Source organism: Python bivittatus, unplaced genomic scaffold (assembly GCF_059951505.1).
Source record: "Python bivittatus isolate LINGU-HERP-01145 unplaced genomic scaffold, Pbiv_v1 ctg000400_np1212, whole genome shotgun sequence".
NCBI lineage: Eukaryota > Metazoa > Chordata > Lepidosauria > Squamata > Pythonidae > Python > Python bivittatus.
In genome coordinates this window covers 7354427-7462765 of record NW_028277073.1, presented here as the reverse complement: position 1 = coordinate 7462765, position 108339 = coordinate 7354427, and the positions used below count along the sequence as shown (strand labels likewise).

The window sequence follows — 108339 nt, the reverse complement described above, 5'->3', positions numbered from 1 at the left end:
GGGGGAAGAAGGAAAGATGGTGCCCCTTATATATCTTCGGTTTTCTGCTTCTATGAATAAGAAAAGCAACTCTGAAACAGAAGAGCAAGGGAGATTGAGACTTCATTCCTGGCTTTGCCAAAATGGAGGGAAACAGATCGGGGTGGAGGGAACCTCATGCAGCCTTCCCCAGTTCTGGCGTTCTCCAAATGTGCAAAACTACAACTGCCATCCCCCTCACCAGCTGGCTATCATCTGACACATCTGGAGGGTACCAGGTAATACATCTAAGCAAAATGAATAAGCTAAAGGCAATCTCCACTATTATAATCTACTTCCGGTGTGTCAGTGTAGAACTTCTGAGCAAGGAATTCAAGTAAGAGCAATCAGCAACTTTAGGCTGGAGCACACAGAACTCAGACTTGGGGAGGGTGTTTTTTCCTGCCCCACTTTGTCCTTGCTCTTTGACGATGATGAATTGCTATTATCAGTAGCCGGTGATTTTGCATGCCATTGCAAATCCTGTAAACATGGATTGTCAGTCAGCTTCAAACTGAAAGGGTCTGCCTATTTCCTTGGAATTGTTGAACCAAGTATGAAGTTGCGACACTTCTGCTGAAAGGAACATTATTCAGGAATTATTATCTCCCTTTCTGCCTATCCAGGAAGCAAGTCAAGACCTGGCTCTGCCAACTGGCATGGGGCGAAAAAAGGGGCAACCAGCCCTGGGGGTGGCTAGCATGAAGATGCTCCCATATGTTAACATCTTACTGACCATCAACATCTTGGAAGATATTATTATTTGTGTATCTGTTTGGTTTTATTGTATTTTTACTGTATTTTTATACTGTTTTATTGTATTTCAATTAATATTTATTGTTGTTTTATTGTGAACTGCCCAGAGTCACTTCTTTGTGAGATGGGCGGTATCTAAATTTGAAGTATAAATAAATAAAATTTGTGGCAGTGCAAAAACAAATTTTGAAACAATCCAACACTACATTAAATACTGAAATATAGCATTGCAAGCAAGAGAAACAGAATACAGAATCAGATACAGAAATCTACATGTCATATATTCAGCTTGACACAATAATAAATGTCTAATGGTATTAGGGAAAGGAACCAAATGGATCTCCTGTGTTGGACCCTGGAAAACAAGCAGAATACTAGCTAGCCTAAATTGTATTTTTTTAACTCCCCAAATCTGTCTCCAAACCATCTAAACGTTTTGGCCACATTCCCTCTGCCAGCTTCACTGCTGTACCCCAGGAACCTTCTGAGCCCACCCACCACTCCAAAAACTGTGACCTCTGCATGCCTTGCTGTGGGTCTGGATTCACCTAGCTACCTAATATTATTTTGGTCTAATTAATCAGAAGATAAGTCTGATAAATCTCTCTGGTAGCTCTGCTTGGTTCCACCTAATGCAAGCAACAGTAGTTCAGGAAGAAATCACAACACACAATGCTTTCTTACACTTTTATAAAAGCTCAAATGCATCTTAATCAAGAATGAGTGAGTTGGGTGTTAGAACAGAGGAGATGGTGGATGAGTGAGTTACTCAAGAAAAGAAAGTAGATTAAGGGAGAAGCACCAGTTTGTCCCAAATGATGTTGTGATATAGCCTGTCCTCCTCCCCTCCAAATCTGAAAGGTAAAAAAGAGTTAGATATCCTTTGGGCCAATCAGGAAAAAAAATGGTTATTTTTTTGGTATATGATAGGTGGGAAAACTGTGGCAAGCTGAAATCACTGAACAACCATTGGTGGCAATCTTAACCAGCATGGCCATTGGAAAGAGATGCTGAAAATGGCTAACCCTGGAGGCCATATGTTTCCTTCTACATGTAACTGGGTGATGGGGAAGAGGAAGAAAAGGCCTGTGATAAAAACTGATAGGGAGCTGATGAATGAAAACATAGTTTTCACTTTCACTTGCAGAACCCTTACAGACAATGGTTGGTTTGAACTTTGGGAAGATAGACCAATACGGGGGAAGCAACTACAGAGCAAATGCCAGGTTGTCACAATCACCTAAAAGCTGAATCTTCAGGTCTGAAATGACAAATGTCAAGTCTGAAATAGCAGCACCTATTAAGATTCCTTTGCTTGGCTATCACTTGCTTCTCCAGCTCACGTTATTCATTTTGAAAGCAGTTGCAGCTCTCTGGTTGATCAGTGAGAAAGGATTAGAATGAAAGGATCAATGACCACTAGTTCAAGTTTGCCCTTCTTTAAAGACAGCAGCTGAGAAGTAATACTATACCCCATTCTATGCTAGAAGAATATTATGAGATTTCTAATCTCCTGAGAAGTATCTTCCAGAATTAAGAATTGCCTTGTTTCTGGGTAAGTAGAAACAATATATAACATAACATAAGAGTGATTGTTATCCAGAAGGTTATCTCTTTCAAACTGAGGATTGATTCAAACTTTGCATTGATATAGAAGTATTTATTTAGAAGCATAGATTCAGAGCAAATAACAATGCAGATTTCCTAAAGACTAAAATCAACTAAAGATTCCTTTGTCCAGATTTTCAAATTGTGATTGTTTCTGATACTAACCCCCTGTCCTACTTTGGATCACAAGCAGCATACCTTACATATTAACTTTTGGGAACTAACAATGTCACCTTCTACCCATCCTTGTGAATGTCTTGAATGTAGCTGGTTGTCCACTTTGTGACACTGAGTCCACAACTGGACAAGAGAGATTCTTGGCCAGATCCAAGAGAGCATTTCATAAGAGCTTAGATGATTAGTAAATCTTGGACTATTCAAACAGTAAGAATTGGTGGTGATATATGTATGTATGTATGTATGTATGTATGTATGTATGTATGTATGTAAAAAATAGCAACATTGAGTAACAAAATTCAGGAATGGGGACTGAGAAGCATTGCCATTTTTGTAGCTGTTGTGAAGCTTTCAGTGACAATGTCCTGGCTGCTGTTTACTTCAAGGCTGAACCCTCCAGATAAAACATACTTCCAAAATTGATTGCTGAGGGTCAAAGAACTAGGAAAAACCACATTTTTTAGAACAAGTGAGACTACAACACTATGAGCTCATATTCCACCATGGCAAAGGTAAAAACAGCAGCAAAAGCAAGAAAAGAGAATTTACTTGGCTTTAACGGAAACATTACTGGAACTGAAGACCAAGATAGACAATGTAAAAATAATCTAAGGCAAAGTGCTGAAGCAGCAGTATACAAAAAATGAATCAAATAAGCATTTTGGAAAAATAGAAAAATAAGTGTGATGTGGAAGTAGGAAATGAAATCCAAATCTCTAAATCCCTCTCTTATGCTTTTCCAGTTAAATCTCCAAATCCTTCTCTTGCAATCTTACACCTACCCTCCAACCTCACACTTCGCTTTGGAGGTTATACTCGCATCACATTTTTAATTGTTTGTTGCTAATACTATGGCAGGAATCCTCAACTGCTTTTTGGTAGGTGGTAGGAAGAGAGAAAAGGAGAATACACAGGATGAAATACTGTATAACTCATCATGGGCAAGAATTCGGTAAAAGCAGGCAGCTGGAATAGTAATTGTGTATGACTGTTAAATTATTTATTTTGTCCTAATATTTAAAACCAAATAAGGAATAATCTGGGGAGGAGAATCCTTCAGTAAAAAGATTGTGTGGAAGAAGTAAGTTGTTTTTCACAGCAATGAGCCTTGAATAGGATGAAGGGAAGAACCAAAAAGAATTGGACAAAAAGAATTGCCAGAATGTAAGCAAAGTTTCTTTGGCTGAGGGTCTGTGAGTGTCATTCCAGGACTGCATTCCACTTATGGCCACGACAGGAGAAAAAAGTAGTAATTTTGATTTATTTTGCATAAAGATAGCTTCCCCCTCTGTCACATTAAAAAATACAATTGGGTGGCAACTTTTGGAGGGGTTTTGGAGCATCCAAAGTTTTTAGAAGCCCCCCGCCTCTTTGGATCCTGCATGTGTGCTTTGCAACATACTGGATTATTTATTTTCGATGAGACCTCTGCCAAGTTACAGAAGTTGAATTTGGGTCCAATTGAAATCAACAGGATAAGTTAGTTAAGACTTAAATTCTATTTATTTCAACGTGAACTAAATACAATAGACTGGATCCAGCAGTCCCTTTTGCACAGCTTTATGATAGTTGGAGTCGATATCACGTCTAGTTGGCTCCCTGGTCCTGAATCAATTCTATTTGCCCTGTTATCTTTTCACCCTTTAATCCACAGAATGAAAAGTTTGATCAGTTTAAGTTGCACATTATTGTTTATGAAGTTGCAGTAAAAAGCAAGTGTTTAACCCATTGATACTTATTTTTGATTTTCAATGCACCGTGCAAACAATGGGAACATGTTTGCATACAATGCTGTGCTTGAACTCTGCACGTCAACAATATGAGGATTTCACTGGAAAATGGCACGAGTTTTATAGACTTTGACCACATTGGGATTGGAAAGCAAAGGAACACTTTCAAGTCTCTGTGAGAAGATAAAAAGATGCCTCTGGAGTTTTGCTAGAGGCAAAGAGGAGTCAGCTGAAGGTCAACATCTTTCTCACTTTAATAGGATATACATTCTACATTCTCACTTCCTCTCTTTTAAGTCTCAAGGATTTATCGATGTACCTTGCTTCCTGAAAAAGAACAGAAACCACAGAGGGGAAGAAACTAAAAAATGTACTTTATGTGAGTACTTACATTGGCAATGGAGCCCTTAGCAACAGCCTTAGCCTTTGGAGAATTATTGCTTGCCTGGCTGATTATCTTTGTTTATATAATATTGTTATTTATATTATTTGATATTGTAATTAATATTTTATTGTTCTTGTATATTTGGAATTTATGTACTGTAGATGCTTGTTTTGTATGATTGTTTGAAAGCTGTTGTGAATCTGGTGAGAGTTGATGACATACAAATTAAAAAAGGAAAAAAAACTGTTGGACTTTTGTACGCATGGATCTCTGCATCACATGCTGCTGAAGTACTTGGTTATTGACAATTCCAGTAATGTGTGGTAGATAATATACCACGGTAGAGCACTGAACTCTGGATTTCAAGCTGCATAGAAGAGCTTGCTCCACACACAGATCCCCAATAATAAAATGCTGCTCTGTATCCCAAAGAGAACCTAGAGAGCAGAACAAGTGAAAAATCCAGAGTGTAGACATCTTCATACAATTACTATGGGTGATAATATAAGTTAAAAGTAACCATCAGGAAGATGCTAATTCTCCTAACCAAGATGGAATTAGATAGTGAAATCAACATCCAAACGAAGAAGTGTTCTACTGGGTGCTTCACACAGGTTTACATGGGTTGGACAAATGCATACTCCAGTCACAGTAAAGAGGCAACATTTCAATAACTGTGCTCTAGAACTGACTGTAGAATTAATCCTAATTGGCAGCCTGGGCCTAGTGTGAATTTTGAGACTAGTTCAACCAACAGGAAAGAGTGACTACCATGTTGTCAAATTTAATGGAACTACAATGTTATCACATTGTGTGAAGAGTTAGCTAATACTAACCTGATGGCGCATAATCATCATGTTATCAATTAATGGAAAATTGCAGGGTATAATCAAGGAGGAAAGAATCACACAAATTTCAAGAAAGAATTTTAATGCAAAAATTAGAGGTATGGTAACTGTGATAGGAACCTCGAGTCTTTTTTTAAATCAGTAAGCTTGTTAAGATAGAGTCTCCTGGAATCTTTTGAATAACTTCTTCCTGGGCTTTTTGCAGCCTGGACAGAGCTGCAGCTTACATGACTATCAACAAACTCTCCTCCAACAGTGGCTTGTTTATGTTCAGAGTTTCCTCCTTTCTTCTCAGCCTTTTCAAAGTCTCTCATACAAAGAATGGCCAAAATGTTTGACTTCAAAAGAGGAAATACCTGAAAAATGAACATTGATGTTCAAAGGAATTTAAGAAGGAAAATCAGGATGGTCAAATGTCTCCACAATGTTCAAGAGGTTATTAAAAACCACATCAATGAAGCTACTACATATACTAGAGGAAATATTACATTAAATCTGAGAGGCCTCCAGTGTAATGAATAGCATCAAAGAAGCTATTAAAAGAAAAGGTTCTCCAGAAAATGCAACTGCTGTCCATGCAAGAACAGTAACAACAAAAGCAAAGACCCAGAAATCTGCATTACAGAAATGTAAGGGGAAAAAAAAAGGATGCAAACTGGAATTTTGAAGAGGGTAACTTGAAAAGCAATAATAAAATGCATTCAACTAGCAAAGGAGGTGATCAGATTAGAATGGATGACAATCATCAAAAGACTGAAGAGAAGTTAAATGAATTACTTGCATTTGTCTTCAGTACAAAAGAGGTACTTATGTTTTCAGAAAAGGAATCTGAGGCCTAGAATTTCTAGGCCTTCTTGACAGACTGGGTCCAAATTATATCTGAGAGTTCAAAAAGAACAAATGCAAAATTGATATTTAACAGAAATACAGTATTCTAATATTGCCCTCTGTTCTGGAGGAATGTAAAAGAGCATACCATACTGATGAAAGAAATTACAAGCCAGTTAAGGTTTTCTGGATTAATTCACATAAGTCATTATTAAAATACAATGATGAAGCATATAAAGAAAAACAAGCCAGCATCTGGAAGTCCTACCTCACTAATCTTCAGAATTCTTCAGAATGCCGACAAGCATGTGGATAGAAATTCAGCAGGGTATTCTTCTTCTTTAGATTTTCAAAAAACTTTTCAGAGTCTTATTAGCAAACTTAGCAATCGCGTGATAAGAGAAGTTGTCTTACAAAGCTGTAACTTATTAAAGAACAGAAACCTAGGCAACATCCAGGTTCTGTGCTGACTCTCAACTGGCAATGAGAAATCAAAAATGGAATCTCGGAGTTCTAGAAAATGTGCCAATGTGTGCCTTCTGTAAAAGACACTAATACATCATGAGGGATAATTAGGAAAGGAATCTAAAATAAACCTGCAAATTCACATTGTATTTATATAACTCTATAGCACATCCATACTTTTAATACAGTTCTGGTTACAGCACCTTAACATGTTCATACAGAGCTGAAAAGGAAGCAGAAAGCTTAACAGCTGGGGGGGGGGTGGAAAACCTCATATGCTTTCCTCATGTTTGGGTCTTTTAACATTTGTTGTGAAAACAGAGCAATGGGGAATATGTTAAACATGTAAAAAAATATTCCAGGGTAGAAAAATGGCTCAAAAGACATTGGCAGAAGATTTGGGCCTATAAAAGCAACTCTTTTTTGCATAGCATATGTCAAACTTGCACCCGCAGGATGTTATGGCTGCATAATTAGTTATGACTGCACCCATGGCAACTTTTAAAGTACCTAGAAGTCACTTTCAGCATTCGATGTAATTTACTTCTCCTGACCAGTTGCTGGGTTTGCACACTGAAAAAGGTTATTACAGTGAGCGCAAGCAGGTAGCAGCCTTGAGCCGAGTTTCCCTGATCTTGGCTAAAAAAGCTAAGAAGGTTAAACCTGAATAGTACCTAAAGGGTAAACTACCAGGAAATCCATAGTTGTTGGCTAGGCTGAGAAGCTGGAAAGTGTCCTGGAAGAAGACAGGGACATTTCGGCTGTCCATGCTGGGAGCCCACGGGGGCCAATTGGATAAATAAACAGAATTCCTGCCAAGAAAACTCCAAAGTTACATATAATTCTGAAATCTATCTTTACCTGCCTGTGGGCTTCCCATATGCATCTGGATAATGGGAACTCAATGTTAGACTAGGAAAGGCTTTGATTTGAAGGCACTGACATTGTTTGTATATTTTATGAATCCACTATTTGTATTTTACAAAATGATGGAATCAACATAAGTAGCACCTGCATACAGCCATTAAAAAAAAGGCAGCGAGCATCATCTCATGCTCTCACATGTTGCCACAGGGCCTGCAGGTGCTATGCGATCACACATTGTTGTATCTGGAAGTAGTGTCAAATTTAAAAAAGGGCTTAAAAATTGCGCACAGAGAAAATGTGGTATTAGGGATAATGCTAGGTTAACATTCTTCTTCCTGGCATATCATTCTCTATGTAAAAGCAAGATATAGCTTTGTTTTGTTTTTCCCAAATCCTCTGCTATTGCTACTCAGCCCCTTGATTAGCAATTCATTTTGCAATAAGGTCACCGAGAAAGGACTGGAGTTGAGCTGATGTCTCCATCTAACAAATTTGCCTGGTGCCATGTGCAAGACTCTGATTTGGCCTGTGATTGCCAGCTGAATAGCTAGACAATAAAACTGTGTGCAAAGGGCTCTGATACCCATAATGGCATGTGCTTAATTTAGAAAACTTAAAAGTAATATGATCTACACCTGAATGACTTACAAGTAAAGATACCTAAATAAAAGAGAAAGAAAGAGAAAAAGAGAGAGCTGAAGCATATTCATTATGGAACTAGCCATAATGTACATAAACCACATTTTAAAAACCTTTAAATAATCATTGTATACTATGATTTATGGGATCAACGATGATCCCATATACTGAAATACTGAAATATGTTTTGTGCTGGATTTTTGTAATGCATGAAGAGACACTAAGACTTTGGCTCATGTTAAGAGCTCAAGAAAGTTTGTTTATAGACTGAATGAATGGAGGTTTGCTACACCCAAGTAAGAAGTTCCTTGACCCTCCCTTGAATTGGGCACAACACAATTTCAATGCAACAGTTCAAAAACGGAATAATTATTTATTGTTCCAGAAGTACATTTCTCTTTTATACATATTTAATAAATGATACAGGATTTTACACATGTTCATTGTTTTGTTTTATTTTTAAGGTCTTTTCTCCATGCCCCCTCCCTCACCCCAAACACACTCAAAGAATTCTGCTACAGGACTGTTCATGTTCTTCCTTTTTAAAATGCTGCATACAAAGATGAACAGATAATTTAACAATTTTTATTTTTCTAAAAAAAAAAAAAAAAACTAAAAGGAGAAAGACAGGAAGAAAGTAGGGAGAGAAAACATCTTGGAACATGCATCCATTCAGCTCAACATGCCATCGAGGGCGAGGAGGCAGCAACAATCTCATCTGCAAGGCACCTGGCGTCTGATTTATATTTATTTTACACTTTAAAACATGGATCCCCAGAAAGCGGGAGCCTCTTGCCTTGACACAGTGAAAAGTAGTGAACTGAAAGGAAATTCCAAGTCTTCCTGAAAACTGAGCTTAGAGACCTTCTCCAATATCTATCCTGTCTTCCCAGGAACAGGATGACAGAGGAGGCCACAGATTCCATTTAGCACAGGAAAAGATCATCAAGCTTGCAGAAGGTGGTGGAGGACAAATGCCTTTCTCCCATGCCTTTAAGGGGGGAGGGATTGCATCTGCTCCTGTGCAGAAACCCTGACCCTTCAGCATCAGACCATTCTTTTACAGCTACTTAAAGAAGAGGGGGATGGTGAATCAAAGTGCAACTGTAGCCTTTGCTTATCAAGACATGGTTATTCTGCTAGGCAAACGTAGTATTTAATCATCCCCGTTTTAAGGGATTTCATAAAGCATCATGATCTCAAGCCAAGTATCACATACATATATGCATTATGCTCAAACTCTTTGATCTGCTTTAACCCAGATGGCTACCATATTTGGGGGGAGAAAGAGTAGGGGGAAGGAACATTCCTCCCTTAAGACTGTATATGAAGAGTTTTCTCATGCAACATCACCATTTATGCATAAAAGTTGATCAGGGCAGTGAAGTTGAAGAAGATACTCAGGAATAATCCCATGTTAATTATCAAATGTTCACAACATGAATTATTCAGTTTGTGATACGGATAAAACTGATAACATCAATAATCCTTCAGTAAAGGATAAAGTTTGCTTGATAGGAAACGGATAGGGAGGAAAAGGTCATGATTTGGTTTTTTTGAGTAAGAAGTAAAAAGTAATTTTGCATTAATATTACCACAAAAAAAAAAAGACACACAAGGGATAATCTTGGGTTGCATGTTAATGGAGACATTACTTCAATTTGGATCACCAATCATGGTGTCTTAAAATGGCTTGATTGTTTCCTTCTCTTGTTTAGTGCAGTATTATTGTTGGTAGTTTGAAAGAGTTAAAAAAAAATGCTGAGCAGGCTGCTGGTGCTTCATCAAGAGGCAGACACTGCAAAGCTGGAAAAATATGCCCCCAATACAATTTCTTCATGAAATGCCCACCTTCATTATATATGTTTTCATCCAAAAGAAAGAACATTTGAATGAGACAATCTTTAAGCCCTTTGGAAAGACTTAACATTCCACAGTGCCTGATTTTTATTTTTATTTTTTTGATTGAACACATTACCCCCTCCCTAGTCAAGGTCTTTGTTTTAATGATTAAAAAACCCTCCACCCCAAGAAGACCTCCCATCTTCCACCTGAAATGCTTTCTAATTAAAGAGGCAAGAACTAGAACAGATCTGCCACTTCTGCCAAGATACAGAGGTCCCCTGATGATCAGTCTTTATCGCTGATTTGTTGAACGGGTAGATGCACCTGCAAGGGATCTCGAAGCCTCTTAAGGTCCAATTCTGCCTGAAAGTCAACAGAATGAAGACATAAGGACCATATTTCTCTCCCTTGTGCTGTGGAGTAACACATTTTCCACTGCACAGTAACATAACTATTACATCGCTACAGAAATACATACTTGAAAATAGTCAAATCAATGTAAGGACAATGCAATGCCATGAAAACAAGTATAATAATTTCATTCTAAGTCCACCATATCCACATTCACAAAAGGTCTGCACAGGAACTGGAAACCCAGGAACTTTCCAAGAGGTAGAAGAAACTGTTGAACCCATTTTAGACTTATATGCACACCCCATTCCAATAGACCCTTACTTATAGAAGAGAATATATGTAGCTCAGGGTTGAATTGTGGAGTCCTTGGGGTTCTCTGAGCTTGGTTGCTTTCTTGCAGACATTTCGTTACCCAGCTAGGTAACATCTTCAGTGATAGGTAGCACTGAAGATGTTACCTAGCCAGATAACAAAATGTCTGCAAGAAAACAACCAAGCTCAGAGAACTCCAAGGACTCCACAGACTCTTACTTTTCATATACAACCAAGTCTGTAATGTTCTATGGAAGCCAAGATAATGCCAGTGACAGTAAGAATAGCATTTCCAACAGGAAGGCATGGTGACCAACAGTTTCAAAAATACTAGCCAACTAAGTAAGGCAGTATGGAGTAGAGCCAAACCACGGTGGGCCTGATAAAATTAAGAAATTGAAGCCATGTTGGCTCAATCTTGAACTTTATTGGATTTTGCATTGCAATATGGTCAAATCATGGAATGAAGGTGTTTTAATAATTGGATGGTAAAATAATGGATAGCTGGCAATTTTGAAAATCAGATGCCATGGATTGAAAACAGCTTCCAAAAATGGAAAATGATGCAGAAGAGAAGGGGAGGTTTTATGGATAGACTTTTTTCTTTTGCAAGTTCTTCAAATGTTCCCTTTTTTGCTTTATGCTCCCACAACCTAGTGAAACCCCCAAATTTCAATCAGTGAATAATTTCAATTCAAGGTTACACCAAGCATCTCAAATTAACATTAGCTATAGTAGTCTCTGCATGAAATTCTTATATATATTTAATCTCCATGTCTTACTTGCCCTAGAAAGCCCCTCACACAAATTGTCGACAAAAGATTTGGAGTTTAATTGCTATTACACATAATCAATTGTCTGAAGAAAGAGATCTCAGATGCGCAGGCAAAAACATACATTTTTGAATATACATTTGCTTATTTTGTCATTGCAAAACACACTAGGGTTTTGTCTTTCCAATGTCTTGCAGGTTTAATCAGCTATTTCAACTTTCTTTGGGGCTTACAACTAACATTATAAAATCAGCTGTGAATACCAGTGTCTTTTGGAATACAAAATGAGAGAAACATTGAGGAAAGCAGATCAATGAATTATTGAATTTTCAAGAACTAATATGGGACAATTTCCTATTTCCCCCTAATTTCTTCCAGGATTTATTTTCATTACCTGAGCAATAGCATTCTTGAGTTGATTGTATTTTTCTAGATCAAAACGTGTCTTTTTGGCTCCTTTATGGAAAAATAATAAGTACTGCCTGTCTCTAGCATCTGGATATACATATTCCTATTGAATGAAAAAATAAATTAAATGAAACCCTAGACATGAATAGTTATTTATCAATAACCGATTAGGAAGGACAAGAAATTAAACTCTTGATTAATTTGTATCTGCATTAGTTCAACATAGAATAGGGACAAATTATATGTCACAGAATAAAGTTAATCCTCAGCTATGAATCTGAGCATCAGATCTGATTATCAACTGAATAGTGATAATATATGAAGTCCTTTTGGCATACTTACGATTAGCTGTACATGCAGGAACTGAGCAAAGTAACAGACAATATGTCATTTTAAATATGCAACGGAAAGCAATTCTTGACAGCTTAGTCAATTTAATTTTAATTTTGTTCAATACTGGTTGAGTAATTTAAGCCACCTAGAATCTGAATGATGTATTACAAACTACATACATACATACATATATACATACATACATAAATGGTTACATAGCTTGTTAGAGAACAGCTGTTAGGATATGAAACTTTGCTCTGGTACAGTAATGCCGAGTATGTTATTGTGGAGAAGGGACAGGAACCCAAACTATAAGCTTATTTGATGTTCATTAGTCCCACCACCAACTACTCCATAGATGGCCAATCTTTTTTGAAGGCTACACAAGTTACTGGACTGAAGTTGCAGATGCACAGAGGCTAATTCACACCTGTACATGCCATCTCGTACTTCTTCATATTCAGTGATCCCAAATAGTGCCAAAAATGGGGAAGAAAGAAGCCAGGATTAGCTTTATATTAACCTTAGGAACCATCCAGGCCCTGGCACTCAGATGTTGCTGGAAGTGATATCTAGAAGTGCTATTAGAATGGCATATATAGCCCACCTTCCCTTAAGCTCTCAGAGAAGAATGATTCTGAAAACCCCACACAGGATGTAAACTATGTAAAAATAAATTATTTCCCTCCTACTCCCCACTCCTGCCACAAGGAGAGGGTGTGGAAGTAATGTAAAACCTAGTACACGGGAGCATGAAATAACATACACCTGTATCTTTTCTCTGAATGCTTAAGGGAAGGTAGATTGCATATACCATTCTGATAATGCCATCAAATCAGTATAGATCACTGGCCTCCTGATTCTCTTAGCAGCAGAAAACCAATGATCAGTGGGGCACCACTAGCAGCAGGATAATAAGAGGGAGCTGTGTGATGGCAACCAGATGGCAGGTCCCCCTACCACTGATCTGCATTCCACTGGGGTTAAGATACAAAATGCAAATATTCTAAACACATCTCTGCAATGGATTTGGAGAACATAGTTCCTGGCCTACATTTTTAAAAAGATAACATAAATGACCCTATAAATTTAGACAGAAGTCTGAAAGTGACCTGTAATAACTTGAGAAGGATTCCCCATACACTCATCCTTTAGCTTCAGTATATTCTTTGCCTATTCAAGGAGCTTTTGTGGTTCAGTGCAGCAGTAGGAAAAAACACATAGAAGTCCCAAAGGAAGTACAGATCGTTACCAGAGAGTATTAGCTAAAATACAAAATTAGAACCTTAAAGACCAGTTCACACAAGTTTATGTACTAGGGCTATGCAAAGCTTTGAGTGACTCTTTTCTCTGACAAAGGTTCAAGTGAAGCACCCTCTCATAATTGTTTTTTGAAACAACATGCTTCCCCTGCCCCACCCACTTCTAAGGGTGAGTTGAAGCAACCAGATTATTTGCATTTTTCTGCTTTGCAGCCTCTTTGAGTCTTGTTCTGCAGCATTAACATTATGAGAGGGGGCTCCCATAGGGGGAGAGGAGACTTTTTCAGTAAATACTGAAGGAGAAGATGTAGAGGAGGTGATGCAGTTCATCTTGAAGCATCACTTCAAACCTCTTCAGGTCAGTGTGGTGAGAGAAGGCTCCTTTTACCCTTCTGCCCAAACATTTTCTGAGTAGCCAGCTTTGGCAAACTAAAACTGGAGGGCAGGTCTTTGAAGTGCCACAGATTGTTCTTTGGCCTTCCTTGGCAGAGAGAATCACGTCAGCTCCACAATGCACATCTCTCTGTTGAAGTGAAGCTATATCATTTTGCCCAGGCTTGACATAAATTATGCAACTTCTTTTTTTTCCCCCAAAGAATTCCCTACAGAATTGAATTAAATGCAAAGTAAATCTTACCTGACGTGTTACTACGAAGTATGCATACATTGCCATGGCGCTGCCATATGTGATGAAGTATGTGACTGGCTCCATAATGTCCCAAGAATATTCCCACCAGGTGAGCCGAGCCAAAATTCCAAATTGGGTTGCCATGTAAGCCAGCCCGCCCCAGAGTAGCCAGGTGGTCCTCTTCTCTGCTTTTCTGCAGATTTCCATCCTAACCTACAAAAGAACATTGTTCAGAACTTGTACAGCATTGAGGAGTTGCTTTTTTAAAGAAGTCAAAACATAACCTAAGCATTGCCTATTCAGATGTGCTTTTAACGTCGATATTTTTGACAGGGGACTAAAGGACTGATCATTCAAATGTAGAATGACCAACTGTCCATTCTTTTTGTGTAGTTAGCATTTGTTTCTGCTTAACAACAGTGCCCTAATATGGTCCTTCTCATTTTAAAATAAAATAGTTCAAATTAAGATGCCCCCGCTTCCAATTTTTACAGAAAGAAGGGAATGCTTACAGATAAACCTGAGGAGGGAGTACTCCATCATGTCCTTGGAATGTCTACCTTCAGGATCTATTACTGGCAAAAACATCACTGGCTTCCCACGGACCATTCCACTGGCATAACAGAGGCCTCTTCTCCAACAGTGGAATAGAGTTCCTCCCCCATCATAATCCCTCTTGGGCCAGTCTCCGAGTAGGAGCCAGGATTCTTCTGTTACTTGTGGTAAAAGGAGTCAGCCAAAAGGTTCTGGTTGGAAGGAAGGCTACTAGTTATAAATAGAAAGTTCAGCCAGCACTTGTTCTTGGTCTGGATTTGGCATTTCTACATGTCACAAGCCTTTTCATTTTTTGAAAGCACAGCCAACCCCAATTTCCCATTCCTTTTCCATGGTGCATTTAGATCACTCTTATGCACCAATCTTGCTTAGTCCAAAACCAGGAACTATGGTTTAACCCTGACGTTCAAAACAGGGGTTTCAGATCCTGATGACTAAACAGACATTAACATCATTCCTTATATTGAACAGTATTGAACAGAGTGGTTTAGCAAACTTGATAAAGACTGATGAGCAAAGCCAGTACAGACACAAGAGGAGTGCGTGTGTTTGTGCATGTGCACCTGAGAGCCTGATACTTAGCTGAGGACACCAAACCAAGATTGAATAAACTGGGGAAACAGTGCTTTACAGCAACTCATGTTCCTCCCCCCTCCCTTTACTGCTTTTTCAGTAAAAATGGATAAACCCAGCTGTAGCCAATTCATTAGATAAGTCTCAATGTGTTGCAGTCGGAAGAGTTGGTTCAAGAATATCTGCCAATCACCTGTAAACATTGGCTGCATGGGGGTCAGAAGATTTTTGTGGTAGTTTATGTTTCCTTGATATGATCTTTAAGTCAATTATTGGAATGCGTAATAGATATTCCTTAACAACTTGAATATTAGTCCAAGAAATAATTTTACATGTGAAAAAGAAGTGAATGAGTATCTTCTTTTCCATCTTTTGCAAAGATCTGATAAGGTTGCTAAAGCTATTAATGTACAATACAGGTTCTGGGTTTAGCTGTCAAGCCAACTGAAACAAATCTCAGTGCCCTCACTTTCTCCAGGGGTGCCAATTGCTGCTTGAGGTCTTCTAACCTCCCAATCAATTCCTTCTCTTTATTCAGCTGGTGTTCTTCAATACATAGTGTGGTATATAACTGCTGAACCAGGGTCTTCACATCATTCAACGTGGTGGCATCTTCATGGCTTAAGAGATCTAAAAAAAAAAGACAGATTCTGATACAGTTCTTCCATAGGACTGAAATTTACAAAATCAAATAACATAGAGGATGGAATTATTTGGATGACTTAATGCGTACCATGGCAACTCATGTTCTGAGAAGTTTTAAAACAATCACACCCTGTTCCAGTATAAGAATTTGGCTTATACTTGCCTCTCCTGTGATAAAAATCAAGAAAAAGCTTCTATGCTGGACTGGCAAATTACAAAACAGGAAAGCCAGGAATTCCATTTAAAATTCAGTATCAAAACTATAATTTCACTGTTGGGCCATACCTTAACATTGCCTTTATTTTTTATCTGTTAAGCTAAAAGTCCCTTCTACGGCAAATAACTCAAAGTCACCTGAGTACATACCAGTTTTGCAACATTTAAAAAAAAGAAAGAAATGTAAACAGTAAATTACAAGCTTTGATAATGTTAGGTCTTGGTATTTAACATTAATTAGCTTGTTGGACTCTATCAGTGAACAACAGATAGCTATAATAGTACTATAAATAAGGAATGCATGACTACGTGGAAATTGTACTTGGATGGAAAATCTCCAGGGTTGTAGGTTGGATTGGGAAGTCAAAAAAGCATTTCAGAAGGCACTAACAATCCACTTTTGTATTATTGCCACGTCTCCATGTGCTTATCATGTCAAGTTTGACTTACAGGAGATATTTTCAAAATTTGCATTATCAACTGGAATAAAATATCTCAGTATAAAACAGAGGATGCACTTAGAAGTCGACATATAACTGAGCAGTGAAGTCCACCCTTGCTTTCTTATAGTTCACATTCGATGCAATCAATAATTATTTTGTCTTATGATTTCTATTTATAGGTTGGTAAATATTAAAAAATGACAAAATATGTTAATTCAGGTCATTAAGACCCATACACCGAATTTCTAGTTTGAAATGAAGTTAGAATAAATGCTGTCAAGACAAACCGAAATATATAGAACCTTGCATGCAGTAAATTTCAGTACACAGTTTTCAGGCTTAGCATGCCTTAGTTAATTTTAATTGAAATCTACAGAAGAAACCAAGTTAACCAGACATCATTTCAGAAGTTATATAATAGCTGGTAATGCTTATAAATCAAGAGAACACAACATCTGAAACAGGCCAAGACTTGCAAGCTCTAATCTTTTAAATATAAACAATAAGTTTGCTTATGATATAAAATATTTTCATATGAATATGTTTCAGAATGTCAAAGAAGCAATGCAATTGCCACATATAATTAAACTTTTCTTTCCAGAATCAGGTAGCACTACATCTCTTAGGAAACAGATCTGGTTTTGAATTTTCCATGCCAGCAGAAAAGCACCCCTGTTCCATAAGGACTAGGAAATGTCACACTTATGTGGTTCTACAGGCAGGATTATTAAAGACAGGCAGTATGAAACACATTACACTTCTGTGCATTCTGATGAAGTTTTCATCTTTAAAAATAATCTATGGAGGACACTGAGAGTCATTTTGATTATGGCGGGGTAAAAGGATGATTAACAAATAAATCATAGATAAATTGTATGCATGCAACTATGTTCAAACAACATGATCTTTGCATGCAAAGATCTGTGGATCAAAGGAAAATATCAACACTGGAATCTGAAATAAAACTTGAGCGGGATCTTCCTCCCCTCCCCTTATAAAACCATGCATATGGAGCCCTCAGAGCAAAGCAGTGGCCTTTTTTCTGAACAACCTTCTCAAATTACTTTGGAGTAAACACAATGAAAATGTAGCCTCCTCCACAAATGTAAGCACCTGCCAGAGTACTTGTAGCCTATATCACTCTTGGCTGATTTCTCCATCTATTTAGCATTCAATCCCACCCTATTTCACATTTCATTTCCCTCTTAATACATTAAGGTTTATAAGGGTATATAAAAGCAGCCAAGTTTCACCCGTTTACAAAACCAAAGCAACATAAAACAGAGCATGTATGAAATCACTCATGTCTTGCTTCATGTAATGATAAAATTAGAACATAAAACCAAAATATAATCCAGAGATGGGCCCTACGTGAAGGTCATTAGGCGACATCAGGAGTATGCCCAAAATTTTTGGCTCACATTGCAGGAAGTTTAAGGGTGGGAGAAGAAATGGAGGACTTTTGAGAGAAGTAATATTCTAAAGAACTATGAATGTAGAGCTACTGCCCCATCTGATTCATACAAGAACTTCTGATATGAGAAAGAAAAACAACCACATAAGATAAGATGTGCTTAAGTTCACAATGGACAGGACAAGCTACCCACCATAAGAAAAGTTTGAGTGAGCACACATTCCAGTCATTTCAAGTAGATTTTTTTCCTGTTATGTATCTGAACTAAAGAGTCCCCAGAAGGCTACAGTTGTAAGACTTTGATCCAAGCTAATATTGCTTAACTTTATCTTTATACACCAGGGCTCAACGCAATTTGTTTGAGCTTTCATGCTTCCTGTTATGCACGTTTTACTGAACAGAAATTGTATCTTTGTATATGAAGTATGTACAAGGCAGCCTTAAAAGTCTATTTAAGCTACTCCTATGGGTAAGGAAATCTATCTTTGCTTAAAAGATGTATCTTTACATAAATAACAAATGACAAAGTCAGTTAAAAAGCCCTTTGTTTTTATCTTTTGCATTTACTTGAAAATGTGACACTGACTGTTCATTGTGAAGAGAAAAGTAGCATGGAACAGCCTCCCCAAGATACAGAGATCCTTGACCCTCTTGGCCTTCCAGAAGGCTGCGAAGACCTAACTCTTGCCCCAGGCACTGGCCAAAATACTACTTAAGCCCAGCAGATTAATTTTAATTTCTTATTATGATTACAAATTAAACTAAATGGTTTTTATGATGCATTGACTATTGTATCACTGTATTATAGTTATTTTTATTTAATTTAGATTATGTTTTGAGGTTTTATTTTACGTTTTTTGTGAATTGTTGTTAGCCTCCTAGGTTTATGCATTTATGATGGATGACCATATAAATCCCCTAAATAAATACATAAATAAACAAAATCAAGCAAGCAAGCATATCAGTCTGAAAGAACAAGCCCCCCCTTTTTTTTACCACAAAAAGATCCTAAGAACATACTTCAGTTATACTAAAAATGAAGAACCCTAGTGCTTTGAAACAACTTGGGTACGGAAAACAATTACAGCATAAAGCCAAACAAGGGAAGTCTTTCTGATAGTCATGCATTATAGCCACCTTTAAAACAGACAGCCTTTACAGAACAATATTATCTCTTCTACTTCATCGGATTGAAGGTGTTTTGCAACAGCTCCTTTTCTCAAAAGTAGAAGTCACTTTATAGCACAAAACATCTTTCAATTTTTCATTCAGTTTCTCATTCAGGTTTATCTCAACTGACTTCCAGAATAATTAGGACCCAGGATTTTAGCAGGTGATAAATGGATGCTGCTTGCAGTTATCAGTTCATATCTGAAATCCCAATCATTATCATGGCATAGAAGCTCACAGTCTTAATATAATCTTATAATTTGCTCTAGTGATCTTGTCTGGCAACAGGATGTTTTCTTTTAAAAAAGTATCCACGTTCATTATTATTTCTGTTTTGGTTCCAAACATATTAAATACAAGTAAAAGGAATTTCAGTTCAGGAAGAGATGCCTCCATTTTCCCATTGATTCTCAGGCTAAATTTCATTCCATCTCTAACCTCTGTCCTTCAAGATTGACTTTTCAGGAAGCTTGTAAGGCAACTCAGAGAATGTGAAGAAACACTTTTGGTCTATGAGCCGGGCTCTACTGCTGCTTTTGGAGTACAAGTTCACATATCTCACAACTACCAGTTCTGATAAAATATTCCTTAGTAAGTTAACTAGCTTATGGGGCTTGCAATCTTTGCAGCTATAACTTAAATCACCATGAAGTCCATTCATCTGCCACTATTTCAATTATATAGTATCTTAGTGATAGGATCCCCCACTAGAATCATTCTCTTATCAAATGATCATAAGTAGGTAATCAGTAGTCTGCCTTCAAGAGTGTGGGTTCTTTTTACCAGATTCCCTGCAACGTTTTCAATATAAAGTCTTTCTTATGGAAAATGGAATTCTATTATTCTTTAATCAAGGAAAAGTAGAATGAAAGAAGAATGTATGAGTATATAGGAAAAAAGTGTCAGCCAACACACAGAGAACACACAACTAAACAGGATATTAGAGCATTGTTCTCAAGGCTTGGAGATGTAGCATGGATGTTCATGATGGTCAGCAATAGCATATTTATGCAGAATTCTGAATGCACTACTTTGCCGAAGATGCAACTTTCCAAATGGAAATGAAATTATATTTTTAATTACTAGATGGAGGATTTTTCTGCAAATGACTTCTGGAAATATATCCCAATTGCATGAAGCTGTTACCTCTCTTTGGTGGACGAACATGGTAACTCAAGTCATTAATTACTAGTTTGAAATCATCAAGGAGTAGGAGATCTATGCTTGTGGAAGCTGCTACTCGTGTCCCATCTGAAAGGAAAACAGGAACAGATGTATTAAGAGCTAGATATGACTTATTAACATTCATATTCCAGCAGTGTTCCATTGCAAATTAGCATATTCTACATTAGAGAAATGATTTGAAACTACACTTTAATGTTTCCAAGATATAATCTCAATATCTCAGAATCTAAGCTATTCTTTTGTAATTCCACCTGATAGAAGCAGAGCTGTGTATGAAAAAACAGTTCATTACCAAATATATAAACCAAAATAAGTGGCTATAGATTTAAAGTGACATAATAGTGGTAGGAACCTATTTCTACCTTTTTAGTTGCAAACAACTTTCTACTTTCAAATGCTTTTCCCAGTGGAGCCCTAAGACCAGAAACAGACTTGAGGAGAAGAGATGTTTCCTGATGGATACTTATTGCAAGCAAGAAATGGCAAATGGGGAGACTGTTTTAACATCTTTTGTCCACTTCTCTTCTGCTTTTATCCTCATCCACTGACAAACATTTGGCCAACACACGTTATAACACAGAGAGAACGTGTTAGATATAATTAAGACTTTCTATTTCATATTTTAGGTGGTAACTACAACTTGGTAATTAACATTTTCTTCTTCGGAACTTCAGTTTGTTTGTAACAAACAGTAGGCCAAAAAGCTTCATACTATTTTTCTTTCTCCAAAAACCAAGTGGCTATTCTTGCACAACACCAACCTCTACAGATTTAGCACAATGTAACACAAAAAACCTCAACAAAAAAAGTGAAATATAGCTACATCAGTAGCACTGAGTATAAATAATTCACGAACAGCAACAGTTTCATCATCTCAGCTAGAAAGCCATCTAAATTACAGCAATTCTATTGTTCACCAAGAAACAAAAGATAACCAATAGAAACAATGGTTAACCAATGTAAAAAATGAGACCTCAAAAATATCTTTTATTAAATAAGCTTAAACATTCTATCTATCCCTATTTTTTGCCAAAGGTCAACATTTTCTATTGGAAAGCTTTCTTTTTATCTAGATTTACAAGTCATTTAGTGAAAAACTGAACTGAAAAGTCATTTAGTGTAAATTTATTACCAAAACAAAGGGTATGTTGTAAATATAGAAAGGAACAGCAGAATCTAAAGCAGTGTTTCTCAACCTTGGCAGCTTGAAGACTGTGTACTTCATCACCCAGAATTCCCCAGCCAGCACGCTGATCTAATGTAATGCTGAAGGAGTTCATTGGATTCCTCCAGTAATGCTCAATAGTACCTGGTGAATAAACTGCAACTCGATCGATTCCCCGGTCCTCTGCCTGGAGTTGCTGTAAGAATACTCCGACGGAATCTGAGAGAGGCTTAAGTGTAAACTGGCAGCGTTCACGACGAGAAGGAAGACTCAAAGATATCACCGGTAACCCGTTTTGGTAAACCACTGTAACGTCTAAGAAGGATAACCATGGACAAATGAAACAGATTCAGAAAGACATGTTAAAATGGTGCTAAGTTGAAGCCTACAGACAAAAGGAACATATTCACATAACTAGGTGTCCTCTCATGGATAGTTTAATTGGTTTTGCTGCACATTGCAGTGGGCTGGGCAAGGTTTCTTGAGGGCCTTTCCAACTTTATACTTCTATGATTTCTAAGGCAAGCACTATTCTTTTTGAAGATAGCTAGGTATTGCTCTGATCTTTTTTCTATGTGGATAAATAAATAAATCAGCCTTAAGTGCTGCCTAGGAAAATGGGTTTTTCATGTAACAATAGTTTCTGAACATAGGTCACGAAACAGTAACTACTTGGTTCAAAATAAATGTTATCCATGTCCCAGAAGGGTGAGATCATAGCAAAGATCAATTTTATATCCCATTGAATATAGAAATTGAATTTCTCATTTTGTATTTGGGGGAAATGGTTTAATTTTTAAAATGTTTGAAGCCACATTATAGACTGTAAAGAAGATGACCTTGATGGAGATATGCAAGCTCCACTGCTACGGCAACAAGGAGTAAAACATTTTTTGAAGTCCAGAACATCCAGATAATGTTTGAAAGTGGCTCAGACAGACACCTCCCTAATTCACTGAATTTCAGGAAAGAAGAGGAAGTACAACATAATCAGATTTGCAAGATTCTGGTATTACAGCCAATCTCAATAAAAGTAGTTTTAGCCTTCCTGTGGAATTGATTTCTTGGTCTGGTCTACCTAGTGGGGCTGACACACATATAGAGGTAGGGCTGAAATGTCAGACATTTGGGATCTGGATAGCTTTTAAGGGATGTGTGTGTGTGTGTGTGTAAAGCTTAATGCATTATTTGACTCCCAAATTGGAAAAAAAACCAGTTTTGTTGTCCAATTTCAGCAGCACATTCTAACTGCTGTAAAAGTAGGGCTAGATACTACATAATATACAAGTCTTCTGTGGTCCACACCTTGCAATGTACTATAAGTAACCACAGAGTTTTATATGCAGGTCAGAATGAGATGACTGCTTTAGGTAACAGATGTGGTCCATGAAATGGGGAAGAATAGCACCAAGTTATTGGAGAACAGAGCTGTAGGACATCACCATATTTAGCCCATTGCTTCAGAGGGAGTTAAGGTTGCCCTCCCACCATCTGTGTTAGATGTGCTGGTTATGATGCAACAACCCACCACCACTTTATATTAGAAATCTAGGTCTTAAACTTGCATATTTCCTCAGTCATCTTGCTTTTCCATCCTTTCTCATTCTTGGCAAGGCAAAATGCAGTCTTGAATCAATAAAACAATTGAAATAATATTTTGCATGTTGATAAGATGATGCAACCTGTGGTTTCAAAGGGTTATCTCTAGGATATTCCCTATGGAAAGTTAGTCCTCAGCATCTGTGAGCCAGTTAGGTTTAGCAGAGAGATAAATAGAGCACAAGCCATGCCTTTGAAAAAAAGAAGGCTGAGCCAGGCCTGATCAATAGCTTCAAATACTTGGAGGAATGACTGGCTGCTACACATGACATTTTCTAGAACTTCATGCAATATTTCTTCTTCCTTTCCTGTTCAACATGTAAATACCCACAGGCCATTTTATCCTTTGGTTATGTGTTTAAAGGTTTTAAATATACAGTATTTCTGCAATCTCACAGTTCTTCTAATTCTGCCAATATTTTCTCTCTTGAATTTAGGCAATGTCATTTGCATTAGCAGTAGCACCCATCATTCATAATCTGAAACAAGTGGAACAATTTGATTACATAAGAAAATATGGCTACATAAAATTTGTGGCCAGTGCCTTCCCTTGATGAACTGAAAAATCTACTCCTTCTAATTATCTTTTGCTTCTAAAAAAGTAAGTTTTCTGTTTGAACTATACTTTTTTTCTGCAGAGACAGTAGAATGCTAGGACCCCTTACTAATTTTTTATCCTGAGAAACTATATCTTGACTTCTAACCTACATAGTATCCTATGCAATGGATGGATGTTTCCCAGATTATTTTTTTCTGAAAATCAGAATAAATTGATATTGAACTAACACTTCAATTATTGTACCTTATCGTACCTGTTGAGTTCTCAAAGAAAAAATTATCCTAAAGCTAACTAACTTGCTTACCAATAATAATAATAATAAAATAAAATAAAAATCCAAAGAAAAAGCAATAACTTTATGCCTCCTATTCCTCCAGCTTAAATATGCATAACTCTTCTGTTTTACATATATATTCCTCTAAGGGAAATATCACAAAAAGTACCTGTCCAAATTACAAATAGTTTAAATTGAGCTATATAAAAATGTAGTAAATGCTCATTTCCAGCCTTTTAGCAAAGCAGGCAGTTGTTCAGACACACCACTAGAAATTCATCAGCGATCTAGTCACTGGTTTTATGGCCCATCTGGGAAACCTGAAGTTTGCATGCGATAGCAAACCAATTTTAATATACTACTAGTAACGCTGTGACAGGGAATCCCCAAGAACAATTCTCATTTTGACAGCATGATGGTTTTTAGTATTTTAAATGACAAATACCTATTCATTACAATAAAATATCAAATCTATTTTATTTTTAAAACATTGTATTCTCTTTAAGCCCTTCAGCATTTTAACATACTGCTTTAAAAAACAAACAGTTTTAGACACTGATTATTCTCAAATATTTTTGGTAGAATAACATGCATGTCTCAAAATGCCTTTTAGAGAATGGAACGGAATTTTTAAATTCCCCACAATAATCCTCCTTATCTCATAACATTCAAAAGACTGAGCAATGTTTAGAGATTAAAAACCAGAAATTTGTCTACACAGCCCAGGACTTCTTTTAGAGAGCTATGAAGTTCTTTTTTTTCTTACTTGGATTTTATATTTTCATGAAAGATTCAGTGGCTATTAATCTGCTACAACATGGTGCTGTAGACTCCATGTCTTACTACTATTTCTGATAGTACAAGGCTGCCCTTAGAATTGTTTTGCACTATTTTTTGCAACCAGGTGAGCCACAGACAGACAGTAGGAGAAAAATGCAGAGAGAGCAACCACAACCATTCTTAAATACAAATCCAGGTGTATTAAGAAGCAAATACTACTAAAGGAATTTGGGTAAGAATCACAAGCAATATTCTTTCGTCACGCATGGTAGGTGATGTGAATATACAGTAGAGAAAGCTGAAATCTGTCAGCTTGGGATCACATTTGCATTTCAAATTCAATGTGAGATGCAGATAATAAAGCAAAGGTTTTAAAACATCAGTTGTGAAAACTGCATAAACTGATGTATTTGCAAAAGAGAAAGAACACAGAACTATAATAAATGCACAGAATATATACAAGCTAGCTTTTGAAGGAGAGGAAAAAGCACAGGTACGAGACACCGACTGCCTGCAAAAGAAATCTGACCTTCAAGACAAACGCAGAAGCTTGAAATAGCCCTCCATTAGCTTACAAAGACGAGATCTTGGAAAGGAATTATTTGTTTTTGCCATGAATAGCCATGAAGAAAGATCCTTATCTAAGCAGAATATGCAAAGGGAAACAAAATGACAACTGACCCCAAAAATGATGCACCGCATTTTGCAATTCAGTATTGTGGAAAGACTAGAGCAAGCAAGATGCCTCATTCATGTCTTTGAACAGAAAAATGGTTAAAATCACACTAAGAACTGCACTGGCTCTAAGGTAATCTCCTTTTCCATTTTTTTTCCATTTTAAAAACACAATTACTAATTAAACTAAAAACCAAATCCTTGAGCATCTGAAAAATCCCTTCATGAACAATTTATATATATTGTACTCACCGTCAGAGGGCACTACAGTACTGCAATAGACTACTCTCATAGTCTGCAAGGGAGGAAACCTTTGGTGCGCCTAGAAAAATGAGCACAGCACGTTAAGCTTTCTTGTTAAAACAGTAAATGCTCAGTTGTTTCAGATGGCCCATGCCCTGGTACTAATCTTGCCACTTCCTACCATCTACTGCATGGAAGACAGTCAATCAGGTTAACGATGGATGAAAAACTCTAATGTAGATATTCTCTTAATTTAATGTAGATATTTAAAGTAGATATTCTCCTAAACCAATTCTCATACCTTTTATTTTTGATTGTTGGATTGTTAAAAGTCAACTTAGGTAGACATTAAATCTTTAAGTGTACTATGGGGATGAATTTGAAGCTACAAACGGAGGCAGGTCATCCATAGGCTGAAATATTTTATAATATTGGACATAACAAGAAGGGAATATTGCGCCAACAGGATGGGCTATCATTATTTAGAATCATATACACCCACTCCTCGTTTAGGAACCACGTTCCATTCCAACAACCAAGTGAAATGGTCACTAAGTGAACATATGACTGAGAGAGAGAGAGAGACATTGTGAAGATCACTGGTTGCTGCCATCTCATTCAGATAAAGTTCTCTCGTACAGCTATGCCAGCGTTGCTCTCATTCCAGTGTGTGTTGTTTTCAAGCACACGAAATTTGGTCATAAATGTGTGCACTAGTCAGAAAATGAATTTTTTTATTACCATTTATTACCACTATATTTGCAAATTGCCATTAACCGAGGTAGTCACTAAATGAGGAGTGAGCATATTCAGGAATCCCAGCCAGCACAACTAATCCCATTGGTCAGTGTGGGACACTTTATGCAGGCAAACTTACAAGAGAAATGGGGAAATATATACAGATAAAATAGAGTTATAATAGGAAAGATTAAGAGGGATACTTGGAAGTACTGTTCAATCTGAATTAACTGTACATATTTGCCTTTTTTATTTATTGAATTAATTAAACCACATCACAAAGATACAGAATTTGCAAATAATTCCAATTAAAGCTTGCTGCACTTTAAAGGCATATACATCTGTTAAACAAGACAGGTTTTCATTCATTGGAGACACTGACCAAATAATCTCTCCCTCAAAGACTTGTTAATAAATCTCAGTATGTTTTGCAGAAAAAAACAACTGCTTGTTGCAAATCAGGCTGGCATATTTTTTTTTCTTTCACACAAACTCTTTAAGTATTAAGAATCTGCAATCTGATCCATTCTACAAAGCTTACAATTGCACACTTAAACATTCTTTGGCAAATATAAGTCTTATTTTGAAAGTGCTTATTTACAAGTAAAACAATATAGTTTTCATTTCTAAATCAATTCTTAATGAAACCTTTGCTTTTCAGGACAGCTTCAAAGAAATATTAAAGTTGTGCTGAAATCTACAGTATCTATATTTTGTTAAGATCATCTATATTAGTATACCTGAAACAAGAAAAACTTGGTAGAGAGTAGTTGATATTTACTCAGAACAAGCACCAACATTATGAAAAAATACTTTTTTGTGGAAGACCATCCACCATTCTGTGGACTGAAGATACTATTTCAGTACTGAAAAATACAAGGTCCTCTAATTTGAAAAGCGGCAGCTGCAACCGCATAGGATCTGAATATCAGATATTTTACTGTTTGTGAGAGTAGATCACTAATTCAGCAGTTTAGTAGCATGTGCCAGCATTAAGCTTTCTAGGACTAACAGCAGTCACGTGAAATCCTCTTGCTATTTTGTATTAATACAGGGACCAACCACCCTCTGGAACAGCACCCCCCAGAGATAAGGATGGCACCTTCTCTCCAGGGGTTCCAGAAAGCCTTGAAAACCTGGCTTTCTGTGGTCCCAGGCCTGCGTTGATGTTGGTTGTTTAATGGCCCCTGTTTTGTTTTGTGGGTTTTGTTAGCAAAGTATTTTAGTGTGGGCTGCCTGTTGATTTAATGTTTCTTGCTGTTTTTGTGTTTTGTACTCTGCCCAGAGTCCACTGGAGTTGGGTGGCCAATCAATTTAAATAAATACATAAATAAAATTTAGAGGACCCTAAAGTACAAAGCAAATAATCAGTCTTTCTCCCCAATGTATTAGGTACAGTATAATATCTCTACAGCATTTTCATGTTGACCAACATTTTCGTTCATCCCATCTTACAGAGAACTCATAGATGAGTAAGTGTGTAGTTACATAGGCTTGAATATTGAAGAGCACTTAGACACAGCTATACACAGCATAGCATACATATAAGTATGCAAGAAAATCCACAAACAATCTCAGAGTCTTGTGGGCTAATACAACATAATCACTATGGTCCATATTCATTTGGGTAATATCTTCAATGTTACAGCTCCTGCTATGCCAAAAAGATAATAATGGCTATTCTGATATATTAGTGAACATAATGCCTATACTACCAGCCAGATCTAGAACAATACATTTTCCTTCTAACATTTTGAATGGGTGTTTCAGTTTTAAAACAGCAGAGATCTTGCATGTCTACCTTCTCACTTGTAAAAAGGTATGTTTTATAGGAAGCTCCTACTAAGAGCTTTTCAGCTTCCATTCTTTGGTTTAACAAGTTATAAACCTCCCTAATTTATTAACTTTCATCCTTCTTGCTGTATTTTTAGAAGAACACTTTCCTGTTGAACCCTCTGATATTGTTAATTGTACTCTTTTGTCCCTGTATTGCTGTTGTTATCTGGCCTAGTGCAGAACTTCTAAGTTGTGTATGTTGGCCTGTTGGGGTCAGATAGACCAGATTAATTCACTCTCTGCCTAAGTTCATATAGGCATAACTATACTGACACCTGTTTTTATATGAAATGTTCTTTAGAATTAAAAATATTAAAGATATGCACAACCCGCAGACAGATATGGATATCTAATGGGATATCTCTTCTTCCAAAGTGGTTCAACAAGTCCTACTATGCAATAAGACTTAATTGGGAACATGTGGACATCATGGGGGGGGGGGGGCATTAGATTAGTAGTTTTGGGCTATATTTGCAAAGTGGTTCTGACTCTCACCTTCTTTTCTGAACAAGGCATTAGGTACTTCCTCATAGTGTTAATAAGTACTGAATCTTCACCTCCCTTGCTGCTTGTTGACTTTTCATCAATGGCTGTGCACTGAATAATTACTGCATGATTAAAACTTAACTGCAAATCGGAATGCAAATCTGCTTTTTAAAGAACTTTGTAAACTAATATTTGCATTCATCACACTACAATGCTGCATTTGTATCAAGCCAACCACAGATTCTTTCCATAGAACATTTTCCATGAGTTAGGCCTAGCTCAGAACAAATTAAATTTCTCTTTATATTCAGATTCTTATTAGAGTGAAAGCAACTTACATGGTTACGTAGGGTAACTGCAAGCAGTACATGCTGATTGCAGTTGCTTCTAATATTTAGAATACTTAGTGAACATATTCTAAAATCCCACATGGGAATAATTTTACACATCTCCAATTTCTTGTTTTAGGACAAAATCTAGCACTGGCACACAGTCAGTTGAATGCCAAACCTCTGAAAGGGTTCCACCCCCTAGTACTTGTAGACAAAGATCAGTACATACGAAAATTAAAAATATTTATATCATAATGTTGCAGGTCCTCAAAAATGAATTCAGCTACAGCTGAACCAGAGTTCAGCCAATTAGCTGCTTATGGCAGAAAAGAAAAAATTGCTTCCAAGCTCTGCACTATGAAATAAAAATCCATTTTTGGCTCAGGCAAGCAGTACCTCAAAATCTGTTGGCTGTAATCCCAGTGACATTAGAGATTGCTCCAAGCTTTCCTCAAGCAATCTTTGGCTGTCAAGTAAATGGTGTGCAAAACCATGCATCAGTTCAGTGTATGTGTGTGCGCGCACGCGTGCGTGCGTTTATGTCTTATTGCGTAGTAGTCATTAGGTTATATGGGGTAATTTAACAAACCATGTGTAGAGGTTAAGAAATAAAAAAAAACCTGAACAATTATTACTAAATTCATTTCAGTTAAACAGCAAATAACTCTGAAGATAGAGAGTAAGATATTTTTTTTCTATTATTATCAGTTCAGGGTAGTATTTAAGATATTAAAAGCCAACACAATACAATCAGGATGTTAAAAATTATGTAGTTCCTATTTCCATTGAATTTTATCAGGAAGTAATTTGTTTGTTCTGAAGGCTGGAATAACTTCTCTGAGCATAATGGAATATAGAAAGTGCTTTTGTCCTGAATATGAAAGAAAATACTGAAAAACATCTCACTTGTATATTGTTGGCTGCTAAAGATCTAACGTTGTCTACCTTATTGTGCTAACTTAGCCTAATGCTCTAAGGCCAGAGAGTACACAGATAAAACTTTATGTATGCAATGTATTGTATATATGAATAGAAAATGCATATAACATGTTCAGTAGATAAGCACTCTCCTTTTCAAACACAGAAATAGCAAGATGAGAGCACAGCTTGGGTACATATTTTCTTCCAATTCCTAAATATTTAGGCAACAGAATGTCTTTCCAGATCATCCAAATGCTGACTCCTGTATCCTATTTATAGGATTTATAATTTTATAAGGCTCTCTACTTCAGCTAGGAATTATACAAAATATTCTCAATTCGCAACTGTCTCTTCAATATTACAAACCATCCTTTTTGTTTACAGTTCTCTTACTTCGTGTGTCTGTTCCAATAGCTTGATTCCTCCTGGTCTCTGAATACCCAGAATTTGCCTTTTAAGGTGAAGTTTAAGGACAAGTAGAAAGTTTGGACAGAGAATCACAACTGGAATTATAATTTTCCTACCAAGTTTTCTTGCCAAACAAGTTACATTAGGTGAAAAGTTGCACTAATGTAGTGGAGATATTTGATAACCAAAAAAGCATTAAAGGACATTTTGATTCCCTCACTTCAGTTTCCAATATTACATATTTGGGATGGGGCAGGATCCAACTATTACTTTTGAAGGGTTTCAATTTTAAAGATGTCCAGGTCACATACAATTTATACGTAGTTTATATAAAGTTAGTTTTGTGCTGTTTAAATTTTAATAATTTCACTTCTATATAAGATAAATGTAAAGTGCCACAGAGAGGGAATCTATTCAAGATTTAAATAAAATGAATATTGGATAAAATGCTAGGATAACAAATGGGATCAGTGCTGTAAGTCAAACACAACTGCAGAAATGTTCAGAAAATGTCAAAAGTGTGTTATGGTTTATATCCAAAAAAATGGTGGATATGCTGAAGACTAATATTCCTACAAAGAAATATGCTGAAACTTAAATAAATTCCTTTTCTGTTATGTTTTGCATCTTTTTTCAGATCAGATGACACTTAATGTGCTATTGAGGAAGAACTGAGGATCTTTTGGAGTACTAATGGTGTTTATGACACAACTAGATTAAAGCATTTGAAATGTTTAGCTGCTGATATTGACATTCAGGAAAAGAAAATCTACAGACAGAATCAGAGTGGGAACACAGAATGTACAAAGCATGAATGTGAAAAAGCTCTACACAGTAAAAGATGAAACAAATTGACTATACTTGGATATCCTAAAGCATCAGCAAATTGAAATCCACTGGAATTGGACACTTTTAGTCATAAGCTCCTACTGTTTATTACTCAGGACAGAAAAAACAAAGAAGGAACAGTGATGCTACCAGAGTCAGGAGATATAGCAAAGACAGTACTTGGCTACAGTGCAGTTAGTGACTGAATAATATCAATTAGACTTCGGACAAATCTTTAATATGATGATTATCCAAGTTTATGTTCTAACCATTGATACAGAAGAAGAGGAAGCTAACAAATGTATGGTCAAGTTGAATCTGAAATCAATGGAACATCCAAGCAAGTTGTGCTGCTTGTGATTGGAGACTGGAATGCCAAAGTTGGAAACAGCAAGGAGGAAAACTTGCTTCAACTGTATGGCCTAGGAAACAGAAATGAGATAGGAAAATGACTTACCGGTTTCTGCAAATCCAATTATCTCTTTATTGCTAACACATTCTTCGAACAACCAAAACATTTCCTACACAGATGGACATCACCAGATGATGTCACACAGAATCTAATTGGCTATATTACTGATAAAAGGAGGTGGGAGAGCTCATTTATAAGAGCAAAATTTGGCCAGGGGCCGACTGTGGAATGAATCACAACTGCTCATGTACGAGTTGCAAGTCAAGTTAATGTGGAAGAACCAAGCCAACCCCTGAAGAATCAGCAGTCAAGAAGTATGTCATGGACTAGCACTTAGTAGGGTAGCAATGAAAGCCCTGGAAAAAATGTTCAGATGCTGGAATGTGTTTATAAATCTATAAGTGTTTATAATAATTTTTGCTCCTGTGACACTTTATGGAAGTGAAAATTGGATCTGTTTATGTAGCTGCTAACAGTAAACACTCGATTGATGGCATCTAATCAGTCAGTCAGTGATCAGTGTGGTCTTAGACTCTTTCATGCTCTATGAGTATTTTTATTGTTTAAACAATATCTCTTACAACCATAAAATTCTAGTGAGAGCTTTTAATGAAATATTAGATCATAAATTAGATAGGAATACACTGCCTGCAAAAGACAATAATTAATGAGTACAATTAGATCATACATGGATGATTCAATTTTATTGATCCCTGATATTTGTTACATCCCACCAAAACAAAGTGCTATTTATTTATTTATACATACATGCATGCATACATACATATGTATTGGCCACCCAACTCCAGTGGTGCACAGAACTAGGGAAAACATAAAAACAGCTAAAAGCATTGAATTACACAAATAGCCCAGACTAAAGTAATGTAATAGATAGCAAAAACAACAAAACAAAACAGGGGCCATTGAACAAATAATACACATCAACCCCAGGCCTGAGACCACAGCCAGGTTTTCAAAGCTTTCTGGAACCCCAGGAGAGAGGGCACCATCCTTATCTCTGGGGGGATGCTGTTCCAGAGGGTGGGGGCCACAATAGAGAAGGCACACTTCCTCAGTCCCACCAAATGGCAATGTTTAATGGAGTGGATCTGGAGTGCACCCATTCTGCTTGAACATACTGGGTGGGCAGAAATAGTTGGAGATAAGTGGTCATTTAGATATCCAGGCCCTATACCATACACGGCTTTATAGGTAATCGCCAGTACTCTTCTTATTCCGCATCAGAATTTTTAGACTTGCTTATGTTTTGGTTTCTTCAACATTGTTTCAACAAACTCAAATGTGCATGTTTAACATTGCTGATATATCACATCACAATCCAATCAGCTTAAATTTACAGCTGCAACAATTTAGTAAACCATTTGGAAGGTGGTATTTCAATGTTTCTCTACTGAATTTATAAAGCATATGAGTTCTGAGACACTTCAATATTTTGAATTTAATACAGGAATGGCTACTTCCTTATTATTTGAATGGGAAGCTTACAAGGCTTGTAAGTGTGGTCATATTATTAGACCCATATCATATAAGACACTAGAAAAAAAAATATGGAACTAATTTGAAAGACAAATTAAAAACTCTTTGGACACCAGTGTCCCACTACCAGCCTATACAGGAGATACAACAAGCTAAGTATGAATTGAATAATATGTTAACATAAATTCAGTTTGATATGACAAGTTTGCATCAAAAATACTAGGAAAATGGTGAAAGATCTGGCATGATACCAAAAAAAAAAAAAAAATTACTTGGACATATATACTAAATCTGAGAACTTATCCAATGAAGATAAAGAGGCTTTTTAGCTAAAATTGAGGTTCTGCAGTTGGATTCCTCACAATTATTATTTGTTCTTTTGACCATAGATGAGATAAAGTGATTTGGAATATGAATAATATTAGAGTACCAGGAGTGATTTCTTGTGGGATAGTATAAAACATTCATTTATATTTTTGCTCCTAAACTCCATCGGCTATATAATAAGATCTTAGAAAATGAACTTTTATCTTCTTCATTTAATGAAGCGTATATTACAGTTATATCAAAACTTGGTACAGATCATATGTTATATGCTAATTATCAAGCTGTTTTATTGAATAATGTTGATATTAAAACTTTAATTGCTGTTTTAGCTAACAGATTTCAACAAGTATTCTCTTAACAAGTAGAATGATCAACAGGGCTTTATCAAAGGTAGGCAGATAATAGTCAACTGTAGATTTGAATGATTTGAATAAAAATAAAAAAGATAAAGCTGCTATTCTATCGCTAAATGTAGAAAATTATAGACAATATATGCATATTACTTCACCCAAATGTAGATTTCCTAAATAATTTATAAGGGGAGTCCATATTCTCTATGAGCCCTCTCCCAAGCCAAAGTGGAGATTAATGGGTTTTTTAACCTACTTTTTCATTTTATAAAAGTACTAGATAAGGGATGTCCATTTTCCCCTATGATTTTTTATACTGAGTCCTTAGCTTGTGCTATTAGATAAGATTAGAATATACTGTATATGCTGATATTTTAATGTATCTCTGAACCTCATACTTCGATTCTGGCTTTGATGCATCTGATTAACCCCTTTGGCCAAATTGCAGGATATTCTGTTAACTGTTCCAAATTGGAATTAATACCTATAGGTAAATACTTGTTTATTCATTTTAGCATATGTACTGAATTAATTATTTCCATCTTAGGTGAGATAGGCATATCCTTTATTGGTGAGAAACATTAAATTTTTATCTTAATGAAGCTGGATATAACATGAGCTGCTAGACTAGGTTAGGATGATAAAATCTGGACCTTTGTCTATACAAATGTAACTGTGGGTAGGCATATTGGACATTTAACTATGCACATCTCATATATATACAATACAGATATATACATAAGGTTCCTCAGAACCTTTGATTTTGAGATTTGTTTAGCCTCCTTAGTTTGTACTATTAGACAAAAATATAATATCCATGGGTGTTTGTGTGTTGCATAATTTATTAGAATATAAATTGGTACATTATGTTGATGATATATTAGTAATATGTGCTGATGTTGTTTCTGAACCTCATACTTCAGTTCAGGTTCTGTGCACTCGATTAACACATTTGGACAAAAGGTATGATATTCAGTCTGCCAGAATTTATGCTAGTATGCAAAGAATTCTCTATAGATATGCTAAGTAATTATCATTTTATGAATCTTAAATTATAGCACTATACATATCTTTTGATTAGTGCCAAATTCTGGATCTTTCAGTATGTGCAAATTCTCCTTCCAGGGCCCTTTAGGAATATTCATATATGACACCTTTATATAATTAGATTGCTTAGAGTTCAAAATGTAATGGGTTATATCTTCTGTTATTATTATACTGATTCAAAATATGGTATTTTTCCTTTTATCCTTTCTTTTCTGCTAAATTAATGGGTAATCTGCATAATGCCTTATCAGATCATGCAGATAAGAACATATGGAAAAAGGGGATCAGTAAGAACTCCGGTGGGGAACAGAGAGGAAGATCACATCTGTGTGTGATTAGTTTTGCAGCTCTACTGAACAAAATGATTCCTGAGCCAAATTATCATGGTAACTTCAGTAGAAAAACACAAGGCACAGCCATACATGAACGAAGAATTAGCATCTTTAACCTACCCTTATTACATTTCTTCTTAGTAAACAGGATGTGGGTAGTATAATAATGTGAGAAACTGACAGTTGAAATGAAACTTCAAATGTAAGAAAATCAAATACTTTTCTATAGTTCTTTATGTATGCAAAGTTCCTCTTTCCTTTCTGCTAATATTTACACCAAATAAATATTTATTAACCAAATAATAAACACAAAGAAGGTTCTTAAATTATTACTACACCCAGAGCCCTCAGACTGATCCTGCCACATTGTCCACAGATGGTAGCTACCAGGAGAGGAAAGATAATGTTCCACTAAGCATTTTTGCATTGAGTGTGCTATTTCATCTCTTACTTAAAACTATATAAACGATAATGACAAACTCATCTGTGAGACAAAGATGAGGATAGATGTGTATTATTCTGTATCCCCTGTTTATAAAGTAGTGTAAGCTTCTGTTTCATGCAACTGGAGACACGTGGAGATAATTAAACCCTATGCTTGGATTTAACTCCACCCCCACCCTCTACTGCCATCAAGAAAGTTCTCCCATTCATAGGAAAATTTAAAACACTAAAACGAAGTAGTGAAATGTGACCCTTGCTTTTCCTGTGCTACCTTTAACTCAACATTCCGACATGAACAAGTGAAAGAGGATTCTTAGATGCACTAATGGTTTTAGGCATGTTTAATTTACATAGAAAAAAAATTAGAAGCTTCTAGAAGCGTTTGAAATTAACCATTTGAAATCAGCCCTCAAAGAATGAATGCATCAGTTTATATATGCACTTTTATTATCTCCCAGGCATGTAAAAACCATAAATATGTTTAATATAATGTAGAATAAAAACATTTAAGAAATGTAGCTTAACTACACATTAATTTTGCTATTCACATTGAAGTTTCTATGTGTTTTTAGCCAGAAGAAACTAAATAATCTATGGATACATAAAAGTAATGTATATGTCACTTCCTCTTAAAACTGTGGTCCTTAACACACATTCTCCAAATTATGTACAATTTACTCTTACCTATATTTTTTTTATAACCTATTGTACATTATTTTCAACTGCATTGTTCTCAAGAACTATAAAAAAATGAAGATAACTCTTTTATTGTCATTCCAGTCATTCATTTCATTGCTCTGAATAGAAAAATGTAATTATACATCTTTTCCACCTGGTTTCTAAATGCAGGCTAGTCTAAGATATTGGAAAGTCAATTTTGAAGGCATTATGTTTGACACTATAGACCTTATTTAATACTCTTATTTCCTGCAGTAATTTTGGTTCAATAATGATGATGCTAAACTCCCATTACTGCTGAGCAATAAATACCTTAGCTCCTGGGGAAATCATTTTTTTTTAAATACTTTATAGCACAGTGTTTCTCAATCTTGGTGATTTGAAGATGTGTGGACTTCAACACCCAGAATTCCCCAGCCAGTGTGCTGGTTGGGGAATTCTGGGAATTGAAGTCCAAACATCTTCAAGTCACCAAGGTTGAGAAACACTGGTATAGCATGATCTGAATGTGCCCCAATTGCTAATATTACCAGTTTTATAATAAATTTCAACATCAATGTCATTTTTATAAGGCCATATAAAAGACTACAAAACTTTATTTTTGCCTAGTTGTGTTTGTTTCACTTTTTATTATGCATTTGAGATGTTTTTCTTTTTAAAAAAATTAACAATTGTCTTCTGATAAAATGCCACATGGTCAGAACAACAAAGACATATATCTTCTAATAAGTTCGATGTAAAGCATACAAAAGAATTGTGGAGAAGTCATTGTTTGGATTTCAAATTGCATTAGCAGCATAGTTTGCAGTTTTTTCAAAGGTCATTGGTAAATAGAGGTAAACATCTCTGTCACAGAACAAGAGGAAATTATATGAATTTAGATGAATTAGAAAAATTACCTAGATGTAGAAGAGGGCAGTGAAATGGAAGCTCACAGTGTTTTACAAACTGGATCTCCTTCCTTGTCACAGATTTTCTTTGGATTAATTTCTCTGAGAAACTAACATTTCTCCCTTCTTTACTCCAAACTTGTGTAGTTTAAAAACAATTTCAATGATTAGTTAGACCATTAAAAAGAATTCCTTCCTATGCTCTGTGTCCCATATCCTATTAGTTGGAACTCAGGTAGCCAAGACATGTTGATAAGGCAATTCTGAAGGGAACTGTGTGGCCAAGATATTTAGCTTGTAAGTTATCACAGAAATTATTCCTATTACAAAGAGACACACTGAATTTTTGCTTTTTCATGTTGTCATTGTATTACAAAAGCCACAGGAAAAGTAGCTAGTACCACAGTCAACCCATAAATGATATTCTACTAATCTGATCTTTTCTTTTGTTCCAGATCCTCTATAAAAGGTACATTCTGTGTTGTTACAGAGATCATGTAACAATAGTTGCCCATGTAAAGCTTGCTGGATGCATTTAAAACTTGTAAAATTTTGACTATTATCTTTGAAACAAATTAGTCCAACTGAAGAAAAAAAGGCACCTAGTACTTCCATACAAAACCGTATAATTTAAAACTCAAATATAAAGAAAAATAGCATTTTTGTTAAAACTTCTAAGTCAAATGTTCCTGATGCCCTAAAAACGTCTCCCCTTAAATCATTAACTCAAATGGGGTAGCAACGACAATTAGACAACAAGTGCTTTCAAGCAAAGGCTGATTGTAAATGTCCATAAAGAAATCGTAATGAACATAACAAAATCCTTATTTATAATAAATTTCAACATCAATATCATTTTATAAGGCCATTTAAAAGACTACAACACTATATTTTTGCCTAGTTGCATTTGTTTCACTTTTTATTATACATTTGAGAAGGTTTTGTCTTCTAATTGTCTTTTGATAGAAATGCCCACCCAATAAGAACAACAAAGATATATATCTTCTAATAAGTTTGATGTAGCTGGGTTGGTGCAGTAATGGTGGCATAAGTATTTTGTAGAGGGAGTTGGATATTGCTCTCATTGATGTTGTCGAGGACAAGCTGAAGGAATGGATGGTGGATCTTCAGCATGGCTGCTTCTTTCTCTGGCAAAGACTATACACACGGAACACAAAACCTATCTTGGAATCACCTTAGAAACAAACAGGAAACATCCCTTAGAATCCACAGGGAAGCACAATGTTTTTAGGAAGTTTGCTTGCAGCAAGTACCAGCATCTCCTATTCCTTCCTTATTCTATATGTAAGCTTGTGTGCATTTAAGCCTACTGTTCAGGATCCCGACCTTTAGGCTAATTCACTTTAATTCTGAATCATCCTCCAAGACACTGTTGTTAATAGCGACAAATGCAGAAGAAAAGATCCATTCTTGCTGAAGAAAAGAAAGTAACGGTAGAGTCAGTTAATTTTTTTTTCTGCTCAGTAATATTACACTTAAGTTGCCCAGAAATATACACATAGACAGAAATAAATCTATATTCATAGATTTTTCATATCCATTTTATTCAATGCAAGCTACACCCATTCACACAAAATATGTACTCATCTGCTCTACGATTAAGAACAATGAATCACTGAATTATTTTGTAACAACTTTACGATCACCACTTTGACACAAAAGGAATTATAGACTAATGAGTCCGTGTCATTCAAGTTTTCCAAAATGTAATGCATTCCGTATCATAATTATTTACACCCTATTTCCTGCATCCTTTTCCTACATAAACATTCAAAACCACTTAGCAAGGTATAGCTCACTTATTAAATTCTTTAAACATACTTCAGATTTATTCAGGTTAAAAAAAGTTTTAGAAAATAATCATTTATTAAAAAAAAAAAGCTTTTAAAAAGCCAATGACCATTTTGCAACCTTTTCTCCATATTTTCTTGAACACAGAGTTTTTCAGTGACTATAGGCTGTCCTTAGGCAAATGAGGTCATTCACAATTGAACCCCATTATGCTCAATAGGACTTATTTTGAAAATATACAGCATTATAGCCTAAAGCTTCCAACACTGCATGGACAATGTCTGTCCTTAATGTACAAATGCTTAAACAATGTCTAATGAATCAAACTATTGTTTTTTTAAAAAAATCTGATAAAGAACTATTATTTAATAGTTTAAATAATATCTGATGACATTATTATTAAACCAGAAAAAATCTATATATCACCTAATGTAAGCACTTCTCTTTATACAAGAAAGATTATAAGTAGTCAACAAATAAAAATGAACTTGGCATACAGGGAATAATGGGTATTGCATTTTTTTTTTTTTTTCAAATAGAGAATATATTCTTTTCATTTTGGATTGAGGGCATTAGCTTCCAATACTCAATTATTCCTGGACTAGGGCCCAGAATACCTGGTGAGTCATGGAAATACTTTCAGAGGTACCACCAGGGATATGCTGGTCTATGACTGTAATAAAGATTTGATTTGATTTGATCATCAGAGCAGCTGAATAACTTGACATTTTTTATATAAATAATATAAAGATTTTTAACACAGGGTCTTTGTACATAGTAATTATTTCATGTCCAAGAGCCAATTTACAAAAGCGAATGGAGCAACTCTAAATGCTGTCTTGCCCCTAAATTTAAATTATTTTAGAAAACCATATAGAATTGTAGACACTAACCACTAAAATAATTTTAGTATTTGCAGGTCTTCCAAATCCCAATTCAAGCTAGCATAAGCCTATTATACCTGATATGCTTATTTTCACACTTTACATAGTTTTTCAAAACTAAGGTAACACAGAGTTTGCATGTAAGAATGTGCACCTACTTTATCAGCACTTAGAAACAAATGCAGCAACATGTTCACTTATTATTAAACAGTATTTATTTATTTATATTTCAAATTTGGACACCACCCATCTCACGAGGAAGTGACTCTAGGCGGTTTACAATAAAAACAACAAATAAATATTAATTAAAATACAATAAACTAGTATAAATTTCAATAAAAATTAGCTGCACACAAGAAGTTGGAAAAGGAAATTCAAGCATTAATGAAGCCATCTTCTTTAGGGCTGCGCATTGCTTTATATACAAAGCCAAAACGGTGTTTCAGTGTGTATGGGGCATTTGTATAGCGCAGTGTTTTTCAAACTTGTCAACTTTAAGATGTGTGGACTCCCAGAATTCCCCAGCCAACATGTTGAAGTCCACTGGTATAGCATCTATCTGCAACTCCTTTAAGCATTTGTATCTTTGGCTGGCCTCCAAAATATCAGCACAAACGCACGGAAAGTTCTCTTTGTTTTAAAGAGTTAGACAGGACTCTAATGTGTGTCCCTGTATGTCCCCAAACACTTCTTTAAAAAAAACTTCTGAATATGAAACACTGCAAGCTCTAATAATTTCCCCCTTTACCCATTCATCTTTATTCATTTTAGATCCCTTTCTAATCGAGTAAATTTCCTACAGATACTCTGGAGAGCTGCCTGACATAAAATCAAACCCTAACGTATGGTGACAGGCAGAATTGTAGAGGCAATGCTCGTCAAGTGTTACTAAATCCACGGAGCATGTTTTCCTAGCTTGTACCTTTTATTCTGATTTAAGGCAGTAGATACTCCAGTCACCACTGTGCAGTCTTTCCAGGCACACTTTTATGTAAGCTACCTTGGAGCTGACAGAAATCCTAAAGTCAACTGTTCCATGGCAAAATTTTGCTACCTATGACATGAATACACCATAATGGTCACCATAATGGTCACCATAATGAAGCAGAATGACCATCTGCATATACATGAAAACTGTTGACTGTTTCATTCTGCATCAGGTTTATTATATTGGATTTCTGATCAATGTTTTCAATAAAGCCTTGATTTAATTTGGTTACAGGCAGCAAAATAAAATCAATATGTAGTAAAAGGAAATGTGCAGGGTATTATCTTTTAATTCTTTTGTTTTTTTGTTCTTAGCTACATGCCTATAAACTGTTTAATATTAATAATTATAATATGGCAGGTGCTTTTAAGTGAGTAGTGAATGAGGTAATGTAATAATATAATTTAATGTATCTCTTGTGTATCATATTCAATGTTACATTATGGTTCACAATGTACTTTGCTTCACAAACATCCTTATGTAATATTAGAGTCCCTGATTCTAAACCGTGTCCCTCTTGGATGAAATTAACATGAATTGCATTTAGTTGCTGGAATGTGGGAATAAAAAGCAGGAAATGTCTTGTATTTAGCACACTCAATATATTCTTCCAGATATAAGCCACCAATGTTTACAACAGATTGGCCTTAAAAAGCTTTTAATAACAATTGATACTGTTATGTGAACCACTGGGATGGGACATCAACATGGAATCAAGGACAGATTCAGATGACTGATAAGAGCAAATGAAACCATCTATCGTTTGTGAGTGCTCACACCTTTCCCTAATGCTTCTTCTTCTTTCTTTCTTTTTCAGAGTAAATCTGTTATGAAGAAAAAGAGACCATTTCCTGTTCGATGCCTTTAGATTGATAATGGTGGAAAAGTTCTATCTGAAACAACGTGAAAAACCTGATAACAAATACAGCACCAGTTAAGGATGCTTTACGTTAAAGTTATACTAGGCATAATAGTCAGATTCACCTGGGGGGAAAAAAAACTTTTATATTTAGTTAGCTAAGTTTAAGCACACTTAAGAGTTTGATTAGATCCACAGTTTTAAAACAGTTTTATTCTGTTTTGTACTTTCTGGACAATACAGTTCTTCTTGGTCTTGTAGTTCTCTGAATGTTGTAACTCAGTTTCCTTTAAAAAGATACACTGAAATGTTTATCAAAATAAAGGTTTACATTTTGTAGATAAATGCATAATTTGTATTGTAAATATATTTTTAAAAACAGCATAGTTGATGCGGAAACAGGATGGATCAGGCATGCAAACTCATGCAAACCCGGCCATAATGCTAAAGATACATACATCGAAAGCACGTCTTTCACTGATGGAGGGGAATGCTCTAAAGATTGCGATGTGTAATGACAAAGTGACATAATCATATTTAGGAAGTGGAGAAATTTTAGTAGTTAACGTTAAGCCTAATATGTGGCAAGGAAACTGTTATATCATGGACTATGTGGAAATGCAGACTGAATAATAGTATTCTAAAGGTTTTGCATTCTTTTCCTTATAAACAGGGATCTGAACTTCTACATTTTATTTATGTTATGAAAATGCAAATTAAACATTTCAACTTATTCCAGGCCCCACACTTGCACAGAATCATATTATTTACCCTATTTTGAACTCCCTTTCTTATGATTCTTTCCACATTTATACAAGGTGCTGGATTTCCAAGGATTTGCTCTTCTTTTTAAGTCTCTGATCTGCATGCTCATGTCAGGTACCTTTTAGATAACTAAATCTACTTGTCTACTGTTCATTTGTTGGGTGTTGCCCATTTTTCTAGTTTTGGGCTAAAGGTAAAACTAGCAGCAAAAATTCATAGCACTTTATCTTTCCCATTCATTATTTAAGAATACTATGTATGAACAAAATACTAGTACTGCCCTTATAGCCCTAATAAAGGTTTGATTTGAAATAAAATATTAAATTTTTTAAAAGATTACTTTCTTTACCAGCTTTCAGAATCAGCTGAAAGGGGCACATAGGTGAACATTTTCCTATTGCTCTGTTTGAATCACTGCACTGAATTTATACAGAGGTGATACATGATCATTTGTCTATAACTTTGTAATTTCTCTTAAAGAGGGTATTTAATTATATTCTTCCCTACCTAAATAAATGAGGCCAACTTCTAGTGCCTCATTCAAGTCTTTCCACCAATTACTCATAGTTACTTTTCATTGTTTCCAACATGCATAAGCATTAATATGCTGTTGCCCCAACGAGAGACCACACCTAGCCACCTGGGCTAATCTTGAATAATCAATTATCAGACCTGGTTAGTATTTGGGTGGGACACCACCAGGAAATTCCAGAGCTGTAGGCTAGAACTGGAATTTGAAAATATATCCTGGAACAAAGCAATGGCAATCACTTGTGTATTGTTGCTAAAACAACAAACATGGATATGACACTTAAAGCACCTGGAACAAAGTTCTGCTTTGCAGAATCATTGCCTTTAATCTTTTCTATTTAATTTATCTGACTCTTTCCCATTAGGAGAAATACCATAATAATATATCCATTTACCTATTCATGTGTTAGACTGGGTAGCATCTTAGTTCACTACAGATAAATATTGGAAAATTCAAATATTCTTATCTAAACTTTGTCGTGGAGGGCAATGGAACACATTTGAATTTTAAATTTGATATTATTTTAATCACCCTTGATATCATGATTGGGGCAAGCATTACCTCAGTCCCTCCAGGTGCTAAGAAACTCCATCAACGCGGGCACGGCTATGGAAAATAACGATTCAATTAATGCTTTTTAAGAGTATTATAATAATAAAGCCCAAATAATTATAAAGTTTGGTTCCATCAGGTTACTTCTTGGGTTTCAAGTGACCTGATGGAACCAAGCTTTATTATTATTTTTTCTCCAGGAAAATGTAGAAATCCCTAGAGTTTTCTCAAAGACATGACTTCTGACATAAAGTAGAAAAACAGTTTATTCCAGAAACGCAATCCTTTCTATTCAAACAGCATTGCAGATTGTTTAAATCAGGGGTCGGGAACCTTTTTGTCTGAGAGAGCCATGAACGCCACATATTTTAAAATGTAATTCCGTGAGAGCCATACAATATGTTTAAAACTAAATACAAGTAAATGTGTGCATTTTATGTAAGACCAACACTGCTGAAAAGTACGATACTCCTCATCTTTTTTTCTTTTAGGCATCTTCTTCAATAAAAGGGTTTCTGCAATTAGCTAGCTGACTGAGGTGAGGAGGATACCACCCCAGGTAGTGGTCCGTGGGGCAGGGCAGAGGTAAAGGCAGGATAGCCAATTGCGGGTGTAGCTGGTGGGATGGACCCTTACAGGCCGTCAAGGAGGTTAGGCCCAAGCCAGGGGCTCGATTTTCGGCCACTGGTGGAAAGTGGCACCGTGCCTGAAATATGTCTCGTACCTCTTTGGGGCCACAAACAGGGGGCCAGCCCAAGATGAGGACTCACCCAACAGAGCAGGGGCAGCGGAAGCAGGATGCAAAGCAGTGCACCCGGATCGCATTTGCGTGGGCCGCCGACGGGAGCTAGGCCGAAGCCGGGGCCTCGATTTGGGGCTGCCTGTGGAGGACGATGCGGCTCCAGGCCTGTTCGGCCGCGGATGCTGCGGGGCAAGGTAGGGTGAGTCCCAAGGATGCCGGATGCCGGATGCGGATGCGATGCGGAGGAGGGCGTGGCCTGCGCTTGGCGGATAGAAGACGTGTTCTAAGCCTTACCCCATTATTTTTTTTATTAAAGATTTGGCAGCGAGCCAGATGCAGCCATCAAAAGAACCACATCTGGCTCGCGAGCCATAGGTTCCCGACCCCTGGTTTAAATGTTATATTAGCTCTTGGCTTGACAGTAGTCTACACCAGCATCCCAAAAGGCAACACTGGTTCAAAGGCAACTGCAGAGGTGGAGTGAGGAAATGGTGTGATATGTTTCCTGATCTAAATGATGTAATTTGTACAACAATGTCATGATACACCTGATGTCAGTGTGGTTTATATCAAATGGCTATGCAGTGGTTTGTTTCCTTATCTAAATCACTGAAAAATAAAAATGTTCAAGCAACTCATGCAATCCATCATCTATATCCTGAGTCTAAATAATAATAATTTTAAGAGAAATAATAATAATTTTACACACACTCTTTCTTTCCCACATGTTCATCAGGATAAACTCAATCCTAAAATAGCTGGCTTATGCTGCTCTACAGCCCATATGCAATTGTTAGTCAGGTTTCACTAATGAGCTGCTAACATCTCTGCATGGAAGGAGAAGATGTCCTTGCTACATGTGCTAAAGTTTCCTATCCTACCTAAAGAAGACTTCCACTTTGTTAACAACCAAGAAATATTGTTAAGGTTCCCTTGGACTGCAAAGTCAAATGAAGTGTATTTAGTTTAGTAAAACTCTTTCTCCTAATTACAGCAAGAACTAAATTTTTCCTCCTTCGCTTAAACCTATCTGTGGCATAAAAGCCTTCATGGTTGGTAGACTTACAATGTGTGAAAGAGTTGCATTTCATTGAGATTGGATTCTTGTAGACCCACACTTCATATAACCTTTTCAAAATGCAACAGATTAGCTAACTAATCAAATAAGATTCAAATGAGTGAATGCAGAAGATATATACAGATGACAAGAAAACAAATATAAATAGGGATGCTTTGGTCATATTTCTACTATAGACACAAGAAAAGAAAACCTTCCATAAGTGAAATTATAAATAAAACTTAACTAAAATTAGTACTAACTTGTCCTTTAAGCCATAAAAATAAAAATGTTTACCCTTAAACATAGGTAAATTAGGTTAGACAATATGAACAAGGTTTAGCCAAGGACTCTCTAATTACTTCTCGTGATTAGAAATACTAGTATCTAAAAGAAAAGACATGAAATAAAGAACATAAAACCAAACTGTCCTTTTTGTATTCTCCATTTTTAATTCACTTGTTCAAAGAGGTGCAACTTGTTGCTACCAAGATTTCCATTCTATCTAATCAATACAAAGCAGGATCAGTATCAAATTAGAGATGAGCCACACACAACAAATATCCTAGGTTATTCAAAATTATTCAGAAATACTGCATAGTATACTTCTCTGCCCAAAAAAGGGAATGTATAAAGAGCCCCAAGCTTTCTATTTAAGTTTCCTTTACCACAAAGGATTAATATAGTTAGATACTGAGGAAATTATAAATACTATACTCAGTGCAAAAACAATCTGCCAATTCAGAAATGTTATTGTGCATGAATTTTAAAGCAGCCTGTATCACTTCCAAATTCACATACTGTAGGTTGCATGTAAAACTGGAGATCCTGCAATGTCATTTACATAGACAGTTCTCACCTTATTTCAACTTATTTTACACACACCAGCAACACGTGCAGGAAAAACAAGGTCCTTAATCTCTATTTAAAATGAGATTGTAATGCTCTTTCAGCTTTCACTCACAGCCTTCTCCTTTAAAATGCTTCCCCAAGAAAGATGCTGATAATATTACTTAGTACAGTAATGAAACATCTGCATCACCAAAACCAAGCTCAAGACACATATGTGCAGATCACTGACCAATATAAAACTTAACTGAAAGTCAGAACACTCCAAGAATGCTACATGCCAACCCCAACTACATATTTTCAGTACTATTGCAACAACAGATAAGCACAAAATGCACACAGAAGTGGGGAAATTTCTCCAAGAGAGGCTCCAATTAGAAATTACTGAAAAATGAAAGTGTTCAAGCAATTCATACAATCTGCTATCTATAGCCTGGCTCTAAATAATAGGTTATTTTACACACACTCGTTCTCTCTCCTCCACATGTTCATCAGGATAAACTCAACCTTAAAATAGCTGATTATGCTGTTGCTCTACAGCCTGCTTGCCGTTCTTGAATCAGGTTTCAGTAATGAGCTGCTAACGTCTTTCATGCACAGAAGGAGAAGATGCCCTTGCCACATTTGCTAAAGACCACCAATCAGCTGTACATGGATGGAAAATAGCACAATGAACATGGTTGAAAAACTGTGCAACTGATGATAGCTGAGGTGCACTTCTGACTATGCAAATACCCCAAATAATCAACAGTGTGCACCAAAAATCAGAACATACCTTGAAATCAAAGCATGTAATGTTAACTACAGTAGAGCTATCAAAAACGCGGCACAAAAACAAGCCAAAAAAGAGAAAGAGAAACCGAACATAAAAATATTGAAACTAACAAACAAGCATAAAACTGAACTGGAATAGATAGGAGTAAAACTTTCCAGCTGCTCCTTATTGCTACAGAGCACATCCTCCAGAAAAGACTCAAGTACAGTATAGAAAATGAAAATGTACTAGAATTCTTCAAGAATGTAGAACTAACATTAAAAACACCAGGAATAAATGAAGAACACGTCCTCTACCTCTAACCTGACACAAAGCGAGACAACGCTATTTCCATATGAAAAAACAAAAGGCAACAAGGGACGGAAAAGTGGCAAAATCATCATAATCCCATTAGTCAGTTTAATTAATTAGTAAAATTGGTTGATTGATGCTCGCATATATACAGAGAGTCTCACACAGAGAAAGCGTCTGTGAGGATGTTGACTTGGTAAAGTAAAATAAACCATACATTTTATTCTGTAATTAGTCCCATTAAGTGCACTCTTGGGTAAGTATGCATTTGTTCCTGCTGTTTTAGAGATGTATTTGTTTAGCTTGCTAGGAAAGAAATCTTGAGGCTATTGAGTGTTTTCTCCCCTTCTCTTTGAAACAAGGAAACGGGCTGATAAAAGCACATGAAAATCAGTGCATGTTCATTCTGAAGTTCATCACCTTGAGTTCAGTTACTCCCAGGCAGGGTTGGCCAAGTAGGTGCTGGCTTAAGGTGTCAAAGCTTAGGGGGCACCAACACCGTTCCTCCTTCCAAAACATTCTAAAAATGCAAATCCTTGCATTGGCAGGAGGTGGCACCATCAGTCAATGTGGCCTAGGGAGGCCATATAACCTTGATCTGGCACTGCTTCCAGGTAACCCTGCTGAGGATTGTTATCTGGTTGAATCAGCATGCTAATCCTATTCTCCTCTCACTCCCCCTCCATGGGCAGATGAAGACTGTCTGCAACAGAGGGCTTCTCAACAGAGACCTTCCACTGAATAAGGATCCTGATTTTCCAGTGTCATCTTTTGCCTGGATAAAGGAGGCTTGCCCATCACATACGCTCTCTTGCTATACCTGAATGGTGATAAGAGGAGGACAGGCCTAGTATGCTGATTCTAACGCCCCTTATAGATTTCCCCATTATCATTCTTCCCTTTCACTTTGCTCCACCCATCATTCACTTGGCTTCTCCTCAGGTTTCCCATTTTCCTAGTGAATGTAAAATGACACACACCCCTCCTCCCCCCAATGGTAAGTAATGGTTTTGGGAAAAGAAGTCTTCCTTTCAAATACAGATTATATTTTAAACTCTTAAACTCTGAGATTTGGCATGCTTAAAGAAGACACTTTCCAATCAACCTCCAAAGAGATTCATACCTATTTCTGAAAGAAAAACCTTAACGCTGTATATAGACAGAAAGTTGAGAAGAGAAGTAGCCAATGGATTAGCTTAAAAATGTAATAAACAATCATAAATGTGAGACAGAGGTTTTCATACATTTATACTGCTGCCAATTAATTTGGACACCCACTTCTCTGTTTCCCAAGTATATTAGAATACAGCTGGCAAGGGCCACACCAATCAAACACTGAAGTACCCCAGCATAGCGAACTGGTGAGATGTGAAGGACTTTGCAAGCTACATCTTAAGATGTTGTTGTTTTTTCTATTAAAGAGCAGAATTAGTTATGAACCTGGTTAAGGGGCTGTGAGGAATGTTTGATGAGAGAACAAAGACTCCTATAACTGTATCTCTGAGAAGAATGATTATGATTTGTCTTCCACAAACACATTAAAGATGCTTAATAACTTTGGTCTTTAAAATACACTTAGGGTTAATTACTTGTCCAGCAAGCTTCTTTTGATCCCTCTGTGATATGTGACACTTAGCACTACTATCTGCCAAAGAAATTCACACTAATAATAATGTCATAAATTGTATAATTACAAATAGATACATATCCTCTTATCAAAATCTAGGCCTTTTATTAAAGAATCTGTTATCTCATGCTAAAAAATATATGTTGTGTTGTCAGGCTATGTACACCTACTTCCATTTTCTTCTGAATCAATCACAGTCCTACGGTCTACCAGTAAATTGAATCTCTGAAGTTGCTTTGGTTTATCTAACAGCATAATCTTACTGATAGCAACTCCTAAGAAAGTCTACCTGAGTCTAATGGAATTCACTCCCTGAAAAGTGAGTAGTTATTAAGCTTAAATATATCATTAAATGCATTCATAAAAAACAAATGATATTTTGCTAATATTTAAGAAGTATTACAGTTACTAATAACTTTTAAAGTTAAAATCCCAGCCTTAAATAAACCTATTCAGATCTGGAAATGTGATGTAATATTTAGAATGAGTAACTATAAATAAAATGAATGTAACTGCTTCTTAAATACATTTTTGTATCTATGGTTTTAATTTAGATTCTACATTTTATTGTAAAAAATAAGGAGAATGAATAATTAAATTATCAATGTAATTCCAATCATGCAAATTAAATTAATTTCTAATATTTCCTCTTCCCATCATTGCCCTCCCCAAACATTACTGTACACTATCTATCTATTAAAAACCTTCCTTAAGCTTTAAAAAAATAAAATCCACCCTTCAAAACAGCACATCTCAACCTTCTGGCTCAAAATCTCAGTTCTTTCTCTAGTCCATTTTTTAATTTATTTATATAAATTTATAAATAAAATAAGCAAGGGCTGGAAGTTGGAAATACTGGTTTCTAGTAGTTTTATTTCTTCCTAAGTGGGAATTCCAAAATGGCGGCGGGGGTGGGAGGGAAGAGATCAAGCTCTTGAGTGCCCTAAGATTCAGCTATTTCCCTCATTTTATTCTACATTTACATGAAACAGCTTGAAGAGGTAATCTCTCGGCACAGGGTGAGGTATTATCTACAGGAATTTATGCTATAGAAGGAATTTCTGCAAGCAGATCATTTATAAAAGACCAGTCTGATTCAAATAAAGACTCTGGGAATGATCCAAAGGTGTGTCCTTGTAAGTTGTAATTAAACACAGGGTGACTTAAGCATACCTTCCTTCTAGTTCAGTGTTTCCCATCCTTGACAGTTTCCAGGTGTGTGGACTTCAAATCCCAATCCATAACCAGGATGGCTATGGATGAGAATTCTGGAAGCTGAAGTCCACACAGCTAGAAACTGCCAAGATTCGGAAACACTTTTCTGGTTGATGTTACTGGGATGCCTATCTTTCACTGGAATGTACCCTTTGTTTAATACTAATTTTATACAGGCAACTGCATTCCAAAAATACAATATGATAATGTTATGTAATATAATAATATATTCTTACAAGAATGAATTGTTATAACAATATAAACCAACAGATCTACCGAATGCACTGAAATACTATTGACAACTAATGACTATGATGGAGTTTGCAGGTTTTAGGCTAAATAAAAAACAATCAGTTTTTAAATTCCATGTTTATAACAAAACCATAAAGAAACCGTTCTGGCAAGGCTCAGACAAATGAACAGTTTGTACATAAATCCCAGCCTTAAATAAACTTCTATCCTATTATCTCCCTCATTTATTAACTAATGTAATTACATTTATAGAGCTGTCCAATTTATGTTTTCAGTTTACTTTCAAAAAGACCAGTTGTCTCTGGTTGTCTCAGCAGATGGGAGCACCTGACTGACCATGTCTAGACTGAAAAGTAAGCAGGAGTGGGCCTGATTAGAATTTAGATGGGATTAAGTTAGTATTTTGATGGTATATCAAGTATACCAAAGTTGTAGCTAGACTGGAAAGTTGAAAAATATCCCAGAAGAAAACAGAGGCAAACCAATTCTGTACAATTGCCCAGAAAACTGCACAAACGTGTCCCTGAAGTCACCAGAATTTCAGGTGGACTTAAATAAGTTTTTAGAGGATGACATGAAGTGGATATCTATTATCACTGATGACACAAGCATGAGCTTATGTCAAGCTTTCTGTCAGCTCCCTCAAATCAAAAGTAATTCTTTCAAGCAAGATCCTCACAGAATATTCTTTAAACCAACCTGTACAGGTTAACTGACAAAATGTTGTCTATCAGGCCACAAAGTTGGAAGCAATTAACAACTAACAATATCCAAGAGTTTGATATTAACACATTATGTACTCCACGATGTGCTTATTTAACTGTTACTAAATGACAGGGCTTCGATAAACGGCTATAAGAAATGAAGAGTAAGAGTAAATGAAGAGTAACTATTAACTCTTGCACAGTTTTAATTTTGCAAAAACTGATTTGGTAAAAGACTTTATTCATTCTGAGGCTTATACCACTTCTGGTGCAGAAATAGGAAAATAAGCAATGTAAACAGAGGGTGAGTGGGCTCACATTAGGCATGACTCATTTTTCACATTTCATTCATAAAGATTCTTTTTAACAATGTACACTGCACAAGATTTCTTCAAACAGCTTTAGATAATAATGTGCAACTACTGAATGTGGGAAGCACACAGAGACAGCTTTTTTTAAGCATGTTTTGACAAACCCCTGTAGGAAATGTTTGTAGAAGAAAAGGTTATTAACAGTGCCCTTCAGTTCCAAAATATTTCAGTGGTATTTGTCAATATTGTTTACTAAAGTGGTAAAACACTGACATTAACAGAAAACAAATGCAAGCTGAAGATATGAAACTGAAAGCATAAAGTTCCTCATGGTAATATATGCTTAAGTAATTTAACATATCAATTTGACAACCATTAATTGAAATCAAATAAAAGCATCAAGACTACATCAATGACTCCCTGAAATTCAAGTCTGAGGTAGAGAAATATTTCCCTTCAAAAAAGAAATAAAAATATATGGTAGGATTTTATATTAAGCTAAAGCAAACATTAACAAGCCAAGCGCATCTAAACTATGTTAGTAAATCTTGGCTACCTAATAAGAAACATTAAAAGCTAACTTTTTGATAGATCCTTTCTTCGATAAATATTATCCTGATTGGGAAAAAGTCATTATCTTGTTCCCACAGGAACATACATTTTTAAGTAATTATTTTTAAAAAATCACCAACATTGTTATTGAATTTAATTAGGTTTATGTTTAAGTTATGATTTAAAACTTAAACCCACAGCCCTCAAAACCAGTAGTTCACATTAGAAACGCTCCAAAACTACTAAAATGACCTGGCAGTTGGTTTTGGGCATGAAGTTCTTTATAAGTTTACCTGAAATCTGGAGATGTGGTTGCATTAAATAACAAGTGGAAAACTGATGAAAAAATAACTGGTAATGACATGATCAATTAACCCATTCCCCCACAGCTTCTCTAGTCTGTAAAAATAATTGGGGGGGGGGGGGATTCCAAAGAAAAGAACCCAGAAAAACCTAGGCTTCGTTACAGATATTTTATATAACAGCTGTTGCCCTTAGTTACTCTTTTTACTACACTTGAAATATTTCAGCTAATTGTTACTTGAAGCTACCAACTCAGAAAAAACAATTCTTTTCGGATAAAAGTAGACTAGGAAATAGCAACTAAAGCTTAATATAGTGCTTCCTCAGAAATTGTCAATTCGACGTTTAGCATAAATGTATTTATTTATTTATTAAAATTATATGCTCCCCATCTCCCCCAGGGGTAACTCTGTGCAGCTCACAATTAAAATCCAAAACAGTAAAAACAATAAAAATATAAATATCCATATTAAAATTTAACTAATAACAAGTCTATACAAAAAGACTATATACAATTCAAGATGATGGGGGGGAGAAGTATTGATTATTCCATCAGCCAATTCTAACAATGCGAGCCCCCATCAGGCCCCCAGGTTATTTGGCATAGCCATGTTTTCACACTTTTCCGGAAGGCCAGGAGAGTGGGGGTGGGCCACACTTCAGGTGGTAAGCTGTCCCTCAGGATGGGGGCCATGGCAAAAAAGGCTCTCTTCCTAGACCCTGCCAGCCAAAATTCCTTGACTGGTGGGGTCCGCAGCATGCCCCTTGTGCTGGATCAAGTGCACCAGCTGTAGCTTTCAAATACTCTTCAAGGGTAGCCCCATGTAGAGTGCATTGCAGTAATCCAAATGGGAGATGACCAGGGCATGAGCGGCTGTGCAGAGGGCCTCCTGAGGAAGGATAAATGGCAAGAATTTCCTTATCCTCCTTATCCTTATCCTCCTGAGGAAGGATAAATGGCAAGAATTTCCTACAGGGTGTCTTCTTGCTGTGTGTGGCATGGATTGCTTTTTATTTAAGGCATTTCTATACTTCAGCTGTTCATACTGAATAGTCCTCCAATTAGGTACTGCTGCCCTACTCTGACTGTAGTATCTCAGCACACATAAATATGGGTCACCAGTGACAACAGATTCACTCTGCCCAGCAAGTGCCCTATCTGGGATAGATGAAGATCTACTCTCCTGATTTTACTATTGAGAATTTGGAAACAGAGCACAGCCTGCATTTTATTTTCTTGGTTTTGCAGAAAATAAAGGTAAACAAGGAACAGAATCTAGCTTACTGTAAGAATTCAGCATCAAGTGAGACAAGAATGGGACCGTTTTCTTTAGTCTTCTGTACATAGTGGCAGAGTTTACACATCATGTTAAGTCATGTTTTGTGCTGCCTTGCATGATGGTGAATTAGCTGAGAAGATTGTTGGGAAAAATAAGGACTTCCGCCCACCTCCATCCCAATCATTTCTCACTGACTGCAGAAGCAGAAAGAATGGTCAAAATACCACCTTCCTCTTTGTTGTAAAGTAACAAGGCAAAGAGACATACCATGTCAGAGAATTCAGAGAAAAGTGATGGATTGGTGCAATCTGTCACACAGAATGCACTTATTTCATAGCCTTTTAGTGGGTGTCCACCAGAGGGGAGACAGGACCAAATGCCATGATGTAAATGACACACAATTTTCATTTCATGTTCTCTTCCCACAATCTGGCTTCTATTCTCAGTTTCAACTCCTTAGATATAGAAAGTTATATAACTCTGAGTGACTAACAGTTATGGACTTCTCTAAGCAGTATTCCATTGACCTTTGAGATTAGTAATATGGCCGTATAAAGTTGACTCATTATTGCATGTCACAGGCCAGCTACAATATTCTCCTCTCCTCATACTATTGCTAGTAAGATGACAATCTCATTACACGTTTGCTGGTTCATGAACTATAGTTCCATTTTTGAGAAGTAGTGACCTTTCTGCCAATACCTTGGTTAGCCCTGCACAATTTGATAAAGCGTAATCCAGCCTATCACATTAAAATATCCATCCTGAAAAAGTCCAAGGCTTTAACACATCATCTCCTAACTGGAGGAGCAAATTCAAGTTAAATTTTTTGGCAAATAACTCTCATGACTATTTGCCTTGCTAGCTCCAAAGGCTATATGGTAGCGTATTTGTTACACTGACTGCCCCTCACCATTCATCACCCCACACTGACTTATGGTGAGAAGTTATCCAGAGAAATGCTGAGAAAGTTTTTCTGTGGAAAGTATCCAAGGAACAGCAGGTTAAGGCTCCCAGGGCATACATGAGGATGGTGCAAAGCATTCAGAATAGGTGTTTGGAGCTGTAAAACCATCTCATCTTTGGGATGGTTTGCATGTCTGCTTCAAGACTGTCCCCATCATCAGCAGAGATATGTGCGTGCACAGATAAGACTTCCTTTGGGTTGCCAGAGCAAAGTAGCCTCTAGGGATCCATTTGACAATGGATGTTTTCATAGAACCAAGAAATGAACAGCCCACAGACTCTGCCAACACAGGATAAAAATCATGCTCAGGAGAAGTTGTTAAGCATGCCTGCTTCATCCATAAGCTTCTTTGGTTCTTGTGGAAAAGGGCTGCGGAGAGGATTGGCAAATGCCACATCACTTGCAATTTGCGCATAATTCATCAAACCACTTACGCCTGCTGGTCTTTACTGCAGAGTTCTAATGTACCAGCTTCCAGAAAAACAACTGCAAAACTTCATGCTATCTTTTCACATCTAGTAATAAATAAAAGGCTGAACCGTAGAACAGTTTTAAGAACTTTTAAGTTCTTTTGCAATTCGATAGTGAAAGAACCCAGTTAAAAACTAGTAAATTAACGGTCTTAATACCATAAAAAAACTAATTCATAGTACTGAAGTTAGTAATAGCACCATACAATACTGCTAGCTACAGACCTATTATTTAAAGGCTCTTTCAGGATAATGATACACAGATACACTTTCTGAAATAAAAAAGCCTTCCTTTATTCTTTACAGATGTTCAGTCCAAAGAACATGGAGCAAAGAAGAATGTAGCACAGATTTTATACAAAAGCCTGATCTTCTCATCTTGCAATCCATTTACATCCCATTCTTTCCAATCTTTGACACTGCAACAGTCCAACCATTCCTGCTACTAGAACATGACTGATTATAACACAAAACCTGTCACACAGAGCCTTTAACTATAGCTTGAAGACTGCATAAAGTTTGGGTGTTTTCTCTCTTTTCTCTGAAGTGGGAATGATAACTTGACAGAATTTCAGATAAAAGCAGTTCAAAAGTTCATACTTTGCCAGTCCACCATCCTGGAAGAACAAAAGTTGCTTTCAGGCTGCCTAATACCATTCCCCAATGCCAAGCCAAAGTAATAGATCTAAAAACTTGCTAGCCAAGAACAACTTCATTTTAAAATTAAAGATGACAGTCTCAGAAATATTATATTTGCCGCCTATGACATCCCAATTTGTCAGCACTAGTGCTAGCTTTTCAAGTGTGGAATCTTACCAGCCGGGCCTTTTACAGCAAACACATTTTTCTTTTTGTTTAGTACCAATTGTTTGGGGCTATTATTCATTACTGTCCCAGAATAATCTTTTATAAATAGTAGGATTCTGAAATACACCAAATTATTTTGCAAACAACTGATTTAGCAGAAAGCTCGATGAGCACTGTTTTAATTACTGCCGAATAAAAAAAAAATCCAGTGAACAGAGAAGATAGAATTTCTATAACAAATACTTTAAAGATAAAATGTTAGGAATATGCAACAAACATTTATGAATTAAAAATTACATTCTCAAATGGGACTCTCAAAAATAGAGAGGGGATAGCAAAGAGAGGAAGAAGACACCATATTTAGTATTAGTTTTCTAAGACAAAAAACTAGTTGGAATACTAGAAGGCAAAAACTGAAGAAATGGGGATTAGTTCATTGATGAAATATCAGACAATGGAGTAATCCAGCAACCAAGGTAAACAGAAAACCAGATGAACTTTCATGTAATAATGAAATGTCATTTTTTTCAGTGAGGCCAAAATCAGTCTCTAAAGTCAATCCCATGAGGAAATAATTTGTCTCATGGAGACACTTTCTATAGATGCCAATCCCTGTCCTGTGGTCAAACTCTTAATATTGGTCCTAGAATTGGGGCAAGTGAAATAAGACACCTACTATGCATCTTAACATTTAGGAAGGGAAGTTGCAATGCTCTTTGATCCAGCTTGAGATGTTTACTCATTTCTTATCCAGAATATAAAGTCAATCTTATACATTAAAGTGGATCACAAAATTTAACTTGGAAACAGATATTCTGTTTAGAAAAAGATACAGAATTAATTTTGTCAAGCCCCCTGTTCTAGACAGTACTGATTCTATAAAGTTGTCTGGTAAAAAAACATTTCTGAGTTCGCAGTGAAAATATTATTGTTCCTTCAAATTTTACTTTTGTAACTTCATTTTTGAATAACAGTTCAAAAGTACTCTGCAAGTGAATTCTGTTAACAGTGATCTTTTAATATTAAAGAGATAATGCTATAGCTGTTAACAGAATACATTTCCAGATTGTTGTAGATAAGCAACCAAGTACATGAAGAGGTGTTAAACCAGCAGAACCAGGAGAAATATAATTGGAATAGGTCTTCTTTGGGAGTCTTCCTAATCAACCATTCCCTTTGTAAGATATTCCATGTTAATTTTTTCCTCTACTGATTTCCATATTTTCCATACTAACCAACCAGTATCCAATGGCCATTCTACATCTGCAGTTGTACTTGGCTAGTTGGTTCTTCCCCCGTTAAGATTTTGCAGATTGTGGTCTTCCGGCCAGCCTATTTAGATTTGCTATTTTATACATGATTTAATTCTGTCTCTGAATTCTTAAATAATAACTTTAGGAAGGAGCATGCTGACACAATTATATTTAGTGTGCTAATTTTGATTATTCTTGAGTTGTATTTGAGAAGTATGCCTTTCTCAAAAAGCCCTTTAAGTAGGGTACAAAATCTAATCTATCTGTGGCATGATATCAAGCTCATATGAACCCAATATTGAAAGATAAGCCAGCTGTCTAATTCCAGACTGGGTTCGAGATTTTAAATAGCTTACAGCATGATTATCTGAGGGACTGGCTGCCTTATTATGAAGGTGTCTAGTTCAATCAATCAAAATTTATTTATGGTCCAAGACCAAACACAACAAAAGACCAGCATACAGTACAATAACTATAAAAATAAATTTTTAAAATTGTGAGAAAATCCTAAAACAATTAGCGGTGAACAGTTAATACCATGAGGGAGGGATCAGACAGTTTCTAACAGCTATTGCTATTCATATTGGTATGAATTCTGCAAACTTCTTGGAAGGTTCTGAAGAGTGGCTACTCAGGATGAGAGTTAGTCTCCTGGTCACAATGGCAATTAGAGTTATTAACAATTGGAAGTATTAAACTTGATCGCCATTGGGTGTACCGGGGACATTTTAATAGCACGTGTAAGACAGATTCTACCTCTGAGTCTGAACAGAAAGAAGTTCAGCTTTCATATAGGAGACTTACATATCTACCAGTTGCTGTCCTAATAGGAAGCACCCCAATTCAGGCCAAAGTAAATAATTTTCTATGTGGAACATAAAATGTTAAAGAAATATCTAGGGATAATTCAGGGAGGAGGGACAATTATACAATTAAAAGAATGAGAGACTTTACCTCTGTAATTTTGGATATCAAGATCCAAAATCTCTGTTTTACTTCAGCCAAGGTTTTATGAAGTCCCAAAGCAGGTAGTGGTGATAGGGTGAGACTACAATATGCCACATTGTCATTAATTTGTCCTCTTAGGTTGGAAGAGAACCTATCCAGCAAGGTGTGATTAGCTGAGGAAATTCCCCAATAGACTTGTTTCACCCAGAATCTAAGACGACAAAGTCTTAATCGTGCCCCAGGGGAAATGCCTAATTTTAGTTGTGTTTAGAGCATCAGAAGTTGAATAAGGAACTCATGGTAAGATTTTCAACAATTTTGCTTTTGAACTTGAAAACTCCTTTTAAATATGTAACTGAGCGCCATATATTACCAAACCTAAAACTCTGGCTTTAAATAATTTAACAGCTGCCGAGACACAGTTGTTACCAAACTGACCTGCAAACTTAGCAATTACAAAGGATGCTTTTTGAGCTTTTACTAGAAGCTCTGTTGTCTGAGTAGACCAGCAGGTAAAAAACTGAAAATAGAGATCTAGATACTTAAAGGATTTAAAGATGTCTAGCTATCCTGAGGACACTGCAGTTATAGTCCTGTTAGTTGACTATTTGAAAAGGTTTTCCTCCAGTGTTGCTAACAAACAGAATTATAGCTGGTCCTCATGCCTTCAAAGCACCAAAGAGCATTTTTGTCAGGGTCCAGCCAGTCATGTCATCTTCCTTAAAGAAGGATTAGGCTGAGGAATCTGGTAGATCATATATTGATGCTGGCTCTTCAAGGTAGTCCAGACAAGAAGCACAACTATGAGTATTAACTCTATTGTAAGGTTACATTAACAGAACCTTGCAAGACTGTTGCAAGATTTTTCTCCCCTCCTCTCCTTTTACTCTCTGGAAAACTAGGGAGGGCCCCTTCTGAAGCACTTCCCACTCCCCTCCTCTCCTTCTGTGGACTGAGATATCTTTTATATGATGGTTGTACAGTCTGTGGCTGTTCATCCTGTTTCCCAAGGTCATTGAAAGGCCAGATGCAGGTTTCATTATACCCGATTCCAATGCTGAAAGCTTGAACCTGGAACTAGACTCAAGGCCTATGAAGGCCTCCAAAATGCAGGCAAACACATGCAGAGCCAAAGGCTAGCCTGACAAAGGAATGGCCAACTACCAAGAAGCATTTATGATGAAAGCTGGAGCTGTTCAAGACTAGATTGCGATAAGATTTTATTGTACTTTGCCCAGAGTCACGTTTGTGAGATGGGCAGCTATATAAATTTGATAAATAAAAATAAATAAGATTGGCACTATGTAGCTTCAGCTCCGCCTGGATGAGGAATATAGAGGACGGAGGGATTTAAGGCACTTCTGAAACACTTTGCCATGAAAACTGCAGGGACTCATCCAGGCAGTCTCCGCAGAATCGGTAACGATTGAGTGCGGATTAAAAAAGAAGAAGAAGAAGGCTGATGCCTTGTTAGAATACCTTTGGTGCAGAAAATCTTTTGCCTGTTTATCCAACTCCTTACTCTCTGGACCAGACTTAATCATTGCCTGCATCTCACCTTTGAACCTGATGTTGCTACTTGCTGAAATCTTGGGTGCTGTGGCTGTCTGACTCTTTACTACATTGATGGAAATCTATGGACTGATTTATGGTGTTATGACTCAGCTCAGTACTAAGTGGACTATTTTATGGCTCCTCTGTTTAATTTTCTGCCAAAGTTCTGTTAAACTGAAAGCTCTGCTGTTTTAATACTTTAACAATTTACTGTTTTAATTTTGCATTGGCTCCTTGACTTTTAGCGAAAAGAAAAAGAAAAAAGCTGCAACATAAAGATGCCAAATAATAAATATATGTAAGCAGAAATTTGATACTTTCAGTGGTGACCATCATTAGAAAAAGTTATAATTTGACCACGTGCTTCGTTTGCATTTGGCTTAACATAAAACGGGAATCCATCCATTGCTGTGTAATTTTATGTGTAATAAGTCACTATGACTTATTAATCAAGCCACGATTTTATAAACTCTCCACTGGTATCTTATGAACTGAGCCACAAGAATCAAATGTAACAGATTGCCTACTCTTGCCCTAGAGACTTTATTGAACTCTACACATCCAAATTAAAAAAAAAGAAAATCTAGAGTGGCATTAGAGATAGTGCTCTAATCTCCAGAACTGATCCTACCATCATAATTCAGTTAAGAGCAACAAGGAAAGAACGAAGGGCAACCAAGAGAACTAAAAATGGGTGCTCCAAAGAGAGTCAGGAGAAGGAAAAATATGCCAAAAGTGAGAGGTGCTCCCACAAGGCCCATCCACCTTTATTCCGCACTAGTATTCTACCAAGAGTAATTTGTATCTATTTATCTTAAGTCTTAGGTTTTCCTTTCTATTATAATAAAACATTTTAGAAACATATTGGATATGAACAATGTTCATATTCCCAAAACTTGTATGAAAGTCTAAAGATACCTACATTCAGTGGTACAGCACTCAAAAACTGAAACCATACTTTTCATGTCACTGGAAGAGAAAGATGCTGAAGACTCTGGTATGACTTGTATTTGAAAGAGCAGAAAGTGGTTCTGCAGTAATGTAAGTTGAAAAGCCAGATGTTTGTTATCAGAATTTGAAACTTGTAGAAGCAAACTTTATTATAATGAATGAGGATTATTCCCATATTAACAATGCAACTCTATACACATATATTATTTTGTATGAGTGTTAAGGAAAGCTAAAATGCTGGGGTTCATGAGTGCTGTACAGTTTCAAAAGTAGCAACTTTAGAAAAACATCTATGCAGTCACATGAATTGAGCTTAATTCCAGACAATCTTTATCTTTTAAAAAAATCTAAAGCTGTGAAAGTGTTTTGAATTTGAAACATTTGGGTTTGTAACATTGTTTGTAGCTTTAAACTGCTATTCCAACCTCACTAGAAAATTTCCAATACTGTTCTGTGCTTAATGGAAATGTTGCAAGCTTGAAGCAGCAGCTTTGCACTCAAAACACTTTCTGAAAAATCAGAACGGCTTCAAACCTACAATGTGTTTTACATTCAACACATCTCAAATAACATCTCTCTAACAGAAGGTGAAATCTGCAAAGTTCAAGTTTAAGACAGGCCAAAGCATCCATTTCTATGATATCATGACATCCAGTATTGGAATATGAACCTCTGAAAATGGTCAGACGGTAGAAAAACCCTGATGTATCTAAACATTTACAAAGTCATTCTTTAACAATATACATGTACAGAATTCCCCAAAGTCGATTCAACAGCTTTGGAACAAGACTTAGGTCAGGAACTGCACATCTGGAAGCAAAATATCTCCAATAAAAAGGAAGTATCACTACTACAAAGAAATCTTAATAAGCTATTACTCTTTTATTGCTTTCTTTTCACATAAAATCATTTGCACATGTCACAGCCCAGAGAGGCATAGTTTAGAAATGTATAAACAGTTATATTCAGTTCAGAATAAGCATCAGAGGTCAAACATTATACTACAAAATGTACACTATCAAATGAAACTGGAAATCATCTACTACTTGTACAACTGCAACAGCAAGACCTGAGAAAAAGGTGATATTAGCAAATCATTTTGCAACAACCTTAATGTATACCCTGAAGCCTATTCCAATACTCAGAATTTGAATATATTGAGTTTCAAGAGATTGCAGCAATTCCAGATGCATCTTCTTACTTTAATGTCTAGTATATTCAGGAAGCTTTTTATCAAGTCTAAGATGTTACCTGCAAACTTAAAGATTAAGCTTAAAAAAAAAAAAACCTAGGATGGCAAGACTTAAAAGAGAGGCATCTAATAACTGAAAGAAATTTTACAGTTTCTGTCAATATAGCCAGTAACCTTGCAGCACTACCAAGGTTATTCCCCAAACACTAGCATTTTTACTGGCAGGGTTTTCTGCATGCTGCTTGCTTTGCTGAGTATGTGATGTAGGAGAGACGGGAAGATACTCTGCTGGATGATGGAATCTCCCTCTGCATACTTAATAGGTAGAGTGGAGAAGGAACTCGAGAATGGTCAGAATCCCCACTTCCCTGACTGTTAAAAGGATTCCTCCTTCAGGAAGATGTCAATCAAGCTCCACAATTGGCACCAAAGAGAATTGATTGCAAAATGTCCCCAAGATGTCCATTAATTACTTTTTGGTGCAGGGAACTCCCAACTATGTCTTAGAAAGGTGAGGCAATTCCTACAGATCTTTCCAATACTAGAGGCTTGAAACATTTGCAATACAGACAAGTGCATTTTTGAATCCCACTTTTCTCACTGAGTTCCATGTTTGGCAGCTCCATTAATGTTCACAGCAAATAACTATGAATAACAGAGAAGGTTTCTTGATTCACAAGGACATCTCAAAATTAGAGGTTCCCTTGCTCTGCATTTTGAAGATAATTAGCCAATTTGCTAATCCAAGGCCTGATCTAAATATAAAGTTGTAGATTGGTACTGAGTCCCACAAATCTTTTCATAGCATAGTTTATCTCCTTACAATTTACATATCCAATTCCATGTATTTTTGTTTATGTTCTTTATAAATTTATGGAACTATCCTTTTTTCTACAGTTGGCACCCAACACCAAATACTAACACCTCTACAAAGCATCATTCTGTAAGGTAGGATATCTGAAAATAGGCAATGGAATAGAAGCAGAATGGAAAATCTTGGTGTATGTACAAAGTTCCTCATACTATACTGGGTGTAAATGGGTGGAAGAACAATTTGTTGGTAATCAGCAGGAGTACCAATACCACTCAACAATAGAGGGGGGATGGAGATCTACAACAGAACTACTGCTACATGCAGAATAGCACCTCAGAGTGAAAAGAGAAAGGAATCTGAGGCAGTTTTCCCCCCAGATTTTATTTCCCTTCCTAAAGAAACTACTGATTTCTTAGAATTAATTATGTGGGTTACACAGTCAAAACTATATCACTCATCCACAAGATACAAGTCTCATCAGTTGGGCAATCCTGAAGTTGTAGGTGAGGGGGAGCCCTAACAAGATGATAAGCAAAGTAGATTACATAAAATTAAATGTTATAAACCATTACCTGGAATGCAAAAGAAAAAAGCTTTTGCATTAAATAGATGGGGAACGGAATGGAGAAGCTGGAAAATCAGTGTGGAAGAAAATCCACAAATATTAGAAGGATGATTGGCTTGTATCAGATGAATATTATCACTTTTCTGATATCTTGAACTGATTTCACCAGAGATGTCGAACAGATCTTGAATAGATCTTTAAAAATTCCAGTGATTCTATAGCAAAAGATAAATATTTAAAGAGTATTTAATATGTTTCTTATTATCTTAAGGTGAGAGTAATTCAACAAAAATAATGTTGTTCAGGTTGACTGGACAACAAAAAGAACACTGAGAAAGTGTTGACTTCATTATGCTGAAAATATAAAATAATGGAGGAGATAAATGCAATATCTGTCCCACGATTATCCTGTTTCAGTTTAATATTTGTTAATATGGATTTGGGAAAGAGAATGGGTTTTAAAGATGTTAATGGGATGTTGAATTACTTGTCAAAATTTTGGAATGTATGAATATACAAAAAACTTGGGATTAGCCATCATCAGTAAAGATTCAACTGTAATAGAAAGTCGGTGTCACCCTGGACTTACAACCTTGATGAAAATTCTCTGCTTATGAATTGGTTCTCTACTGATGCAATGGAAAAACAATCCAATATTATTCTGTGTAGTCACACAGCTTGGACACGTCACAAAAGAACCGACAATATACTCAGTGCCAGCCAACAATTCTCTTAGAACAATACATTTAAATTTTATTCTGGACTAAGCCTGGAATTCTTCAAACATGTAGTACAGGATCGATGTATTCTACATCATTTTCAATTAATGTAACCTAAAACAAGGCCCAAAGTAAACAGACTAGGTTTCACATATAGTTGATACCAGGTCTAATACACAGCTGGTATGCAAAGTGTTGCTTGAAGCTAATATGATGATAATCACATTTGAGCTGGCCCACTGACAGTAGCATAAATCAACCAATTCAAAACTTGTCCCACCATGAACTTGGAGGACCTACCACAGTCTTTAACAGAAATCTCTACAAGTTTCAAACCTCTATAGGACTCTATAGTGTTCTAAAAGACAGCTATGACAAATTAATTTGTACTGTAAAGATACCCTAGACTGCTATCAGCAGAAACATTTGTTATAGCAAAGCAGTGCTTAACATTGTCATACGTAGTAATATCCTTCTATTTATGGCAACTACTCAGATGCCCTTTTTAGTCTGATTACATTCTGATGCCTCACCACAGAAGATATTTATTAAAACAGTAAAATGGATCACAGTGTAAAATCCTACACAAGCAACATTACCAAAACTCTGCATCCTATTTTTCTAACAAGCATTCCAGAAAGTTTACAGATACGATTATTACACAATACAAGATCAACTAATGCTACCATAATAAAAGTTTAATGGAGCATCAATTATATTCCTTTACACAATGCTTGCAATGACCAAGTGATTGTGAAAATTACTGTAGTGGATAAAATGAATGGTCCTGAAGGAAGGAGGAAGATCTGCTACCAAGATCCGCTAACAATCAGATAAATGAAACCTGATCCCAGGCCAAGAAACTAATTTGCGAAAATTACCTATTGCCTCAGATAGCCCCCCCTCCCACAAATTTCCCATGAAGATGGAGGAAAAGTAGCACATTTGGAGTTGCAATAAAAGTAGCTTAGATCTGCATGGTATCTGTTTCTTACTCTGATCTACCTGATACAGCTGATAATTACCATGGAAGTACTGCAGCAGTATTTAGTGAGCACAGAATTGGAATATAATTTTGAGGAGTAGAGATTGTAGGACATCTGAAACATTTCAGTCCGTGGGCCATTTGCCTCATGCATGGCAGATGAGCCTCTCCCATCCAGGATCTAATAACGGATATTCAAGGTGAGCTGTCCTTTTCTGAAGGAAAGGGACAGAGGAATTTTTACAGGACTGTTGTGAGGACTCTTCAAGGCATTTGTCTGATAAAGTTACTGAGAACTACTCTGAGATGCAGGTCTGTGCAGGTTCTATGGAATTGACTGAGGCATGGTCTGGCTCAGTTACTGGGAAGAATTTGATAAATGCAGCCACCTGTGTATTAATTCCATACCCCTCCTGGTTGGCCAAGGCCTCCTAGGTGATGATATGTGGTTGGATTAAGGTAAAAGTAAATTCATCTTTGAGTAGGAAGGGGTAGTCCATTCCCTCCTCAAGAAGCCATTGCTGGATCTGATGGTGCAGGACAATATCTGTTTCCCTTTTTAGGGAATATTGTTGAGAAGGTAGTCAAGTTGCAACTTCAGAGGACTCTGGAAGAAAGAGATTATTTGGGCCCTTTTCAGTTGGGTTTCAGACCTGGGTATAGTACTGAGACAGCATTGACTGCACTTGTTGATAATCTGTGGGATGAGGGGGATACATTCATCTGGCCATCCTGGATCTCTGAATAGCCTTTGATACCATTGACCATTGTCCTTCTTTCAGGGCCAGTTCCAATTGATGTTGGGATGGGGTGAAATAAATCTTTGCCTAAGTCCTTGTCTTGTGGAGTTCCTCAGGGCTCTACTTTCTCCCCATTTTTAACATTTACATAAAGCGGCAGAGTGAAGTCATCCTTCAGCACTGAGTAAAGTATCATCAGTATACTGATGATTCTCAATTATATATCCCCACCATTGGCCAACCAAGTGATATTGTCAAGGTTCTCTCCAAATGTTTGGAAGCTGTAGAGGCCTGAATAGGGAAGAATAGGCTGTCATTTAACTCTAACAAGATTGAGTGGCTGTGAGTCTTAGGGCCCCAGATCTGGGGGATTTTCCAATATAATGGCTGGTGTGGGTCTTCCGGGCTGTGTGGCCGTGTTCTTGAAGTTCTGTTTCCTAACGTTTGGCCAGCACCTGTGACCGGCATCTTCAGAGTGCAGGAGCACAGACAGGAGCAGTTCTCTCTGTGCCCTGCACTCTGAAGATGCCGGTCACAGGTGCTGGCGAAACATTAGGAAACAGAACTTCAAGAACACGGCCACACAGCCCAGAAGACCCACACCAGCCATCGTATGCCGGCCGTGAAAGCCTTCGACAATACATTTCCAATATAACTTGCATTACTCCCCCAGGCAGAATTGGTGTTCAGTCTGAGGATCCTCCTAGACTCTCAACTTCTGCTCAAAGAGTAAGCGACAACCTTGGTCAAAACAGCCTTTGCTCATGAACACTAATACCTTGGTCACCCCTGTATGAACTACTTCAATGCACTCTACATGGGGCTGCTCTTTAAAATCCTCCAGAAGTTGCAACTGGCCCAGAATGCAGCGGTGTGGATTGTTACAGGCATGCCACAGCATGCCTAGATAATACCACTGTTTTGCATATTGTTATATGACTGCATAGCTCGGTGTGCAACCCAACCCTGGCAACTTTAAGATGTCTGGACTTCAACTCCCAGAATTCTCCAGCCGGGGAATTCTGGGATTTGAAGTCCAGATATCTTAAAGTTGCCAAGGCTGAGAAACACTGGTATAGCTTGGTAAAGTCAATTTCTATGCTGTATAGGCTGCACTGATATTCACTGAGTTAAATGTAACTTTTTTTTTTCAAAGATTAGCTTTGCTGGTCGATAACCAAAATAAAATGACTGACTGACTACCACCACTTTGCAAGCTGCACTGGCCCTCAGTAGGAATCCAAGCACAATTGAAGCGGCTGGTTTTCACCTCTGAAGCTCAGGAACAGATTATTTGCAAAACCACCTCTCTCTGATTATTAGGAGTGACAGACAGTTTAAAGAAGGTCTTCTGAGTATTAAGAGAACCTGACTGCATGGAAAAAAGGCTCTCTGGCAAAGTGTATGCCAAATCATTTACATTCAAACAGTGCATCATGAGACAGATCTTTTGCAGAAGTCAGAGATATGATTTTATTACAGTGGGAGTAATATATGTTTCGTATTGTAATTTTTCATCCAAATGGAAAGGAAAGAGCAATGTATGTGTGTCCTCATTCACACATGTATACATTTGAGTTATCCACCTGTAAATGAAATACTTTTCCAGGGTACTGCATGAGCACAAACATTTAAAACAAATCCTTTCGCCAGGCTATCAAAATAATGCAAAAGAATTATACACATGCAAACTACATATGTACACACAGCCATCAAGTTTGGAGTTCCCTGTAATAGGACAGTACTTGGAATTTTCAGAAGAAGAGAGAGAAAGTTTCCCAAACAATAGTAAGAATATTAGTTACTAACTGGGCAGAAATTCCTGACCTACGGGCTGCTACCCACCACATAGATGTTGTACCGTGAATGTTTTTAGAAAACATATTCCAAATAATAGATTAATGTTATACTATGTTGTAGAAATAGACAAGACATTACCATCTCCATTTTGTTGCTGAGTGGCTAGAATATGCAACTACAAATGAGAAGCCTTTCTGCATTGTCAAATTAATTTTTAGAAGTCAGCATAAATACTCCAATACACAAAGTCTGGGAAGAAAGGACTGGGAAAGGACGGATGTTAGGGATGTTTTTATTGGGGGAGAGGGTTAGAGAGGGAAATCCACACTTGTAGTGAAATCACTGGATTTACCAGCTGCCTAATTAAGGCCCTAAAATGAAATTGGTGGGTAGCATCCTGCTGATTATAAGAGCTCTTAGTTTCCAAATGGCTGTTTCAATCATCCCCAGGAACTGTTCTTGTGAGCAGTGTTATAAATAATGTATCTGAGATCATCAACTATCTGTCTTAAGATACTGACCCAACAACACTATGGAAATAAATATTCTACCAGTTAAAGAGCTTCAGTAGTTTTACAGTCATCAACACATTACACTGTGCCCACTTCAAACAATGATGACATGGTCTATAAAAATTGTGCTTCAAAGTACAAAGTTACGTGCCACAACCCTAACAACTGAGTGTTTTTTCAACAAAGTACTGTGGTCTATTAGAAGTGTTACTTGAGAGATATGGCTTTAAAAATAATCTATGTATTAATAACTCAAGGAATAGCAATGTAATCCTTTGCTGCAGTTCATTTATTTTTATTTAAACTGAGGGAAAACCCAGAGAGAGAGAACAGTTGACAGTCTCAGATACATTATTTATAACATTCCTTTCTTCCACATTACAAGGTCTTTATGGAAGCTTAATTGTCCAGTATCAGCAATGATGTAATAGGTTTTCTGTCTACAACAGTGTTTCTTAAAGTTTTTTCTCTAGGACCCCTTCCCACTTTTAAAAATTATGGAGGACCCCAAAAGAACTTTTATTTGTATGGGTTATATTTATCAATATTTACTGTATTAAAAATTAAAATTGATGCATTTGCTGCCATTACTGCTTCTCATGATTGTTTGATGGGATTTTAATATTGTATTATTTTTCAACATAGGCTGGCAAATAATTTTGACTTCACGGACCCCTGAGAGGGTCTTGGGGGACCCCCAGAGTCCCAGGACCACACTTTAAAAAACACTGTTCTACAACACACTTCTACAGGTTGTTGTCAGCTGCCATCATCACCTTACTAGAGGATGACAGTCTGTTATATTGAAAATAATATAATCCCCTGCAGGCCTCCTGACCATAAAGATTCATCTGCTATGAGAAAGGGGTAAAATCATTTTTGATTCTGTAATTCCTCCATTAGGTTTGTCCTTTTGCATCAATGTTATGCTATGGTTTTAAATTGTACATCCCCTTTGAAAAATAATTGTATAAGTAAGCAAAATAAAGGCAGCCTCAGAGGCATAAAATGTATCATCTCTCATTGATATTCAGGCAGTCATAATTTACATTTAAATGTTATTTCCTTCTAAACTATAAAAATTAATTAACTATTCAGACTTTTTAAGGAGATTCACCATGTTTTTATAAGTCACAGCTTCCTCTCCTAAATGACAGAAAACACTAAATATCGCTAAATAAGAGCCTATGAATATAATCGCATGGAAAAAATTCATGGAAGTACAAGAATCTCCAAACTATGCATAAGGATCTTAATATTATTTTTAACAGTAGGGACCTGGAACTACTTTACAAGTGGAACAGCTTAAAAAGATAAAAAGCTTTAATAACATTATGGTTCATATAATGTCTGATTTTACTGCATACATTTTATAATCTTTTATTATAAGAAAGATCTCATGTCCCAAAACCTTCTTTTGGATAAAGATGCAGATTTTGCATTTAACAGAAGATATACAGTATTCTAAACTGAAAATGCTAATTTTACCAAATGCCAAACAATTTAAAAAAAGTAAAGATACCATCAAATCAGCTTACAGTACTCCTAATAATTGTATTGGAATTGGTTTGTATTGTTATATGGGATTTTTTTCCTATTTCCCAGTCCAGCCAACAGCCTTGAAATTCCCAGATGGTCTCCATCCATGTACAAATCAGGACTGATCCTGCTTAACTTATGAGATCAACCAAGGGCAACTAGGTGTTGCCAGTTTTTGAGGCAAGTTACTTACAAGTTACTGTAATCAACAGTGAATAAGTTTTACCAAATCACATAGGTCATAGATATCAGAAATATGTTTAGGATAAAAAGACACCTATGTTGGAAAGGGGTTTCTTGTGGTGATGCACTCAAAGAGAACAACTTCAAAGGTAATTAAATACGATGCAGTTTTCTAGAAACAATAAATTTAAGTATGCCAGAAATTAACATGGACTAGTTCTACACCATGTCCCTTCATCATTTTTGCAGGTTTTTGATCAAGTTATTCTACCTTTATTTTCACGCATGATACTAAATGTTTAGTCATTGTATAGGGTTTCTTTCTGACATTCAAATGCTGCCATGAGCATTAATCAACTAAAAATTCACTCACCTCTCTTCCCCATTCGATTTATTCCTATCCAACACAAATATTTCATTCATGTTCATTACAGGAAAACAGGAAAGTACTAACCTAAAGAGGGGGGAAGTCTTAAACGTTTTATTTTTTTTTCCTATCATAGTTTTTTGTGACACTCCACACCAAAGCAACCACAACTTCAACACTTTCAAAACACTGATATCAATACAGTGGTGAATCCTTAATCAAATAAAGAGCATGCACTAAACAAACTCCAAGGGGCTTGAAGGCTAAATCCTATGAAGAATTTAAACTGGGTAACTTTAGCCAAAAGAAGAAAAGGATAACAGAAGATATGACAGCAGCCTTCCAATATTTGAAGGCAGTCACAGGGAAGAGGATGTGGATCTATTCTCCATAGCTTTTGAGAGTAGGACAAGAACCTATGGAAAGAAGCTTTACATAGGAGATCCAAATTCGAAATAAGGAGTAAATTCCTGACTGTGAAAGCTATTAAGCAGTAGAACAGCCTATCTCCTGGAGTCAAGGATACTCCATCATTGGAGAGCTTCAAGTAGAGTTCAACAGCCATTTGTCTGAGACGGTCTGGGAATTCCTACTCTGGACAGTGTGTTGGACTAAATGGCTTCCAAAGTTCCTTTTGATGGTATAATTTTATGTCTCAAGCGTGCAATCAGATAGAAGAAAAATTTGACCGTCCAGTTCGTTATGAAACAAGATGATTATCTCAGTCAAGTGTCTGAAAAGCCAAACTAGATGAAACAGCATTCACATAATTAACAAGCAATTATGAAATTGATATTTGGTAAATAAATTATAGGTACAGAGGACCCAACCTGGACTGCAACCTAATCCAAGGAATAGAGGGTTTTAAGCCTTTGCTCCCTGCTGAGGTTTTGATCAGAAGGAAAGTTTGCACCTGCATAGAGCAAACAGGAGCTTCTTATACCACAGTATAAAGAATAACTGCAGGGCTTCAATCTGAGCTGGAAATACAGCAAGAATGGCTTCATGCTTCTTATTCTCAAACCAAAGTCCCAATATGCTCACATGGAGGGTTTTTTTTTTTTTTTTTTTTAAGAAAACCATTTGTACAATTGTGCTGTGTTCAGTTTTGGTACTAAGCATGCCAGAAGAGACTTATAAACAGATTTACAAATAAACCAGTTCAAGCTAAGTCAAGTTACTTATCAAGATTGCCAGAAATGATTTTGCCCATCTAATCGAGTCATTGAGAAAGGGCCTACAGAAATTTCCTCCATTCAGGAAACAAGGTTGATGTGGCAGGTCTTCTCTGATGGAATATTCTCCTCTCAGAAGCACATCCAGTCCCTACCTTACTTCATTTCCATAAACAAGTTAAAGCAGTTTTACTTCAACCTATTGAAGGATCCAACTCACTGATAGTGGGTGCCGATCTTTGGTTTTATCTTGGCTTTTCTTTTGTAGTTGACTTTCTGTTTCTGATGTTGACTGGGATTTAGTTATTTCTTTTTGTCTGATGTTTTGCCTTGTCCAGAATCCATAAGATTGGGGTATATTATAAGTGCTGTAAATTCAAAATAAAACGATTAAAGCAGCCTATTGCACATGCAGCAAGATCTGAAAATGTATTGAAGTCTACTGTGGTTACTGGATAACAGGTTGTGTAGATGTTGGACTCTGAAATGGCTGAAAATACATAGAAATCATGTTGTTGAAGTCTTATTCTATTCTCTTTTTAAAAAAATTCTAAAGCAAGAGAAGCCATAAGTTTAAAATGAATTATTGAAATTACTGTCATACTTGAACTTTAAGGTTATATTATTCATATGAAACTTCTAAATATTATTGATAGATGTTGTTGCATCTGATAAACGGATATTTTACTTTTAATCTTGTTACTACAATCTGAATTATTTCTAAGAGCCATTTGTTCCACTCTGTATAAGAAATCATAAACTAAAAGAGAGAGATAGCTTATCTTCTGACATAGCAGAGGTCCCAATGACACCTACTCAAGGCTCTTAATCTCACTGAGCATAACAAAGAATGTTTTTCACCTGTGAGGGTGACAAGAGATCTTCAGCTACATCTGGAAGTATCAAAGGACTGTAAGAAGAAATCAGCTTGCAACAAGATCAGGGTGTGAATGAATTTTATTTCCCTACTAATTGGTTCCGCTCAGTTGTACTTGGAAGTTAGTTACTGGAGGATTCTGGAAGACTTCCCTGAGCGTTTTGGCAGACTCAGTTTTGCTTGGAAATTAGTTACTGGAGGATTCTGGAAGTCTTCCCTGAGCGTTTGGCAGATGGCCAAAGGAAGGTTTCTGAGACAAACCCTGTCCAGAACAACATGAACTACTTCCTGTTCTGGAAGATTAGTCCCAGATAACTGTAAGACCACCCCAGATAATACACAGTCCTGAGGAAGATCTATACATTCCCAAGTTCCTCTGAACATCCATCTTCAGAAAGGACATTTCTGTGCATACCTAATGAACCTCACTGGAACTCTTTGGGGCAAAGAATTCCACAAATAATCTGAGAGGCAAAAACAAAGAAGGAATGGCAAGAGGCTTCCTTTTTGATAACTGAAGCAATGCAAGGCCAGCTATCTCAAAAGGGAAAGTAATTTCAACAGATGTTCAGTCATTTCTACTGGCACAGCTGCAGCACAAACAGGAAAAGTTCACAAAATCAAAAAGATTGTCTTCCTCTTAAAAAAAAACAGACTAAAAAATCTCCAGGTATAGCTTCATGAGCTACCTTGATTAGGCAGAGTTTTGTTTCAAATAAAGCCCAAAATTACATTATTCCAGTTAATGTTACATAGTCTTGATGAATAAAATAGCGTATTAGTAAAAGCTCACACAATCTTTTGCAAACATTACAACTCAACAATTGTAAATCCCTTTAAATCATCTCCAAATTACAGCTAATAGTTAGGGATGGACATAGCAATAGGAATCTTGCTATTTATTCAATTTTTCAAGTCTGTGTTGAATCTTTTATGGAGTCAGAGAATAGAGTATACATTACAGGATTCACTGAAAATATCCTTGCCAGTGATCATCATGTGGTAATTCAACAAAACAGTTTCAGCAGGTTGACTCATTCTGTAGCTCCCTACTCTCAAATAGGCCGGATATTTATTAGTTTCTCCCTGCAATTATAGTCTGGCAGTGCAACAGACCTCTGGCAATACAATAGACTAAAAATGCAATATCCTTTGGGGGGATGGTCAGGAGGAGAACAGGGGAATTACAGGGTTAATGTGATCATACAGTGGTGAACATTAATTACATGTTGAAAAGCAAGATAGAAAAATGCTTATGACATTTATTATGCACCAAAGTTTTCTCTTGAACATTAAATGTTGAACAGTTTCTCCACTGCTCCCACTTATCAAATGCATTTATTTATTTTAACTGCAGGCTTGTATTGATTAAGACAATACTTAAGTCTATATAGACATTTTATCTTTTCTGTCAGTTGTCAAAGATTTGAAAGTATTTGTTCCCTGGATCAGAATAAAATATATCATTAATTAGCATTAAATCTAGTATTTAGACATAGGCTCTTTTTACTTGACCCAATCAAATAACACTCACTAGTTAAACAATAGGCAAAGGTTTACTATTTTATCTGCAAGTGAGATGGGTCTCAATTTTCCTATTTAATCTCTGGAATGGGGGAGAGAGAGAGAGGGGAATTGTGGGTAGAAATGCTGAACCACTAGGCATCTGTAGAAACAATCCTTATCCTCTTCTCTAGGGAAGACTGGGCCTCCCAATCTCTTCTCTGATTTAATAGCAAAGGAGAGGGCAGCGCATCTTCACACCGATCTTTTGAAACTCTCTGAAACATACACAACCACTTTTCATGTATGTGCCACTGTGAAGGAGGGTCAGCACAATTTTAGGCAGAATTCTCACCCTCCAGCCTTCATTTTAGACCCGTAAGGAGGTAGAAATGATTGAGAGCCACTGTGGTGTAGTGGTTCAGGTGTCAAGCCAGGAATGAGGAGATCCAGTTCACGGGCATCCTCAGCCATGGAAGCTCTCTTGCCCACCATAATTCCAATTAAATCGTTAGATTTATTCTTTGGGAATCAAACAAATTCTTTTCACATTCTAGGGCTCCATGGTCCCTCAGATGTTAAGAACCCCATCTTAGTGAGTTTAGAAGTGGCAAAATGGCCTGCTAGCATTTGCTGAAAAACAAAAGCCGAATTTTGGATTTTACACAGATATCTTGCTGTCCAAAGGAGAACAAGCAAAGTTCTCCAAAACTTTTCTCTAGTGTCAGCTTCATGGCACAAAGGCAGGCAGGCGTTACTATTTCCAGCATAACTTGCATAACGGAACTTGATACAGTGGTTTTATGCCACAGTCAAGTATGTTGATGGTAGGCTCAGCTGTTCCCACCACACACTAACCCCCCACCCCCACTCCACCCATGACTCTGCTTGCCATTGAGAGTATTACAGCTATATTAAAATGTTTTGCAATAAAGGTATATTTTACTTTGGGGGGAAAAAATCTAATTTCTTGATCTCAGCCCTGCAATTGTAGAATAAAAGACAGCTTGCTTAGTTGATCAAATTCTTGATATTTCTCTAACTCTGCACATAATTATTTCACTTGACTTTAAACAAGGTAACAAAGTCCTGTTTACAGTTATTAACATTGCAAAACTGACCTGAAATCACTAAAGCAGGAGTGTTCTGAATTCAAGTAACTATTTAATTTCCCTCATTATAATAATACAGTATTTAGCGCTTTACTGTGGCCCATCCCTTCTGGGTTAATATATGGCTCATTACTACCTGTGACCTTCACAAGGTAGGGTCCTCAGTTAATATGGCCCACCCAACAAACATAATGGATCTGCCTGGTTTCCAACAAGCACTTCAAGATTTTCTCAGTAATTTAGCAGGCAGTTCTACCATAGTCAGTCTCTGGAATTCAGGCTGGTCAATCTCTGGAATTCAGAAAGACTATGGTGTTGGATCTGATTGCTCCTGAGCAGCCTCTCCTGTTCACCAATTCTGAGATGCCCCACATTCAAGCCTTTACTCAGGCAATAAGAATGGTAAAGTGTAATTGTTCCTTCCATTTACTGCATCAAGAGAATGCGGTCCAGCAACTCTGTTAGATCGACCTTTTGGGAAGGGACAAGCAGAAGGATCTGCCAGCAGACTACTATGAGACATACTCTAAATACATTGTTAATAAAATCACTTGAATTTGCTTGAGTTTGGATTCCAAATGGGCTGAATCCAATGAGATGTCTGGACTAAACATCTGGTGTTATCTGGAATTTATTTAGGCCTGCTTATTACAAGAAAACTGACAGACTTTTCTGCAGCATGAGCTTGACCCATGCAGGCTGGATTCATGCCCATGTTCCACCAAGCACCTTCAGTTGGTTTTTGGGGGGGGGGGAGTTAGTAAATGCTTCTTTGGGAGAGGGGATCATGCAAGCTGCCTTTAAGGAGGCAGTGGTAAGCCCCTTCCTAAAGAAGCCATCTCTTCCACCAACCATCTTGGATAACTACTATCCTGTCTCCAACCTTCTGTCTGTAGGAGAGATTTTGGAGAAGTTGGTAAGACACCCATTTCAGAAAATCCTAGAGGAAACAAATTACTTCAATACTTTTTAGTTGTGTGTCAGTCCTGGGTGTAGGACCTAAACTATATTGATCATTCCAGTGGATTATCTGCAGTGGGACCTGAATCAAGGGAATTCAACCCTCCTGGTCCTTCTTGATCTCTCAGTGACACCTGATACTATCAACCAATTGAATTCTTCTGCACCACTTGCAAATTTTGAAGTGGGTGGTCCTGTTCCAAATTTTGAAGTGGGTGGTCCTGAGCAGGCACTACTATTCGACTCTGCTAGATGAGAACAAATTGAGCTGATTGCTACTCCTTTGTGGGGTACTTCAGGATTCAGTTATCTCCCTAAAGGATGTAAATTTTGCTAAGTAATGTCTTCTCTATTTCTCAAGTTAGTGTTTAGTGATTAAAGTTAGCAGGTTTTTGTTGACTAATGCTTGATTCAAGATGATTTCAGTGACTGAGAACCAATGGGAAAAGTGGGAGCTAGGTGGGCTGAGCTCTTCAAATATTATTGCCCCCCTAAATTTGCCCATCCCCCAAATCAGCCTCTTCTCTTATTGTTCTCAGTCACTCGTGCCCTAGTCACCTTGTGGCTTGACCACCCCAAGGCTCTCTAAATGGGGCTGGCCTTGAAAACCACCTCGAAGCTTCAACTGGTCCAGGATGCAGTAGTGTGAGCAGTAACAGGCATGCCTCAGTATGTCCATGTAACACCTCTGTTTCACGAGCTGTACTGGTTGCTGGTTTGCATTCAAGGTGCTGGTTATTACCTATAAAGCCCTACATGGCACAGGGCCTGATTACTTGAGGGAATACCCGTCTCCCAAAACATCTGCTCGGCCAATTCGAACCTGCAGGATTGGCACACGTTGGGTTCCTTCAATTAGACATTATTTCATTGGACCTAGAAGTGTGCCTTCTCTGTAGCAGTGCCAGCCCTCTGGAACGAGGTTCCCCCCAAGATTTGGATGGCCCCCCTCTGCTGTTGTTTATAAGAACTGTGAAGATCTGGCTCTTCACCTAGGCCTTCAGCGAGGGAGAGGGAGACCCCTCACTTTATTGTGCTTGCTATCTTTTATCTTTATTTTTTATTGATTTTACTGTAATGTCTTTGATTGTTATGAGATGCCCAGAGTCACTGAAGTGGGGTGGCATACAAGTTTGTTTAATTTGTTGTTGCAGGGCAACTAAGCTTGCACCAAGAATAGGATCTCTCCTTGTGTTTGGGGATATATACAAATAAGAAAAAGTTTTGCTCTGTGCGCTGTGGCTCAGATGTTCAGTGGGTTGCAATCTGGCTCAACTGAAATCCAGAACATTTCGGGTTTCAACTGGGTCTCACGGGTAAGTAGCGAAAGGCTACTGGGTGTTACCCTTCTCTTCTGCAGACTGTACAGCAGCCCACTCATGAATCTTTCTGGAGCTTTACTTCCTCCTATCCTCACTGCCACTCCTGAACTGAAGCATGACATACTCAATGACTTCGCCCATTCCTCCACTACCTTCAAGCACCTTCCTTTTCCTTAGCTACTGCTGTGCTTAAATTCCAGCACCATATACCCAATCACCACCCTGACTTCCCCCTGAGCTTCCCAGCATATTCTTTTCCCTTAACTTTGCTTAGTTGCCATTGCTGATAATTTTACACTTTCCCTGTCTCCTAGCCAGGGGTACATGTGGTCTGGGTCCATGCCTGGGCCAAATATGCATAAATATTCATGTTTCAGTTTGGGCATGGACCACCCAATACAGTCTGTTCCATGCATGGAACCGCCTGTGCACGAAAGGTTTTTCGCATGCCTTGTTGTGTTGCTGTGATGTTTTATATTGTGACAGAGCTTAATTCATTGAGGAGTGACCAACAGGTATGGTGTTTTCTATTGATTATAGGGAGGGAGAACTTGCAAATAAATCACAAGAAGCATTTTAGTATAAATAGGCTGATTATTTAAGGATCTGACTGAGGCAAAGAATGAGGATTTTTAAAAATTGGGGTGGTTGTGGGTGGGGGAGGCAAGGAAACCAGGAACCAAGACTATGGAACATTTTAATATAAATAAACAATTGCATTTTGTTGTTTGTTTTTCAAAGGGTGGTGGTAGGAAAAAAGCGAGTGACTGACTGAACTTTACACTGTGAGTAAAAAAAGCAGGAGAATTTTTAGAGTAAATGAATCAGCTAATGTAAATAAATTGAAAGGCTGGTTTAATCCACTGATGGTCTTTGACAGTTCCGGAAGATTGCCCTCTGGATTTGGGTATGGGCATCATCCATTTGTTCTTTCTTCTGGACTTAGGGGTTGGAGACATTGCTACCTGACCACATATGTTTATGATTCTTGTCCACCTGGTTGGGTCAAGGTGGCCAGAAGCGCCTTTGCAGATTCATCTAACGTGCCACTTGTGTCTCTTCTTGGGAGGCCCTTCAGTCAGTCACTCACGCCCTAGTCACCTGGACTACTGCAGTGCAGTCTACATGAGGCTGCCCTTGAAGACCACTCGGAAGCTACAGCTTGTCCAGAATGTAGTGTGGGTAGTGAAAGGCATGCCATGCTATGACCATGTAACCCCACTGCTTCCCAAGCTGCACTTGCACTTACAAGTTGGCTTCCAGGGGCAATTCAAGGCACTGGTTACCATCTATAAAATGCTTCATGGCCTAAGGCCAGGGTATTTGAGGGACCACCTATCTCCGACTTTTCTGCCTGGTTGGTAGTATCAATAAAACAGTGTTATCTACTGGGATCCAGAAGGAATGCCTTCTCTGTCACAGCACTAGCTCTTTGGAACAGTATCCCCTCTCCAAAATCCATACAACTCCCACCCTAATGACATTCAGAAAGTCACTGAAAACCTGGTCAGTCTCCCAGGCCTCAGGCCCAAGTGTTAATTGGGCCCATGAAGATTGTTTTATTGTTACTGAAACTCTGTCTTCTAAGCGCTTATGATCTTTTTTTTTTTTAATCTGTTCAATTGGGTCTGATTCTAGTTGACTCTAAACTGTGCAGGGTTATCTTCTGTTAAATCCAGGGACTATAATATTTGACCATACTTGAAGCCATCATCTTTCCTGGTTTATTCCATGGCAATGAGGCTGAATACTCAGTAAAGACACTGCCTTTTATTGTTTGTAGAAAATCTCTTGTTGCAAACTCTGATCCAACATTTGTTAAGTACAGAATACACTGTCTGGAATCACACAGTAGATGAGGACAAAGGATCTTCGAATCATGCATGGCTACAAACCCATAAATCTCCCGTGGCTAATGTGAAAGAGAGAGAATATTAATTAAAAAAAAAACATTCAGAAAAATAATGTCTACTGGGGTTGTAAAAAACAAGTTTCTATGTAAACTGTATTGCTGAAATAATTTAATTTTCAGTGGTCAATCAATTATCTTTCAGGGATGACTCAGACCATGGAAAAAGTAGGGCGACATGCAGATGGTCTGCTTTTGCACTTATTTGAATGTGCTTTTTAGAAAAGATAAAATAACATGAGCAACTGTGAAAGAAAATGAAAAGCAGTTCTACATCCACAGATTGTTAATGTTCCATAAAGATAAAGCTGACCTTTTCTCCTAAGTTACAACAAAGACATTACCAGTCTGCTGGATTTGTAGGAAATTATTGTGAACGTTGCAGCATCCAAGTCCAGAAGACTTGTGTTACGATCTAGGGCCGGTTATCCACAATGCCAGATTCAGACAGCCCTAGTACAACTTTTAGTTAAGTTGAAAATATTCTATAATCAGGCATACTAGATAATAAGCCTGATTAATGCCGTGCATTGATTAATTTTTGATACATTTTTTGTTAATTGGTACAAGAGAATTCAGTACAACTACAGCTGTAAACAAGCATAAATGCAGCTGCAAAAATAGAGGTTTAATGGAAGTTTTTAATCTCGATTTAAAACTTGTCTGCAGAATTATTAATATCACTGTACAAGTTCCCCAATTCTTTGGATGCTCCTCTCAAATATTTTGGGCTAGCTACAGATCTATGAGAGTAGTCACTATCAGATCACAGTAAGCCCTAAATTCTCTCAGAAATATTTCATTAGTACATGTCAGCATTAAGAACTCTCAGTATGGAACTACGTGTATTTTCCAATAAACTTGGCCAAACATATTGCTTATGAAAAGCTTTGGAAGTTTTTACTTCAAATGGAAGGCAAACTGGTGCTGGCAATAGAATGTCCCATTTAAATGGCATTGAAAGCTCTTACATGAATCCTTCAAAAACAAGATAATTAGCTTAAATTGTTAAAGTAATAAGTTCACTAAACAGCTTTACACTGCATACATTAAGACAGTTAAAACAAGAACTGCCCCACAAAGAGACTACCGTATATCACCTGTGTATTTGTGAGTATACATATTTATGTGAAATATCATTATGAATATTATTTGAAAATGTGTAACATATTCATGCTCGCTCCGAGGTCTGAAAATGGTATTCTCAATTGCATAACACTGCAGCACAGCTATTAATCCAAGTGCCAAATTAAAACAGAAAATACAGCCCATATCAAAAGCAGCTGCACTGGAAGTCTTTAAGCTACATATCACAAATCAGAGCCGAAGAGGATGAACTGCCCACAGGCTATGTGCAGCCTTCCAGCACTGAGACTATATGGCTGAACTTTGGCAGTAAAATCGCCAATTTTCAGCAGTATAAATTTCATTTTTCTCAGAAGTATAGCTGGTAATGAGAGCAGAAGGCAAACCACTTTGGTGGAGTTACAGCTTTTTGAGCTTGTAAGTAAGAAAGGTTTCAACTCCCATTCTCAGTATTAGAACCTGAAATATCCCCCAAATGAGAGGGGGGGAAAGTCCCCCCCGGGGTGGTGTTTCTGGAGATATTAAACTGTCCAGTTCCATAACAGAGTGTTGGTGTTATCTGAAAATAGCCATTTTCTATACTGATTTTCTGGAACTGACATTCCTGTGCAATCTGATGATTCCATTTAGAACTACATGGCTGTAAAATATTATGTTGCTGATTCCTTCTACTCTCTAATACAAAACTTCCCACACTGAAAAATGTTGATTCAGCTGCAAGATCCTTACAGAAGCAGTACCAGTCAATGCCTATGGCTACTGGCTATGATGTGATTAAATAACTTTTTAAAGAAAAAACCTTTAGAGAAAGGGCAGATAGCAGGTCTGTGTGTCGCGCAGTCTTTTTTAACTGTATCCAATTAGACTGACCTAGACTCAAGACAGACCCTGCAAAGGTGGTTTCTTCATATCTCCCTATAAGGGTTGGGGAGATGTTTTATTTTGTAAAAACATACATATAAAAACAATATGCAAGTGCTTCCTATATTCTATTCTATTGCTATCTCTACTATTATTACTATTACAATATACTACTACTCTTCAATACTTGCATTCCAATAATTTTTACTTGCATTATTTGTTAAATAATCAAGACAAATCTATTTCTTTAAAAGTTGCAAAATTTTGCTACATAATGTGTAAGCTTCGCCCACAAATGGTTGCTAATAGTTATTGATGGAAGGGGTAATATTGTTGTCTGTTTTATTGTATGTATTTTTATTGGTCAATGACCGAAATAAATATGATGATGATTACTCTTCAATAACCATGACAATGCTTATACTATATACTATTATTCAATATGCTATTGCTTATTATTCTATTACCTATTACAATTACCTATATATTATGCTCTGTACTATTATGCACCAACATTTCTTTCTTAAGCCTATTCTGTCAAGTCCCCTCTCTCCGAGTTTTCTTCTTCTTTTTCTGTTAATGGCCAGCATGTAGAGCTCTTGCACCTCTTATACATCATGCTGCTTTGTCTTGCTGGGCTGCTAAACTTCTTTTCCTCTCTTTTAGATTGTCCACTCCTTCTGCAGGAAAAGCACCTTTTGTTCGGTTGCTGTACTCAGTTTGCTGGTGGCTGCAGAGCTCCAAAACACACATCTCCTCTGTTCTGCTCCTGTCTCCTCTCACACTTGGGTCAAGGTTGTAACTTTATTGGCAACTCTACCGCGCTGATGCTGGGAGAAAGGCTGCAATGGGAGGGAAGGAAGGCAGCACAGATGCCTGCAATTTTGCTAAGCAGCCTGCTCTTCCACACTGTTAATTAAAATTTCCAATATTCCTCATCCTTGGCCATGCTGCCTGGGATGCAGGAGTTGATATTAACAACATCTGGAAGAACACAGACTGCCCATAATATTGACCACTAAAGCTTTTTGTGAACCACTTTTCTTAACTGAGCTGCCCTCCCTAAAACAGCAAAAGCAAGACAATCTTCTAGAGACTGAGAACACAAAAAGTCATTTCAGCATTAAGAAACAAATATATTGTTAATTACTTTCCATCATTGCAGGCTACTGTTTTCCATACTGAATATTCTTACAAACTGATCACTTAAGATGCTATTACTTTGCTTTCAACATTGTTCTTTTTCATGAATTTATGTATGCAAGTAAAACAATAATTACCTGAACCAATAATAAAAGCCCTTGGCATTATATGATAAAAATCACAGTTAAATCATGTCACTTCTTCCCCAAAGAAGCTATTTGTAAATGTTTCCATCAAACATGGACATTTTCATTGGATTTTCTCATTTCCTGTAACGTGTAATTAAAAGTGGATTCCAGTGCAATAACAAGTAATTTGAAAGAATGTTTAGGATACAATCTGGGTTCTAACAAATTCTACTTAAGAATACTAAATCAGGAACTTTCTAAACCAGCCATGATATGCTTTGCTGCAGGAGTATCTTATTCAATACATTCGCCCTTAGAGACATGTATGAATGCAATCAAACTACAATTAAGTTGTGCATGCCCTTAAATGTCTTTCTAATACAGTATGGGCAATATCTGTCCGGTTCCAGCAGTAGTTCAGAAGGTAGTTTTATAGATGGAAGAGGAAATACAATTGCTGTTGACAAGAAAATGGTAATCTGTTGTTCTGTATGCATATCATATCTTACTTTGTCCTCTTGCTAAGTTAAGGCAAATGTGAGTTTAGCAAGTCAGATGGAAAGTTATTTTAGCAAAATAAATATGTGGTGCATGCAGGACTAATTATTTATAGCTTACTGGGGGAATGTAGACTCCAGTTTAAAAGAACCAATTATATTTCTCAAAACCAGTGTGGTCGGCTACTAAATTAACCTTGTCAATTATCCTATTTGAATTTTAAATGACTCTAATTTTTAAAGCCCCCCCCCAAGTATCACTTCATCTTGGTACAAATGCTCAGTTCACACACCACACTTTTAAGTATTTTTACATATAATATGTGCTGTGATTCTAAAATAGTCTCTCCTGTTTCATGTGTCAAATTCCATTCTGGAGCATTGGGATATGAATAAAACAATGGCTTATGGCTGCTAAGCTGGAAAACTCAACAAGTGAGATGGGACATTATTACTAGTGATGCTTTCACTGCTTCCCAGTTCTAAAAACAAGACATAAGCATTCATATAATCAAGAAATTGCCATCTTCTATTTGCAGCTCAATTAAAATCAGCCAAATAGCTGGAGAATTGCAGACAACATGGAAAGATCTGAAAAAATAGGAGGAGGAAAGCAGGGTGAGCTATTCCTGACTTAAGGTAAGAGCAATAAGCCCTGATTAATAAGCACATTATAATTACTTCCTTTCTAATGCCAATTTCATTACACATTTTCCTTGGATTCATTGCTACTAAAAAGCATTTCTAGTGAGGGAAATTCATAATCCTATAATAATATAATGTAATTACTGAATTAATTTCAAACTCACATTGGAGAAGCCCCCCCCTTGGTGTTTTGTGTGTGAAGAGAACTGCCTAGAAACTAAAAAAAGATCTTTTGTTCATAAGGTGTTTCTAAAATCAGATTTGTCATATCTTACCTAACCACCCAAAAATCTGGTTAAGAGCATGAACAAGAATCAAAATCCAGGTTACATACTGCAATAGTCCCATTGGAATCTCATCAGAATTCGGGGTGCTGTTTGCTACACACTGATGTATTGCAAGATCAATATACTACCATTTTACAAATATCTGTGGTTTGGCTACAGGCTCACATCTTGTGCATCCTAGTGAAAGCTCTTGAAGAGGCAACTCACTTGCTTATTCAAGAAGATCCACATTGATTGAGTCACCTTTTGACTCTAGTCCTTATCACAGTCATTACCTAATCAGAAGGTAATCTTTATGTCCATAGATTAACCATTTTTAAAATTTGTATTTGTGTTTTATTGGCCTGGGACTATAAATAAAGTGAAAGATTAACCATTAGAGCTGGATTTATTCTTAGTAAATCACTGTGTGGAACCAAGATTCAATAGCTGTCAAATTGACGAAACAATGAGGACTTTTCATTTATATGTCACAAAAGCTCAAGATCAAGCAGGGAAATGCTAATTCAAAAATAAAATAAGGATGTGCATATGGGCTAAGGGAGGTTATGTGTGTTGTTTTAAGGTCCCATTTGTAGACAAAGAACAATTCATGATTTCTATCTGGCACCAAAAATCCAAACCAGATTATGAATGTAGTCTGGGTGACTTATTAGGCATAACCCCATAACACACTCAGCAGGAGATTTGATTTGAAAATCCCAATAACCATTAGCTTCCAAACACAAGTTCACCCCAGATATTTTATGACTACTGTGTTGATCATGTCGGCCATTTTGTGAGTGTGTCAAATCAAATCAAATCAAATCTTTATTATTGCAGTTCAAGACCAGTATTCCTATAAAAGTAAGACTAAACTAAAACTGCAACAGGGCAAGATCAGGGCAAGCGCAGGATGGCTTTAGAGGAACATTGTGATAATTGAGGGGCTTCATGGAAAAGAAATTTGGACTGGATCAATTCCAGTGGGGCAAAGCTGAGAGAAAGTCCCAGCTGTGCATTGAAGAGAAGCTGAACTAACATTCTGACTTCAAATAATTTGAGTGCTGCTGGGATATACTGACCACCTCTTGATCTCAAGAATCTGAGAACAGCAGAGGAGCTCCTCTGTGTAATCTTAGTGACATGATCAGTGTGGGCCTTTTTGGAGCCACAGGCATGGAGAAGCACCCCCAAGTATTTAAAGTGCGGAGCTCATCTGATCCTATGTCTCTCAATACTCCAAAAGCAGGACTTAGGCTTCTTGGTGTACAAGTGTGTCTAACTGCCCCCAGCCCCAAAGATTGCCTATCCCTTTGCTAAGCTGTAGGGTAGTTTATTTTGACTTAGTGCTTTATATGAATCCAAGCACAGTGTTCTGTAAGTCATGGTTTATGAGTGTGTTGAATAAAACCCTAACCCGAACACTGTGATTCCACAAACCATAATTAAATCATTTCTTGTGTGACAGTTGCACCCATTCCTAGACCAGGAGGCCTTGTTCACAGTCATCCATGCCTTAGCCACCTCCAATTTGGATTACTGCAACTTGCTCTACATGGGATTGCGCTTGAAGACCAGCTGGAAGCTGTAACTGGTCTAGAATGTAGCAGCACACACAGTTTTGGTGCCCCAGGGTTCACCCAAGTAACACCACTGCTGTATGAGCTGGACTGGCTTTCCAGTGGCAATTCAAGGTGCTAGTTATCACCTTTAAAGCTCTACATGACACAGGGCCAGGTTACTTGTGGAACTGCCTCTCCCTGAGGGTATTGCCAATCCTCCTAAGTTAAGATAAGGTGGGCGTACTCCAGGTCCCCTCCCTTAAATGTTACCATCTGATGGGACCTTGGAGATGCGTCTTCTTGGTACCTTTGGAAGAGCCTCCCACCTGAGATCCAAGGAATTCATACCTTTTTAGCCTTCCGGTGAGCTTTAAAGACCTGGTTCTTCCCCAAGCATTGGGTTGAACTGTGAGGAATATTGGTCTGGTGACTGGAGGGAGGGGTCATTTTGTTTTTCACCATGTTTTTTATGGATTGTTGTGAGCCACCTAGAGTCATCATATGAGATAGGGTGCCATATAAAGAAATAAATAAATAATGCAATCTATGAATGACTCAGACTTACCGTAGTCACCCTTCTTAGAAATTAAGTTTCCTAGACTACTCCCAACAGTGCTAAGTACTCAGGACTACAAATATAACAACCTAGGAAGTTAGAGCAGTATCACCCACATGTTTTCAACTTCATGTAACTTTTTGCTAATAATCAAATGTCTTGCATAAAAACAAAGATGTAATTTTCAGATGAGGGTGTTTAAAGGAGATAGTAATACTGATGATTTCAGAAATGTTGAAGTCTTCAAAAATGTCTAAAAGTTTCTTAAATTTCATATTTGGTGCATTTTCCTATAATGGGGAGGAGAGGAGAGAGACTAGAATTGTGTTGTAACCATACAGCTCAGTTCAGTATTCAGTATGCAGGATCTAAATGTTTCATAATAATATAAACACTTTTTAAAAATATCAATATCAGCCAGGCTGATATCTCTTCTCCAATATGCTAATTTTGTATACAGGTAGTTCTCGCTTAATGACCACAATTGGGACCAGAATCTCGATCATTGAGTGAAGTGGTCATAAAGTGAGACCCCCATGTGACTGCTTTGCTCAATGACTGCAATCTGGGCACTCCCGGTTGCAGCTGTTAAGCGATCCCTCGGGTCGTTAAGCGGACAGAACGAAAGAACTGTCTGCTAAAAGATTTCAGCTCAACCCAGAGCTGAAATCCTCCCAACATGCAGTCCACCGAAGAGTTTCCCCTCTCCTCCATCCATGGAGGGGAAATCCTTCCTGGGGCTGCAGGAACGGAGCTGAAATCTTCAGGATTTGAGCTCTTGAGCTCTGTTCCTGCAGCCCACAGAAGGATTTCAGCTCCCCTCCGTCCCCTCCACTTGCAAGCTTCCCTGCCGGCTTCCCCACTGACTTTCTGGGAAAGCCAGCAGAGAAGATTGCAAATGATGATCACATGATCATGGGGCACCTGGCAACCAGTTGTAAATGCGAGCTGGTTGTCAAGGACCCAAAATGCAGTCACAAGACCGCGGGTGGGGGGCAGTGCAATGTTTTGTGACGGCCAGAAATGCTTTACAGGCTGTAAAGCACCCTTTCCGAGGCTGTCATAATTTTGAATGGTCATTAAACAACTGGTCGTAAGTTGAGGACTACCTGTACAAAATTACCAACAGCAGGAACGAGCAGGAAAGGTATGGGGCTAGAACAATTTTGTCACTGCCTGTTAAAATTTTGCCTAAACCTAGATATCAAACATTGGTGGGGGGGGGGGGGAATGAAAGAATCATTCAGGAAAAAAACAAGGTTGGCCATTTGTCAAGCTCCATGTAGCTGGCAAATCAAAGAAGCAAGAAACACAGAGATTTCAGGAAGGTATTTTTAATGCTACTCTGGGGTAAAAACAGAATTAAAAAAACCCAGCATGACTGAATTCCCAGAATTATAGTGAGCTAATTAAAGCAGAAACATTTTCTTCCCCTGGTTCTCACATTTGTGAGACCGTGTTGCCTTCTCTCACCTAAGCTGAACTCCTCTTCTGTTTCTTTCCCATCTCTCACACCATTCAAGGTTAATTCCTAGTCTAGTGACATTGTAACCAAATACTCAAAAGACATCTGCCAAAAAAAGGCTGCAATTTGATTTTTTTTTAAAGAAAAAAATTAAAATAGAAATTACTGCTACTAGCTTCTAATCCTCATTTCAATATACCAGAGATTCAGTGTACTGCAGTATTAAGATGCTAGAAATTTCCCTGGGCAACCGGAAATCGATTACTCTCTGTACAACCTGCCTCACAGGGTTATTGCTAGACATTATTTAGGGAAGGCCACTATGTGAGGTATTTTGAATTCTCATAGAAAAGGCATGTGAGTGTGGGTATGAATAGATTTTGTATGCAGTTATTGGGCAAATGGTCTTCATGTAAAAAATGCATCTGGATAGAGTGTTAATTAGACCCCCACACCTATGGACAAAGAGGATTTGAAATATACCATCTAAATTTGATTTATTCCACATGATGCTTTTAACCATCCAAATTAAAAATAGCCTAGCAGATATTTTCAGTCTACTTTGCTATTTATAGACAGATTATTTTCCAAACAAAAAATTCACTGACTTGCATTGTAAAGTTAATGGATGAGACTATTTACATTTCTTTGCATAGAAAACAGAAAAATATGGGAAGTGTTTAATAAGAATACTTTGATCCCTCTTGTTAAAAACAAATAAACAGCCACCTATACATCATAATTATTCAGACATTCAAAGTAAGCAGAAACATTCAGCTCAGATTAAAAATCTGTTTCCTTTGTCTGAGATTGCTGTTTCTTCTGCATTCATTCAATAAAGCAAAACAAAGCAAAATATCAGTATACTGTGTATTTATATAAAACTGCCAAAAATCTTAATAAGATCTGGGTTTGCTAGGGGCATAGCTGGTATGATCTGAACTCAAGTGAGCCGTATCACATTTAAAAGTGAACCAGCTGAGCCAGTGGGCCAGGGAGTCCAACAAAAAATCCAGTGGCAGAATCACAACTTCTAAACTATGGTTCGTTCAAAGTGGATACTGATGTTCAAGGATTTGATTTTCTGAGTCAACACTATTATAACCATCTAGTTGGTTCTAGTCTAAAAATACAGGGGATTTATTTCCTAAAATTCACTTAAAAGGAAATGAACAGGAACTAATCATTTGACAGCAGTAAAATTAAGCAGTTACACTGCTAAATGTAAATATAAACCTTTAAAGCCTACGCAATCAGGCTATTAGAGCTTCCACCCCAAAAGTAGCACCTCATTCCCAAGGGTATTAAAATTTATTATGCTCTTTATAATTTTCACATATTTATTTGGTAACTTCAAGAAGACCCTAATCATTCAGGAATTGCACTCTTTCAATACATTCCTCTGGACAAACTACAATTTCCATTAAACAACGTGTGTTAACTCTGAGCTGCACCTGGAGGCCAAATGGCAACCCCTGCAGCTCTTGGAGTAGAGGTGCTATATGGGAATAATGAGGCACACCTTTAAGTGTTCCAGAGACTGCATTCTGGACCAGCTGCAGCTTCTGAATGCTCTTCAAGGACAGCAGTCGTCAATTCTTAACTGGACACTACAATGTGGTCTAAGGCTTGAGTGATGGGGAGTGATGCCTCCTGTTCCAGGAAAGAACAGTTGGTGCGCATGTTGAAGCTCCGAAAAGTCCTCTTGCTGGGTTGGAGCTGTGATTCCAAGAGGACCTTCCAACTGCAATCCCTTCCAGTGCTGATGATGGAATCTCACCAGAATAAGCAGGCCTTCAAACCCAAACCCACTTCCTCTTGCTGGGACTGAGTCTCCCGTTCGCATCCAGCCAGATGCGGACAGTGCTTCACACCATCATTTATCTGGTCAGAGCCTGAGATTTAAAATTGGGAATCATTAGCGTACTAATGAAACCTATCCCCTTGCTGATGGATGATCTCACACTGCAGTTTCACACAGCACAGTAGCACCCCACAATTAAGAGGCCTACAGCTTCATCTGTCCCTCCTTGGACTGAAAGCGGGGGAAAGAGCAAGAAGAAGAACTGCTGAGAAACACTGCCCCATTCCTAACCCTTGGAGATGGCTCAGAAGGATACCACAATCAATGGTATTCAAAGCTAAGCAAGAGAAGAAGGATCTATTATACCCATCACAGTCCTGCCAGTGATCATCAATTAGGCATTAATGCTGCCTCTCTGCCAAACTTGGACCTGAGACCTGATTGAAATGGGTCTATTTGTTTCCTCCAGTGTCTTCTGCAGCTTCAGCCCAACTACTTTCTCTACAACTTTCCTCAAAAAGGGGAGGAGAGCAAGTTGATGGTACTCCAGTTTGTCTGGATCTAGCCACGTCTTCTGGAGGAGGGGGTGTACCACTGCCTCTTTTAAAGAAGGAGGTAACACTCCATTTCTGAAGGATACATTCACCACTGTCCCAATCTAGCTCCCCATTACCTCCTTGGGAATTTTCACAACCCAACAAGATCCAGACTGCAAGTGGCTAAGCGGATGCTGCTGAGAACCCTGTTCACTTCCTCAGGATTCACAGGATCAAACTCATCCCAGACAACTTCATAAGACAAAGTCTCAGCATCTCCTCTGGACCTGGCCAGCTAGCATCCAACTCCAAGAGAATCTGAGTGACTTTGTCCTCCAGATCCCTACAGAATTCCTCACAGCAGCCCTTTAGGGGTTCCTTCTGCCTGTCTCTTTAGATTCTGTGTCACTATAAAGAGGGCTGCTGGGCAGTAATATGTGGATGCACTAAGAGTGGGGAAATAGCAGCAGTTTGTCACTCTTACTATCAGTGTAGGCCCCAGTATGGGCTCTTATCTGTGGTCAGTCAGAATCACTCCTTAATTTATGTCAGTGACAGTCTAGGTGTTTCTCTGTTCACTTCATTCCCTGGAGTTCTCAGAAAAACCAGAGCCGCCCCCCCCCACCCCCCGGTTAGCAAGCCACGATAGGTCATTGAGGAGCAAATTAATCAAGGACTGACACCACCTTCCTGTTTCAACAGGCAGCTAAGGCTTCAACAGAACTGCCCACCATCACCTCAGGAAACTCTCCAAATGCCTCTGAAAACAAAGTTCCATTAGATACCTGAGAGAGACTGGTCAAACGGGCCCATCTTCCTCATGTCCCTAGAACCCAGCTTCATGAGTAAGGCCTCACATCCGGTCACCTGTGAGGCCTTTGATCCTGGCAGAGTATCCCAGAATATCATTACTGTTTGCAATTTTATAGAAGTATTCAATTTCTGATATCTCTGGTTACAGATTATTTAGAACTATAAAGGTAAATGTTGCAACCTTTCTCTAAAACAAAACAAACTGGTAATTAGCAAAGGTGGCACAGGTTAGGTATAATATAATATCCCCTGAACATTTCAATCAACTCTGTTTTGACTGTTGTATTCCCACATCCTGAGGCACTGGGCATAAAGCTGGCATAATAATTATGAACTGTACTGAAAGCACTCAAACAGCCGTAATGTTTTTCATGAAGATGTTGGGGAAAAAAATTAAGAGTGCTGCTTGCAGCCACTAATTGATTTATGAAGCCAATTTCTATTTTAAAATACTATTTTGAATTATTCACACTTACTGCTCAAGATTTGAGCAAATCTTTAGTTCTTCCCTCAACAAGGAAACTTCTTTTTCTAAAGAATTTTAGGTACGTGTTTTTTAAAAAATCCTCTTAAGACATTTTCTCAGTAAGATTTTTTTGTTTTGTTTTGACATACAGTGTTTCTGAGCTTCTTTATAACATACTGTATAGACAATGTCAAAATTCATCCTAAAAGTATTACTCAATATGAACTCTCTGTTAAACAAAAGGTTTAGGAAAGGTCAAAAGGCGAAACTGGACATTTATGTGAATGAATTTAAATGAATCTAACTGTATAAATATGGAAATTAGCTTAAGTCATATCTTAGTAATAAAATACTTTAACGTAGCATTAGCAGAGCTGTTACTTCATATGCTTCAATTCCAAATTATAGATGACCCAAATTTCAAAGTTACCTATTTGGAAAAGACTGGAACATGCAGTGATTCTGCCTGAAAGACCACCAAGAAGGATTAAAGCCTGCAACTTACATAAAAAAGAAAATCTTCTTCAAATCAAACTCAACACCAACAACATGGATGTGGTTTGTCACCGTTTACTTTCAGAATGCGTTTTCAACTTCCCAGTCTAACCTACAACCCCAGGATTTCCCGGTATTCTCCCACCAAAATACTAACCACAACGGACCCTGCTTAGTTTCCTGAGATCAGCCCAAGTCAGCCTTTGCTTTCTTAGTCTCGTCATCTGATAGCTGAATCACATTTTTATTTTTCACCTAAAGAAAGGATATTAAAGAAATGAGAGACTTTGGACTGTAACATCATATCAGTAGCAATACTAGTATGGAAAGATCTGGATTTAGCGATCAATTCTAAGAACTTAAATAAGGACTTTAAAAGCTTACAGTTCTAAAATATCAATAGACTGCAAAGTTCTATTTCCATCTTGTTGACTGTGTTCACATATACCCACTTCATTACTTTTCTTAAATGCTACTGAAAAGTTAAAAAAGGACATATAATTTGTTTCCTTATAGATGTCATCACTACTTGTACCTTGTACTTTCCTAAAATATTCCATACAAGGCCATGTAGCAATCAAGGTATGTGTGTGGTATAAATGATCACACAGAAGTATTTAGTTCATCCTATGAAGGAAGCCTTAGCCAAGCGGTTGAGGCTGTAGAGGATCACACCCACATTTTCACAATACTATGACGCCATTTCAAGCTTTAGTGACTTCGCTGATAGCTAAATGAGCAGGTAGTTTCAAGAATAGATACAACTTCTCATCCATATCCCATTATTCCCAAGAGATAAAATGTATGTAAATAATGATATTACTGATGGCCATCTCTTCCATACTGGAAATCCTGCTCTGATGTTCTCAACTCCTATTTTAATAACTTGGTAAAAATTACACCAATTTTATGTCTATACAATTTTTCTTCAGTTAAATTCAGTGTTCTTTGAGAACAGCAGAATACTGCTTAAAATAAAGAGAATTTCAGAGAATCAGCTTAAAGCAAATAGCCAGTTGGCACTCGTGGGCTTTCAGTTATAATTCACTTCAATGAATGTCTTGTCTAGATTGGTTTGTGCAACTCTTGTTAATGTCTTCCATTCTAGAATTCATTCATTCGGTAGATGAACTAGCTATCTGATGAGCTATAGATAAGAGTTCCTGAATGATATAAATCTAACTAATAAAATTAAGAAATAGGAGTTGCCAAATTAAATGGTGATCTTTATTTCCAGAAACCTCCTATGTTTCTGAGAGTTGCTTTCTGAATATGGATCCCAGGTGTTATTGTTTAAAGTTTCCCAATAAAATACTTAGTTAAGGATGGGTTTTGTTTTTGTTTTTTTGGCTATACCTGGTCAAAATAGTTAAGTCATTGTAAAGCCCTTCTCTTGTTAAGTTATCAAATTCAGTGTCCAATTAAGTTAACTGCATTGGTATCCTCAATCTGTAGAACAGCATTCACTCATCTCCAATACAAGGAAGACCTCGAAGCAGTCAGACATTACCATATACTACAGCCTAAGTTTCATTTCAATTTCATTTTAGTTCCAGCTCCTAAAGAGATCACTCCTTCTGCAGCTTGAGCAGTTTTAAACGATGCATCACACTAGCTCAGACAGACCGCCAATCAGCATTGCAGCTTTTCTCCCTACAAGCTAATGATTCAGTACAACAGGGACTTTCCAATAGAAAACACTCACCTTTACTCTCTCTCTCTTTCTCTCTCTTTTTTTAATCTGGAGTTCTTTTTTCAATTGCCATATTTTTCAATTTGTATGAATCTTGTCCATTAAAAAACATTGGGGGGGGGTTGTTTTGTTAGATATAGATATATATAGATATAGATATATATGATTTGGTTTGACATTGTGCTGTTACAGCCCTTCTGTAATAATACTTATAAAAACATCTAGTAGATACTGTAACTGGGATATAGAGGTAAATCAAGAAAATGCCACCTACTGCAACTTTTATGAGGATCATAAAATGGAGCACTTCCTACTTAATGCTCATTTCAGAAGGGTACTTGATGCCAAATTAACTGTACACAGCAAACAGTTTCAGTGTGTATTACATTCACACATGGTAAGTTTTAATTCCCAATTCAAGGGGAAGATTTCTGTCTAAACATATCAAACGAGTGAAAATAGCCATTATGTAATGACATTTCTCCTTGCAATATATAATATAGGAGATGCTAGCCGAGTAGAAATGGGGTAAAAGTTTCATTGACTTGGATCTAGATCCAAATCAAGTTGCTTAAGTTGCATGTCACTCCCACTGATTAAAACAGATTGAAATCTAATTTATTCTGCATCAAGCCCATGCTTTATGACATAATGAATGAATCCCTCTCTTACCTTCTCCCTTGACCAAAACTCATGAGAAATGGTTGGCTATATAAATATGATAAATAAATAAATAAAAATAAAATGTTGGGGGGTTTTGTATTACGTTTTTAGTTTTCATGACATCTGAACTGGAGAATTCTATTTTAACAAACATGAACAATGCAGATCCTGCTTGTTATCCTGGTCTGTTAACAAACTTTAAACTGGCATATAGCAGGGGAAACTCAAGGTCAAAAGAAGAACCCTAACCCTGGCTAGATTTATAACTCTACTACAGGCTGTTATTATAGCTATTAAGCTATAATATGACCTATTTTATAGTGCAGTGTAACTCTAATCTTTTTTGTTTCATTTTGTCAACATTGTTAATTGTTTTAATCATGTATTGTATTTTGTAAGCTTCCCAGTGTCCGCTGGAGTGAGTGGCTACAGTATTAAATTTAATATATAACAATAACAATAATTGTATCTTGCAAACAATGCTTGATTGCTTCTCGTGAACCCAGAATCTAAGTTTTATTCAGCAATCTTTATACTTAAAGCAAACCACACCTAAGCATAATGTATAAACAGGAACTGCCAAGGCATTAATCCATCCCTAAGATTAAGTTGCAGGTCAACATACAGTCATTGTTCCTAAACTCTGCCTTCTTTCCCTACAGCAGGTTGGAAAGGAAAAATAGGAAAATCCCCTTTGCTAAACTACGGTGCCCTTGTGATGCAGGTGCAATAGAAACTGTCACCCATGTTTTGTTATATTGCCGATTCTATAGGGAGACTCGTTTGTAGTTGATCTCCCCTTTCCAAAATTCCCAGGGCGTTCTGATTTATTCCACTTACATTGCCTATTAGATAACAAAGATAAATCTGTGTTCTTAAATGTTGCCAAAGTTTGTTTTACTGTGTGTAAACAAGGCCCTGCAATGAGCTGTAATTCCTAATGCTTATGCAATGTTTTACTATGGTGTTTTCTTTCTTGTGGTTTATGACCATACGAAAGTCTTACCCATTTATCTTACCTATTCCATCTTCTCTACATGCTTCTACTCTGAAGTATTACATGAACTGTAATGCATATTTCTTTTATCTGTTTTGTATAAACAATGTAGTTCGAGCTAATATCTGGGAACTGAGTTTTACAGAAAATGCCTTTTTGAGGAGAACATTTGGATAGGACTGTAGGATTCATTCACAATGATGATTACATTGCAACAGATCTTCAAGTGCCAACTCTTGCTTTCTGATTCTATAACTGATTTTCAACTGATCCTCTTAGTCCCTCCATTTCTAAGTCCAGAATACAGCAACAGGTACACTACGTGAGGTTGCTGGCTGTGCAACCTGGATTCATTCTCATCTCTTACCTTACCATGCTTAATGCTTTTTTTCCTTCTAAATCTCTAGTTTGATACACAATTTTACCAGCAACAGAACTAAGGTTTCTATCTATATTTCTCTTTTCCCCCAGGCAGCCAACAGATGCTGTGAAAAATATTCAACACCCATGCAGATCTAGAAAGTGTGCCGTATTTGTTCCAGGTGGTCATCATCATAAAACTACCTGCAAGGAGTCAGAGAACTGGCAGGCATCAGATGCTTGTAATAAAAATACTATGAGTTCCAGCTGTGTAGCTGAGGACTATGAGGGTTACAATTTCAAGAGCACAGGGTTGCTAACATCTGGAATATGGGATCAGTTATTGTACCAGCGCGTACCAAGAAAACATTTCTGTTCACTTCCCCCAGTTTCTTTTAATACAAATTCAAAACTTAACAATACTTGTTTCCCACTTGAAATGACAGCTTTGCATCCATGTTCAGCTGATTAATACCCAGGGAATATAGGAACATGAAAGCTTTGCATAAATGCAAATAACTTAAAAATTCACAGCTGAAACTATTCAATAATTAAGTCTAAAGACTATACGTAAAAAGGCTAATCAAGGAGTAGCAGCTAAAGAACCAATGGCTGAGTACATCAGGTTAGGTCATCACTGGAATGATGCCCTTTGTTTCATTCAATAAACCATGGTTAAACAAGTGATGTGTTAGTATGATGTGTAAGCCCCACACACTAGCAAGGCCAGGAATGCCTTTGCCCAGCTAAGCCTGATGAATCAAGTACAGAATGCTTATTCTTGAAGAATGTAGATTTGCCACAATAGTATATGCTTTAGTTACACCAGGCTTGGATTATTACAATGTGCTCTGCACATAAAGATAAGGCTATCTTTAACAGGTTTTCAGAAATTACAATTGATTTAAAAAGCTGCAGTCTGCCTTAATAAGAACTATATAGGGAGCGAATGACTTCCTTATCAATACAGCTGTTTTTATCCACTGCTGATTTTATTTATTTATATTTATTTATTTATTTATTTAGTAAAAACGTGACTCAGAAGGGCTAGGTTAAAACTATGGTCTGTCTCTAGCATGGTTGGTTGAAGAAGTCACAGCATACTAGGTCAGGATCCCAACAAAATTCCAGAAAATGTATATTATTCCAGTCTCAGAGTATTCCAAGTGGCCACTTCAAGCTCAGAACATAATGCTTTGCAAACCCACAATTCATTACAGAGTAGACTAAAGACATCTTGGCGGCTTAATTGCTATCAGTGACTTGCTGAAGCCTCCTGTTTCATTCTCTAACAGTGTCTTTTAAGATCCATGTACTTTAATGAAACTGGTGAGCTTTTTAGATGCCACACTTCTTATCTGACGTGCTATGACTGAAAACATTAGGACATTTATTCTCCTAAATTGACCAAATTATTAAATCATGAACATCAGTGAGTTTTCTAATACATTCATGCTTCCTCTTTTTTTTAAAGTGTGTGTGTGTGTATATACTTTGACTGTGTCATAATTTTAACCAGCACCAAGCTAACAGGATTATTTCCAGACCAACTGGAAATCAGAATCACAGGCTTGTCATATAATCAGCAGTGCACAGAGACCAATTCCTGATGTAAGTGTAATTGCAAGAGCATGTTACTATGTCTGAAAGAGCACTGATGAACAGCATTGTTCAGGACATTTTCAGCATGCCTTCAGATCACCTGCTGCTGGACAATTAGCATGAATAGACCCATTCAAACTTATCTGATCCTAGCCCAAAGGCCAAGAACCTGGTCAGTGATTGCAGTAAAGATGTTGATTTGATTCATCAAGATTCTCCTCCACAAAGCCTGAAGTCTTGTAATCCTAAGAGAACCAAAGTTACCCACATGATACAATAATCTCATGACAACAGAGCTTGCTTGTATCTCCCAGAATCTCAATATTCTTTCTCTGGTTCTAAGATGTCAACTCTTTTAAATTGCATCTGAACCTACCCAACAGTTTCAGCAGAATATCAAAACCAGTAAGCTATGATACATTATAGGGCATTACAGCTGAGCTTACAAGACCCAAAGAGATTTTCCAAAGGGACTGCTCTTAACTTGTTTATGTGTTGAATACTGCTGTTAAGAGCAGTCAGGGACGCTTTTCTTTCCATTTGTAATATGTTCTTCAAATCTTTAAATAGCCATGCCAAGACAATATATATTAGACAAAGCATTTCAAGGTAACAAGTGAGTGAAAATAGCGTGAAAGGAGTTTCAGCTTTTGGAAGGCTATGAATAATGGTCATTAGTGTATGTATAAAGTCAAGGCAAGACCCTGATTGCCTGATCCCAGAGCTTGGGCACGGGCATGGGTGTTGCTAAGCAAAACAAATTAGTGCAACTGCTCCACTCTGCTTCTTAGAAATAGGGTGCCACATCACAGATGGGCTTCAAAGGGGCACTTTATTCAAATGTCGAAATGGAGCACCCCAAGTGTTCATTTTGTAATCAAATGTTGCTAAGTAACAAACAGCCCTCAGGGCTAGCATTTAGCACTGTTAGTTTTAGCAGCAAAGAGGACTTTTGTTAGACATTATATTAGATTTATTCAGGAGCTCAAGGTAGGACCCATAGCACTCTGTCCCCCATTTCTCCCCACTACAATAACTCTATGAAGTGGGTTGAGCTGAGAAAGAGAGACAGCTCCCAAAATCATCCAGGGAGCTTCTGTGATTAGGGGTGGATCTGAACCTGGGTCTTCCTGGTGCCAGTACAACACCTGAACCACTATACCACACTGCTCTTGCATTAGGTTGGGGATGGGCAAACCTCCTTTATTTTCTGTATCCTCAATGCTTTTCCCTGTAGACATCTGCTATTATTTTTAGGCTTCCATGCAAAAGTCCTTATGTATTAAACTGATTATGTGTTATCAAGTCAGTGTTGACTCTTAGCAACCACATAGATTTTCTCCATGAAGATCTGTCCCTAAGTTGGTCTTTCAGGTTGCCCAACAGTGCACCATTGCTACTGTAACTGAGTCCATCCACCTTTCTTACCTAACCCTAAATTAAACACATAATCCTTTGCTCTAAACCATGCATTGTTTTGGGTGCTTAGCAACTTCAATAAATATCCAAATATTTCTTTAAAAACCATAAAGTAATTGCCTTGGGAAGAAAAAGTATATGGTTGATCAAATTAAAAGAATTACAAAGAATAATATTTATTCTTGTCATAAAACAAGATGGACAATTTTTTTGCAGCTAGTGGCTGCACTTTTTATTATGGTTGCTTTAGTGACTAAGGGCCATTGAGTAATGACATCAAGATGATGAATCAACACCTTTTTCACCCTGGGACAAATCTTTTTTTTTTTTTTTTTAAGAGCTTGGTTTGTTAAAAGTCTAAGATTTACCACTCCACTTTTCTCTTTTTTCCCCACTAAAATTTCATAGGAAATCATGCCACTGTTCTTTAGCAGTTTGCTGTTGAATGGCATTAGCACAATCTCGGAGAGTTTGGTGGACCAAAAAAGAGAAGGAAAAAGTTTAAGGGTCACGTAACATTCATGAGTTGTTGGTTACCTACCATTGGCATTAAATAACAGCAAATGTGCTCCTTGTTTTGTGACAATTTATTGAACTTAAATAATCATAACATTGTTGCGGCTTTTGGACTATATTTAATTGCCTTAAATAACAACTTACATCTTTCATACAAATGTATTGCCAAATTCTTTATTTCATACAGTAAGAGGCAACATGAACCAGTTTGGCGTAGTGGGTAAGGCACCTGGCTAGAAACCGGTCACAAAGTCAGTCGGGTGGCCTTGGGCCAGTCCCTTTCTCTCAGCCCTAGGAAGGAAGACGAGGCAAGGGCAAACCACTTCCAAAAATCTTGCCAAGAAAACTGCAGGACTTAATCCAGGCGGTTGCCCAAAGTTAAATTTTGTTAAATAAATAAATAAAAACTGTAACTTTTGATACACATCTGCTGAATTAGAAAAATATTAATATTTACAGGGCATGTTTGCATGACAGCTTCACTATTGGCTCAATTTTGTAATTAGAAAAATGGGATCTCTCTCACACACACACACATGCACACACACACAAAGCCCTGCAAAAAGAATTCTGCATCACCACCAAGTTTGGATAAACATTGCTTCGACTGGCCTACATTCTGGTTGTAAAGATCAAAGCTTGACAATACAGCAATGCCGTGACACTTGTGGAGAATAAAGTATACATGAACTTCATAAAAAGGAGCATTTTTTTTTTTTTGCACAAATTTTGCCTGATTTCTTAAACCAATAAACCATCTACATACAAGCACAAAGCTCTCTACTACAACTGTTCTTTCCCTGTTCTTCCTTTAAAACAGTCAGGTGACAACAACACAAACATTTACACAACCATTGTGATGGGGCCAGATTATGACATGAACATTGCACTGCCACCATAGCAACCATGCATATCATTATGATGGTAATATAATGATATAATAAGGTAAGATGCTTTCACTGTCACCTGACCATTTTACAAGACAGAGGAACGTGACAAATGACGCTGGGGAGCTCTCGCAACAATAGCAGCAGCAGTAGTTGTAATCATCAGGGAAGGTAAGAAAATTTTCCCTGTCCCAGAGGACCCCATTCTTTGCTAAGTTCATTTATTCATTGTGAAAGAGGAAGAAAAAACTTTGCTTTTTTCACAGTGTGCAATGAATAACTGAACACCGAGGCAGGCCCCAAGTAGCCTGGCTTTTAAAGCTTACACATTCACAGGGTGAAATGTCTATAACAAACAATAAAGCATACTTACTACACCATGGATGTTTGTGTCATCAAAAGCATGTCAGACTTTCAAATCTAGTGGAGGAAGCTGTTCTATATACATAAATTACAGTTGTGATTCATGAGCTGTGTGCCATAATTCAATCAAACAGCTACAACATGTCTTCTGTTGAATACTAGAGGAGTCAAAAGAGTGAAAACTATCTGATTTCTGGCCTTATAAAAGCCACCAGAACGCACAGTGCCATCTACCGCACAGACAGGTTGACTGCTCGGTGGAATCTACTGTAACCTTCAAACAAAATGAATGCAACATTCAATTCGTTTTTTTTTAATTCATAAGAATGAAAAATAAGTTTGTTACAATGAGAGAATTTAACATGAGCAGAGAATTAATATTTCCTGGTTTCCCATATATATCTATTTGTATTGCTGCGTAAGAATCAAGGAATATTTTCATTTAGTTATGTGCATTACAATTATTTTATTTCTCAACAAACAAACCAATACAAAACTGACCTCATGGCTGACTGTGATTAATACCATATTTATGTGTTAATAAATCTATATTAATAAATCTTTCCATTTAACTTCATTATGATTTTTTTTTAATAAGCAGTTAACATCATGCCTACTTTTTCAGGTATGATTCATTTCAGACTAAAACTTTTCAGCTAGGATAAGGAAAACTATCAATATTCTGCTAAAATAAATTTATAAGACAAAACCATCAGATACCTATTGCATTATAAAGACTATTTTTTTTTTTGGCCTGCATTCTGACACAAGTTGTTTCTTTGGACTCTATGTATCAAAACTATTATCTATGATAAGTAAAAATAGGGCTCAGTAGGAGACTAAGGGCAAAAAAAAAAAGTTCACTTGAACACAGTCAGGAATGTCCACAGCAATTTTTCTAAGGAAAAACAATTTTATCCCAGTGAGTGGGCATTAATTTGTTTTGTTAAAACATTGAATTACTATGTAATTTTGACATTCAAGTTTTAATCTGTATACACCAAAAATATTAATTTTGCAGTTTACTTTTTATACTTAAAATAAGTGGAGGGCTTTCTAGAACAGTAACTAGGGCATCGATTTTTGTGAAGTTCAAATAACTTTAATACACACGTTTGCATATAAATTACAGTGATATAAGCTTCATTTTATTGCCAGTTTTCTATCACTAGAACTTTGTCAAGGGTTCTAGTAATTTTTTTTTAAAGTAACAGATTCCTGAAAAAGTTTGAAGACCCACGGCCTATCCAATTCAGTATTCTCTGGCCCATTAATGAAAGCATTCTGAGTTACTAGATGTACTACAAAATTACAAGTATGACTCTTGTTGAAAATTCACCGCTACCTAGTAGCCTCACAAACTGTTTTGTTTGAAGAGTGTCACAAAAAAATAAAAAAGCAGAGGTCACTACCATAAAGTACACTGAAGTTGTTCTGGCACAAAGGGATTATAAAATACATTTGTTTTGAGTACAGAAACCAAAGAGCTTTTCAAATGGGCAGGATAAATTAACAAGCTAAAATATAGTAAAAGTTTGAGTTCACAATGGGCCTTAGGTTCTTTTTTGTAAAAAATATTGTTACAATGTGTATTCTCAACTTTACTTTCACAACTTTAAGGCAGAGCAAGATAGCAGGAAACTGTGGAGAATGTTCTCAAGAAGGTTGGGGACAGCACCCAAACAGCTGCTGTAATATTAATCTTAAAACACAGAACAAAAATGAGTGAATTACATATGACTTACATATGAACCATCTTTTACTATATATTTAGAGGCAAGCCAACGATAAGATGTATATAATCAGGAAATAGTTACCCAAAGCAACTACACAGAGGGTACAAATCCATCAAAAGCATTTCATAGGTGTACTTCATTTTATTAGATTATCTTAACTCTGGAATCACATCCAGATGGCTGTCAACTTTCAGATTTAACCAGGGCTTTATTCCAACCCCATTCATTGAATTTGAAGGACGCCTTTACTAATGGGTTTCTCTATTCACACAACATAGCGATCCACAGACTGACTGACCTAGAGAGGCTTTGCAGAGCACTGGGCTGAAACAGCTGGCTGGAATTCAAGGTGGCCTGTGAATTCTGGCATATCGATACACTGCCATCATTTTGAGCCTGAAACGTGACAAGCGAAACAGCCTCCGAGAAAAGGGCTGCGGAGAGAATCGCTCACGACCCCGACTCGGCTTCTAATGGGCACCTTTGCTTAGAGACGGGGACAGCAGAGACCGCACTTCTGAAAACTGTGAAAAATCACTGGAGTCCAGCCCAGTCCGTTTCTAGGAAGCCTGCGGCGAGGGAAACCCGTGTCTGCCTCCGCTCCCTTTCCTTTCCTAAGTTGGGGCGAAGGCGAGAAAGAGCGAGCGCTTCCCTTTGCGCTCCAGGCACGCACGACCACTTCGGAGAAGCCCGGCCACGTTCCTCTCTCGGCAACCCAGCCTCGGCTTCCCCCGCGCCGCCGCCACCGCCGCCGCGCCCACCCGGAGCTTTTCGGCCAAGATTTAAAAAAAAAGAAAGAAGGAAGGAAAGATGCAGCAGAGCGCCGAGGAGAGGAAAAGGCGTTCAAGGCACTGCAGCACAGCAGCAGCAACCGCGGCGCTTGCCTCCGCCGCGCCTCTTTCCTCCCCATTCCGCAGGCTGCGGGTCCGCCGCTTCCCCCTCTCTCCTCCAGCCTGCCGCGCTCCGCCTCGCCGGGACCGAGGAGAAAAAGGAAGAGGGTCGTCCTTGTCCCGGGCGGGCGGTCCCTCCGCTGGCGGGGCGGACCCTGAGCGAGGACTGGGCAGGGCTCCCTGGCTGAGGGAGGGAAGAACGGGAGGCTTCGACGGGCGGCACCGGGAAGTCCGGCGTCAAAGGGCTTCCCCGCTGTACAGCCCAAGGGCTCCCCGCGTCCCAGCCGGAGAGCTCAGCTGAAGGGCAGCGACCCGCGCCGGAGCCCCGCAGCCTTGCCGGCGCCCCCGCCTGCCCGTCCGGTTCTGGCCTCCGCCCCGCCGCCCAAGGGACTCACCGTCCGGTGCCTCTGCTGCTGCTGACGGCGCCGCTCCAGCCCCAGGAAGCAGCCGGCGGCGGTCAGCGCCGGTCCTCCTCCGCCACCGGGAGCCCTGGAGAGGACGAGCAGCAGCGATCTGCCCGCGGTGGCCGCCATCTCTCCACTGGAAGTCGCCGTTCTCCGGCAGGCAGCGCTGCGGGATTGCTGGAAGGGGGTGGGGAAGGATCCCCGCGCGCGCCAGCCAATCGCGTGGCCCTCCGTGTTCAGGGCGCGGGCACCGCATGTCAATCCCAGGCCAAGCCCGCCTCTGCCTCCGCCCTCGCCCAGCGCCAGGCTGCAGCTATTGCAGAAGAGCGAGAGCGGCTGGTGGTGGGCACGGGGAGGAGGAGGAGTAAGGCTTCCTGGGTAAGGGGCTAGGTGGGCAAGGAACGAGGCAGGCAGGCAGGCAGGCAGGGAAGGGCCGTGTGAGGCGCGCAAGGCTCAGAGATGGGGTGATGGCCTGTGGGGCGGAAGAAAAAGGCAAGGGGAGAAGGGATCAGAGCCCTGGACCTCCCCAATTAAACTTACTCCAAGCCCACTGACCTGGTAGTGAGTCCTCCCACCGAGTTCTGCCTTGGATAGGCATAGGCGATGGTGCCAGTTACATCGCACTGTATTTTTCATTTATATTCATTTATTAATTACTAATGCTTTATGCAGCTTCAGGTGTGAGACTCTAAGCAACACACAGCAGCAGCATACTGCAATAATCAGCAAAAGAAATCGATGTATCAAAAATAAAGGGTAAAATCTGCACTGACAACATTACAGTCAGGAAACCTTGAGGTGATATATCATCAGACAATCAGATTCAACCCAAACTCAGATACCTCCACCCATTCTGCCTTCAGTCTCCAGACGCACACGGAAAAGGCCATGCTTTTAAAGGCTTCCTAAATATTAAAAGGGAGGGATCAGTTTCACATCTCTTCTGGTATTAAGAGGGAGCCTCCCGTGAAATCCTACACTTTAAAAGTGTGTCCCAGTGAAACTGGTGGGATTTCTTGTTGCCCGCCATATTAAGTTGAATTACAAGTGCAGTGGCCCCAGTTGGCATGACCAATAGTAAGGGACGCTAGTGGCCTGTAGCTCAGCTCACAACTAAAAAGCCACAGTTCTGCTTTCCTGCTTTACAGTCAGATGACTTTCTAAGCTAAGGTAAAGCCACTTCAACCCTAGTACAACCCATTTCAGTACAAGGCTATACAAAATGAAGCCCTAATGAGGCAGAGGGACTTATCAGTTCGTTGCCAAAAATATTTTGCTGGGGAAATAGACCTGCCTTTCTTTGGTAAGGTGTATCTTACAACTGGTGATGTCAGATTCCTATGAGAAGATGTACACTTAAGAAAGGTCCTAAATGACTTGATCCCAAAGCTTAGCAGTCAGAAGGTGGAAAACTGAATTGTATCATGGCCCTGCTGAACAACTGATTCCATCCAGCTTTCTCTTAAACTATCCTTAGGCTGCAACTGCTCATCAGTTCTGTCAGCCTGAGATCTGAAGAAGGTTATATTTCAGGACTGTATGCCTGAGGTCGCTTTTTTCTCTTCCCTAAAAAAATTGGTTCAATGTTATGTCCTTCAATAGGGCTACCATACCATGGCTGCAATAATTCTATGCCCACTAGAAGGAAGTAACCAGCTAGGGGAGACACCTCAAAATCTTTGCTCCCATCTAGTGGTCATATGGATTGTTGCAACTCAGAAATGATAACCCTACTTTTGGGTTATAAACCAGCAGGGAGGGACTATCTTTTCTTCATTGCTTACCTTCATTGCAAGCTGCTGCAGAAGTTTCTACATATTTTATTTTGTTGGCTTGGCATATTTTGTTGTTTTGGATTAAAAAGATGAAACTTGGGACCTTCCACATGTATTCTACAACTAAATGCTCTTGTTATTAACGTCACCTGACATTTATTCCCATAAGCATTTGAGGAAAAAATCCTCTTTTTTTCTCCAGAGTTGTAATAAATGATTGGAATCCAGTGTTATCATGGATTATCAAAAGCAACACAAGTTTAAAGACACGGACCTATGCAGGGCTGGTCAATGAATCCCTAAGTAGACAAGGAATCATGATACCATCCACTTCTTGCTACATCTTCTCATAGGAATCTGACATCACCAGTCCTTAAAATCTTTTGAAGATAAATCCTATGAAGGAAAGGCAGTTCTATTTCCCCAGCAAAATATTTTTGGCAACAAACTGATAACTCTGTGTTCACCTTGAAAGGGAATTAGTTGGGCTCTGAGAAAGATCTTTCAGCACAGCTGTCTATTTCCTGTTGTCAAAGCAGGTCACTTTTCAGAATAATGTTACTTTCTAGGCCAATGTTTCTCAACCTTGGCAACTTTAAGATGCGTGGACTTCAACTCCCACAATTCTCCAGCTAGCATGCTGGCTGGGGAATTATGGGAGTTGAAGTCCACACATCTTAAAGCTGCCAAGGTTGAGAAACACTGTTCCAGGCAGTTTCAGAAGAAACTCATGCTGAGGGTGTTACATGATAGCTCAGTCTGAAAGTTACTGTTTCCTTCAACAGGGGACCAGTTCACAGCCCTTGATCAAAAATTGCTGTACAGTGGTACCTCTACTTACGAACTTAATCCGTTCCGTGACTCTGATCGCAAGTCGAGTTGGTCGCAAGTCGAAGTAAATTTTCCCATAAGGTTCAATGTAATTACCGTTAATCCGTTCTGGCGTCCGTGGACCACGCGTCAGGGGTGGAAAAACGGCCACTGACCACACAGCAGGGCAGAAAAATGGCCGCGGACCACGTGGAACAGGCGGGAAATGGCCGCGGACCACGTGGAACGGGCCGAAAAATGGCCGCAGACCACGTGGAACAGGCGGGAAATGGCCACGGACCACATGGAACGGGCCCAAAAATGGCCACGGACCACGTGGAACAGGCGGGAAATGGCCACGGACCACATGGAACGGGCCCAAAATTGGCCGCGGACCACGTGGCACGGGCGGGAAAATGGCAGCGGACCACGTGGAATGGGCGGGAAATGGCCGCGGACCACATGGAACGGGCCCAAAAATGGCCGCGGACCACGTGGAACAGGCGGGAAATGGCCGCGGACCACGTGGAACGGGCCGAAAAATGGCCGCAGACCACGTGGAACAGGCGGGAAATGGCCACGGACCACATGGAACGGGCCCAAAAATGGCCACGGACCACGTGGAACAGGCGGGAAATGGCCACGGACCACATGGAACGGGCCCAAAATTGGCCGCGGACCACGTGGCACGGGCGGGAAAATGGCCGCGGACCACGTGGAACGGGCGGAAAATGGCCGCGGACCACGTGGAACGGGTGGAAAATGGCCATGGATCCGGTTCGTAAGTTGAGGCGAGTTCGTAAGTGGAGGTAAATTTTTGGGGCCGGAGCTGGTCATATCTCAAAAAATTCGTAAGTAGGAGTATTCGTAAGTAGAGGTACCACTGTAGTATAATTTCCTCAGTTGAGTGTGAATCCCATAGAAATATTGGGGATTTTTTTTTAAAAAAAAAAGCTGTGTTAAACCTATTTTGTGGTTTAAATAGAGGTTTTGTTTTACAGGAATCAGCTGACAAATTCAATGATATTGAGAGATATCCAGTAGGACTGTGCAAGTGACCGAGATTCAGAGGGCAAAATCTGATTTGGTGCATACATGGACTCACAGGTAGCATCTGTTGCGAATACCCTAAGCCGATACCTCTTTTCCTAGGATCATGAATCCACTCTGGAGCGCAGCTGTGCAAACTGGGGAAGAGAGGAGTTGCTATCTATAGTTCAATAGGTGCATCTATGTATTATTCTGAGTCACATTTTGCCTTTCAAATCTGGATCTCTATTCCACTCTAATGTCTAGGGGCTGCAAAAACATGGAGTTGGGAACTATTTGCAGTCCTGGGTTGCAAGTCTATCTCTGTGCTAAGAGGTTACCCAAACGCTTTTGCAGAAATATAAACAAAATCCATACAAAGATTGGATAAATAAAATAACTGCTATTTCTGAACTCTTTTCTTCCAACATCCACTAGGGCAAATAGCAAAACGACCACAAATTTCAGTATAAATCAGTGGGGGTCTTCAGACAAATCTTGGATGTAGAAGAAAGAAATATCCCCTTTATGGCCACCCTCCTGAGACCTTACACAGATCAGAAGAAGCTACCACATCATTTTGGGGGAATAGCATTAGAGAACTTAAAATAGTGCATCAGAGAAAAGCAACCCAGAATGAATTGATTGGTTGAGTTGAATAGCTCAGATGATGTAGTGACTGGAAGAATTTGTGGGCATTTCTGTATAATAGAGCAAATCTGGCTGGAATCTACAATTCTGGCATTTGCAATGTGCTGAAAGAAGAAATTAATGCATTGCTCATCATAGGATTGCAAAGCTGAAATCATTAGGGATGTAAATGGAGCAGGACGAGTGACAAGGAGGAAAAACCCAGAAAACATGAATCTGCAAAGATGGAATATGCTGAAGTTAAAGCCAATTCTGACAAGGAGGAAATACAATGAAGCCACGAATGGTCAAGGGAAATTTCCCAACAGAACCTCTTCTCAGCAAGTCGCAGGAGAAAAAGGATTGTTCACACACTCTTGGTCAGTTGACTGATAACTGTATTGTAGTGTGGTAGAATAAGCAAAGAATCATCGCCCGTAGTTCTGGTAATAGGCTGGAAGTTGGGCAATGACCTTATGAACCTCTATCAACATGTGCCTGTTGCCACATCATACAGCAACTTTGCATAACTGGTGCAAAAACAATGCCAACCTAGCATTGGCATCATGCTGAGGTCAGATTTAAAGACTAAAACAGCAACTGAAAGTAGTGGAATTAAAAAGGCATTCACATCTTATGCAAGTTTAGGATAAGAGGCTGTTGGCCTCAAAAAGGCACTCTTTGCTGCTTGTAGAACCTGATGTGCTATTAGATGCATAAATTGGGCATCTTTATGTTAAAGATAGGGCAGTGAGCTAAGTGAGTGAATTGTTTCTAAGGGCCTCTAGGAACTTGAGCGCCAAGTTACAGGCTGAGCTCATACATTGCACTAAATCACATTTTTGCTTTAATCATGATTTGTTGATTGAGCCATCATCCGTGCTTAACAAATAGCAGTGGTGTGTTCATAAGCCAAAACTTCAGATTTAAAGATGCTAATGTTTTGGTGAGTTGTATCCCTAAAATTGTAATTTCTCAAGAAGAAATTTGGATCATCTTTGGATTGTTGCATAAAAGACTGCTATGTGTTCTTGGAAAGACGCATGTGCACCATATAACAAAGGTTGACATCAAGAAATGTGCACCCTTTGAACAGGCTCTTTAATCAATATAATGGAAGGACTGGGCAACATGATTTCAAGTGGTCAAGGTTTCACTTATTTAAAAGTTGATTTTTCTAAAATAGACTCTGTAAGCTGCCCTTAATCCTAGTAGTTTCTCAGCTTCCCACAAGAGGCATTGTTTGTGACCACATCACCTTGGAAATAGGGCATCCATCCAGATCTCAGTATCTTTCAAGGCCTGTTACGAGTCTATAGTCACAAATCTCTTGACTGCTCCCCTTTTCTTCTTCTTCATAGGAGGCTGGTGTAGCATTTATAGTACTATCTTTTTACTCCCACTTGG

At 37.8% G+C, this 108339-nt stretch overlaps 1 protein-coding gene across 1 annotated transcript; it reads right to left on the bottom strand.

Moving 5' to 3' along the window:
* Positions 1-8674: 8674 nt before the first annotated feature.
* Positions 8675-102875, bottom strand: MCU (mitochondrial calcium uniporter). The gene is made up of 8 exons (XM_088144383.1): positions 102680-102875; positions 25742-25811; positions 21747-21917; positions 20399-20503; positions 15834-15994; positions 14246-14449; positions 12000-12116; positions 8675-10529 (listed from the first exon to the last, which is right to left on the bottom strand). Exons 1-8 carry the CDS (start codon positions 102815-102817, stop codon positions 10452-10454), a joined length of 1044 nt encoding a protein of 347 aa, XP_088000509.1. The 5' UTR covers positions 102818-102875; the 3' UTR covers positions 8675-10451.
* Between the last annotated feature and the right edge of the window lie 5464 nt (positions 102876-108339).

Coding starts and splice junctions, on each gene's coding strand:
- MCU (XM_088144383.1), bottom strand. CDS start 102,817: ATGGCGGCCACCGCGGGCAGATCGCTGCTGCTCGTCCTCTCCAGGGCT. Junction 20,504..21,746: donor AGTTGCAGTTTATTCACCAG/GTACTATTGAGC, acceptor TTTTCCTTTCAG/ATGGGACACGAGTAGCAGCT. Junction 12,117..14,245: donor ACTTCGTAGTAACACGTCAG/GTAAGATTTACT, acceptor TTCATTCAATAG/GAATATGTATATCCAGATGC.